At 36.2% G+C, this 144,179-nt stretch overlaps 1 protein-coding gene across 6 annotated transcripts; it reads left to right on the top strand.

The window, feature by feature from the left end:
- The first annotated feature begins 30,675 nt into the window (after nt 1-30,675).
- Nucleotides 30,676-99,557, top strand: LOC101910539 (cadherin-19). 6 transcript variants are annotated; one of them, XM_055800624.1, is made up of 15 exons: nt 30,676-30,839; nt 41,290-41,328; nt 41,670-41,761; nt 51,168-51,305; nt 58,847-59,076; nt 62,378-62,672; nt 70,293-70,412; nt 71,059-71,223; nt 72,212-72,396; nt 73,628-73,881; nt 76,937-77,073; nt 83,638-83,759; nt 91,945-92,062; nt 94,126-94,377; nt 98,091-99,557. In XM_055800624.1, exons 5-15 carry the CDS (start codon nt 58,876-58,878, stop codon nt 98,579-98,581), a joined length of 2,340 nt encoding a protein of 779 aa, XP_055656599.1. In that variant the 5' UTR covers nt 30,676-30,839; nt 41,290-41,328; nt 41,670-41,761; nt 51,168-51,305; nt 58,847-58,875; the 3' UTR covers nt 98,582-99,557. The 6 variants fall into 6 exon arrangements, with proteins under 6 accessions (XP_055656599.1, XP_055656598.1, XP_055656600.1 ...); XM_055800623.1 differs by having other exon boundaries at nt 51,165-51,305; XM_055800625.1 differs by lacking the exon at nt 41,290-41,328.
- Nucleotides 99,558-144,179: the final 44,622 nt, after the last annotated feature.

The following is a 144,179-nucleotide window of genomic DNA, read 5'->3' as shown; positions in this document are numbered from 1 at the left end:
GTGGGGATCTTACTAATGTATACAAATATCTTCAGGCAGAGTGTCAAAAGCAGCAGGACCAGGCTCTTCAGTAGTGCCCTGCAACAGGACAAGGGGGAACAGGTACAGACCAAAACATGAAAATTTCCTTCTGAATATGAGGACCAGCTTCTTGACCTTGAGGGTGACAGAGCACTGGAACAGGCTGTCCAGAGAGGTTGTGGAGTCTCCTTCTCTGGAGACGTTTAAACCCTTTCTGGACGTAGTTCTGTACAAACTGCTCTAAGTGAATCTGCTTTAGCAGGGAGCTGGACTAGCTGATCTCCAGAGGTCCCTTCCAACCCTGACCATTCTGTGACAAAAGTAAGGGAAAGTATACAAAACTCTCCAACCAAGCCTTCCAGGTCACTTCTAAAAATCTGGGGAGATAAGCCATACCCAGTTATTAAGACTAATATAAGATTTGTGTTAGGAATGCCTTTAAGATAGCTAGTCATACTTCAGTTTTTCTTTATCTCCTAGCTGGTTTAGTGACAACTTAGCTTGCACATAGTAGGACACAGTTCATTCTTAACAGTTCCTTGTTTTTCTAGATTTAGCCAAAGAAATTGCATTGGGAAGAAAAGAATATCTATGAAATAATATTATAAAAATGATACCCTCATCTGCTAAAAATAGAACTATTTTGGGAGGTTGAAGTTGTGCCTTAAGGGGGAAGCTGTCATACCTGGACTTTCCAGGTTCATTGGAATAGGCAGATTTAAAATAAAAACAAACTAAAACCACCCAAATGTCCCACAACACAAAGCTTTGAAGAAAAGTTTTATTAAGTTCCCCTTGGATCTAATAGCCAACCTTGACAAAGTCTGCATTGCCCTCTTTTTAAGTGTTTGAAATATTCAAACAAAGTCTGTGTAAAACATATGTTGTGTGCTACTTCACTCCTGACATGCAAAATTGAAATGAATGTGTAAAGGGCTGTGATGGAAGAGGATTCTTCTTCTCCTTTAGAAGTCTGCACCCACTACACATAGTGAGTGGCATTCTGGGTCCCAAAGATATCCTTGAGAATTTTCCCTTGGAACCATGACTTCAGCTAGGCAGTGTACAGCTCCTGGAGTTAGGGAGCTGTGAAGATAGTGCAGGGAAGTCCCATTTTCCATGTTACTTTTATTGGAGTGAAGAAATTAATCTTTCAGCAGCACCTCCCAGTCAGGTCTGAGCAATGGGACCTGTGACTCACCACTGCATCCATGTATGTGTGTTGTCAGGTGAGAACTGAAGTTTTAGGAGGGTTCTTCATGGCACCCAATGCCTTTGCTACATTAACCTGAATCCAAAGTCTAAACCTTGTTTAGAATCAGTATGCCCTTGAATGCAGAAAATTAATTTGTCCATTTTGAAGAAGCTACCATATTTCTATCCCATTTGGCAAATACATAGTATGTTGAATATGTTTGGTCTCAGAATTCCAATTTTTCATATTGAGGTTTTAGCTATGTACTTAAAGGCACTGAAAATACATCGGTTGTAGGCAAGAGAGAGCTTCATATAAATATTGAATTTAGTCAAGAAGGTTTGTGTTCTGGATGTCAATAAAGGGCACAAGGGGGAAAGGACAGAGTGGAACAGGGAGCTTGCGTAAATGACTTCAAGCCTCTGGGTGAGCTCAGGGCAGACCCTGTGCCTATGAAATCATTTTCTATTGTTAGCCTGCACAAAATGCTTGGCTGTAAGCCCAGAGCGAAACTACGCTGTTTTTGTGCCAGACTACTGTTATGAGGACTGTGTCTGACTGCTACTCTGCACATACAGAACAAAGAATTACAGATTATTTTTTTCCCTCTCTGCGAAATTCAGCTTAATAGCCATGATTGCAATTTTCTACAACAAATCAGTAGAAAAACCTCGTGTTCAGATAGGTGTGTTTCTCATTCATTAGAGAAGGGAAATCTTGATTGTCTGTGTCCTGAGAGTGAAAGGACAGTTATTCCTACCCTTGGAAAGGTGACATGCCCCTGAACATCTTAGCTGAGATTTTCTGCCTTGGCTTTCTACAGGCCTTTACCTTTACCTGCACAACAATCAAGGCTATCTACCCTAGTGAATAAGAAAAATGTTTCTGTGTGTGAAGGCACATAGCTTTGGTTTTGCCTGAGACAACCAATGCACTTAGTTTTGGATACTGATGGACAGGCATTTTGGTTTAGGTCCAAGTTACACTTCTGCTCACTGTCTTCAGATCTGAACGTGCAAGGCTATAAAAATAGAGAGTAGAAAGTACTTCTCACAGGTCATTTGATTCAGCTGTGGAGAAAAGCGTGGTGTGATATCAATCATGTCAGGATATTGTACTCTGCTTTACCCAGACCAGTTTAACATTAATTACAGAGCATTTTAAAGGCATCTGTTTAAAGGGGGTTAGGAGGAATGGTAGTTGAAAGAACTGTGTGCTGTCTTGGTTGACGTGCATTTTGAACAGTAAAAGCGTGTTATCAACTTTGAATATGATTCACATTCTGTCAGCATATTAAGGAAGTGGTAGGTTTCTTTGTAGCAGACGTAAAATGCATGTAATTTTGAATGTGAAATAAATATGCAGAATAAATACCCTAAAGCATAATTTCTCTAAGGAAGTTGTCACTGTCAAAAGTCAGGAAATTATTTATCGTAAAGGAGACCCTGGATAGTTTTGCTCCTCTCCTCAGGGCTCACTGACATTAATTATTTGCAGGAATCTGTATAATCCGATGAAACAATAAAGACAAAGAATATTGACTCTGAAATACATAGTTCCATTAAATAAATGCCTCTAGGTAAAAATATGCTCTGTGAAATGCAACTCTTTTAAAGCCCTATATATGCTTGTGCTGACACTGATCCTAAACTGGAGTTGCATGAGTACTTCCAAAGAGGTAAGATTTTTCTTAATAAATGTATATGGCATATACACTATGTTAAGATGGTCTTAGATAGAGCTGGCCATTTGAGGACATAGCGTTTACTTTTAGATGTCATCTGAAATGAAGACTTTTGGTTATTATAAACAAGTTATGGTACAGCTTGTACTAAATAAAATGTAAACTCAACTTGGTACCTGTTTTACCTAGCTGAAGCCATAGTGCCCTTTTAAAAGCCAATAACTCATCAATGCTTGCCAAATTCTGAGTAAACAATATTTGTAGACTTTTGTTGATAATTCACGTGGTTTTTAATACTAATTCCACGTATTGGCAAGGGCCAAATGCAGCCTTGTAAATTACTCTTGGTAGTGTGAGTCTTTGCATTAGATGAAAGGATAAACAGATAATATCTGGATAAATTCAGTTTTGTTCTCTGTATTTGCAAGTGTATGCTCAGGCTGACATATTCCAGCAAGTAAATATTCAATTGTAGTTAATGGTGGAAGTCTTGATTTGTCTTTACTGCTATAATTTTCTAAGAAAAGAAGTAATGCAATCTTTGTTAACTAGTTCTCACATACTAACTCTGGCAGTTTTATGGATTAGCACCTAAAATAGTGTATAAAGTGCTTTGGCTTACACTACATTTCCACCAGAACATGCTTGCATTCGTCTTTCTAGAGATTTTGTCCAGCTCCACAAAAAATAAACAAAAAAAACAGAACAAAAATCTAGTTACAGTGATTCCACTTGCAGGTTATACAAGCAATAATCTCTTCACAATGTCTTAATCTTAAAGTGGTGTTTGAAGTCTTCTGGATAACCAGTAATGAAAGATGGTTTTGTTCTGACAATCTAGATGATGAGGAAGTATTTACCAGTCTCCCAACAGCTTTATAAAATGCTGTTGATCTGTTTGATGACTGATGTCTTTCACTGTCAAGGGTTGTGTTGAGAAAACAGCATCATGTCTGCTTGCAGATGATGTAGTGTGAAAACATGGGCAGATAATACGCAGCAAGGTGAAAACTTTGGACTATGCCCCTATGAACTAAGTCAGTAACATGTTATTTTCATGAGATCACAGTTCTGGAAAATTATAATTAGCAGTTGAAAATATAAAAGAAAGGAGAAAAAAAAAAAAACAACAAACCCAACAAAAAAACACAAACCAAACAAGAACGTGCTATTAATGGTAGACTTAGGACAGTTACTCCCTGATTAATGATGGATTAATGGTACCGTGTTACTGGAACTCAACTCTTAGGTCCCTCAGTCCTACTCAATCTGCACTGAGTGCAATTCTTCTATATCCAAGCATGAACAAGTGGCTTATGTCTGTTTAAAGGGTAGGTGTGGTATTCTCAAAGATCTACTTTCAAGAGCTTTTTTTTTTTTTTTAATATATATTACAAATCTATTCAAGAGCCATCTGTAAGGGTATAGTAGTCAGTCAAACAATCTGTTGTTTAAAAGAAACTGCAACTGATTTGAAGTCCGTGTAACTCAGTACTACAAGTGAAAGGCATCATCTGCTGTCCATCAGCCCAATACCAAGGTGTCAGAGAGGTGTCAGAATAGGTTCTAAGTCTGCAGGTGAGATCTGTGCCTGAAGGGGATGTTTTTACAAATGCTGAGTTAACAGAGGGTGGCATAATGTCTGTGATATTAAGAAAATTATGTTTCCTATTAATGGAGCAGGAACCTTTGTATTGCACATTCAACTCTGCTCAGCCTCATCAAAGCCAATTTTCTCTGCTTGAATGAAAGATCACAGCAAGGTTTATTTTGTAAAGAAAGCTCACACAATCAAAATGAAAATAGAACTCTTACAGATAAAAGATTTTAACAATAAAAGCTGTAAAAGTCCCCTGAAAGTGAGATTCGGTCCAATTTGACACAATAAATTGTTTTACAGAAGAGTCCCACTAACAAGTACAGATTACATGTGTAAGACCTGGCTTTGCCTGCAGCTAATGTACCTAGGAGATGTATTAACTGCACAGCTCTCCTGTCTGCAGACAGTAGAAACAATTTGGTTACATTTAAGTATAGGAGGAAATGGAGAATATGAACACTAAGCCTTAAAAATGGCCAAATATTCAAAAATATTTAATATCAGTCACTGACTTCAGATTCCAAATCATCTAAGGAGGCTACACCCTTATCTATAAGTAAAATATTTGTTATTATTTACTGGAATACAGAATTTAAAACAATTAAATTAGCCACAGATATTAAAATGCCAGACAAGGCAAGGGGAAGCATGCTATGTATTCTGCAGTGTGCCTCCTTGGAACTGTCAGTGCTTCATGTTGTAACAGGCTGAAAATGAAGTGCAAACTCATCAGTGTAATTATTTCTTCTCTTCGCTTTGTGGAGGCTGTGCTGAAGGATGGACATGTTTAAGTTAATCAGTGATTATATTTGTTGCTGTGTGAATCTGTAAAACAAGTGTAGCAAATCTATTGCTATGCTGAGTCGTCGGGAGCCCCTTCTCAAATTTGTAGCTCTGCTGTATGAAAAACAGAAAAGCCACTCTCCCCTGCTGGTGGTTTGAATTGCTCTAATTTGTTCTGGTAACGGCACCAGATGTCACAGCATAAAAGGAAGCCCGACCCAGTAAAAAAGATTGCGATTCTGACCTTCTATTGAATTCTAGAGCTCTTGCCCTTTTTTGTCTTCTGAACAAACCCAGCACTCACAAACATGCTGAATGGAGTGGAAAAAACAGCTTGACTCTTGTGAAAGAAGTTGCAAGCAGAGATGAGATGGCCGCTTGCCACTTTCCCTGTCAGGGTGACATCTGCCACCATTTGCTGAGCTACTTCTGGTGGCGGAGGGGAGGGCAGGTCTGATGAACCTTCACCCCAACAGAGCTGGCCCTCTTGCCCTGTCCCTGCACCTTTGTCACTGCTTCTTGTTTTCCAGAATGATTTTTAATTTTTATTCAGTCTTTGGAGTCTATCTTTTAGGAGAGCTGAAAACTGTATCTTATGGGGCTTTTACTTCTTCAGCAAGATCATCACACCATTCCTTTCTGATACAATGAGCATTTAGTTTATTATATCTACCACTCTATTTGTCTTGGTAAAATACTTATACATCTGTAAAAAAGCCTAGCAGAGTACATCAAAGTGAATACAGCCAGATGCCTGCTTGCATTGATAACAGTCCACTTTCATGATAAAGGCAGTCAACTTTCACATGATCCATGCGTTTTAGCCTTTAAACTATTTCTTTCATTAACTGATCTTTGCTAAGTTCAAAATAATCTGTGTGAAATTCTGTTTTCCTGTTTGCAGGAAAAAGTAGCAATGCTTGTCAGTATTGATTTTGGATGCAAATAGGTGTGCATATGTATATGTACCTGGGTGTGTAGTTTTGTCTGCCTATACATTTTCAAGGTCTTGGCACTTACTTTATTTCCGTAACTCTTATTTACATAAGCCTAAACATGGCTCTTCCACAAAACTAAACACAGAGCAGAATACAGTTAGAGCTCTCACGAGAAGAGAAAGATTCATTAAAAGAGAAAGAAGGTAAAAGATTTGAAACCTTTGCTTGGTGAGGGTGTAAGTACCATTGGCAATCCAGTGAGAGCATAGATTTTGATGTGTTCTCCTAACTGGCTCAGATGCACTATTCAGCATCCTCCAGGGCGGAGACATGCTGCTTGGCAGAGGGTGTAATCTCCCAATACCATATGAGGCTGCCTGTGTCCAGCAAGTGTGAAAAAAGAAGGAATAACCACTAAAGAGAACAGCAAGTAACAAAGCTACAACATGCAAAACACCCATAACAATGCTTTAGAACCAGGCTATAGCCCTTGCTCACACTAATTCATATTTGCTCAATTAGAGAAACCCAACAAGCATGCATAGTGCTTTAAGATTGTATTCACCAAGCAGAATTACATGGATAGGTATTTTGTTCAATATAAAGCATTCAAGAAGGAAGCTTTTCTTTATGCTGAAATAAAATACTCCTTTTGTGCATCATGTTCAAGTGTGAAAAGACAGACATTAAAGACTAAAGTTAAATTGGGCTGAAAATATAAAGGATTTTTGAAACAACATTAGAACTTCTCCTGGACATTAAAATACAGTTTAGCAGTGACTAAGGAATTCATCTGATCTGCCTCATGAGATTTCCCATAGGTAAACATGGAAGGTGAAAATTCTCTATTATAGAAGAAATGTGGAGTTTATTTTATATCTTTACCTTTATATCTTTAGATCTATCTTCATATCTTTAATGGTTATGTATATATCACTGCATCTTTTTAAACACATTTTATTATCACTGTATACTTCACAAAGCTAGATCACTCATTTTGGGGTTGCGTTCAATTTACACAGAAGAAGCAATTAAATATTCTCATCCTGAGTTGTTCTGTTGCTGTTCTGGTTTTAATATGGAATGCAGATAAAAATTACATCAATTACAGGGTTTCTAGTTTAGATCAAAACCACAACTGATGGATTAGACAATGAAGAAACTTGGAACAAAGGTAGTTATTCAAGCATCTCCCTGACAATACTGGAGTTCAGCAAGACCCACAGTCTACTGAAACCCAGAATAAAACAGTTTGGCTATTTAATCTTGTATCTGATACGATCTTTAGTTAATTAACAAAACACGTTTCCTTTTCTTTGCAAAGTATTGCTGTGCATTGCTAAGCTATTTCTTTGTTTGACTTCTATTTTAGAGACATGTAAGTGCTGAATTCAATTATGCTTTCATCAGAATAATTCTTATTTTTACAATTCAGAAAGCATAGTAGGCTGTACACAAATGTGAAATACAGCTTTTGGTATGAGAATGAAGCTTCATGATATTGCACACACACACACCAAAAAAGAAAGAAAACTCAGCAAATATGACACTTGCTGGGTCAACAGCCCTTCTGCAAGGATTCATGCTATCTGGAGATTTCTACCCAACTGTCAGTCTTTTTTCTCCCCTCCATTCTCTTCTCTTCAGTAATCCACCTCTTCTTTTATTCTTTGCTACAGTAACTGACACCCACCAGCAGCATCAAGTTGAGGTCACTAAGGCAAGTGCCTGTCCTGCTAGAATTGATCATTGGTCTGGGAGTATGACACACATATGACAGAGCAAGGTCACTCAACCTCTTGCCCTCCATTTTTCATTTCTATGCAGGTCATTACCACTTCATTGTTCTTTCTCCCAACTTATCATGTTGCTTCTTACTGTACTACCTCATGAAAAATAGAGAGTACGTCAACCTTTATGAGATATTATCTGCTAAATGTTGCTCTTCTAACATTTCAGAAACATACTCTCCATTACAAAATGTCACGGAGGTACACTGTTTTAAAAATAGTATTTTATCTAGTAACTACTGCTACTATGGGGAAAAAAGTGCAAGGAAAGAAAGAAGCTAACTCATTAGGAATAACCTAATAAATTGTAATGGAAACATCTTGTAGAAGAGTCATATCTCTGCAGGGATGACATAAATAATAATCTAGTGTGAAATAAAAATTCACTCAAATACCTACGATAGTAACTTTTGTTGATGTAGAGTACTTTAGGATATTCCATAAGTGCCACTAGGTTATTTATTTTTGAGCAGAAGAAGCATCTGGGCATTGTGCAGGGTCTTTTATTTAAAATGGATAAACTTCCATATTAAAAATAAGCCTCACACTCTGGCAGCAGTACTCCACTCTCAAATATTTAATGTAAAAATACATGCATTTATGTAAATATGTGAAACAAACTTTCTGGCTTGTTCTTTTGTTTGGTTGACTTGACATAGTTATTTAATTCTGTGTAGGAGTGAACGGCACATCCATTGACAGGTTCTCAAAACTGTAATTTCTATCCGACCAGGGTCTGAAGCCTCGGGAATGTTTTTAAATTAACAGAAAAACTATTGATCTATTTCACTGATATTCAAAACCAAATGTTGGATGTAACTGTGAAAGTTGAGGTCACCCCTTGCTAGACTGTCTTCATGATCTAGAAAGGAAAGAAAGCATTACGTTTTTACAGATCTTATAATCAACTCAGAATGAGGCCACAGTTTCAAATTAAGTCCAGCTGCTGTAGTCACTAGTGCAAATCAAAATCACTGTCCTTACTAGTTTTGATGCCAGGCTATCTGATGTTGATAAGAGATTACAAAAGCGCATGAACAGGAATGGAATAAACCCCACATTCTTAGGTCAATGATGTAAGAAAATTTAAAAGATTTCAGAGAGAAAGTTTAAAATAAAAGGGTGCTTCTTTCCGCATTTCATTCAATGGGCTTAAAAACTACTGAAGACTGAAAATATTTTCAGCCATGCATTATAAATAAAGCTCTAAGAGACAGATAATGGGCAGAAGGATTGGCTGAGGACAATTATTACGCTGTTGAAAACTGACTTTTGGAACAAATTGTTCTGGCAACCTTCTGATATTAAAAGACATGATGACCGCATATCCCAGAACCCTGGAATCACAGGAAACAAAAGTGGGATGGACCTTAAGGCATCATTACGTCATTCGTTTAGTAACATACTTCCCTATCATGATTAAGTTTCTTTATTAAATGCCAAAATAACTGGGTATGTATTTCAAAATATTCTGCATGATGAGCTTTTCTTCAGTTCTATGGAACAATTATCATATCCATAATATGATCTTATTGCCTGGGTGGTTCAACAACATTCACATGCAATGCTCTTTATCTATCTCTACCCATTTGCTTGAAATGTTACCCTTATTGTGATATTTTAATTTCCTTTAAAACAGCTTGTTTTTCCCTTACATTCAAGCATTTGACTCCAATATTTGCTCTCAATCACATTTTGCTGTACTGCCAACTTTCATCTAAGTCATTGTACTGTTAACTCTGGGATTGTGGAAATGACCAAACAATATTGATATTATGTAGTTGCATGAAGCTCCCAAAACAAACAGAAAAATCTTTGCTTTAAATGTAAAATTAGTAAACTGTAACCAAAGCAAAGTAACACAATTAACCACAAATACACTACAGATAGAAAGGTTCAGGCCTGTGACTGTGTGCAGTTAAAAGAAAGCAAAGATACCTAAGTGGCCAGGTCTCTCAGTCTTTTCCTCTGGAGAAAAAGGTATGGGGTGAGGCAAGGTGGGAAAGAAAACATAGATATCTATAGCACATAGAAATAAAGACCTCCAAATGTCCATGTTTCTGTAGGCTTATCATAAGCAGTTTAATTTTTGATAGTTATGTTTCTGGGTGATATGTCCACAGACTTATAATTTGCTATGTTTCTCCCTCCATTTGTAATCCTTCTCCACTGTCACTGTGGAAATACTGCAACCCTGTCCTCCCCACAACATCCCATGTGTTCCCTGTCAAAGACACCGTCACTTTAAAAGAACAGCAATGCCCAGTGTAGCTGAATGACAGGGCTTATAAAGGACTAGAAATGATGTGAACATTTCTGCTAAAGAGAAATTTAGTGAAAAGATGAGTTTGCCAAATCTGAAACACTTTGAAGAAAGATATGGATGTCTATTGTCATTAAGCTTACTGAAAGCCAGAGCCTACATTCTCTCCAAAAAGTCGTCTTTTCTTTTTGCTGAGTTTTAGATTAAGGACCCTTTGGATCATAATTTGCAGTCTGATGTTAGGGCATATTGTGCCTGGTTTACTTCTATTGATGTAATTCCTCTCTTCTCCTGTGCCTCTGAAATATCAGTGCATGGCCATTTCCAATAGTGTGTAAAACAGAACTGGAAAAAGAATTAATGGGGAAAAGTAGGAATGTTTGCATACACAGAGAATCTGCTCTGTAAACAATAAATGAGATCATTCTAGCCACCTCGGAAACATTGTTATAGTAAATGACATATAAGATGATAATCAAAAAGTACCATGTGTATGATAACCATCAACAAGGGAGGTAGGAGAAAAAGCCCCACCCTAGGACTGTAGTTATGCCAGAAACCTGATAAAATCAATGATAATACAAAAAGGTTCACTGATGTCTAAGGCCCTGCTTAGAGCAGTGGAGCATTAGGTGCATGGTTGGCTAGATTGCCTTAGAAGCAATTAAAAATACTGCAACAAGAAAAAAGCTTCATACAAATAGGTCAAAGAACGGAAATAATTTTAATATTTTGTATTATACATACCTGTCTTGAGAAAAAAAATAAAAAAGAAAGAAGGAAAAAATGAAAAAATAAAAAAAGGAATCTGTTGCTCTTTTAGGAGCTAAACAGTAGTTCACTAATAAAAGATGAGATGGTAACTATCACATGTAGCAGAACTATATACTGTTTTGGGTTGTTAGTTAGATTATATAAATAATCACAGCGCCTCATCAGTTTTTCCTGTGTAAGCATGAAATAAAATTGCTGCAGCCTGAGGTGAATTTTTATCTCAGAAGATTGTAATAGAAGTAGCATCAACATTTACAGGAAGGAAAATAAAATCTGTTGTGTTAATCATTTTGTGGCTAAGCACACAGTGATGTGTCCTGCTGCCTTGTGTCTCTCCTCCCTGGCTCTGGGGAAGGTTGCACCAGTGGCAGTAAATTGCAGCAGACACCTGCCCCTTCCCTGCCTCTCGCTGTGCTTCTCCCCTTCCCACAGGGCTGCCTCCTGTGGTGTTGCTCTGCCATCCGTCTTCAGGTCACCTGCTCTTGCAGAAGGATCAACATGGGAGGCAGGCGGACCCTTCCTGGAACAGAAGGAGGGACCAGAATCTACCCCCTCACCTTGAGGTTTCAAAAGCTTGCTGATAGATGCCTCTTTGTTACTGCAGAAGCAGGGAGCCACAGGTGAACACATGCAGCTGGAAGGATAAGCTTTCATTTATTTATCTATTTATTTATTTATTTTTTCTCCAAAGTCCTGCTTTACCACTGTGTTGGCAATTAAGGACACTCAATTATTCTCCTCAGTGTTCACCCATGTAGGTTCAATAAGAAAAATAACTGGGTGTAAGCATCTTTTTTATCTGATGGATGTTGTGGTTAAGAGGACATGACAGTGAGCTGCAAGAGTCATTATCTATTAATTTTGCCAGTTTATTTTAGTAAGCAATTTATAGCTTTTCCAGAATGTCTTTTATGTTTTCTGCTCATTAATTCAGTCCCATTTATTCTATTTCTTTTGCATTAAAAGATGTATTACACAATTTAAAGTCTTAATTTAGCCCATATGTCAAAACTATATCTAAATGAGCCACTTACAGTACTTTTGTATGAATCACATTATATGTCTTTACCCTTCTGCCTTTTTTATCCTTGCAGATTCGATTTCTTCATTAGAAGGTAGGAAAGGAAAAAATAAAATACAATAAGCAGCAGTACTAAACCACAAACTTGGGACTGCCAACTCAGGTTTAAGCTGTAAAAGATATTTTAAGTGCCTGAAAACAATGGCCCAAACCCTTGCACACAGGTGCAAGTAGCTGAGGCTCTCCCATGTAAAATGAAAAAACTCCAGTGCCTTTATTCTAATTTACATGGATATGTTGTTTGCCTTTTTTTCCAACCAGTAGCCTATAGTTTTGAAACTTGCTATCATCAACAAAAAGAAGGTGCATACCTTCTTTGATAATGTCTTCTTTGTAAACCAGTTGTGGGGAGGTGGAGTGGGGGGAAAGGCAGAAGTAGGGAGGATCAAGACAGATCATTATCAGAACTTCTTTCTCAAAACCCATCTAGTCTTCCAACTTCTGACAGTCCATACCTCTAGGAAAAAAAAGTAAAAAAAAAAAGACCCAAACAAAACAACAACCACCCAATATCCACCCCCATCCCCCCACCCCCTCCGTCTTTGAATCTACCCCAGAGTTACTAAGGCTAGGACACATTCTGTCTTGAAACAATTTTGTTTGGTTTTGTTTTCCAGAAATTTCCTGAGCTTTGTTTGTGTATGTCTTTTCTGACAAGTAATTTCTTTGTGTTTCTTATATTAGCTATCTATGCTGTGAGCTAGATACTTTGCTGGTTTAAATTTTCATATCTTTCCTTTAATTTCTCCATTGAATGGCCCATTGATTCCAAAAGAGTGTATTTAAAATGGGGTATGGGAAATGTTGTTCTTTCCCTTGGCTGGCTAGCAGCAGGCAGTGACATCTCCCATTGGGACTAGTACCTTTGTGCTGTTCAAATGTCCGTATAACTTAGATGCTGATACTGATGTTCACAATAATGATGTTTGTCATCTGCTTCATTGCAGATGTGAGAAGCTCTTTCCCACTTAGCACTACATAATGAGGTGTCACTCTCAGAGTTCTTTATGCTTCTTTCTGTATTAAGAGAGTTTGGTGAACTTTATTTCTACTTCCTCTTTTTATGAGCAAAGCATGACTTTTTGAGATTATTTAAGGTATATGCTATATTTTTAAGATCTCAATTAACATTAATCAAGACAGTTTTTTGCCCATAAAACTCAATATTGTCAACATAGGTTTCCTTTTGCTTCCATGCTATTTTGTGCTAATATATTGCGGATTATAAGATACAATATTGCAGTGGTTATAATAATGATCTTTAACATCTGTTCTTTGCAAATACCAACTGTTCCTTAATTTGGTGCCATATTTAAAAATAATAACCCACTTCCAGCCTTCCATTCTAATATCAAGTTATATTCCATATCAATATATTTTTTACTAGGTAGCTGATTTTGTTTCTTTTACTGTATAGTTGATTCTTAGCTTATAACAGATTACTATTTTTCTCACCATGGATAAACTTGATGGAGTTAATAGTACTCCTTATCATCTGCTTCCATTGACAACTTTATTTCAAAAATTCAATGACAAAAAGGAAACTAGCAATCATAACATATTGCCATTATCCTGAGCAGGAATTTAGAGGTACTAGAATTAGGAGATATCTGTGCTGCGTGTGTAAAGGTGTTGCTTTCTCCTGATAACTCCTCTTCTACACAGAGCTAAGTATTCCTTTTTTTTTTTTTTTTTCTCCCCCCCCCCTCCCCCACACTTTTTAATATCTTTTTTAGCTATACTTTGGAAAACTGGTTTAGCCTTTTACTATAAAGAGATTTTTAGTTTAAGAGCAGAGCACCTTTATGATACTTTATTTACATCAGGCTTGGAAATACCTCCAACCCCTGGACTGCTACTGCACCTGCTGCAAACCCAAGAAATAGAACAATTCTGAACCCAAGTCTTGCATGTTATGGGTCATATAGTAAATTCTGAGTTAACATTTTTTTTACATATTAGAACTTTGCTGGAGTTATTTGCTCAGATCTTAACTTGCTCTCCATTTCTTCAAGCAATGCAGTCTAACTAGCCCTTGTGCCCAAGCAGAGTCCCTCACCCCCAGTAGTGGGGATCATGACACATACTTTCAACTTACCTTGTGGAAAGGCTTCAGTTATTCAGGCCAGTGTACAGTATTACCACCATGTGAAAAACTTGACCTCTCTTCCACATCTACCCTACTCTGCAGGAAACATTTTTTGCTTTTCTTTGTCTGCAAGATCAGGTCAATATCAGCACATAAGCTATGTGCATATTTGAACGGTACAAAGAAACATGAAACCACCTAAAGATTTGATCAGGCTCTCGATACAGATAACTCAGGAAAAAAAACCCCATATTATCTCACAATCACTTTGTACAGCATTTTCATAACTCCTGGAATAGGTTAACATCACCAGCTGTTGAAGATTGACTCCTTTTCTGGCTAGACCTTGGTCTCATCCAGTGTAGCTATTCCAGCGTTTCTGCATACTCATACTGGATCTCTTTCAACTTTCTGCTAAATGTAACTTTAGTAACCTTGAAAGTCATGGGTGTAAACATTCCCTGAAGAAGGCATGGTCATGCACAAACATCTTTAAAGACGGTTGTAAGTGGTTATGCCTGCTAAGTTTATTACAGTTTAGATAAAGAAGGCTGGCAATTACATTCAGTTATGAATAACATAGCTTGCAAGCTTGTATAAATTACTAATATAGTAGAAACACATTCAAATACAGTCAAAATCCATTTTATGTGTGTAAAAGACCTAGATAACTTTTATTTTTTCTTACAGACCAGGAAAGTAATTTGAATTAATCAAGAACTGAATACAAAATAGACATGGATATACATTTTTTTACTTTTAAAAATATGAATGAAAACCTAAGCTTTTAGTTTTCATTTGTGCTTACAGCTATACCTCCTGAATGGCAAGGCACAGAAGCTGAGATCTCATAACTTTCTTTCCTGTGTCTGATCTGATAAAGTCACTGAGCAGAATATTCAAAACCTTATACAAACATATGTTCTTGGAAAATCTCCAGCTTTTCAGACTCACAGATACTGGACAATTCAAAGATGACAAGGAAGCGCTCTGGTGTGAACATACAAACTTTTGCAATCTTTATTTTTACCATTGATAGAAAATAAATTTTCTGATATTTTCCTGATTATGTTTAAAATTAACAGATCATATACAGATGATGAATTATGATTTTAATTTAAGAATATCAGGCTTAACCTTTAAAAAAAGCAGCAGAAACTCTCATTTTTCATTAAAATATTTACTTTTTTTTTTTATGAAGGAACTTACTGTTTTCTCTGTATGTACAGTACCTAACACAATGAAAATGTTATTTTTTAGAGTCTCCTAGATGTTACTGCGCATAATATGAAAAAAAAATAATTTATTAACCCAGTAGGGTAGCACTTCAGAATAAATTTATTTATCGAGCTGTGCCCTTAATTATTACATAATTACATTTCTAGTAGTTTAAAGGCTTTATGAAATAAAATGAAGTGGTAAAGACATAACATGAAAGAGTGACTTGGTTTGTGACAATGTATTGGCCTTAGAAACAAAAAGGGAAGAAAGTCAAATACAACTGAAAATAAAACATCTTCTCATCAACCTCTAGAGAATGAATATTATTCCTTGTAATAAGGAATGTTAATTTTATTATTTAAAAATTGTGTTTTGAGCAGCTTTACATTCCCTTTCTATATTGCTTATTCTAAGAATGATTGTAAAATTTTAGGCTGAAAAAAGTGCTAAGCTATTGTCATAGTTTAACCTTGGCTGGCAACTAAGCCCCACACAGCTGCTTGCTCACTGCCCCCACAGTGGAACGGGGGACAGAATCAGAGGAGTAAAAGTGAGAAAACTTGTGTGTTGAGATAGACAGTTTAAGATGTAAAGCAAAAGCTGTGCATGGAAGCAAAGCAAAATTTGCTTTGAATTCATTCACTACTTCCCATTGGCAAGCAGGTGTTCAGCCATCTTCAGGAAAGCAGGGTGCCATCAAAGCCTAACAGATAATTGGGAAGACAAATGGAAGACAAACATTGTAACTCCACGTATCCATTCCCCCCGCCCCCCCCTTCCTTGGTCTTCCCCCAGTTTGTAAACTCAGCGTGACATCATATGGTATGGAATATCCCTTTGGCTTGTTCAGATCAGCTGTCCTGGCTGTGTCCCCTCCCAGTTTCCCGTGCCCCTCTAGGTCTCTCGCTGGCAGGGCCCGAGAAATTGAAAAGTGCTTGACTTAGTATAAACATTCCCCAGCAACAACTAAAATCATCAGTGTGCTATCAGCGTTGCTCTCACACCAAATCCAAAACACATCACTGCACCAGCTATTAAGAAGAAAATCATTTCAGCTGAAACCAAGACAGCTATGATACGTAAATTTTCTGTTATGTGACATTAAAACATAAAGATGAGAAAGCCTCACTGCCTTGTTTGATGAATCTTAGGATATTATCCTGAATACTTTGTTTCTGCTGTTGTTGAAGATGGCCTTTTTGAAATAGTCCTACTGGCATGTAATACTTCGCATACCCACCCTAGCTGGTTAGTCAGACAAATTAATTGAGAAAAATTAATCTGTGATGTTTGTATGAGAGATTCTTTGGGCATTTAATCACAAAAACATCTAAATTTCACTGGTAATATCATTACTAGCCTACAAGCTGAATTTATTTACTGTGTTAAAGAAGAAATATTTGAATGTCAATGTTCCTACCATGTAGGTTCCAGAGTTTTACGATCCAAGAGGAAATAACAATTTTTACTCCAATCAATTGATGTAATACATTGTTTGCATCCCATTTTTTGAAGAATTTAGTTTACTGCTTATTATATTCAGATAAAGATTTATTAAATTAATGAAGCTTACTCTTACTTTTTTCTTTTAATAATTGAATATGTAGAGTATATATCAATATTTTTTTGCTTTGTTCAAAGTGCTAAACAAAGTAATATAAATTACTTATAAGCATTTACTTTTTTGCTTCATAATCTCAAAAACTTCATGTTATATGGAAAATATTAACTCATCTGATGAACAAAGATTCTCAAACTCTGAAACACTGTGCCACATGCGTACATGTGCTACCAGTTTGGTGTATCCAAGTTGTTGAGTTGGTTGCTTGGATTCCTTTGAATTAATTACTACCAAATCTTGTTATGAACAAAGGGTGACAAACACGTTATCTTCAAAAGCAAGAATTTATTACTGTAGTTAGTCTCCAGAGTCTGATGAAATAATAATAATTACCCTAATTAATATCTTGATAAGTTGTAGTTCAAAAGATATACAATTAAAATTAATATGCTCAAATTTCCTAATATGCTCCACTTTTCTTTGACAAAGGTTCACACCTCCATTGCCCTGCTGGGTGCTGAGGTCAATGGCCTTGGATTGAGGGAAATTGTACACTGAAACTTTAGCATTTGCAGCCCTTCACTGGAAGGAGCTAAATGTTCATATGGATAACATCTTCCCCATCACTGCCTGAGTGGAGGTTTTTTTTTTTACTTTTGTAGTACCTTGCTCTTTCTTCCTTAGTCTGCAAGACTGTGTAACATCCAAATATACTATATATGGTATGTTTTACATGTTTACCCAGGTCATCTCTGGTGCCATCCTAGGCCCACAATTATAAGGCCTCTGTTCTTATCCCATGCCTCCCCTCCTCTATGCAGCATTTCCCTTCAGGGTCATAGACAGTTCATTCTACACAAAAAAGTTGCTGAGTATGAGTGTCAAGCAGCTACCAAAGTGTTTATAGCTATACACATAAACACATATGCATAGGTAAACATAGTTACAAAATTGTACAAAACTAAACAAAGATAAAAAATCTGATAATTACAAATCTGATAATTGGATAATTGCTTTTATGGTTAAACAAGCTAAAAAAGGTCTTAAAGGATGAGTCCAGACAAAGCCTTGTAAGTCCTAGAGCATGTGTTGCTTTCTTAACACAAAGCCTGTAGCTCATTACAAGCAATGATGTCATTCTACTGAGCTAGACAGCTGTGCTTGTTTTCTTGAAAGAGATGGTCCTAAGAAGACACTTGATGTTGATTTGTAGGATCACAGAGTGGCTGATTAATTTTTCTGAAGTCATCCAAAAAGTCAAGATAACAGAACACTGATTAAACTGATTGTCTTGGTAGACTCCAGTAGAGTAGATATTGTTTCTATTAATATAGGCCCATGTGGAGAACTATGCAGAAATTATTCTCTCACAGGTCAGGCCTGGAACACATTTGTAAGACAGAATTTACAATGACATGTGCCATTTGATTTTATTTTCTGTAACATAAATTAATGAGCTGTAAATCTTGAAATTGCTGGTTTCTTCATAACAAATACAGTCCAGACTGATAGTAGCAAAGATATGAAACAATGTTTAGATTTTAGAATTCACTTCACTGAGAAACTATAATTCTATAGAGATGGTAAAATGAAGATATCAATGCTGGAGGAAACTTTCTTTCCTCCTCAGCTTTATATGCTGACCATGCCATCATATGATACAGGAAATCCATTTGGTCAGTTGGGGTCAGCTGTCCCAGGTGTGTCCCCTCCAAGCCTCTTGTGTCCCCCCAGCCTGCTCGCTTGTGGTGTGGGTGAGGAGCACAAAAACCCTTGGCTCTGTGTAAGCACTGCTCAGCAATAACTAAAACATCTCTGAACTATCAACACTTTTCACACAAATCCAAAACATAGCTGAATACTAGCTACTGTGAAGAAATTTAACTCTACCCCAGCCAAAACCAGGACATGAGGGTACATACAATCACATAAGCTCGGAAGAGTAATCAGGCAAATAAACCCTGCCTTTTGGTACCTTTGGTACTTGGTGTCTGTGGAAGAATCTATGTATATATCACATCTGTGTCTTAGATTCTAGGCTTACTAACTCAGGTTTCCATTATCTCATGCATCTTTGCACAGTTTTATGGTGTAAACATTTGAAATTCAAGTCTGCATTTAGATACAAGCATGACATTTCTGTTGAAAAGAAAGGAAGTTTTAACCTTTACAGTTTATAAAATATTCACATATATAAAAAAAAAAAAAAAGGGAAAAAAATTGGCCAGTAGTCAAATGTACTATTTTGGGGCTGCAATTTAAGCATTATTTTAATTTATCATGTTGCAATTAAACCAACAATTAAAGAATTAAACAATTAACAAAACCCACCAATAAATAACAGTACTATAGCCATGAAAGTTATGCAATACATTTTATCTTAAGTGAACACTGCAAGATGTTTCATTTCCCCTCCTGTGAAATAAAGATCAAACATTTTAATTTATTAGCAGTAACAATATGAGTGCTACTTTTAAGTTCTCTAAGGAGCAGTCATATTTGGGACTGGACCTATAATGTTACTGGTGATCTTGAAAACACTGGGCAATTTGAGTAATAATATTGTATGTCTTTTGCATTTCAGGAGGCAAGGTGTTTGGCCAAGGTCAAAAAAAAGTAGAGCTTCAGTATTTTGTACCAAACAATAGAATTCAAGTGTCTCTGTTGTACCCTTGACAGATTTAGCTTCCTGAATCCCTAAACCCCTTCTAAAGGGTAGAGTCATCCAGTGGCAATGATAGCTTCTGCTCCTATCAGCCTCCTTCCCTGTGTGAAACCCCACAGCCTGGCTGTTTGCACGGGAGGTGGGATGGTTCCTGAAGGCAGTGGCCTGACAGCTGCACAAGCTGTTCTCTATCTGGTTGCCAGTGAGCTGGCCAGCACCCAAGGCAGGGCTGACCTTGCTCCTGGGCTACCCACATCATCTGTCTGAGATCTTGCTGTGCTTTGCATAGGTTGCTCTTCTCTTTCTACCAACAGCCAGAAAAACTGGTCCTCCTTCTGGCTAGTGTCCAAGATGATCCAGTCATAGTTTCTCCATCTGATTTATCCTTGGAAAGATGAACTGGATGTTCTTAATTTAGGACAGTCAGTCTCTCCCTACCCTATCTCCCCAGCCTACTTACTGCATCTACAATTTATTTAATTTTGGCTAGATTTCTGCATAATTGTGAAGAGGAAATCTGCCTGTTTCCCCCACTCTCTCTCAATATCTCTCTCTCCTTTTTTTTTTTTTTTTTTTTTTTTTCCATTTTTGTCCTTTGCTCCTTTTCTGTTCTCCAGTAGCTGGCAGAAAGGTTGCTAAATACCGTGAAATTGTCACTGACAAGATTGCTTCTCCATCTTTGCCTTGCTTTTTGCCCTGCTTTGCTGTTTATTCTCTGCTGTTTTGTAATAATAGGCTCCCCCCTGTTTTGTAATAATAGGCTCCCCCCTCCAAAAAAACCCCCAAAAAAACCCAACCAAAAACAAATAACAAACCACCAAAGAGCTTAAAATCTTTATTTTATAGTTTTACTCTATTTTCATTGTCCTTTTGATGCTCCACTATCAACTACACACACATATCTCTTTGTCTCTCTCCAGTGGGTAAAGCCCTTTAATAACACACATTCATAAAAATTAATTCCATATGAACATCTTATTCTATTGGTATCAAATGGTAAAACACATAAACAGATGATGGTTTAAAAAGCAAGAACCTCTAAGAATACTTTTAGTTTACTATAAAATATCTCTGGGAAACTAGGCTGATTTTTCTCCTCAGGTTTTATCACACAAAGTCTTGTCTCTTAGTTGACTGTGCCCCTGACTCTTAGAGGTCAACACATTTCCATGCTGTTGCTCACGTAGTATTCACATCAGGGTCTTCTAATTGGTTGGGACTACACAGCAGTCAATGAAGCTAGATAAGTTTATGCTGCGATGGAGAGACAGGACGCAGCTTGATGCAAGCAAATGTCGATTTATTGTACAGAAACACCAGTTTATATATACTTTCAGAAGCTGCGCGTTTTAAACAGATTGGTTCTTTAAGCTAAGCACTGCATTCTAGGCAATCCCCGATTGGTGGTTAACTGCCATCAATTAACAGCAAGGTGTTACCTCTCCTTGGCACCATCCGTCCCCCACTCCCCTATGCTCTCTCAGCATGACTCATCATTTTAATTGTTGTGTCTATACAAGCTCGAGCACATTCCCCTCAGCTAACTGATTGCCACGTATGGTCCTAATTTCCAGCCCGCTCCTGCAAGTTTACATCTGCCCATCCTGCTCACAGATCAAATAGGAGCATTTTACAGGCAGCAGTTACTCAGTACTATCTATCTGACATGTCTTTGACATTTAAAGACTATGGAATCATAGAATAGAATCATAGAATGGTTTGGGTTGGAAGGGACCTTAAAGATCACCTAGTTGCAAGCCTCCCCATCATGGGCAGGGGCACCTTCCACTATACCAGGTTGCTCAAAGCCCCATCCAGCCTGGCCTTGAACACTTCCAGGGATGGGGCATCCACAGCTTCTCTGGGTAACCTGTTCCATTGTCTCACCACCCTCACAGTACAGAATTTCTTCCTGACATCTAATCTAAATCTACCTTCTTTCAGTTTAAAGCCATTACCCCTTATCCTATCACTGCATGCCTTTGTAAAAAGTCCATCTCCGGCTTTCTTGTAGGTTCTCTTTAGGTACTAGAAGCTCTCCTCATATGTCTCCTCCAAGCTGAACAACACCAGCTGTCTCAGCCTGTCTTCATAGAAGAGGTGCTCCAGCCCTCCGATCATCTTTGTGGGCCTCCTCTGGACTCACTCCCACAGGTCCCTGTCCTTCTTATACTGGGGGTCCCACAGCTGAATGCAGTACTTCAGGTGGGTTGTCACAAGAGCAGAGCAGAGGGGAAGAACCACCTCCTTTGACCTGCTGACCAAGCTTCTTTTGATGCAGCCCAAGATACAGTTTGCTTTCTGGGCTGCAAACATACATTTCCAAGTCATTGAGCTTGTCCACCAAGTCCTTCTCCTCAGGGCTGCTTTCAATCCATTCTCTGCCCAGACTGCATTTGTGCAGGACCTTGCAATTGGCCTTGTTGAACTTCATGAGGTTCAAACAAAACCACCTCCTCTCAAGCCTATCAAGGTCTCTGGATGGCATCCCTTCCCTCCAGCACGCTGACTACATCACACAGCTTGGTGTTGCTGGCAGACTTGCTGAGGGTGTACCCTTTTTCTCTGTCTATGCTGAAGACAGAGATGTTGAGCAGCGCCAGTCCCAGTACTGACCCCTGAGGAATGACATTTGTCATTGGTCTCCACTTGGACATTGAGACGTTGACTGCAACTCCTTGAGTGTGACCATCCAGCCAATTTCTTATATACCAAGTGGTCCGTCTGTCAAATCCATGTCTCTCCAATTTAGAGACAAGGGTGTCAATAACAGTGTCAGATGCTAGATAGGACAGAATTACATTACACCAGCTATTAATTTGTGTTAAGTAATGCTATGTTAACTCTTTAATAACAATTATGGTAGTGGGTTTGTGGTTTGTTTTTTTTTTTTTTTTTTTTTTTTAACCAAAACATAAAATTTGATATTGTTTATGAGCAATTCAGGTTTTTGATGTTTAGCCCACATAAACTGATCTGCTGGTTGCTTTGGGTTTTCTGCTGATTTTAGTGAAACTTCAAACGGCTTTTTAGGCAGGACATGCTGTTAATACTGACAATTGTACACAGATACTAAAGATAATCTCACTGTGGACATTACAGTGAGAAACAGAAAAATAAATCACACTTTAAACTTAATTTCAGATATTTTACAGAGCGTACAGTGGATTATTTAAGCTGAAATTATTAACTTGACCCTCTTTTTGGGAGGCCAAAATGTTTTAAATTCAGATTGGGTTTGCTTTTTTGTCATTATTTTATGTAACTAAACCAGCAATCCTTTCAGTCTGCAATAGGTATTAGTATAGTGCAAGCAATCACATACCCTATAGGTAAAAACACAAGAAGACATTAGGATTAGTGTCATGCAATGACAGTTGAGGTTAAATTGTTGTGTCCTTAATGCAACTGTAAACTCTTTATTAAATTCTCTTGTGTCAGCGGTCTGCCTCTGGAAAAACTCCCTCTCCACCCCCAAGATTTTCCCTTCTGAATTAGAGCAACAAATAAAAACAGGCAGGGGGGGTGGGTGGGGGTGGGGTGTGTGTGTGTGTGCGCGCGTGTGTGTGTGTGCGCGCGCGCGCGCGTGCGCGTGTGTGTGTGTGCGTGTGCGTGTGTGTGTGCGTGCGTGTGTGTGCGTGTGTGTGTGCGTGTGTGTGCGTGTGTCTGTGTGTGTGTGTCTGTGTGTGTGTCTGTGTGTGTGTGCGCGCGTGTGCGTGTGCGTGCGTGTGCGTGTGTGCGTGTGTGTGCGTGTGTGTGCGTGCGTGCGTGTGTGTGTGTGTGTGTGTGTGTGTGTAATTGGTGGCAAAAAAATCAAGGTTTCATTTTTGCTCGCTTTTCTCATTTTCTCAGGGTGTAACAGAAAAGCCCAATTTTTCGTTCGAGAAAAACAGAGCTCAGAAGAGATTGCCTTACTGCTATTCCCTACCCTGTACCTAGAGATCAAAACAAGTGCAGAAATGAGGGGTTGTCCATGGATCATAACGAGAGGGCACCTTGTCCTATGTCCATTAAGAAAAAGTAAATAATTTTGTTTTGTGCTTTTGTCTCCCTCTTGGCAGGAGGGATGCTACTTGGAACATTTATTTACCCAGCAGCTCCTCTCAACGGGTTCTCACTTTTCACATTTGTCTTCTAAGCTAATATTTAGGCTTTGCTGGTGGAATATGGAATGAAATGTTGACATTATGAAATTCTTCAGACGCGAATCCTTAATTTTATTTTATTTTGTTCTATTTAATTTCATTTCTTTTTGGAATGGAAATGTCATGGGCATTAATTGAAAGAAAGAAAAAAGCCAAAACACATTGACATTTCTGAAACTGGAATATTCCATTTAGTTTTGTTGAACTAATCCAACAGAATTATTTTTCTGCCACTGAAATTTATGCATAAATGTATTTTCCAAGTTAGGCTGACTTGACCATATAATCTCTATACCAGTTCTCATACTAATCTCTACACTAGTTTTTGTACTTACAGAGAGGTTGTAATGCAGCAGAACATGGGGCTGATCAGTCACAGCTATATATTTGGTCTTCATGAACTTGTATTTAATATTTCGAATATTTCTTCTACATTCATGCTTCATTTTTTCCTACATGTAAACGGGTATACTAATACATACTTTGCTACCTACCGTAAAGGTAAAATAGCTTTCTGATATTTGTAGCAGACTGATCATGTACTTGAAAAAGTGTATGAGGGTTACATAGCTACCCAAATGGAAATAAATATGTGTTGTTATTCTTCAAGATATTCTATAATGATTCGTGACTGAATTCTGTCTTATGCTATATATGACTTGTATCTAATAGCAGCTGCTGTCACCTCTGCAAGAGACAGGTGGGACAATATAAACTAGTTACTCACAGAAATCAGCTGAATTCAGGCTCTTAGAATGTGATCATCAGCATGAGACCTTGGGCTAAAGACAGAGATGAGATGACATCCCCAATTTCATTCAATCTATATCTAAACAGTGTGTAACACTGAGAGAATAAGAGAGCTCCATTCCTTCAGGGGATTGTCTTGAACATTTTCCTGCTCAGAATTTCCTCCTATTGATTGTATCTTGTCATGGGAATATAAGCAGGAAATTATAAAAACATGTCTGTGTATTATTTTCCAAACACAACGTAGTATATCATAAAAATATTCACTGGGAAAGGAAAAGGTGATGAGAAGGGAAAATAAAAGAGAAAAGAATCATCTTTCGGAAGGTCTGGTTACAGTGTGATATTCAGATTCTTTTAATTAAAAAGGTTATGCACCATTTCCACAGACTTTTCATACATACTACTAGGTACACACTTGTCTTAAGTAATTATGCTTTGTTGCAATTCATTAAACTTCTTTCCCCTCTAGGGGAAAAAAAAAGAAACAAAGAAACAGGGGAAAAAAAAAAAAGAAGAAGAAGAAAAAAAAAAAGGATGTCATAACACAGAAAGCACAGAACCATGTAAAACACACAAGCTGATAAATAATGAAACAACTAAGACACAAAGAGATTTTGAAACTGATTCCAAGCAATTCCATACAAATCAGTCTCACTGGTGCTGTAGATTAATCCATGCATTCTTGCATTTACACTGCCTTATGTGTAGTTTCTAACTTCTGTTCCAGAAGAAGTGGTTTATAACATTTCATTGGGAACTGAATTTTAGTTTCAGTAGAATTCTTAAGGAAATGGAAGGAAAATAAAGAAATACATTTATTCAACAAAATGCTTTCATTTGTTGATACTATATTTATTATCTATAGTGACAAGATATATGCTCAGGAATTAAAAAAAAAAATATTATTGCATTTCAGAACTATGTAGCCCTCAAAGCCCCACTTCTCCTTTCTCTCTTGGCTCCACTTGGCTCCTTTCAGAGCTGTGGCTCCCTTAAGTTGTAATAGGTAAGATTTGCTCTGCAGCAAGCTGAATATCTGAATCCCCCAAAAATGTCCATGTAGAAATGGCAAAGGTCCCAACAATCAAACAAACAAAAAGAAAACCCTCGGGACAGATCCCCAAAATTCAGTATTGAGTCCCCAGATATGAAGATATTATTAATGCTCTCATTGCTGTTGCTCATACGCCACTGCTGCTATTCTTACAGCACCTTCTCCACCTTTTAGCAGTGTTGTGCCACCTGCTTACTGAGCCTGGAATATTTCTGCTTAGCCTGATGCAAATGACAAACACCTAATTGAAACACAAGAACCATCATTTGGATATAGGTGATCTGGGAGATTCATCCCCCTTGAAACCTGGAGTTCTGTCCCTCTCCTTCCCAGTCCCTTACTAAGCAAATTCAGCTTACTCTGATATCAGATTGATATTTGAATAATCTGCCTTATTTTCTCTCTGTCATATTTGCAAAGGTTATAAGCTATTATTTAGAAGCTGGGAACATAATATATATATAAAAATCAAAGAATACAACTTCACTCTTCTCGTATTTCATGCCAATGATGTGTAAAAGTGTAAAAACATCATAACCTCCATAATATTCTGAGACCAAATAGGGAAATGAATGCATCCTCTTCCCCCTAATTTTAGTTCACAGGATCAATGAATGCCTATGCAAAACTGAGGACATGACTAGATAAGTCTTCACACATGTTGCTCTTATACATGCTTGCCATGAACTCAGCAGACATTTGACTAACTTCATTTAACTTTTGACAAAATATGAGGCTTTTAAAACTACTTCCTTTCTAAATTAATCACCTTTATTGGTAGATAAACCCATGGCTTCCTATTCTCTGCAGACTAATACATGCAACATATTAATTCATTTTTTCATGTTTTAGAGAAAAATACCTTGAAAGAAAAAAATCTAGTTTTGCTCTGGGTATAAAATCTCTTTTTTCTTCCCTGTCTTTTATGAAAGAGATTCCCCCTCAGATGGATAGGACTGAAATCCCATCACTGAATTTCCTCTAAACCCCTGCATTGGGTAAATGCAGCTCACAAACACAGTAGAACAATAGTTAAACCACAAATAAAATAAAATAAGAAGAAACAAATTAAGGGGTTTTTCTCTTTCTGCCACCCAGCTCCCCCCACCCTCCACCCCCCCAGTTTGTCTCCCCTTTTAGTTTTCGAAGATTTTTCAAGAAAGCATTTTGCCCTTGCAAAAGCATCTGTCTGTATTTTGAATTCTCCTCATACTGGCAAGTGATTAAGGGAAGATCTGTTTACCTGTAGTCCCACTGAATGAACCCAAGGGAGTGAAATCTTCTGACATCAGTCCAATTAGGCAAGTGTCAAAGATGAGGATACAGTCTCATTCATCATCTTGAATGAGAACTGATCCCTTTTTAATCCTTTCTTTTTTTCTTTTTTTTTTTTTCCACACAGTGCTCTTTATTCTGTTTACCATCTTTATTTTTTCTTTAGTATTCAGAAAATGTAATAGATTTTCCTTAGGAAAAGATAATTAATTCTACTGGATTCTTAGGACTGTCTTTCTTCAAGTCATTAAAGCACAAACATATATATCCACAAATTATGATTGGTCACTATATTTGATGTTAAATTTAACGTTAAAAAGAATTAATAGATATCATAAAAAAATCCAAGTTTTAAATTGTATAGATATTTTAATTCCAATTTTATTATCAAGTTCTTGCCCTCAAGCAAACACGTAATTCAAGCTATAGCTTTTGGATGGATAAAAATCCTAATTTTAATCACAATACATATAATGAAAAAGGAATTTACTCCAAAGTTTAATTGGAATTACTAAGTTTCTGTCTCAGTCTCCAGTGTCTACATGCCAACTCATTTATTTATTTAGGTAAAATAAAGTTCACTCAACTCTTCCAAACCTCCAGTAAGGTTTTGCTCAGCCGATGAGTAGAGCTCCTCACATGTTCCCTCAGAAATGGGCTGCCCGTTCATGTTGATTGTGCTATTAATTCTACTGTCAGCAAGCAACAGGCCTCCCCTGTGAAGCAAGATGATGTTAAGCTTTTAACACACCTTGGAGAGATGCTGTGACAATAGTCAAGGTGACAGTGGCTGCTGAAAGCTACCATATTGCTGAGATCCCTCACTGCAGGAAATAGCATGGTCTGTAAAATCAGGCTAGAGCTAACAGGGTAACTGTTTTCCTTAATATGTCATGGCCCAAATTGTTTCCTTTCAATATTAATATTAAGAAGCCTGCCTGTCATTAACAGATGCCTAGATAAAGAGAAGCAGAGACTGTTTATCCCATGGGAACACTGTACTGGCAATAAGTACGTGTTTTCTTCTCAGCTGAAAAATGTTTCTTATAACTTTGTGAACTAGCCTTCTTATGCAGACCACACAACTAATCTATTTTTTCCTTGTTGTTGCATTCTATCTGTACCTTGTCAAAAATCCCTCCTGTTCTGGCCAGTTTGCCTCACCAGTTCTCCAACAAACATTTCCAAGAAACTTTCATGTTTATATGATCCCTACTGCTCATTTCTGTTCCCTTCACATGGCACATCTTAGATTTCATCTTGTGACAAGATTCAGCATTCTTAATGAATGAGCATATCTTGTTTGCCAACTGTCAACAATGGTTTTACCCTTTTCTTACACCTATGTCTAGTTAACTCTGGCTCGGTGAATGAAACGTCACCTCTCCTGTATTGCTAGAAAGCCAGTGAGAAGCAGCATTTGTAAAAAATCCATTTTTCCAATTGGTAAATGGTAACACATAACTGAATTTCAATTACACTTTTTCAGTTTCCACAGATCTTAAGAAAGAGTCTTTCACTTCTTCCCATTTTTCTATTTTGCATCAGCTATACCTCACCCTGTGCAGAGGTCATGTCAGACCATGAAGCAAATGTAGAATGCAACTATTCTTACTAAACAGCAGCTCTCCCCAAACATTCCTGTTTCTTAAACAACCAACCATGATAAAAATTGCAGAAGATATGAAAAAGTTATTTTAGTTTATATTGATACCTTGACTCAAATCTTACATCAAGCTTTAGACAAAGAAATCAAGTTTTACCTAGCACAGGCAAAAATGCTTGAGGTAAGAGCACCAGAAAGAAAACTTTGTCAGATTGTTTTTAATACCTAACTTCATAAATACTAAGAATACAGTCTTCTCAAAGAACCTTAAGCTGTATAATATTATGATGTTTGCTCTGGTTTGAGAAAAAATTATTAGCCCGTCTATCTACTTAATGATAAAACTGTATATAATTTGATGAATTTTGTGTTCATTTTCAGTCTGATACAGAAACTGTATTACTTATACTGAAGTAGTTAGGAGGAGATAGTCCTCAAGAAGTTGTCAGGAGATCATTCTCAAAAGGCTGAGAAGTAATTCTGAATATTCTCACAAAAATCCAGCTGCCCAGATAGTGTACACAATAATTTATAGAGTAGACTTTCTAATTGTGTCAAGATGGACATAATGGATGGACAGTTTTCCTTGTGTCATTTCAAGCCCATTCATTTCGAGATTTAAGGTCTGTGATACTAGAGGGGCTTGTATTTATTTGGAACCAGCTGATTTGCCCCTGACATCTAGACATGAATAAAGTAAACAGTGATTTGGTGTTAGCCAAGGTACCAGCGCTCACATATGGATCAACCGGAAGTGTTTCCTTTGCAGACAGTGCTCTGCTCTGCTTTATTCTCTGACTTGGCAGCACTATAGTCATGTCTTCTTGTAGTATTACATATACTGAAGAATCACCGTTCCTTGTTCACAATCTTTTGTCTTCTGGCCATGAGATTCCTGAAATTTTAAGGCAGTTCTACAGGGCTGGTCACAATTTACTTTCCTTCTTTTCCAGAAGAAAATATGTTTAAAATATATGATAAAAGTACAGATAAGAGTTTTTCAATTTCTACATAGAAACAGTTGCTAAATTTTCCTAGATTGGATGGGGAAGAAGGAAGAGGGAGAGGTAACTTTTCTCGAGATGTCAAAAATTTCTGCCTGAAGGACGCAATTTCAGGACAAAAAAAAAATAAAAATATCTAACATATTTATTCCTTAGAGCTACTGATTTTAGAATGGAAAATTTAAAATGGTTTTAGAAGTTTTTTGGGTGTTTTTTTTGTTGTTGTTGTTTGTTTTAGTTTTATCCTTAACAGAATACATTGACAAAATGTCATGTTTGTTGTTTTACCATTTAGGACTTCTCAGAAGTCTTCTTGGCCTGGAGCTAAAACTGATGTAGCTCCAGATTATCTCACCATAAATGTCTTCATAATAATTACAGAAATGTTACTGTAATCCATAGTTCTTGTTTATTCCCAATATATCCTTTTTTCTTTTTGAAAGCACAAGGAATGGACAAGGTATAATTGAGTTATTGTTTAAAAATTTCCAAACTGACTTAAGATAAAACTTAATTCTATGAAAAAAATATAACCTGTTGCATAATTTTTCCACAAGGTTTTGAGGGTTGTTTGCTTGGGGTTTTTTTATGATTATGTTCATTATATTTTTCAAACATTAGCTAGTAGACAAAAATAAACTGTTATAGACAGTTGCAAGAGTTGTAAAGAATTTATTTAATGTATCCCAAAATATGTAAAGACAGAAGCCGCTATCTTCGGCATGTGTTGGGTTTTTTTTTCCCCCTCAGTATGAAGATTTTATGATTCTTAAAACTAAATTGGGGGCAGGGGGAAGGCTGGAGGGCAAAACCAAGACTGTAGAAACTCTCTTCTTTGACTAACTTTTGTAACTACTCTAAATTGATCACTTGTTTTCCTGACTAATCTCTAAACAGAGGGCATATCCCTTTCACTTGCAAAATACTCTCTCACAAAATGAATTACCTTCCCACCACCTTGGTTACTTGCCAGGGAGTACTTTATTTTTCCACTAGGAAAAAGAAAATCAGCTTGTATTTTGCTTGCTGGAGCCTCCCGCATTTTAATTCTGAACTCTGAATGAACATCAGAGAGGCCTTATGATGTTTTGCACAAAAGTGCCTGTGTTCATAGTTTTACTCAGGGCACCCAAAATAGCATGCAATAAGCAGTGTCATACTGTGAGTTTTCAAAACTAAAAGCAGAAGTGACTTACACTGGCAGGAAGCTGTAACTCCTAAAGCTTTCGGAGGTTCTGTGAAGTACAAAAAAACTGCTTACTTCTTTGCATCAGATGTTTAATTCAACTTTTACGATACCTATTTCTTGAAACCTTGAAGGCCCTGAGGTTACACAGGTAAGATCTCTATCTTTCTTTTTTGCCACCTTCAAAAATAAAATTTAAAACATTTAGCTGGGTGTTTCCAGTGCAAAAACCACAACAGGCAAAGAAAAACCCCAGCCACTCAAAATCTCTAAAAGAAGAAACGTGCCTTTGTTGTTTCCTCTGAGTCCAATGACTAACTTTTACAGCTGTAGAAATTCAACTTTCTAAGTTGGATTTACCATACTTACTATGTCTGTTTTGTGTTCAACTTGCACATTAAAATATTCATGCTGATTATGAATCTGTTTTTGCAAGACCCCCACCTCTGACAGATTGCTTGCGATTGCTTCATCTACACTCATGCAAGTAATTGTCATTAAAATGTGCTTTCAAGTCTTTGAGAGAAATGTCAAGAAGACTGAAAAGTCTCTTTTTTTTTTTTACAGGAACACTTAGAAATACTTCTTGTATTTCTCCATTCTACCGTAGCAATAATACTCTCTTAAAAAAACCCACCTTTTCTTAACTTTACATTCACATTTCTATGGCCATTTATCTTGATAAACCCACACCTAGCAACTGAAAATCTTTCAGATGACAAAAAAGGAATGCTTCTACTTTTATTGGATCTCAGATGTGAAATGGTGATTTGTTAATAAATAAGATATTCATAGAGCAATGCAGTATATATGCTATCAAAATATTTGTATTTCATGTTTCTTTCACAAATCTTCTATTAGAATTGTATAGCTACGATTTATTTTTCATGTTCTAACTCCCCAATTACACTACAGTCCAGAAACATCCAGTAGAATACAGCGCAGAGATATTTAGTAGCTCTTGATTAGTTATTCAAATGCTGAATGTCTGTCAGCTTGTCCATTTCTAGAAATCATTTTGGTATGAAACTGGTAGGAATTTCATGGCTTTTGGATTATGTCATTATTTTTTAATAGACTGTAATTTAGAATTGGTTGTGGTTGAAAAAGCACTCCAGATAAACCGCTTTTAATTTATACAAAATATATTTGTGGTGAGGTGCAAAAACTGATCTGTGGACTCAGTTATAGGAGTCACAATGATACATTTTGATGTTCAACATTTTCCTGTTAGAAGTGTTGAACTAAGCACTCACATAAAGTAAATATAGGGCTGTGTCTGGAGTTCAGAATTTCTACACTTTTAAACTGAAAAATGCATTGGTGTAAGAGCTAGCAGACAATGAAAATCCATACTTGGAATTATTTTTTAGGTAAAGGAGGGAGGAAGAAAGAGGGACTTGACCACAAAATAAGAAAAGTGGCTTAAAACCAAAGAACAAAACTACAAGTCTACTATGGAAAGCCATGCATTTTTAGAACAAAACTTAAATATTTTAACGTAGTATTAGGTAATTTATAAAAAATACACATTTTGCATCCAGAACTGCTAAAATATAGACTATTTTCAAAATTAACTCAACATGTTGCCTCCCTGTTTCAGAATGATTTACAATTACCAACAAAAAGTAAATATCAGAAATAATCAACACATTTTGATACTGAAATCAGGAAGCAGTATGTGATATGCTATACAGGCAGATTTTATTGATGCCATGGTTCAAGCTACCTGCTCCTTTTCGTCATTGCCCTTTGTTTTATTTGCTTTGATACTTCATAAGTGCTTGGGTTGAAATTTCCATTGTGTAATCTTTGCATCATGTTTACTATAAATATACTTGGAAACTCCTTATTTGGCTTAATCAGAAAGATTTGGCTATTTCTTAAATCAGTTTAATTTAAAAAAGGTAATTTTGCTAACAGACCTAACAATACAATAGATAATACTGAATTAATGTATTAGTTCTTTTGTAGGTGAAAACCCTTATTCTCATTCTACTTTACAAGTCACCCAAAGTCTTGATTTCTAACACAGACAGTAGAAATGGGTTCCAACATGGTCCCTTAATTTTTTCTCCATTTCAACTGTCTTCCCTTTTGAGACTACATTTTGAAGGAAAAAATGTATAACAGAATGTCTTCCTTACCCATCCTTCCGATCTTCTTAACCCAGCAAAATGCTTGTTTCTTAAGATGAATTAATCGAGAGGCCCGAGTGTGTATGGTGGCCTCAGCTACCCTGAGTATTGTGGGACGTTTCATTCCAGACCCTGCTAAGTAGGCAAGGCACATATCCATTACAGAGGAAGTCAATGAGGATGGAGCAAAGTCAACAAGACCACATGGAAACATAAATGTGCTTTGGATACACAGATCCAGGTATCTTCTCCACAGCTGCATTGCCTGTAGCATTAAAGGAATTGCAATTGATATTGCTAATGAGGCTGCAACTGTCAAAAATGTTTGCAAAAGGGCATTACTCCCAGGCTTTCTATCAGGGACACAAACATAGCGAAAACCTTGTAAATGGAAGGTAATATTACATTAGAATCCCTCATTCTTAGGCCACTGACCTACCTGTTAAATCAAATTCCTATTGAGACAACAACATTATAAACATTCAAATAAACAACAACATTAAAGATATTCAACTTGAAAAAAAAAAAAAAAAGAAAAGAAAGAAATAAAACCTCGGTAAAAGCTTTGTGTCTATAAATACAGTACTGGAACTGAAAAATATGATAATACCTGAACTAAGATTACTAAGATTCTCTTAAAGGAGAACTCTAAAGTTTACATATTCTGATGCAATGTTAGATTTGTGGAAGACAAACTTTGTGGGTTACTTTGCATTAGCACTTCCCAACTCCCACCCCCCACCCACCCCAAATTTATGAGTGACAGTTGTTGAAACCTTAAAATTGCTAACTAAACATTACAGGAAGTATAAGGTGTCACTTAACATTTTCCTGGTTTACTTTTTGTATGGAATTATGACACATTGGAAGCCAAAACACATTCTAGTAAAGCAAATTGTAAACCATAAATAACAAATGAATAACAGAATTCACTGTGACTGAGCACTGTCTTTATTCTGATTCAAACATAGCCAGGATAAAATCTCTCTGCACAGTAAACTCTTTTTTAGTATTTTACAGATCTTTAAGACAGTCAGTGAAAAATAATATGGGTGAATAAAATAGCAATTAAAGTTCTTGAAGTTTTATTTTGTTTGAAAAAATCTGTTTAAGGCTGCTTTTACAACTACATTAAGCAATATTATATTTTGTTGTTATATTAATCAATATCTAAAATACCTTGCCCTCATTCTATGCATTGCATCTATTATATGCAACATAAAGGTTTGTGGCTCCTCATTATTAACATTCTGATGGTGTAGCCAAACTGATGACTTATGTTTAAATACAGAGATTACCAAAATTAAAAGGGATTTAAAGAGACAATGTTTGGAAAATGGTGAAGACACTATAGTTACACACTCCTTTCCCTGTAGGGAACCTTTTCAGAATGGTGATTATGTGGGGAACAATTTACATGGCAACATGGTAAATTTTTCCCTCCTGTGTTCATAAATTGAAGTGAGATAATGCCATCTGTCAAAACTGGCCAGAAAAAAAACCCAAAACAAAAACAAACAACAAAAAACAACCAAAAAAAAAAAAAAAAAAAAGGGATCAAAAGACTTTGCAAAGAAAACTGAAAAGACTTTGCAAAGAAAACTGTATTTATTTAGTGTCTCTTTAACAATTTTAAATTGTTAAATGACATCTCAATATCCAAACTAGAATTTGTCAGGAGGTGAAATGAGGAGCTATGTCTTATATCGCTTTGTAAACAGATTGTGGTTCACTGGATGAACCACATCAAGTGAACAGAGCTCACTTCCTAAGAGTTTTATCCATGATGGCTAAACAGAGGAGCCAAACCCCAAGGATATATGAATCTTTGTAAAATCATTAGTCTGTGATTCCTGGATGATTTGAAACACTCTGAAATTAAAAAACAAACAAACAAACAAAACCACAAACAAACAAACAAAAAACCACCACAAAACAAAAAACCACAAAAAAACCCAACTGACAACAAACTTCATAAATAAAAGCTGAGAAAATCATAACACAGCAAGATGTAAGAATTTGTATAATACAAAATACTCTAAATTATCTCCGCATATTTTTTGAAATTTATTGAAAAAAGTCGTAGAAGTACACATTACCATACACAAAACCATGCTCTGTGTTACATACTGGCATAAGGAGTATGAATGTGCAAACTGCTACAGAAGCTCCGTGGCATCTTGATGTATTTGCATGTATTTTTGAGAAGATGGACTCAGGCTATTAGTCCTAACTTTGGTTACCTTTTGATAATCCATGACATTTGAGGTGATATGAAATGGGATAATTTTTCTCCAAATGGTGCAAATTCCTCCTCTTTTTCATCCTTCAGTGAAGAACACAAAAAGACACCATTGTCTAAGGGTCCATGAGCCATGACAATGGGTCATGCTCATGACACCCTTTACAGGTGTCTCAGATTCCCATGGAGTTCGCAGAAAACTCGAGGGAAAGAATGAAGGAAGAGGAGGACATGTGCCAATACAGTGCAAACTACACCCCCTCACATCTTTGCAAACAAATTGGAAATAGTGTTAGTTTCAATTACTGCCCTGTTCATCTTCAAACAGCTGATCTCTCACTCTGCTTTTCTCCATGAGATGCAGACGGCTGTTGGAGAATATTAAGGGCATTGCTGGTGCTGCTTTTATGTATCACTGTGATATATATATAGGCTGGACCAAAATTTACCCTTGACGGTAATTTCCAGTGGTAGATGAGCTAGAATGATTTATACTACTTTATATCCCATGAGATACCCCTGGAAAATAAAAAGACGTTTCCAGACAAATTAAGATGACAACCAGACTTACAGAATGAAAATGTGGTAAGTGTATTGGTTTTCCCCTAACATCAATTTTAACATATAAATTGAATTGGTTTCAAATGCCAGATCATTAGATAGCTGGCATACACTGCTATTTTCATAAAAGACTGACCCATGAAATGTATAAATAGCATTTGGAAATGTCACATAGAGATAAACTGTGCTGATTGCTCAGCTTTTCATATATGCACTTTGAAGAGTGTGCAAATGTTACAAAATTAGACCCATTTTCTTGTGCCTAACATGTAATATTATTCTACTCATTTCTTTATCTCAGCTATTTTTTCAAGTGATCAACTTAGGAAAAGATTTTTTTTTTCCACTTAAAGATTGAGGGAAAACAGAGCCTAGAATCAAAGACTGTCACAGTTTAAGACAATTTGACAATGTAGAGACTGAATGGACTCAGATGCCTGAGCATTTTGAAAAAAACTATAAGTTTTACAAGTGATACTACTCCCTTGATCTGGGGTGTGTGGGTGTGTGTGTGTGTGTGTGTGTGTGCAGACATGGTGGCCTCCAGGAGGAAGACCAGGCAGCTCAGCACAGCAGTCCCTACCATGTGGTGCACAGCCTGGCGTGGCGCCGTGGGGGTCCCTGGAGTCTCTCTGGTTCCTTCTTAGAGTCCTTCCACATCTACCCAAATAATTTCTCCCCTCAATACCCCTGGAGTCTCTCCTCCATGTACCTCTGGGGACTCTCCCTGAGTGACCCCAACCCCATCAGTTACTGGTTCCACAGGCAATATCTGCCTGGGATCCCCTGCCCAAATCTCCTCAGCACCCTGCACCAGCCCATGGACATGGCTGTGGCTGTGGCCAAGCCCCTGTGGGCTTGCTCCCACAGCCATGGGGAGGCTGATGGTGGCTGAGGTGCTTTGCTCTTTCTGGTGACAGGGCTGCTCCCCTGTGGAGTGGGGTTCACATCCTAGCACTGCCAGGCCCAACCATGCACATATGGACAGGTACCAAGTTTCTCAAGAGATACATCAGTAGGAGCAGCTAACATAGAGCAGCACTGCTAGGAGTCTGAGCCCCCCCTTTAGGTACTAACCCAAGGCCAGATCCTGAAGCATCCTCTCTTGGTGGGCAGAGGTAGGTAGTTCCACCACCACCACCTGAACGACCGAGACAAGTAACTGCCTGTTCTTAGCAGCTCAGCATTAACAAAACCAAACAAAAAGGTCCTATTACACTGAGTTCTTAAAACGAAACCCAAGAATTAAGCTACATGAAAAAAAAAAAAAAAAGTTTTTTCCGAGTAGGTAATGGTTATTTCCCACAAACAAAACTATCGTCTCAGAAGAAAAGAAAATTTAAAGCAAGAACTTACCCCCAAATATAGTGCATAATAGCACGAGTTTGTTGCACATATGAAGCATTCAAAGAAAGTCTGAAATATGAATGTATAATGACATTTTCTAGATATATTATAGAAACTGAAATATAAATTCAAAAATGTGAATAACTGGTAAGTTGTCATGAATAATGGATTTTTACTTTTCTATCCATTGGGGGTTTTGTTCTGTGGTTTGCCTTTTTTTGTTCTTTTTTTTTTTTTTTTTCCTTTTTCTATCCCTGATAGATAGCTTCTCCAGAATAAAAGCTGATTTCCGAGTGAAGAAATACTGTTTAAGTCTGATCTACTATAAACTGATTAAGTCCATTTTGTTTCAAATGAAAACAAGGCAGCACAGCAAAAAGTGCTGCATCATAAAAATGATAGACTGTAGTCCTGAGTATTAACCATAAATATCAGGGAAACAGTAAAAAGTATACTATTTCAGGAGGAATTCTGAAGATAAACTCTGTTGGAACAAATTCAGTGGCCTTCCTACTGACTGACAGCAACTTTAGACTTCTAGGAATTTTTAACTGTGTGTAGGCTTTCTGTTTTTTAAATCTGGGTATGTTAGAGCAATGCTCATTATATCTAAACCAGGGAGGCGAGATGAGCCTACAGGCTCACATAGCAAAACCCATTGCAGAGTGAACTGATGTCAGTAAAAGACTGAAATTGTATTCACCTGTGTAATGCATGAAAAATGTGAAAGGTTTAATATGTACGCGACAAAATCACCAAAAACTATAAATTGAGGAAATAAAGAAAACTTAGTTTTGCTTTGATATTTTTTTCACTTTCAAAAGAAACACGTTTCTTTCTGCACTATGCCATAGTAATTATTATTTGGATATGATAGTATACCATAATAGTATGACATTATGATCATATCGATCATAGTAATCATATGGAGGAAAAGCATTCTGGTAATCAACTGTGTTAAGTAGGGATTCAAAATGTGTGAGAAAAAATTTCATAAAGATTTTTTTTTTTTTTTTAATATACTGGAAAACATGAAGAAATGTCAACTCCATTGGATAATATTATTCCTCTAGTCCAATCTAGAGACAAATGGTTTCTATAAAGTACTTATATTCTAATTCAAAATAGTTCCAAGAAGATAAATAATGTGTTTTATGTGAATTTCAAACATTATTTTAAGATAGTTAATCTGTGAAACATCTTTGTTTCAGTCTGAATTCCTTTACTGGAATCGTCTATCTCTACTTAAAATGAAAAATATATCTAACAGAGGAACTTTGAGCTATACACCTATGTGTAAATCGGTGCTAACATATTTAATAAGACGTATCTTGATCTTCACTAATATGAAGATGAACTCAGAAGTCAAAGAACTTTCTCAAAAATAAGATATTTCTGTGGGGATGGCAATAAGATTAAGAATGCAGTTCATCTGGCCTGTTTATTAGCTGAGGTTAACTGTCCAAATCCTCTCTGGACAGAAAGAGGGTGATTTAGATTGCATATGTTAGTTATGTTTCTTACAAAGCAGTAAAACTCAGATGCCTTTCTCTTTCCATTGACTATTGAAGAGGCCTGCACAGGCACATTACACTAGGTCTTTAACTTTCAGATGCTTTAATTAATAACTGCAGCTTTAAGAAAACATGTGAGCCTTAGGCTTTGTACTATTAAAACAAAAATTCTATCTGTGCCATAAAGAATAATCATTCACAGACGTGGAAAAAAATTAAACCCTTAGGTTATTAGCAGGCCTATAATATCTAGAAGTCCCTAATAAACACTGTAATATTTCATGTTGTAATCGTGATTTTTCAATAAAAAGGAACTTTGTACTGTATTATGTTCTGTTCTTCTGGTAATAACATTATTTTTTCTACCTCGTTTAGCAGTTGTATTTAGCAAGCAATGATTCTAGGAATAGATTAATTCACAAAATTAGTATTTGTAAAGGTAATGTATTAAAACAGTGAAAAAGCAACACGTAAAGCTAAAAAAGGAAGAGAAAAAAAGAGGAAAATTAAACATTTTGGACATTGTAACTTTGTCCAAGGCTCTGATACAACTTGTCAAAGTGACAGCAGGTACCTGTGTAGAAGCCCTGGATGTTTTTTACTCAGCAGAAACTGTGAATAAGTTTGATTTAACTGAGCAGAGAGGCTGCAAATTGATTTCTTGATTAATTTAGGACACAGTCAGAGGTAGCATACAGAAAACCCTAGAGAGAAGAGGACAGCATTATTGTTTCCTCCCTTAATAGGTGTAAAAGGTTGGAAGTCTGTCAAGTGGTGGCAAGTTCATCTGTGTAAAACACAATGTAAAGAATTTGCCCGTCAGACACATTGATTGCTTGATGCAAGGGAGGTGACAGCCTCAGCAATGCTGATGGCTTGCTGCCTCCCGAGGCTGGGGGAAGGAGATAACTGGGGGATGCTGAGCCAGCCCGGCCCTGCTGCCACTCACACCACAAACGCATGAGGTTGCAGCTGCACTGCTGACAAATCACAGGAGTGTTATTAGTATCAACCTGTTCAGTCTTGCCCTGTATTGTATCATGTTCACAATTAGTTAAAAATAAATTTTAAAATTCAAATTTTAAATTCTATATTCTCACATACGTCTCTCAAGACAGGAAATGATTTAAAGAAAAAAAACAACACTTTTCAAGTTTTGAAAAACTAAAATGCTAAACTGTATGGTTTTCACATGCAAAATCCACCATTTCAATTTTTAAACACCAACATATTCATAAGCGATGGTCATAAAATGTCACAGAAACAAATTTTTGTTTTTTAAAAAAGTTTCATTCAGTATCTTGCACTGAAGTCACAATGATGTAAAGATTTTTAGTGGGCATACCTCAACAGTAATTGCTTTAGATGTTCAAGACTTCTCCATCTGATAGCTAGGTATAGATACGTATTGGTAAGTTTACATGAAGGTCTGTGCATTCACCAGTATTTACAATTTATTTAAAAAATAAACAACATACATTAAAAAAAGGAAATTATTTGATAGCATGTTCATTAAATCACATATAAGCTCCTTAATTTGCAAATGAAGGTTTGGGGTTTTTTTTGATCATGTACAAGGCCACAACCTGGCTGTACAGCAATAGTCCACTAATGATACTAACGGAGTGCTAAAACCCCATCCTTTTTAGTGCTGGAAATTACTTTACACTTTGAACTTCTGTAATACTTCTAAAAATGCAGTAACTGTGTATGTATTTCCTTTATGTTTTGTTTTCCAGTATTCATAATGCCCTATAACTCTCCCATTTCTAAATCTGTAATAAAGAAAAAAAATATAAATTATAACATATTTCTGTTGTAACCTTCTTGCAGGTTACAATTACAGCATGTGAATCTTTTACCACATTTTGAGATTAATTTGCCATTTGCTGATAACCTTAGGCAAAATCTATGGAGTTCAATTTAGTCCATTAAACTCAACCCAATCAAAGACCTCTTTCTGTAAAGAGTGAGAAAGCAAGGAAGAATCTTGATTTTCAGATGGGTAAAGTGATTAAGCTTCAAATCCTTTCTGTGTTGCACTGGTTCTTGTATTGAGAAAATCTTTGTGATATTTATGTATCAGTTACAAATTTGTGCTAAAATCTTATCAAAAGGCATTATCTTGAAATGCTAATTTTCTTTCACTTCTTTTCATCCCTATGCTTCCTACACAGAAAACCCCCATTGTTTTGGAGATACTGTCTAAGCATTCTAAAGAGGAACAAGCATGTAGATTTAGATGTGGTGAGGTTGGAAGTAGTTCTTTGATATTGTATTAAGGTGCTCAACAGACTGAACACTATACAAGAAAAAACCCTGCAACATGAAGAGATTAGCCTTAACCTTGAAAAGAAACAGTACCATCCTTACTAAGGAGCTGAAGTCATAAACATTCTGTAAGCATCCCAGTCACTCTCCTACCTATCAGGCATTTTCTCCCTTCAAACCTTCTCCTTTATTGTACAAGTAGTAAATAACTTGGCAGAAACCTCTTCTTTACTCCCCCTCATGCCCCCCCCCCCAGTTTGTTCAGTTCATAGCACATGATTTCTGTGTTCAAACAACAACAGGGGCTGACCAGGGGTAACAAAAGTAGCTGGTGTCAGAAGAGAGAAAAAAGGCAGCCTAAAGTCATGGTGTTACTGGAAAAGCTTAGGTTAAACTATAAGCTATAAACTACAAACTATCCTGTAAGAGGATTGCAGAAGAGTATGCTTCTGAGGGGGTAAAAGGGGACTTCTTACAGTTCATTTACCACTTAGCACAAAAAGAACTGATTTTTTTTTTTTTATACAGAACGATATTCTAAGACGAGCCAATGGAAGTGAATTCAAGGTGAAGTGCTTTCTTTGTAGATTAATTATGTGGCCTGTATACTGAATCAGTTGCTGTTTCTACAAAGATGCTGTTGTAAATCCGAATAGACCTAATTACAACGATCCTCATAATAGATCATGCTTTGCATTAAGATTGTCTTTTCACAAAGCCTTTTTGGTCTCTTTTTGATCCTAGATGCAAATAGTTCAGCATTCAGTCTGATATCAATATTCAAAAAAACAACATCAAGTGGTGTAATCCACAGATAAAAATGCCTGATTTTCCTCTTTGTATGAACTAATTGGATTTGTATGAGATAACTAGATATTTTTTTCCTTCTGATTGATTCTCTTTAACAGAGAAAGATACTCCTTTGAAGCATTTCAGAGATTTTGATCAGCTTGGAATTTTTCAACTTTGAAACATCTCAGAGTTCAACTGTTTCTTCAAGGTAAATTTTTTTTTCAAGACACTTGCAGATGTTTGTTTGTTTTATTTTTATTTTTATTTATTTTAAATATTACTGTGTACATTCTGTAAAACTCACCTGATACCGGGTAGGGAAAATGGCAAGACATCCCAAAAGACAAATTCAGAAGCTCTAAAATACCTTACCTACTCCCTGTTCCAGCTGACGTACCACCTCTTTTCTTTTGGAGGTTGTAAGTGAATGTTTCATACATTTGTTCCCTTCAGTTTTACCTAACCTTTCTTAGGACTACTTCAGCAGTGAGTACAGTCAGCACATTAGATTTATTGGTTACTCTACAGAGTAGAGCTTACTGTCATGCTCTACTAAGAAAGCTTGAAACAACTTTATTTATTAGTTAGAATAATCATACTTCCTATCCAGTTGGGATTTTTTTTTTTTGTTTTCACATTGCTATACCACTGGTCTTAACATGTATAACAACCCTGGCCCCTTCCCAGAGAGGGGGATTTCTGTGCCGTGCCTAAGATTTCATTGCACCACGCCAATACTGCATCCCATTTCTACTCCTTTGTTCCTGCATGGCTGCAAGGGTGTAATAGTACAATAACATAATCAGCATTAGCAACGTACATTTTGAGTCATATTTCAGTTAAGGGCAGTGAGGTCACAAAAGTAATTTGAAGGAAAATAAGAAGGGAAATGTACAGAATTTACTTTCCTGGCTGACAGTTGTTGGTAATAACAGCAAGAACTCAGGAATAAAATATTTTTAGTGCTCTTTTGTACATCTTTCTCTACGGCAAAACAGTAAGACCACAGAGTAATCCCAGTTTGTCTCTTCATAAATTTTCAGCTGGTTGTCTAAATACTTTAAATTTAGGCTTTTTTTTTTTAAACAAAGCACTAGTGAAGCAAAGCACCAGTGGAAATATGATGCACTACTGAATGAAGTTTCAACCCAAGGTAGTTGAGAACACCTCTGTATTTTACAAACACCTTGCATAAGAAAATACCCTTCCACTCATCACACTGGTAGGTGATGTCCTTTGTGAAAGCAGTTAAATATATTTCTGTGATTTAAGCACTGATTTACAGACAGATATGTTCTTTAAAGTTAAAAGCTACATAGGCTGTAACGCACACAATACAAATTTTGTATGCTGTGTAACAGCTTTTTGTGTGTGTGTGTGTGTATGTGTGTGAAAAACCCCCTTACAAGTAAATTTTATATCATAAATCCTGAATTATAGAACATCTTCTTATAAAAAAACATTTTCCATAAGAGATCTCTAAAAAGTCAAAATGTGCTGAACAGTAATGGAGATTGGAGAAGGGAGACGAGAGTAAACCTGTCATTAAGGCAGCAACCTATGCTATTTCACAGCTCATGAGAGGTTCCTGGACAAAACAAACCAAACCTAAAATCACAAAACACACCAACCCTTTTATTGTTGTATGTGACAACAAAATAAATTTATGATAGTGGAGTATCTAACTATTCCCTGTTTTCATTCACTTTTGTTAACAATCTGCTTTTTATTTCTCTGAATGGTTTTCCACATCCTATTGCCTCATGCCATTTATCCAGTATTTATACATCCTGGGCAAGAATCTATAAAAGGACCTAAACCACCTGGAATGATAGGAGATGGCTGGCATGACACAAAATACAAATCTAGTTATAAAGTCTGATCGCCTGATGAGCAGTGGAATCCCATCCAGGGAGAAATATAGGTGTCAATCTGCTCTTTGAATTAAATGTGCAGGGGAAACTTTTAGTTTCAACATCTTGCTGAAAACTGGCAGTAGAATTAAAATGCAAGAAAAGAATGAAATCAACATAAAATACAATAAAGCTGTAGTGGCAATTCCCACCTGGGCTCTTCTCTTCATGCTTGCAGGATTAAAATGAATAACTGATGTACTCAGGAATATCATGAAAAAAGAGCTATAGAATTCATTAATCTAGGGAATTAAATTATATAGAATTGTTCTCTAAGATATTGAAATTATAGGTAGATTTGATGATGAAAATGTCCCAATCCATTTACTAGTACAAAGTTCCCAAAGAATGTTTATGATGATTATAATATTTACCAATGCTGTTTAGGAAAGTTGCAGTGCAGCAGGCCTGGTTTACGATTTTAATCTGCCCAATTGCTAAATGTTGCATAAAGCAGAAAGTTTGGGGAAAGAAGGCAAAGTCAAGCAGACAGAAAAAGTTATTGTGTCGCGACGGAGGGAAGACACAGTCACTCAATATGAGTGATCAGCAGACTTCATTTATTTTACCTTACAGTCACCTTTTATGCCTTGTTATAATTAGCTCATACATATTACAAAAGTTAAGCTCATTATTGGTTAGTTGCCTAAATACCAAGACCGCCCCTAGTTTCTCTTCTGTAGTTATCTGTTCCCACCTGTAACATTCTTTTCCCACCACGATCTTCCTGATACTGTGTAACAAGAACAGCCAAGGATAGTGTATTTTTGCTTTACTTCAGATAAGCTGAGAGCGATGTGCATTTTTGTCCAGCCAGCTGGACTATGTCTATGTGACCCTTTTCAGCTAGCCAGTTATCCACATTATTGTTCTCAAAGTTAATGGATAATCTCAAATCAGTTCAAAGTAAAAGACTTTTGGTTCATGAACAAGAAGTTGAGAAGTGGGGAATTGTCTGAACTGAGCAATATATATATATATATATATATTATTGCTTAATTTTGGGACATCCATATTGACACCACCCAGCATAACCATTGGCTATGTCACACTTTTTTTAATCCAAAAGAATGCAGTGCCCCTAAATAAATCATGCTGCCGATGACAAAACGAGGTGATTCATAACATTCTTCAAGAGATTTCTCCTTGAGTCTTGCTTTTCCACATCTATCTTGTTACCTGAGCAGTGTCACTGCAAATTCTGTCCATGGGCTTGGAGCAATAACAATTGAGTTCTGTCCCGTTGTTTTCATTAGATTGCAAATTTCAAAATGTGCTGTACTCTTTACTGTTAAATCCACATTGACTTTGTGGAGTTTAACAGCTCAGTGTTGGGATTTTTAAAAAATAAACTCTTAATAAATAAATAACATAATTCATATCCTCTCAAGATGGAAAGATGTTACCATATGCTGGTTTCTTGTTCCTTTTCATTCCCCTTGACTTTTTGATTGGCTTTGGCTTACTACCCAACATACAACTACTTTTGAGACAGCATGGGGCAATCAAAGACCATTTTTCACTAACTAAGGAACTGACACCTATTTATTAAATATATATATAATCCATTAATAGTGGACTTTATAGACCTAAATAATTTAAGACCATTACTATCTGCAGGATATGAGTTCTGGCTTATATAAACTAGTGAATTAAGCCTTTGTCCATTCAGTTACTATGGCAACTTTATGGACTTCCCAGTTTCAGCTGGCTTGCAATGAATTAAAGTCAGAAACTCTGAAAGACTCCTGTAAAAAGGGGAATTATGTGGATGAAACGAGCTTTAAATAACTGAGATATCCATAGAAACCTATTTCAGTAATTTCTTTTGGAAGAACTTACGTGGTTGGGGCAAATTTAAACAATCTGATTTAGTGAACCATGGCATCTTCAAGAGCTCATAAGAGCTCATACATATTCATATGTTTATATGCATTGAAATTATCCACTCAGCTGCATAAAAACCAGAGAATGCTCTCAAGCTTGATGAAGGAAAAGAAATGTCTACAAAACAAGTATGCCAATGGCCAGATCCAAGGCCAAGAAGTAGTTTTAAAAGTACCACTCATTTCAATGGACTTCAAAGTCCTATTTCTTCACTACAAATTTTTGTGAGCCACTGTAAAGGGATGAAATTTGAAAGAAGTACCTAAAGCCTTGCGCATCAATTTCACAAAAATATAGACCTATCTCCAATCCTGGGATTTTCTTAAAATACTACTTTATAGAGGAAACTCCCACCCCCGACTCTTCTCACAAACATAGTAATTAATGCAGTGAGGCATGCGGAATACAGTCCATGCTTGCTTTTCCTGCTGTTGTCTATGAGTTGCCAGCTGAATTTACAGAGACATATAAAAGTTACAGATATAACTAGCAACAAAATGTATTGAAATGGTGATGAAAGAATTAGTCCTGGTCATACTTTGCCAACTAAACTCTGTAAGTCTCTAATTTTTATAGGTGAGTTTCCAAACTCAAACATTGGCAATTATATGGTTGGTTCTATTTAAGAAAATTAATACAGATAATGGTATGAAATTAGTTGTAGAAAGGAAATTTTGTCCATAATATACTTTTAAATTCCATTTAGTTTGTTGTTGTTTGGTTTTGGTTTTAGTTCTTTCACTCTTCACCCTGTTACTTTGTTTCCTTATTCAGAAAATCTATTCAGGAAATTAATAGTTCAGCTTTACACATTCTTATATAAAACAAACCCACAGAACTTCTGGAGCTGTTATCTCTTCAAACATGCATCATCTGGGGTTAAGTTTGTTATTTGCAAAGGTCTCATGTTTCTTCCTTGGTTCAACTCTCAAGCTTTCTGTTTCCTGATTGTCAACACAATTCTTCATGGATCTTTGAAATCTTCTCAGACTACTTCTGCCTTCCATAAATCTGCCTCTTTCTCGACTGCAAAGCTTCTTTTGGTGTTATGTGTTGTGCCATGTCACCATCGAGGTCTGATAGTAGTAACTGATATAATTTTCTTAATCTATTATTTTGCTGCCTCTGTTTTGGAGAAACTACTTTGACCATGCAACACACTGCACTGATGTCACAGCACCAATATCAGCCTTTGGTGTTTTTTATATTCTTTGGAAACAACTAGGTGAGTACTTAACAGAGTGCTCTCCTGCTTTCTACCAGACATGGGGCTCTTGTATTGAATTTCTGCAGCTCCTACAGATATCACTTGAAAGGACACAGAACCATTCAAGAAGTAATATTCCTGAGCAATTTCAATTAGGCTAAACTGTCTATACCTATAGATTTTAGGTAAGTCTGACTCTTAAAGTTGAGGAGAAAATCGAAATGTGCAAAAGACTTGCTGGCTGGTTTCCACAGCTCTGCTGTACAGCAGTGTGCATAGACCAGGAGTCAATTAATCCTGTGAATGTCTCCCATGGAATGAAAAGCCCCTGGCACAACACACTTGGCGCTTCTTTCCAATTCAGGGCTGACTCCATGTCTCATTTCTTTCTTTCCTAATGAGTGCATGAAAATCTAGTCGTGCATTTTAAACACCAGGCTCTCCTAGCCTGTCACTTCTTGTCACTTAACACTTATCATGATTCCTAGCCTATTAAAGTCACCCTAGCCACGGTTTACTCTTAGTGTGAACTCCTCCTATTTCTGCCTCTTTCCTCCACTTTCTTTTTGGGTTAAGAAGCTTCTTTGAGTGAAAGAAAAAGGTAGTTGATGAAGTTTAAAAATATTGAGTATGATTGTGCATTTTGACTCTGGTAATTCATAAAGTACTGAGGATGTCCGCTCAGCTGGAGATATAAAAGCTAAGACTTCTAAGCACATAAGCGCTCTTGAAATAGGCAAAATTACCCTCTGAATGTCTCACAGGGACCCTGGCTCAACAATATAATACAGCACAATTTATGTTTTTACAATTGGTTTCTATGAAGCAAAATATCAAAAGAAAACTGTACAGAGAGGTCTGATTGAGAGATACCATTGAACAGAGAAGCAACAAAAGCTCACACAGGTAACGAGGGGATAATGACAGATGAAGATTAAATAGAGGTAAAAAACTTGGATAAAGATGCAATAAACTGTTATTGCAGATGAGTCAGAGTAGTGGGGACGGAACTGATAGATAAGTAGGTAGCTCATCAATCTTAGATGCAAACAGGAATTTTTTTTAAAATGAAGAATGGGAAAAAAGTGGGGAGGGATCCTCAGTGCCTCAGCTTCTCAGTGAGAAAGATTCAATGTAGGCTAGGAAGAGTAAGAATCATGTTGTAATAAGGTAAAAACTGGTTGAAAAAGGAAAGAATTAATAAAAAATAATAATAAAAAAACTCCCATAGAACAGAAAATATGGAGAAAAAGCAAAATATTTTACCAGCTTCAAAGAGAACAGTAAGTCTGGTTTTCTTCTATCAAGAGTGTGAGTCTTATCAACTAACAACAACAATTAGCTGAAATAGTATCAGCTGAATTTTGGGGGTTACCGTGAAGTCTTTAAACATGTTGGATTTTTAATCCAATTTTCCACTGCTCTCACTACTTTTTTTTTTTTTTTTTTCCCCTCTCTAAATTAATGTAATACACTTAAAGAATGACCAGAGTTTAAGGACCTGAGATAAACAAGTGTGAAAAAGGCAGCATACTACCAGCAGTATCTGTGGATGTTCAAGGCAGAAATAATAGCTAGGAACTTTTCAAAGGCTACTTCATACATAGATATAATACATTAAAAATCACCCAACAACACACTACAACCTCAACAATTTTACAAAGGCAAGTTTTAACACAAATCCTGACTTTCTGATTAATGGATTTTTCAGTCAGAAGTCTTGTAATTCATAAGGATGTCTCAAGAGATCTTAATTTGATCTGAGGTAAGGACTATGTTGAATGATAATGGAAGTATAAACAGTATTTTCCCCTGGAAATGGGGAAAAATGGAACTTCATTTTATGGATAAACATGAAAGTAATAGACAAAATTTATGCTTTGATATATCACAGGAAGAACAGGCAACTTGACTATGAAGAGTGCCAAAACCTAGGTCCCAGATACTATGCAACTTAGATTTTTAAATTTCCTTTTTTTTTTTTTTTTTTAACTGAAACTATTCTTTGATGTTATGTTAGAGTATAGAAATATCAGAAGGGTCTGAAGTAACTCAGATCCTATAGAAATGGCTTTCAAGTCAAGAATTGTTGGAAGATGCAACAGCCTGAAAAATCATTCCTCTTTTAAGATTTTTTTTAAATAACTCTCATAAAATGATTTGATTAAAAAAAAATAATAAAATATGCATCTTTTGCAAATCTGATGGGGTTTGTTGAACTATACCTGGAATATTTTATTCCACACCTTGAAACAGAACATAAAAGAGAAGAAATCCTTTTTTTAAAATATTCTACATGAAACTGATTATACAACACCCTTTATTTTGCCTGGATGATCTAATGCTCTGTTCCTATCCTGTTCTGAATACTTCAGTGACTGGAAAATGCTTACAAAGTTTAATGAAATCAAATAGGAACTGCATTTGATTAATATATCTTTGGTATATGAGACAGATAAAAAAAAAAGGATATTAGCCTTTAACATCATTGATAGAATGAGTGAAGAAATAGGATAAGATATATTCTTGGTAGTGGAGCAGAACAGTGAAATATTAAAAAAAGGAATAAGGGAGAGATGACCCTTTGCTCATTGAGACCTAAGCAGAACCAAAAATGAGGTTATTTTGTTTATTTTTATTATTCCTGTTTATTGCAGGAAGTGATGGAAGATTCATCAGCTGAAAACTAGACTAAGAGAATAAAAAGGCAAGAAACAATATTAATTTTTTAGCAAGTTTTCAATTAGGTATTTTCCATCTGTACTTCTCACTATTCTGAAAAATACAAATGCTCTTCAGTTTGTTGTCTCTATCAAATGGCAGGCAAATTCTACCCTTTATTACCTGATATTGTTGTAACCTTTCTGAGGGAAGTGCATTCTTTCAGCATTTTTCCAACTGACTTCCTCTGTGGTGGTGCACAGAGTGCATGTATGTATGTATGCAAGAGATGTCTGTCCATGAATTGAAATTTTATCTTTAAACTCTATTATATATCACAGCAAATTTTATAGCTTATAATAAAAACTCTTAATACTCTTAAAAGTAATTATTCCCTGCTTTATTTACCTTAATGTGTTTCATTAATAAACAGACACAAAGTGAGTTAATGAAAATAAAAAAGAAAAATTATTTTTTTTATGTGGGAGTATGGTTTATTTCAGTGCTTGTGAGAGACTGTTTTTGTGATTATTTATTGACTTTACAAATGAGTCCTAGTATGTTTCCTCAAATGTAAACATATGAGTCTGATTTCAGTCCGATTTCTCATTAACATAGACCGAATGAGCTCAGTTAAGGGTGTTTCTGATTTGCCTCATTTTATGAAGAAAATTGACTCTGAAGCCAAAACCACCAGTTTAACAAAAAGTCAAATTATAGCAAAAAGCATCTACTTAACTGAAATCTTGAAGCTTCTTTTTATCCTGGGGAGTTTCATGTTTGGAGGAATTAAATCTCCTCAAAAAAACATGGCAAAGGTGAATTCATTGCATTATTAGTTTTAAGGTATGCAAAGAATAATTATGAAATAATAATAATAAAAAAGGAATCTAAATACTAAAGAGAGTTTTGGGGCATTTTATAAGGTGCCTTCCTGAAAATCATTTGGCAAACAGTTTCAAATGTGAATCACAGAATGTGGTCCTTTACATCATTATGATGACAAGTAGTTCTTCAGTACTGAGTGGTATCCTGCAGAGCCGAAAATGTTCCAGTAGGATTTACCCGGTGAATCAAACATCTTATAATTGGATTTGCTACTTCTCGACAACAAAAAGCAAATGCTAGAAGGCAAGAATTTCGGTTTTTACTGTGTATGTGTGTTAGACTCTTTAATCGGAAAAATGTTTATGCTAAAAGATATGGGCTTAGTCATAATTTTCTATAGTGCAAACTCTCTTAAAAATAAATAATAGTCATAGTTAAGGAAAGCTACAATTAAAACTAAACAATTACTTATTTCTAGTGTAAAGAGCAGTGTATGTACCACAACTACTGGCATAACTGAATCTTTTAGCATCTCAGCATCTGTTTACTAAATTGATTTTTTCATCAGAATAAAATTGCTGAAGGTATTGAATGACTGTAGAAAATTAACACAATTTTTCATAAAGTTAAGTCCTCAGGTAAGCATTTCAATTTTTATTTAGCTAGGAAGCACCTGGACAGAAGTAGGATGTATAGAAAAATAGTCTGAGAAAAATAAACACAATCATTAAGTTACCCATGTTTAGACAGGAGACACAGATATTCCTAGTTAAGTTTTCCTTTCTTTTTCTTCCTTACAAGAAACTGAAGTAGGAATATCTGTGTTTTTTGTCTATGAAACTATTCACTGAATAACTTCTATTTTGTGGTTAATTACATGTGGAAAAGGTATGCTTCCAAAAGATGTGAAAGTGTCACACCAACCAGGAAAAAATCCTAAAGGTTTAATTACCTCTGGGGAATCTGCTGGAGTTCTGTGTGTGTCACTGTGACATTCTCAGTGATAACTGCTAGTCCCTTTTGGGGGATTTCAGTTGACTCCAAAAGAAATCTTTAATTTTTCTTTATCACTTCCTGATGTTCCAGATTTAATTTGACTATTATCTTGGTTCCAGCAGAAAAACAACAACATAAGCACTCACAGGGAAAGTTTACAGTAATATCGTGCTCCATCCATACACAGTGCTTACCTTAACCAGCGTTCTCAAAGGTCACCTCTGCAGGACAAAAGCAGTCTGACAGAGTCCTGGCCACCAGTAGGTTATCCTTCCCCACACACTCTGTTCTGTTGATGGGAATGGTGTGGATGACTCTCTCTTTGTACCCAGAGACTTTTTGGATGGGTTGGGCCATCTTCACCAGGCTGTTTGTAAAGAAGCTCAAAGGAATTGCAATGAAAAGACTTGGGTCTCCTTCTGTCTTCAGCATGACGGAAGTGTTTGAGGCTGCACTTCCAGCTCCGTGTTATATGACACATCACAGTGAAACAGTGATTTCATGTTTCCAAAATCACGAGAATCTTTGTCCACAGTCACAGCAGTGGCAGCAGTGACCTAAAGGAAGTCAAACATGGGAATGCTGGACGAGGCCCAGAAACACTGAGCTGGTCCCAGCTACATATATCTCCAGCAAACTGCAGATCAGCAATCAATTACTCAGCTCTAAAACTACTGGTAGAATAGAGTTTAAAAAGACAAGAGACTGGCTTTCTCATATGTATGCTCACATCCATTAGGAAATAACTACTATGCAGCCAGGTTTATATGACATATGTTGTCCTGGTGGACATATGACATGTAGACATATGACATATAGACATATGATATACATTGTCCTGGGGGATAGCAAGCTGCCCATGAGCCAGCAGTGTGCCCTGGTGGTCAAGGAGGCCAAAGGGATCCTCGGAGGCATTAGGACTTATGTGGCCAGCAGGTGGAGGGAGGTGATCCCCTCTACTCTGCCCTGGTGAGACTGCACTTGGAGCGCTGTGTCCAGTTCTGGGATCCCCAGTTTGAGAGAGACAGGGAACTACTGGAGAGGGTCCAGCGGAGGGCTATGAAGATGATTATGGGACAGGAGCATCTCCCTCATCAGGACAGGCTGAGAGCTGGGCCTGTCTAGCCTGGAGAAGAGAAGACTTGAGAGGGGATCTTAGCAATGCATACAAATGTCTTAAGGGTGATAAGAAAATGCCAAGCTCTTTTCAGTGGTGCCCAGCCACAGGAAAAGGGGCAACGGGCAACACAGGAAGTTCTATCTGAATATGAGGAAAAACTTCTTTATTTTGAGGGTGACACAGCACTGGAACAGGCTCCCAAAGAGGCCTTTCTCAAAGTCTCCTTCTCTGGAGGCATTCAAAGCCTTCCTGAAACGATTCTGTGCAACCTGCTCCAGGTGAATTTTCTTCAGCAGGTTGATTGGTCTAGATGATCTCCAGAGGTCCCTTACAAACCCAGTCAGTCTGTGATTCTGTGCCTAAGTTCAAAAAGAATAGAATAGCACCAATACTCACTGGCTTTAACTCAGAAAAAGGCTGTTTCTCAATGTGGTTTACTCGTCATTTAATGTAGCATCACTAAGGAATGGGAATGACCAAAAATGCTGTGGTGTGAGGTTGTAAACCAAAATGTGTCACCTCATCCTCTATAGTACCTCCTTTGGCTTGTGGGCTGAACAGGGAACAGCTCTAGCACTTAAGTCACTGCAGGAAATCTCATCCTTCACATTTGACCCCTTTCCCCTAATTTAAAAGAATTATCTTACCTTTCCCTACAGTTCCTATAGTTTTTAAATGGGAGAAAGGATTTGAAGAAATAAGTAACACAGTTTGATACTCTAAAAGGTGTTTGGAATCTCTGGTATGGACAGACTTCTGGCTACTGCTTGTCATGCTTTGAAGACTCAGGCTTTTGTCATTTGAAGTGACATCTGGGCTTTTTCTACAGTGCCACAGATATTCTAGTAAAATACTGGAGTTGGATAATGTGTGTTAATATACTACCTGAAAAGATAATCAGTAAACCATTAAAAAACAATAGGAATGACAGGATTTCTAGTCAGTCAACTCTACACTGAATAAAATCCACAGGCATAAAGGCACTAATCAACTAAAAAAGTAATTTCTCTAAAGCTATTTTGTCCTTGTATAACAGACAGATAATTACTCTGGCAATTCTATGCAATAGTTTGAAGGTCTTCCCTAATTATGCGATAGCATATTTACAAAATAGAGAAAATAATGTACCAATTAGAATGAAGTGAAATTTATATTACATTCATAACATCTAAGTAATTACTATCCACACAATTGGAGTGCTGAGTGACTAGTGGAGATACATGAAGCTGTACTGTATTGATATGCACTACCAGTCAATGTAATTTGGTCAAACGTCACATCAAGTCATGTGTTAAGGAAGACTTCTCAAGGTTAAATAGTGGCTTTTAGTTGTGCAACAGACTAGCAAGACTATTGTTGATACAGCTATAATTAATTGAGTCAAGACGTTATTACATTTCAGATGTTAGTTCTGATAGCCACAGTAAAATTAAATTCAGCATACTTGTTAGCTGTAGCAGTTCAAATTTATTTTTAAAAAAGTGTGTGAAAGGCCAGAAAGTCAAAATATTTAGAGTCAATACAAACAATAGGGAAAACTAATCCATTATTAAACACTAAACTGATCATAAAGAAGCTAAATCAGACCGATAAATATAAGCTAAGAGGAATTATAGAAAAGGTGACCTGAGCTACAACAGGACTAGTATAAAATTTACAAATTTACCCATTCACAAAAATCAATAAATCAATCAAACAATCAATCACAGTGACAACTATGATATTCAGTAAAACATTAAGTTCAAATAGCAAAATAAATTGCAAATTTTAGTCTTTTATTCCCACTGTTGCTCTTTATCAACTCAGTTAAACATTACTGACAAAATAGTGACTTCTGTGCCAGTCTGTGATGGTAGGTATCTGTGGAACCAGAGGGCAAATCCAGCACAGTTGGAGCTGAATATGCCATATTTACTCCTTAGGGGTTTAGTATGCCTCCAAATAAAATACTTAAAATACATGAAGAATGGAAAACTTACATAATGAAATATCTTGGTACTGTTTGCAAAATATCAAATCACAGCTAAAAATCAATGAAAATGGAAATGAAGAGTTTCTAATACATCAAACTTGTAAAAATTATTATCTGCTTCTCTGTGAAATTCAACAATGGCAAGAAGCAGCAATAATAAGATTAAGTCCACTACTTTGCACACTCTGGAAGACTTTGTCATTGTTCTATACAGATAAAAAAAAAAAAACCACACCAAAAAACCAACAAACCAATATCACAATACATATGCATTAATTAAACTAGTTGTTATACATATGATTAATTCTTTGGGAATTCTATAAGTAATATAGCCTAGGTGTCTACCATATTGTATGAAACCTAAACTGGTTAATGAAAATGAATCGATATACAGTCTTTATACAGTCTTTTCTGAAAGGTAAATAGAGCAGCAGCACTGCAATTGAAATGAGGTTGGTCAGCAGCCAGCCATATAAAATGTAACTAGGACAAACAGCCAACAGACATAGTACAAATGAACTAATGTATAGTTGAAACTATGAAGGTTTCTATCCTTTTAAGCTTTTCCTAACACAGTAGTGTGTAGATGTTAGTTACAAATACCCTTTCTTTTTTATCCTATTAAGTGAAAATTAAAGATAGCACCATATAAGGGAGACAACTTTCACTATAATTATAGCAACACCGATAGAGAAAAGAGAACTTGCAAATAAAACAATGTCATGGTAGGCCACTTCTTGAGATAAGAAATATGTTTCAGAAGCTGCATATTAATGAATTAGATTGGCTTACATGATTTTATCCACTTTGTTGTTGTTTACTTGATGTTATTAAAACAAGCAAAACCCACCAAATTCCACAAAAGAAATGTTTTTCAGTCTGGCATTTTTGGTTCTGATCAGTAATTTTAAGGACAGAGAGATCTGTTTTTCTCAGAAGCCACTGTTTCAAAACCCTGTTATAAAGCAGGATCAAGTACTTATACAAGATGGTCCTAATGGTGTCTAGTTAAGGAGTATTTACCATGACCCTGGTTACCATGTTTGAGTATTTTATCACCTCCTAATTAAAATGCTTTACTTATATCAAATTGGGGTGTGTGTGTGTGTGTGTGTGTGTTACAAAATTAACCTGTTTTGTTGGGTTTTTTTTTTTCCCTTATTCTTCAGCTAACATATCTGGACCAGAATTTATCCTCATCTTTATTGTAATCTCTTGTTTGTATTTTTTTTTAATGCTTTAGAAGGCTGGTTTTTTTTGTATTTTACTTTTTCCACCAACTTCACTATAACCCAGAGGCTGTATTTTGTAAATCTCTTGTTTTTCCTATTGTTGTTCTTGCAATGCTAAGCAGTAACAGGTATTGTTTTGTAATGTAATGACATGGTCATAATTCAACTTTAATCACTATTATTTAAACAAAGGAAATTCAGAATCAAGTCAGACTATCAGCAAACCTAAAAGTAATATCCAGTTTCAAATGGTGACAGTATGTCACTTGGTGGTTCTAGAATGAACCTAACAATGGACTCTGCAACTTTGTGCAAAGAGGGTAAATCTGTTCTTAGTCAGGAAACTCATGATCTTTATTGGGTGTAAAAGGAAGATAGTACTTTAAAAGTAGCCTGTTTATTACAACTGCAATTGATATTCTCATTACTCTGTTCTAAGTATCAGTCTTTATTATTGCAAGCCAATGCAAGTGAGAGAGATGTACTTCCTGAAGAATAAGACAGGAACAGAACAATAGCCCCCATTCCTCTTGTTCCCTCGGGAAATTATTAGTGATAGTTCTTTTGCTCATCTCTGAAAATATATTTGTCTTTTTGTTTTCAATGAAAGATTATTCTATTAACAATTATCTATTTGTGCACATTACTATAGTACCTAAAAGCCCTGTGCTTTTACTAATCCTCCCTTGTGCTGCATATTATAATTATAACACAAAGTACAAGGTCATTTCATTTAGAAAGACCTTACAAATTGAGTGTAAAACAAGAGACAGCTGATGGATAGGGAAAGACAGAGGAGTATAAGAGAATGATGAGACAATACTAGTCACTGTGATTGGCAGCAGTCTTAGCACAGAATTACCTTAAACACTGTGAACACTTTTTTTGCCTTTAAGCAGGTAACACTGAAATTTAGACTTTTTTTAAGGAAAGACTAGAAATAGAGGAGGGAATAAGAAATTTGATTCTGAATATTTTACAAGACCTACTTCTGAGGATGAGTTACAGTCTGTGGAATAGAAAGAAGGTGATTGTTTCACAAGTGAGTAATTGGAATGGTAACATGTGCTGGCCAGAGGCTGGAGGCAGCGTCTCAAGGCCAAATGAGTCGGAGGACATTGGAAGAAAATATGGTTTGAAAGGTCCTGAAAGTAGAAGCAAAGTGAGTATGTCTGATACAGCAGAGAAGAGAAAACCAGAAATACATATAATTCTCAGGTCCACCACATAGCTTTATGGGGTATTTTTACAATAATTTGCCTACCATCTGTATTTTCCCAGGTAAAGTCTTCATACAGATAACAATGTGCAACACATCAAAATCTAAAAATGCTTATTTCCCCCAAGTTTGTCCAAGATATGATGCTTGAATCCATGTATCATAGGCTATTAACATAAATCAGTAAAGAGGCGACACTGAAATGGACCGAAACATTAATTATGCTCTTTAAGCTCCTCATTGCTGATAGCTAACTGCTGACTGTATTGCTAAAAGATGGCCAACAATAGACCAGTGTAGCCATATTCTGTACCCTCCCTATGTTGATATGTATACAAGGTGTCTGGCAGGTGAGTTTGATAATGAGTGCCTGTTTGGCATTCACTCTGCATGAAATACCGGCCCACAGACCTGAAATAATTTGTTGAACAAGTGGCCAAAACACCAGCTAATGGGTAGACGGAAGCATTTGCTGTGGCCCAGGCTGAATACCTGTCTCCTCATTTAAAATAATGATTGAAATAAATTTCTTTATGATACCTCAGAAAGGTCCCTTTGACTATTCAGCTTTCATTGTCTGAGTTGTCTGTCCTTTGGTAAGTACTGCAATAAAAATGTTCATTTTCGGGATTGGCTTCTGTGGAAATTACTGTTTAGTGTTAAATATACCTGTTATACAGAGAGACTTTCCAGGGCCCTTAAGCCTTTTAAACCTCACTCAAGCTTTATTTGAGAGCCAAGCTGAGCTTTGTTGGCCTTGTCTTCCATGTAACAAATATTATTCTTGCAGCTATAAGAAAATACAAATTTTCCACAGAAAATCGAAATGAGAAAGTACCCAAGTCACATTCCTTCTATTCAAGTGTCATCTTGCACTGTTACAGCTTTACAGTTGGAAATCAGAAAATGTTGAGAAACTGGAACATGCACTTTAACACTGGCAATTCAATATACCTTACTATTAGAACTCCTTCATTTTTCTCACTAAATATGCATATGCAGATTACTTTTTAACAGAATAATGTTCAACATCATGTAAAATTGCTGGAAGGAAAGAAACAGTTGTCTATACAACGTGTCTGTCATTTTAAGCAATTATGGCATTTACCTTTGAATAAGCATGGGTATCAATAACATTACTTTTAAAATCATGATCTTAAAATACATAAATTCATATTTTATCCTGGACAGGAAAAAGGCTAATGGGTTTTTCAGGCCTAAAGTAAATGAAGCCAAATATTTTTTTCCAGTGTGTTTTACAAATTGACTGGCATGTGATAAATTCATAAAACAGACTGCTTCTGCGTAGGAAAAGTTATTCTTCAATGCTAAAGCCTGGAATAAAATCACTAATGTCTTTGCCAGGTAAAGTTTTACGACCCGAAATGTATGTGGTAAGGATTTTCAATGTTTTCCTTTTTTGCCTTATAGAAGGTGACCATTCTTAATTGAGCATTACATTTTATCTAAAATTTAGTTTAATTTACATCACTGAAAAGTCAATAACAGCATACCGTTTGTGCAAAGCCTTCATTTTCTGAAAGAATACTTTCATTGTGGCAATGAAACTAGATGCAGAAACCTACAGCTTTCAAGATGCATTTGCCCTTTGCCTGTTTAATTGAAGACAAGAATGTCAGACTTGGTAAAATCAGTTAAGAGGATTTCTTTTGACCAGGAAGGAGAAAGTTGTACATTTTTGCTGTTTCTTCATAGTACCCTACCACCTTTGCATTTTTACAGGCATTTTGCTGAGTCGGGAAAGAGGGAAAGAAGAGGTTAAAAAAAATATCTACACCACTCTATTTCAACTGTCACTCATCGGGGCCACTAAGGCTTGATGTGCACCCTTCAGGCAGTTCTGTGGCTGCTGCTAAAATGAGCCCTGTCTAAGCAGAAAGCAGAAACATACAATTATTCCAATCAAATTATTCTGAGGCTACACAATGCAATTACCCAGCTTAATTTGGAAGATGAATTAATTGAAGGATGATTTTCCTTTTTTTCATAGAAAGTCCCTATGTAGGATATTCATAAAGGAAAGTTGAATACTTGACTTTCATGCCAGAGTGTCTGAGACAATCTCTGGTTTAATCAGAAACAGACTTTTGTTTCAGCTCTTTCGTTTTAGGGAGAGGAGGAAGTTTCAAGACTGCAGATGAGCTTTTACATTTGCACAGAATCAATATGTAAAAGCAGAAAACCAAAAGTGATGCTTTGTCATTTTTTTTTTATTATTTTTTTCTCCTCTTCCACAGATGAAAATTGATTGAAAGACTGGTTCAGCATGAATTGCTCTGCACTGCTATCTCTCATGCTAATGCTGGTTCAGCTCTGGCCTGGCTCTCCAAGCACAGAGAACCGCAGTGCTCAAAGCACAGATCAGCCTTTCACAGCAGTTCGAAGAGTGAAACGTAGCTGGGTGAAAAGTGAGCCACTTCTTGTGACTGAGGAGCAGACTTCAACGGTGCCTGTGTATGTTGGACAGGTATGATAAGTAATCATTCAAGGATGGTACGAGGTTAGATTTATTGTGCTGATTAGCAGTTTAGTACCTTCACCTGGAAGACCAAACATCTCCAGTGACCTGAAAGTATCAAGAAAGATAGAAAGAGGAGCTCAGGAAGTTTTAATCAGGGCACAACATCTCTCCTTTCCTGTGACCTTACTTAGGGTCAGAGTACGGATCCAAGAGCTGGAGGTTGTGACAGTACCACGGACCTTCCTTCACCTAGGTCTGCTGTCAAGGAAACCCCACATTCACTGTGTTACTAAAACTAGTTCCATACGCAACAGATAGAGATATCAAGCTGAAAGTTCCTTTCTGTCTTCTGAATGAAAGTTAAGGACTCATTTATCAACATCTGGCAATTTGCTTGTGCTATTTTTGGCACAGCATTAAAGCAGCCAAACTGAGTGCAGTGTAGTTTACAAACAGTATTTAGTCTGATTTTCTATTACACTAAGTAGCAGCTGATTTACCCCTCATTAATTTTTAATGAAACAGATTAATACTAAATCCTTTTACTACTGAGAAACTACAGGAATCTGCATGGTTCATTAGATTAATGTTGGGTTAGCAAAGTGAGCAATTATTTTTCACCCTCCTTTAAAAATGTGCTAGAAGATAATTGCCTTAATGAGGTTTTATCTGTGCCTTTCTTCCCTCTGCTTATTATTATTATTGTTATTATTATTAATCATTATTGAATGTTATTCGTATTTGTATGCTAGAAGTAATTCTTATCTTGAGATCTACTTTTCTTTTCTTTAAGGCACTTTCTAGGTGAATGAACCAAAATAAGTTTAACTGCTAATTAACTAGCACTAAAATTTAATTTGGCCCAAAGGGTAAAGTGCTTAAAATTCATTAATTACTTTTTCACAGCCCCTTCAAACTAACTACTATGGAAGTGTGATGTCTCTCTTCTGAAATAACAAGTGTAGACACACTTATTTTTTAATTATTATTACTTTTCCCATAGCTGGAAAACAGCTTCCTGTAAAAAGACTTCATAAATGTCACGTATTTTCATACAGCTTTAGAAAAAATTCATAATAGTTCCTTTCTATTTCTCACAGGTAAAACATGGAGAATTTTTATTGAAGATTATGGTTAATTTATTACAGTCTAACCATTATCTAATCAGACATATTTACTTGTGTCTTTTTATTGAGTAGAATATACTTTGCTTTCAGGAAACTAAGTTATAGACTATGACCAAACCACGAATTTTTAGTAAATAAGGCCCTGAAGGAAACTGTATCAACAAAAATAAAAAGGTAGACAGTCTCTGTTTTTAAGGCACCATTCCACATCAACTTCTTTTCACAGTCAGATTCAGAGCTCAATCTTCAAATTTCATTTAAAATAGATGCATAAATCCTTTCCCACTATCATGTTTAAGAAAAAAAAAACCATCCATCAGCACTGCAGTGGCAGATATATGAGGACAAGTACATACATTCTTGTTTCCAGTTCTTATTTACAATGGGAAGAACATTTTTTTTTTTTTCCGTGTCTAGCTTACTAAAACAGGTAAACTGAGAACCTTCAGCATGCTTTGTCATGGTCAAAGTCAATCTTTTGGGGAGAAATGATTCTGAGTGAAGTGGTTCAACATAAGTTATGTCTAAAAAGCCAGTCTGAGGCATGCTTCCAGTCTCTAAGAGTTTGATACACTCTATGATCCCATCTGAACCCCATCTTAGGTTAAAGGTGTAGATACTCAACACCTTTTCCATGCCCTGGGGTTCATGAGAAGGAAACCAAGATTTATCGTTCAAAAAGAAACTGTGGTGCCCCTTATCCAGATGCCAATTTTGGATGGTGTTAAAATTAAGTTCTACCAGATCACTCATAAAGTGGTGAACCTGCTTCATGTTTTGCACACAACGACTTGTGTTGAAAATATTTGGCTTTAAGTTGCTCATGTTTGAAATGGTTCTAAACTCCCTAGCCTTGAAAATTCTGTCTTGTACTGGCAAGAGGAATTAACTCTGTATAATCTAGGGTTTAAATACTGTGACAGAACTCAGAGCAGGAACTCAAAACTATTCCTCATACCTCAGAGCAGTGTCCTCATCGCCTTTGGAATAAACTATCCATTTAATGCATGCAGAAAATTATGCATTATGAAAATCTTCAAAAGGTATGGGCATTGTTCCAAAGAAAAGTTAAAATTATTTTTGCAGCTTTAAAAGCTATTACAAAATATGTTGAGTAGATTCAATAGGGAAATGTGCCCTTTTTACACCTCATAGTCACTTCTTCCCCATCCTGTGGCCTTATATCCTACACTGAGCTGTGGGGTCAATAAGCATAAAGAAGAACAGTGAGATTATCAAAGTCAAAAGCTAGACATATTATTTAAATTTTAAACTTGCTGCTTTGTAGGAGAAGCAGGTTTAATAAAACTTGGGGTTTTTTTCTTTTTGTTACATTGGATTTTTCAATTATTATCCAGGCTCTTAGACATTTTGATATCTTTTGTTCTAAACCCAAAATAAATAAATAAATAAAAATATGATAGAAATTGTTGTTCCTATAAAATTCAACCTTGGATGCTTGACATTTTAAGAAATTAAGTTATTGCTATTAAAAAGGTGTTGGTGTGTACTGTTAGCATTAACAGAACTATTTTGTTGGCATAAACAAATGCAGCTGGACCGCAATGGTGTCCAGGGCTCAGCTTCATCAGAGGGTGTTCATCCTAGTAAAAAACAGAGGATGCAGATCATCCTGGAAAGAAATGGAAAATGTCTATCAATTTGTTTTAGAATAAATAATACAGGCTTATACCATAGAACGGCTTTTCATCTCTTCAATACAATATTTCAACAAAAATAGAACACCAGTGTCTTTCATTTACACTTAGTATTGCTGAGTACAAAAAATATATAAAACTTATAAAGTACACTTGGCATTCATAATAATAAAAATGTAGATAATGTTTAATGACCTTTGTATCATTTTCAGCAGAATTTTATGGAAGATGATAAAGCAACGATTTAAAGTAGGTACTTACAGTCATTCCCTTCACTTCAAAGTGGCTGAAGCATCATTTTTAAGGTTTACCATGCATTTATATTTCTGTTATATCAATACTTTAAAACTGAGACATGACTGACTGAAAATGTGACAGTATGCTTTTCTAAATATTAGTATCCAAGAAAGCTTACTAATCACAGGGTTCACTGTAGAATAAAAACAATGAAAACCTAAAATGAATATCCCAAAACTTTATTCCTCTTATAATGCAGCTTATTTTTCTGTTTTTTACTTGCAGCTGAAATCAGATTTAGACAAGCAGGATGGCAAGCTAAAATACATTTTGACTGGGGAGGGAGCTGGAAGCATTTTTATTATTGATGAAAATAATGGCAAAATTTATGTGATACAAAAGCTTGATCGAGAAGAGAAATCCTTCTACACTCTAAGAGCACAAGCAATTAGCAAGAGCACTCAGCTTCCTGTTGAACCTGAATCAGAATTTATTATCAAGGTTCAAGATGTCAATGATCATGAACCACAGTTCTTGGATGGACCTTATGTTGCCACTGTTCCAGAGATGTCACCTGAAGGTATGACATGCCCTGAACTAAACTCTTTTATTTCCTGACCTTTTTCTAGATAGCTATGTTGATATAAAATGTTAATAGCATATTTTATGGACTGCTTTTCAGTGAGAAGAAAGCAAAGTATTTTACAAGCTTGAAAATTTGGAAAGGTATATGCTTACACTGAAGGTTGTGCATACCTCTAGTTAACATCCTTGACTTTAAATATTTAGGTACTTACATGTATCTAAGTCTTTTTACAGAATCTGAATACATGCTTGGATTGACTATCGAGAGTTGTCTTTCCCATCAGTGATTCAGCCTTGAAATTTGTACTTGTTTAAAAATATAACATTACCATTCAAAATACGTGGAGTACTATAGCCAGTTGATACTGCAAAGATTTGGGACTGACAGATTTCACTACTTTTTCAATCAGTATATGTCCCAGTTTCAGCTGCGATGGAGTTGATTTTCTTCTTAGCGGTGCTGTGTTTTGGATTTGGTGTGAGAACAATGCTGATAGCACACTGATGGTTTTAGTTGTTGCTGGGGAATGTTTATACTAAGTCAGGGACTTTTGGTTCCTTGGACCCTTTCAGTGAGAGGGCTGGGGGGGGTGGGGGGGGGGGGGGTGGGGGCGTGGCACGGGAAACTGGGAGGGGACACAGCCAGGACAGCTGACCTGAACTAGCCAAAGGGATATTCCGTACCATATGATATCATGCTGACTATATAAGCTGGGGAAAGAAGAATGAAGGGGGGAATGACTTTCAGCATTATGGGGTTTGTCTTCCCAAGTAACCGTTACTTGTGATGGAGCCCGGCTTTCCTGGGGATGGCTGAACCCTGCCTGCCGTTGGGAAGTAGTGAATGAATTCCTTGTTTTGCTGTGCTTGTGCATGTGGGTTTTGCTTTACTTATTAAATTGTTTTTATCTCAACCCTGGAGTTTTACGTTACTTTCTGATTCTTCTCTGCATCTCTCTGAGTGAGGGGGGAGTGAGAAAGTGGCTGAGTGGTATTTTGTTGCCAGCTGGAGTTGAACCATAACAGTATAGCATCCTAGTCTCTAGAAAATTTGTCAGTCTATGATTATTGTTACAACCTGTCTGTCAGCTTTTCAAACCTCTATCAATCTGAAAGAGGAGTAGGATGCACATAAACTTTAAAGTCCTCTGACCTCAGCTGGCTCTTTTAAGGACATAAATATAAGCTTGGTTGAACTGAAAAGTACTGAACAGTATCCTTCAGTATACTGTGATTCTACTTAGCGATTAAACAATATGTCTTTATTATACCCTGTGTAATATAAAACATTTTGTACTGCAACCGGTAAAGAATCACATCCACAAGACAGGCACTCAAAATTACCACCCCCACCCTACCCCCTGAGATAGGGTTAATTTCCTTCCTATAAGTAATGGATTCAGAGCAGGAGTGGTATGGAGCTGATGTGGGGCTGATGTGATGACCGCAGTAACACCATGTATGATGCCTGCCTATCTACGTTGCCAACCCTCTTCCCAATTATCAGGTTCTCTTTGTTTAGATTAGATTGTGTGAAAGGGACTTCCAATTTCCTAAGCACATAAATGGCAATTTTCTGTCAAGAGGAACACCTTAATTCCTGCACCTCTTCTTTTCCACCTCCACACTTTCAAACAGACCTGTACTAGGATCTGTCATGTATCTGGAAACTTAATACAATAAAAATGAAGCAAAGTCAACACCTGGCAAATATAGGTATACATATATATATCTATGTACATGCACATATGTATACCTAACATGTATACACATACATTTAAATCCTTAAAAAACCCCGAAGTGTGAATGCAGCTCACATAAACAAGCATGTTATAGAAAGTGCTATCTCCAAATAACTATTTTCAAATTCAGAGGAAAACCAAATTCTTACAGAAAGAATCCCAGTAATCTTTTAAATTCAAACCTCTATCTCTTTTGGTTGTCTCTATACCAAATAATATTGAAAAGAAATCCAAATATTGTACTACTTAAAACTGTATGAATTAATGAGGTCATTAATGTAACAGCATCAGTGATCATAAAAAGTAATAAAAACTATGTTTCATTGAGCATTAGCCATTCAACTTTTAGGATAGATTCAGCGAATCTTTCACAGGAAGCTGTAAACTTAATCTTTTTCTGACAGCCTAGATAGCACTTGCAAGAAAAGGATATTCATGCCTGGGGTTTAATCAAAAGTGGGGTGAATATTCTAATTTCTGTCAGGAGGCAGTAGGTCAGCATCAGTACCAGCAAGAGCTACAAAAGGCATCCGTTTAATCAATTTGCTTCCTAGTCGCCCTGCTTATACCACCTTCTACCAGGGAAATCACTTTTGGGTGTATGGTTGTTTCTTCATTGTTACTTTCTTCCATGCAGACAGACATATTTGTCTCAAGACTTCTGCATCTTATCCCTTGGTCTTTCTAACATTATCAGTCACTTATTCAGAGGTTACTTCTAGCCTTTGCATCTTGCTCATTCACTGAAGTTTGGAGAACAGAAGACAGGTGCCTTGTCAAGGACATTTGCATATTTTTTTTTTTAATGTTCTCACAGTAATAATGGACATAGTTTATTGTCTAGAATTATCTGGATATTTTTATCTGGGTTTATGCAGATTTACAAATTTACAATTTCTTTCTTTCTTTCTTTCTTTCTTTCTTTCTTTCTTTCTTCCTTCCTTCCTTTCTTTCTTTCTTCCTTTCTTTCTTTCTTTCTTTCTTTCTTCCTTTCTTTCTTTCCTTCTTTCTTTCTTTCTTTCTTTCTTTCTTTCTTTCTTTCTTTTTTCTTTCTTTCTTTCTTTCTTTCTTTCTTTCTTTCTTTCTTTCTTTCTTTCTTTCTTCCTTTCTTTTCCCCCCCCTTTCTTTTTTCCCCTGTGATAAAGCATTGCTTACAAGAGACTTGGTCCTTATAAAAATGGTTTTAAAATAGCAGATTATTTAGTATGCGTTGATTTATACTCACGCCAACCTGTAACTACTCACAGAAGTATATCAAGAATTGAGTTACGTTTTCCTTCTATTTTATCTTCCTGTCTTAATGATGAGATTCTGTCTTAATGATGGTTATATGGAAAAAAAAAGGAAAAAGTTAAGTAGGGCAGTACTTATGGCCAAAACCAACAGCAGCAATCTTTTCCCATGTACTTGTTTCTCACCTGAAACCATCAACAAGCAGTTGACAGATGAGAAGTTTCAACCTTTATTGACTTGTCTGCTATAAATTGATACCCTAAAACTGAAAGGTTCACCTGCCTTCATCCAGTCTCCTCTGTCATCTATTATATATTTAAATTCCTAAAATACAGTATCACACCAGCATAAGATTAATTAAACTGGAAAAAAAATATTTTGTGATATTCTGGTAAGATTATTAAAAAAAACATTCCAATAAAATATAGAAATATATGACATGAAAAAAAACCAGAAGTAACATCACCTCTCATTTTTTCCGAATGGGTGAAAACCAAAATAAGATCCTTGTGTACTTCCTCTGTCAGACGCAAACTACCTGAAATTGTAAACACAGATCTGCAATCATCCAGTGTATGATATGTGAATCTAAGTCAGTCCTATGGATCTTAAAATGTTTTCTACACTGCTGCTATTTTTGACCTTGCCAGCCCTAATACCATAGCTATTTCAGAGATCATTCTTTCACCTACTTCTTCCACGTAGACACTACAACACTACTGGCACACTGATGTGTATGTCTTTCATATAGCATGTAAGTGGAGTGGTGTATGGTAGTATATACCTTAACAGTGATCAACTCCAACTCATGAAACAGCTGAGCCACACACAATGACACTTCTCTGGGCTTACTTGCTCTGCTTCTCAAAGGGTAAGGACTGCAATTCTGAGGTGAAACCTGTTTCAGTATGCACAGTAAAGCATTCATCCTTGCAAGGAGATTTCTACCTTCCCAGTAGATAGAAACAGTAACCAACTAAAATTTGTATCATTGATACCATAATGTTTCATTATATCAGGGCTTTTCTCTCAGTAAAACAAAACATCCTCTTGCATAATAAGGGATGCAGACCAGAATTATGTGAGTGATGCAGTGCAATAGAGAGGCTTGCCCTTTGATCTGTTTCAGATTTCTCTAGCATCAGTTCAGCTCACTGATGCTAGACCTGGGATCTCCTAGTAATTTCATCACAGAAAACACACTTAGGAAGCACGTTCGATACTTGGGAAAACAGCTCACTGTTAGTGAACATTTTGTCTGGACATAAGAAAGCAATAAAAAATAATTTATAGCCAGCCACTTGCCTCAGAGAATTGCAGAAAAACAGAAATTAAGCACAGATAATTTTGTCTAAAGTTAGGTACAAATATCAATATATATATATATCCTAATGAGTCAACAAATTAGAACACATTTTACTTCTTTCTTAGCTCTCTACTTATCCTCACTACTAAATTTTATTAGGATTTTATATGCAGGTGTCACAGTAAATGAAAAGCCTGTCAGCAAATGGACTCTTCTGAGAACACAGGACTGGTTTTCCCTCAGGCATTTGGTACGATTTTATGTTAAGTGTTTTCCATATAGCTGTTAAACTTGTACAAATACAGTATATCTGATGGAATGGTTAAGACTTAGATGCAATAATATATCATACTTAATGTTTTTATAGAATTGAAGCTCTAGTTAGAAAAATTAATAACTATTTGCCATACGAAGGCCCTACAGTTTACCTAGTAGCCTGCAGTGTATAAACGGCACCACTATGTTTTGCCCAGGAAGGGTAAAACCAGGGCTGCAGAAATGCAAAGAAAAATCTTATACAGCAATCAGCAAAATGTAGTTTGCCTTAAATAAAGATAATAAAAAGCAAGAAATGTGTAAGCATGTTTACTATCCAGCGTAAGACTTTGCTGTGTACATAAAAAATATGTTTAAGGCTAAACTTTATGTCAACATCACACAGACTCTCATATTCAAAATGATTGTTTGAAAGCTCACAGGCATATTTAGTTAATTTGCCTCTGCTATGATATCCATTTTCACATAAATATTGTGAAACTATATCATAGTATCATAGTTTGACTGTCAATTACATCATGTCATGGCTGCAATGTCAAGAGTTAAGGGTTTGGTGGTTTGTTGTTTTTTGTTTTGGGTTTTTTTGTGTGTTGTTGTTGTTTGTTTGTGGATGGTGGGTCTGTGTTAATGGATTGTTCTACAATATATTATTTGTATCTGATCAACTATACTTCTCCCAAACATGGCGTTACCAAAAATGACTTTTTGGAGTTTCTGAGTACCTAATATTAACATTGTAATTTCTATCACTCAAATACAAATGTCTAGGTAAACAAGATTCCATTCAGTAAACGTCTTGCTATTTTTTGTGATTGGGTTAAATGTATAAAGAAATGCAGGCTTCATAGCAGTGAAAAGTTAAAAATGGAAAAAGTATTCTAAACCTAGGATAATATTTTTCTTCTGTTTATTACATAGTCCATATTTAATGTGGAGGTTCATACAACAATCATGAAATCTTTGGGCTGAAAAAATGTTAAAACCATAGCCCTCTCTTTACATGGTCTCATGCCATCCCATTTTAGAAATAGTCTTCCTTCTGAGAGTGCAGGAGATCTGTTACTGCTTTCCTCCAGGTCAGCTCCCTCTTTACCAGATGCCTCTTACCTTTCTATTGTAGCCAGCAGCTGCATCACACTGAGTACTAGACATATTCCGTGCTTCTGTCCTGCCTTCTGCTAGACTCTGGAAGAGTCAACAGGCAAGCAGAAAAGTAGGCTGGGGCTTAGAGAAGCAGCAAATACTGGCTTGGATTCAACATTTCCTTCTAATGGTTAGAAACTGTGCAGAAAATAAATCTACCTTTAAATGAGTGAGATGCACAAAAGCATTGCAGTCCCATATATGTTGGATCTTATTCCTGATTTATTAAATATGGTGCTGTAAATGAGTCAATTTCGAAATGTAGTCATGGGTACCTCGGTTTAGTAGAAAATGACATTTATAACAGACTACACCTATTGGATTATTCAAAGTTCTTGATCCCTTTCTAACTAGCACTCTTCCCCCCCCCCCCCCTTTTTTTTTTTTCTTTCCCAAGGCAACTACATTCTAGTCATGCTAAATTGTCTTAAAGGATTAATTTCCTGTATTAGTTAGAACAGTTTTCATAGATTGCAGCTGATGAGAAGTTAACAGTTGTGTAGCTGAAGATTTCCTTCACTTTTCAGTCATATTAAAAAAGACTGTTACTTCTGAAGCACATAAGTGCCCTGATTAAATATTAATTTGTCATTTCATCTTTAACGTTTCTCCAGAGGAATAGGGAACAGCATATATGTGTATACTTCTATGCACACATCTAATACACACCTAAAGGTCAGAAGTTTGGTATTGTGGGTATGTTTTGAAGGACATATAACTCTAAAATTGGTGGCAATTAATAACATTTTAGTGTACCTCCACTCTGAGAGAAGACAACATGCATTATGGAATCACTTGAACTGTTGCTGAATAAAATGAGAGAAAATGCAAAAAAATATTTTTTTTTAATAATCAAAATATTTCATTCAGCATATCCTTCTATGAGAAAGCCATCTTCATTTCCATTTAAAAATAAAATTATTGACCTGCTAGAAAATTCAGAAATTAATTTATGTGTTTTAATGGGGATAATTATCAACTTTGAATTTGTCATAAAAAAGGTGTTTCTGTTCTAACTCCTTGCACTCCATCATTTCTTCTTCTTTTCTCCTCCAGCATAACTATACAGCTATATTGGTAAGCAGGTGCAACCATGTGATTGTATGTCAGAAACTTTTAGAAAGTAGTTTGATTTTCTGCTGTTAGTCACAAGTGATATTTGTATTCTTATGCAGAACCTAGATGAGGAAAAAAGACAAAAATAATGATTACGTTACAAAGTGATGCTACTGTGAATATTTTCTTTCAAAGGACAATCATCACTGATGGAGCTTGTGAGATTGCTGTCAATCTTGTATCTAGGATATAACCGCCTTCCAGCCAGAAATGAAATCAAGCTCTGCAGACTGATTCTGCTGTGTCTTTGCACTGGGGATTTTGCCGTCACTCTTGCACTAGGACAGTCTCATTAAAGACTCAAAGAGAAAAAAAAATTATCAGAGCCTTGTTATACTTTGTGGCTGCTTTGTTTGCTAACACTTAATTTCTTTATCACCAGCGGGCCTACTGCTGATAAAGTGGCTGTGTTTTATTATTCCCATGGGAAACTTCCATAAAATACTTTGAAGAACATACAAGAGAAGGAGAAAAAAAGTTTGTTATACTCCATGTGTCAGAAATTAGGGGAAAAGGCATCAGACATGTAGAATTTTAAACAGTATAAATATAGTTCTGAAAAGTCTTACACTATTTATTTTTATTTTAATTGAAAGTCTGAATGCAGCAAGAATAGTTTCTGAGGAAATATTTTCCCTTTTTAATGACAAATTTTAGAAGTGCTGTCTGCTCCTGTAAATTTTCAGGACTGCTTGCTAATATAACTGGTATGTTAAAAGGTTTTTAAAGAGTTTATGCTTTTATGTGGTAATTTATATAAGAAGAAAATAAACATAGTCTATTTCATTTTTTCCTTGAGGTACGTCAGTTACACAGGTAACAGCTACAGATGGTGATGACCCTTCTTATGGGAATAGTGCCCGTCTGCTTTACAGTCTCATTCAGGGACAGCCTTATTTCTCTGTGGAGCCAAAGACAGGTACTACAAATGATCTTGTAAATTGAAAACATTCATAAACTAACATAAAATGGATGCAAGCAAAAATGTCTGCATTCATTTCAACACAAAGATCAACTGATATCACCCTACACTTGTATAACTTTGCATAGTTCTTAGAGTGAAAAAAAAAACCCCAAAACTTTCTTTCCCATAGGAAGCTGAAATTCTTTATCTCTAGAGAATCAACAATGTATTTAACAAATTATCTTGCTAAAGAGAAGAGCTGGATTCTGACTACCCTATACAACAAATGGATGTGGGACCACTTCTGGGTTAACATCTCTGACTCATTGTGTGACATTACTATCTCTATGTTGGAAAAAACACAGATATGTGACATCTGTTCAAAGTCCCGATTTCTGGGGAAGAAAGCTGGTTATAATGGGAGAGGAGATATATGGTGTGTTCTGTTCGCCAGAAGTTTAGGTATGCATATGGATCTGTCATACAGCATAGATGTTACCACTAGTACTAATTCCCAGTATTAGGACAGTTATGCTGTGCATGGTCTCAAATGTAAGTTCATAACTGTGTCCAATGATGCATTTTATACCCATATTATATGGTCACATGTTGGAAAAAATGAGACTATTATATGTTATTACATGATACTTTTCTTTTTTAGGGGTCATCAGAATGGCTTCCCAAATGGATAGAGAAACAAAAGATCAGTATTTGGTCATCATTCAAGCCAAAGATATGGTTGGGCAAGCAGGGGCATTTTCAGCAACAGCCACTGTTACCATCAACCTCTCTGACATCAATGACAATCCACCTAAATTTCAACAGCGTGAGTATAGGCTACTTATACTAGTTGAAGCTTTGAGGAAATTTAGATATACTGGAACTCCATTAAGTTCACTGTTCAAGACAGGTCTGTGCTTTGACGTCATCATACAGTTTTAAATAAAAATTAAATTTAAAAAATCCCACACAAAATCTCAAAAGTAAAGAGGAAAAGAAAACCTATCATTACAGAAGACCTCAAGCCTGGTGTGTTTATAACTAGGCTTTGGAAGCAAATGACTTACCAAATTATTTTCCATATAGTTTGCTGTACCTAAGCGTAAAATCTGGACAACGGGATATTTAGTACCATTTTCACTCAGCTTCTTTCTTTTTATCCTCTCTTCATTCTTTGCTTACAGATACTGTAAACCTTTTGGCAAATGATGTGACCTTCTCTGTCCAGGGAGTTTCTAGCAGACATGGGAGCTGCTAGCTGGTCTGTCAGGAAGAACTAATGAAATGCAGTTGGAAAGTGTTGCCCTCCACTGCTTTTTCACCCTGTTGGTTCATAGAATCATAGAAGAGAATCAAAGAATAGTTTGGGTTGGAAGGGACCTTTAAAGGTCATCTAGTCCAATGCCCCTGCAGTGAGAAGAGGCATCTTCAACTAGATCAGGTTGCTTAGAGCCCCATCCAGCTTGACCTTGAATGTTTCCAGGGACAGGGCAACCTGTTCCAGTGATTCACCACCATAACGGTAAAAAATGTCTTCCTTGTATCTAGTCTAAATCTACCCTCTTTTAGTTTAAAACCATTACCCCTTGTCCCTAGCTCTTTACTTACTGCTAAAGTGGGTTGAGAGAGGAGGACTCATGAGTGGAAAGGTTGTTGTCCTCTGCCTCCAAGATCTATCCATTGATGGATTAGATCCGTTGCTCTAATAAAAGCAGGGAGCTTTTCCCAACTTTCTGAGAGCCTCAGGCCATCATAGCTACAGCAGCTGTTAACCATGACAGATCACTAACCTGTGCCAGTATTTGTTTCTTTAGGAATCTACTATATGAGTGTCTCTGAAGAGGCTCCTGTGGGCACTACTGTAGGCAAGGTCTTTGCAGAAGACAGCGACATAGGGGAGAATGCAGCCATGAACTATTTCATTGAAGGAGATACTTCGGATGTTTTTGACATGATTACTAACAATGAGACTCAAGAAGGAATTATCTTACTAAAAAAGGTGAGATCTCAGAAACCTTCTAAAAAATCTCTAAATACTGTAAAGAACCCCCTCAAGCAACCTGGATGTTTTAAAAAGGCCTATTGCTTTGTATTCTACTATGTTTTCTTTCTTCAGTCTTCATGATTCGATTGGGATATTATGGGGATAAAATGAAACATGCTTTTCTTTCTGAATTACTGAATTCAAATTACTGCTGAATACAATAGTGGCAGTCAAAATATTTTTATGTTATTCCTAGCTGTGCAACACAGTGTATCCCATTGTGAAAGAATGGTCTATCTCTTCTGTGCATCTTTTGTAAATTCTTTATTGATAAATTGTACACAATATTTCTTTACTTCCAACACCTCCTTTTAAACTTAACTGAAGCTAGAATATATTAAAGTACTAGATAGACAGTGGAGTTTTTGTCATGATATAGCTTTGAAAAGACACTAAATACACTCAAAAAGATACCAGTTTATGAATTAAGATATTTAAGAGGCTTTGATACTGTGTGATTTATTTTGGAATTTCCAGGTCATCATATGAACTGATAATAGGTTTTGATATTTTAGTGAAACCCAGGACCCTGAAGAACTGAACACTATAAATTTGGTGGATTTGGTTTTGTGGTTTTGGTTTGTTTGGTTGTTGGTTTTTTGGGGTTTTTTTCCCCTTTTTGGATTTATTACAATTCAGGAAAGTATTTATTTAGGTTTTGTTTGCTTGGGTTTGTTTTTTTTTTTTTTTCATTACAGAAGAAAATTACTATCAAAAATAGTAATGTAAATATGTGTTTATCAAACACTCATTGTTGCCTTCTGGAATATATTTCCTTTAGATAATACATTTTAAGATACTCAGTTTAACCCCTACAAATTAACTGATTCACATTGTTTATGTAAGAGTAAAGAATAGTGTTCACTAGGTTACACCTATGCTGGAAATAAAAGTATTAAGAGAAGAAATTGGTTTTTTAGGGGTGACATTCTACAGGAAGATTTCTTTTGCGGTGTTATTTAACTGTAACATTAAACCCAGTCTACATATGAAAGCAAACAGTGGCTTAGCATAGCTTCATTTTAAAGTGTTTTTAACATAAAAAAGAAATTTTAGAAGTAACTATTTCTGAAACATTCCTAAAAGAAGGGTAGCACTGTTTTATCTTTAATCTCACACCACCTATTCAATTATATTTAGTTCAAATATGAAACAAGAAATATTCCACATGTCTCTTTCTTAACAGAGAGTGGATTATGAGAGCAAGAGGAGATACAGTATTCAAGCAAAAGTTGTAAACAGGTACATTGATGAGCGCTTTTTGAAAGAAGGACCATTTGAAGACAAAACCATTGTCAAAATCATTGTGGAAGATGCTGATGAACCTCCGGTTTTCACCTTGGAGAACTATGTGATGGAGATCATTGAAGGGGCCGTGAGTGGTTCAGTGGTGGGCGTCGTAACTGCTAGAGATCCAGATGATGATAACTGCCCAGTCAGGTACTTAACTTAAAATGTGGACAGGCCTCAAATATAGATGTAGCTGGCATTTCCAAAGGCTATTTCTGTTCCTTTCCTTGGCTCATGATTACAGTTAACCATGCTTTCATTGTCATAGCCTAAGTTATTCTGCGTCTAGTGGCTTAATACCAGTAGGCAGCTATGAACCACACAGCCCCTCACTCATTCCCTCACCCATTGGGATGCAGGAGAGAATCACAGATAAAAGTGTGAAAACTCATGTGCTGAGATGAATACAGTTTAATAATTAAAAAAAGAACAAAGAAAACAACAAAGACAAAAAAAAACAAAACCCCAACACCCAAAACAAACAGAAACCACAACAAAAGCCCAAGAAAAACAAATTATGTAACCCCCCCAGAACGATTGCTCACTGTCAGCCAGCAGATACCCAGTCTGTCCCCAGTGAACAGCACCCTCTCCCAGCTTTACTGCTGAGCATGATGTCATACAATATGGAATGTCCCTTTGGTCAGTTAGTGTCACCTGTCCCGGCTGTGTCCCCTCCCAATGTCTTGTGCCCCGCCACCTGCTCGCTGGTGGGGTGAGAAGCAGAAAAGCCCTTGGCTCTGTGTAAGCACTGTTCAGCAATAAGTAAAACATCCTTGTGTTATCAACATTGTTTTCATCACAAATCCAAAACATACCCTCATCCAACCTACTATGCAGAAAATTAACTCTATCCCAGCCAAAACCAATAAGTAGAGTAAATCCTGACCCCTATCCCAAAGTCTCAATAAATGAGCGTTTTTGTGCACCTTTGCAATAATTCTGATATGGGGTAATGTTTTAATCGGTGGCTTGGAAGAGGCTGTGCATAGCAGCAGAGGTAGGGTACCACAGCCAAAGCTGTAAGTGTCTGGAGGTGTTCCAGTCTGTTCCAAATAACTTCTGGAGATATGGAGAGATGGATTCATTGCTAGGAGGGAGACACAGAACAACTCCACTGGCATTTGCTCATTTCAGCATGACCAAAACCTACATCCACCACAACTGCCTCACGGAGATACTATATAAAAAGAGTCTCTCAGTCTTTCAATTTTGCAGAATAATTTTTCTGTCTCTTAAGGGAAAAAACAGGTAATTAATCTTTAACATAGGGTTTATAATTAAAATGGCTTCTCAAGTTACTTGACGTCACTGTGCACTGTACGATTTAGACAGGCTAGGATACATGGAAAAATGGATGATTCACAAAATACTTTATGGTGTGTATATTCCTAATAGCAGAAATATATGTGTGTGTCTATCTATCTACCTACCTACCTATAGTTCGGTCTTCAGAAGTTTGGTCAATGCAAATCATTTGTTATGATTTTACATTAATTTTCTTTTATTTACTAAGCTATTTAAAGGTTAAATTAAACAAAAATAAAACCAAAATATATATGTACACACACACACACACACACACACACACACACACACAAAAAGGAGGGGTGGGGGTAGTCTTGTTTATTTAGAGGACTGCAATTTCTCCTGCAAAACATTTAAACATAGTGCATATATATCTGACTTCTTAGTTTGAAATAGTTTGATGGAACTTGCTGAATGTCTGTGTAGTCCCAAAACAGTGGTGCATATATTGCATCACTGAGTTTTTTAAAAATAGACTATGTCACTTCTAATGTAAAGATAAATTTGTTGGGTAAGTACCATGAATATGAATCTCATTTTGAGACCATTGCTACCGTAAATGACAGCAGTTGCTTATAATACAGAAAACCAGCTGTGCTGCCTTGTGGATGCCAATCATCAAACAAACAAAGTAAAAAAGACATGAACAAATTTTCACTACATCAATAATAACAAACAACTAAAAATATCCAACATGTTTTTTTTGAAAATTATCTATAAAAAATCAGAATAACAAATACACCCCAAACAAAAAATATCAATGTCAGAAAACCCTAAACAAGCATTGGATACAGATGATGAGGAATACTCACATTAAAAAAATAAAATAAAATAATTGAATTGTAAATCCCTAAAATAGAAGTTTATAAACGTCAGATCTTTGGCTCATGAGAAGAACTTTCACGGACTGTTTTGCTGGCTTCCTGATTTATCCTCTTGCTGATCTTCAAAACAGACAAAAGGTAACTATAAATAACAAGTTAGAGAGTCATCCAACCTTTGGCATATATTCTGATCAGGAGTCCTAAGTGTCAACAGGAGATAGAAAGACTTTGTCAAGCACAATTAAAGGTACAATAAAAGAGGGAATAGTTGCATGTGGGAATTCCAAATGGGAGTGGTAAGAACTTTCAACTTTTCAAACAGGTTTTACTTCCATGAAACAGACACTGCTAGGAACTGTGACATGCAGTCTTTTTTTGTATGTCATGAAAAACATTAGTAAATACCCTTTCCTTCTGAACCAGTATCTTTGGTGTCTTATTCAGTCTCTCTCTGGCCTGTGACCATTGGTTAGATTTAACTATTTAAATGGTATGTATGTATGTATGGACATAGCATCCGGAGCCTTTTCAGTGAAGAGTTAGGAACACTGGACTCGTTTGCAATCATGTCCTGCATTAGGATTTTGTACCCTGCCTAGGTGTCACCTCATTACAGATAGTTGTCTGCCTTTCTTTATAATGTCTGCTCCTTTGGCATCAAAGCATGTCAGCAATGATAAAATAGATTTGCCATTATACCTCCACTTAGCTGTTACTATTATTCATCTCACAAGTGGCACTTATGCTTTTTCTTTTCAACGAAGTCATTCACCTGCTGTGAGCCTGACTTAAAAGTAAGAATGAATAATGCATTTCAGATTCAGTTCGCATTAATATAGATCTGAGATATATTTAGTTTTATAAAAAGAAGAACTTTGATCTTGGCAGCAGTGAATTTTAAATGTTTATAAGCGTACATTTTTCATGATTTCTGAGTTTTCTGAGCACACATTTGTATGTATATATGCACAGCTCTGTTTTCTCAACTGACAATAGCTTTCTATGTCCTTGCTTTGATGGAACATTTCAGTATTAGGGAACCTCTTTACTTTTTTTTTTTTTTTTTGGTTCAGGTACTCTATTGTCCACATCAAGCATTTAAAGAGATTGTTCAGCATCAATGAGCAGAATGGAACAATCATTACAACTAAACCTCTGGACCGAGAGAGAGCTTCTTGGCACAACATAACTGTTACAGCCACAGAAACAAGTGAGTAAGAAATTTAAGGAATGCTGTGTTTTATATACTGTGAACTGTAATTATCCTCTGAATACACCTTCTTTTAAGTGGAGAATACATGCTTCTTTTTCATTATATTACAGTTGCTTGCTATGTTAAGGAACATTATTAAAATGATTACTTAAACAGAAGTGGAATGTATTTGAACTCCAAGGTCCTGTGCTTTTTCATAAAAGATGACCTTATAAAAAAGAAAGGGAACTGTAATAAGATCGAGACTGTAATGCTTTCAAGTTACACTGAAGCATATGAATTTCTCCTGCAGTGCAAGATCTTATGTTAAATTAGACCCTGGTTAATTTCACACCAGATTTTTGACTAGTGTGAAATTAGCCAGTGTTTAATTTAACACCAGTCAGAAACTTTGGCTCTAATTGTGAATTTAGACCTAAATCAGCTAGACTTCTTTTCAGTGACAATTAAATCTGTGAAGCATCCTTTGTATAGATTTCACCTGTCAGTTTTGTTTGAAAGTCAAATGCAAATTGCCTCTGTTTGTGCTTTTGGTGATCTGGTTACCCTAAGTCTGGGACAACACTTTAGAAAAATAACAGCTACAGATTTATAACGTAGTTTAACAAGATTATTGGGATACTGTTTAAAAACTAATTACATCCATCCTCAGGAAGGAGGAAAAACATATGGAACTAGAGTCCAAACAATAAATCAGACAGGTTTTGCCAAATATTTTCAGCATGTTTTTGGATCCTGAATCTCAGTTACATGTTATTTATTGCTAAGACTACTTTAAACACATATTCATAAATTTCACTGTTCCCAAAAGGGAGCGAGGGAGCATTCCCTGTATATATGTAGAATATTACTGCTAGAAGTGTAATGCAGGATAGTCAGTAGCCATTTTCGTTGAAGTCTTTAATTTGTCTTTGGGAATTCATAGCATTATCTTCCTTTTCAGCTTCTCTGTGCCTTTTAAAACATGAATGTATTTTACTTTTCATGTTGTTGGGCAGCTGGCAGGTGTTGATCTCTGGCATACTTTTGTCATGTCATGTCATGTCATGAATGGCACTATAGAAACACAGCAGGATGACTTTGGTCTGGACTTTTCTGTTTAGTTAAACAATAAAATAGGAAAGAACCAAATGGTATAAGTGAATAAGTGTCTCCTGCAGCAAAAGAAAGTGAGCCTTTCACAGTAATGAAAGTTATTGTAGGGAAACCGAGCCCTTATGATCTTCATAGGCTTATTCTTTATTTCTTTAATGATGATAAGGTCACTGTCTATAACACTGTATTCAAAAGCATTGAAGTTAGGTCACTTTATCTGAGCATACCTGAAATGATTTATATCATGGACTAGTAGCATTTTATTCCTTCAAATATAATCATAACATACACTGTGTGAATGAGACATTTGGTGGATGACATTGTGGCTCCACTGAAGCCAAATCAAAATGCCATTACAGTTCATCCACACAAGATATTTGTTGCAGCTGAGACAGATACTGAAACTGCATTAAAACAGCAACCTCCCCTGGGGCCTATTGATGTCCTGGCATTTGTACAGGACACAAGACTTTTGCCTCCATTGCAATGACAGGGATCAGGAATTAGTTAGAGGAGATTGCCTCTGTTATTGCAGACTTGTGGTGTGGATCATCCTATCCTCACAACTTTGAGATAGCATATTTTAAAGGTATGCAGAATTAGATCTAATTCATTGGAACTTCAACGTAAGCAGTCAGAACCTGCAATCTGTTGAGTCTTATTCCACTTAATGCCTAAGATGTTTCTAGCTCAAGAGAAATCAAAGGTCCTTTAATCAGTTTTTACTAGGTTATAGTTAGCTTCTGCTTTGTACAAGGCTGAAGCGTAAACATCATTCTAACCGTACATGAGAGCAAGAAATCCTTAAGTCATCAGTTTTACTTAACACTGATTTACTGAGTCGGATGATAATTGACTGACAATTAATTAATTTAGAAGAAGAGTATCTGTTTCAGCTTTCTCTCTACTGAACTATAGATGATTAACAAAAATTCCCCGTGACAGCAACTAACTTGAGCTTACTTTGATCCTCATTTCTCTGTACACTCATTGGAAAAGTGCACTATCAGTCATAAGCAAACTTACTTACCCTCAAGAGACAACAGTAGTTTTCCCACTGGGTCTTGCAGATGTCCTTTCATAGTGGATTCCAGACCTACTACAGGACTTACAGCTCTTTGAAGGTTTCAGTTATCGATCATATAATTAATTCAATGCCTAATTGTCACCCTACTTTGGTCATACATACTTTTGTTGACAGACTTATTTTTAGATTAGTCCTTTTAAAAAAAGAAAAAAAAATCGTCAATTTCCTTTAGCAAGTAAATAAATTTGCTTTAGCCTAATTTATAATTAATAATTACTAGTGTTAGTATTGTTATTACTGTTGTTATTATTATTATTAAACATTTCCTTTTACTGGCTGATGACAATGCTAAGCTTTCTTTAATCCCATGCAAGTACTGAGTTCTAATTTGTCTCTAGAGATGGTCACTTTTTTTCTTTTCACCCAGCTCCATAATGAGCAAGTTACTAATTTTCTCCATAGTAATTAAAGCATCAACTTCATTTTCACACTGATCCAACCTATTGCACTTGATATTCTGTTCTCTCAGACCTTGTTTTTCAAGTTCTGATCTCTCTCATGGAGATTATAACAAAGAAATTTTCTGCTCATTGAAAGATATTTAGCTTAGTGTAGGATATGAATACAATAGCTGTATTAAAATTCTGACAACTCTTTTCCCGCGTAAGGGATAAAAGACTAAGTAAGTGTTACCTACCATCTTCCCCAATTGCAACCGAAGGAGTCACTCTGCTTCACCCAAAATCTTCATTAGATATTTACCACACACTGATTCCAGGATTGGTTTTGTATGTGTTTCTCCTTCCCTAAAAACCCTACCTGTAATATCACAAAATTTAGAAACTTCCCAGTAACAAAGAAGGAGGGGTATTTAGTGAAAGAAAATAGATGTGAATGACAGCTCTAGGCTGAAAGGTACTATCTAAAAGTTTGTGCAAGCAAAAAGGTAGGCTTTAAAGAAAATATAGTATCCATGACTCTTATGAACAAGCAAGTCAGGAGTAAGCCAAGGTATCTGGGTCCTTCCTTTGTATGCCACTTTGTACGTGACTGAAGCCACCAAGGGTACTTCCAGCCTCCTAATAAATGTGATAGTTTTCCTTTCAATACCAAGCCAGCCAGATATCTGCCCTATACATCCAGTTCTGTCTTAAGTAAAAGAGGTTAAGTCTGTCCTACAATCTTGGTACTATTTCTAAAAGGGATGTGTGCTACATTTTATGTGTATTTAAAAAATAAGCAAGCACTATTTCATTGCCTATTGTATTATTATGGATGTTGGGATTCAATAAGAGCAATGTTGTCTCACAAAAGAGTATTTTTGAGATGACTCTGAAAGATCATAAGCTTTGGTAAATTAGCACATCTCTAATGATTTCACAGAAGGAACAGCAACGTGAAACTGCTGAGTATCTAGCCCTTTATCTCTGTAGCAGTTGCTTTTTGCTGCCATTTCCTTTGGCAAAAGACTCAAAGCCATCAGCACAGATTTCATAAGATCCAAGAAAAAAAATGTTTGCTCCAAGCATCTAGTGAATTATACATTAGAAAAGCAATGCAATAACCAACCAAACCCATATAGTTTGAAGCGAGGCAGAAAGGAGTTCATTTTATTTTCTTCTTAAAGGTCCATTTGACTAATTTAAGAAAATGCCTTAAAAACTTCTGAACAGGTCAGAAGCAGTGACACTAGCATTCATCATGAGGCATATTTTAAATATAATAAATATTCTTGTGATTGACAAACTGGTTTTGACAGAGCAGATTGAGATACTGATAGATAGTTAAGTTGATAGATATTTAGTTTTCCTGGAATGTCTTAAGATTATTTTATTAACTGGAAAAATGTCTTCCTTATGGTCCTTAGCCAACAACATGTCCAAGCTAATATGAGTGCTACTATTGCAGTGAAACATCTTGCCTACTAAACTAACAAATTAGATTGTGGGGAAGGCAGACATTTCTCAGAGCTGTGCTCTGTAAATGTGAATTCAATGCACTGACAGGCAAAGGACTTCCAAGAGGTATTCTGTATACAATGATAGAATCATCTACAATGGAAAAGACCTTTAAGATCATCAAGTCCAACCATAAAACTAGCATTGCCAAATACACCACTAAACCATGTCCTTAAGTGCCACATCAACATATTTTTTAAATACCTTCAGGGATGGTGACTCAAGCAGCTCCCTGGGCAGCCTGTTCCAATGCTTCACCACTCTTTCAGTGAAGAAATTTTTCCTAATATCTAATCTAAATGTCCCCTGGTGCAACTTGAGGCTGTTTTCTCTTTTCCTATTACTTGTTATTTGGGAAAACAGACCTACCCCCACCTGCCTACAACAGGTAGTTGCAGAGAGCAATAAGGTCTCCCCATGAGCCTTCTTTTTCTCCAAGCTAAACAACCCCAGTTCCCTCAGCCACTCCTCACAAGACCTGCACTCCAGACCCTTCACCAGCTTCATTGCCCTTCTCTGGACACGCTCCAGCACCTCAGAGTCCCTCTTGCAGTGAGGGACCCTAACTGAACACAGTATTCAAGGTGCGGCCTCACCAGTGCCGAGTACAGGGGGACAATCACTTCCCTAGTCCTGCTGGCCACACTGTTTGGGATACAAGCCAGGATGCTGTTGGTCTTCTTGGCCACCTGGGCACACTGCTGGCTCATGTTCAGCTGGATGTCAACCAGCGCTCCCAGGTCCTTTTCTACCAGGCAGCTTTCCAGCCACTCTTCCCCAAGCTTTTAGCTTTGCATGGGGTTGTTGTGACCCAAGTGTAGGACTGGCACAGGCACACACACCACTCTCCAGGTTCACAAGGACACACACCCCCTTCAGTACCTGTGTGGACCCTCTATCTGTCCAGCACCCCTACCCAGACCCCAGGCCCTCTTATCAACTTTGTGGGTCCCCAGCTCACCAACTAGTGCATGCTTGATGCTTGCTTGCAAACCCACAGCACTCACGCACTTGTCTCTTGTGCACCCTACATTCACAAATCCCCCCTGAGCATACCAGCATGGACCCCTCTGAGCACCTGGCCTGGACCAAAGGACCCCCTACTAAATGTTGAGTCCAGCTTAAAGTTTGCTAGCAAAAACACACACACACTCCATGCACACTGTTTGGGGAAGATACAGATATTCTTTCCTTGCACCTCCCTGTCACTCCAGTAGCTGGCACCACGGGCCAGGGGCATCCATACCCCCATCTGACTCCAAATGCTGGCACCAATTTTCACTCACACTTATGCAGGTGTCGGCAGTATCTGGCACTTAGTCCCTGCGGCACACATACACAGTGGCAGAGTGAGATTATGCAGAGAGATAGTTAAGAAAAGATTTAATAGGAAGAAATAAGACATTAGGACTGACTGGTAATCAGGTGCAGGCCTTAGCCAGACAAGTATACTGGCTGGTTCCATTTTCCATGTAACCAGCCCCTTTTACATCCCTTTCTGTATGTCCCTCTCTGTTTCTCCCTGCATGTTCTCCATGGGTCTGTACAGCTCCGTTGATTCCTGTGCCTTTCCGGGTCTGAGGTCCCTCTGGTTTACAGTCTTATCAGTTGCAAAGTCCAGGCTGACCTACCTGGAACTGTTGCCCTGTGGTTTCTGAATAGCCCATCAATTATCGTGAGGTTTGTTTATTGCCATAGTCTCTGTTTGCTTTTTTAGAGTCTGTGTCTTGGTATATTTTGTGACTGTTTTCCCCTTTTTCTCCCTTGGTTTCCCAGCTGACAAGGTCCCTGGTCTGATAACCTCGCAGGGATAAGCATTCTTACACTTTCACTTGCCCCCATCAATTAGTGTGTTTTACCAGGTTTGGCTCTCATTACCCCCTCCCTTATTTTTCCCCAAAGTTTGTGTCCTTTATGTTCTTGTTTATGGCTTCCTGCTTTTCTTATTAACTCTTGTTGCAATTGAGTAAGGTCCTTGACCAGATACTGTTAGAGGTGCAGACACTCTCCCTCCATATAACCTTCCACATGTCTAGTGTTGTTCTGCAATATAGTAAATCAGTCTGCATGAACAAAACCTCATTTAATTTCTCCAGATCAGATTTTATTTTTTACATTTAGATCAGTTTCTGACTTGGTAAGTGAAAGACTGAACAAATCCAAAATTTTACATGAAATAACCTTACATATTGCAAGATATATTATTATAATGTAACATGATGGATTGGTGAAGAAAAAAAAACCAAAACCCCACCACCTTTTGTAAACAGAACCCCAGAAAAGAAAGAGAATGCCATTTTTTTTTATGTATTGGATGTATTTGAACTCATTAAAAAGAATTAGTATAAAATGTGCCTGTAGGTCTCAGTGACTATGTTCTTCTCTGTAGAATATACTTACATTTTTCTAATGTCTACAGTACTTTAAAATATGTAGTAGATTATTTATAACTTTTGATTTCTGTCTTTTTTTAACTATTAGGAAATCCTGAAAAAATTTCAGAAGCAAATGTGTATATCCAAGTTCTCGATGTTAATGATTATGCACCAGAATTCCCTAAATATTATGAAACATTTGTTTGTGAAAATGCGGTTCCTGGCCAGGTAAGGTGAAGGGGTTAGCCACCCGTTTTCTCATTACAATGAAGATTTGGCCTGATATGTTACTATTCCCTTTACTATTGATTATTTCAGTACTGTGAGCACAGGCTGTATTTTGTCTATTTCCAAAATTAGTTCTGTTGCTATATGTATAGTTTTAGATTTAAATTTTGGAAGACTGATGTGTATTTTTCCTCCCTTAAAAAAAATCAGTATATCTCATTCATCTGTAAAAACAGGTAACACAAGTACAGACAGAAACTTCTAAAGAAAACGTAAGGCACAGATTTGTTTCATGCTAATGTCACAGATGTAAGACCTAGGCATGGTGATTTCAGCAACAGCATAATGTAGCCTGGAAGAACCAGACTTAGACATAATTCAAACAAGATTGTTTCCTTTGGTGAGAAATCATTTATTGCAAACTGAATTCAAACCCTGTCTAGTTCAGTAGAAGTATGAAGATGCTTAAGTCACGCCCCTTGCAATACCTTCTCTAGCTAGCAGCTTAAGGGATTGTTGAATTAAGTATCCTTCACTGGAGGATTCTTTTCCATTTCCTACTCCTTTCTCAGGTGAATGGAGTAACATCAGTCAGCTGTCCCAATCCCCCAAGTAACACTACTGACTCTGTTTTCCTCCTGCAAAAAGAAAAATAGGCTATTCAAAGCTTAAAAACAAACAGAAAACAAATGAAAAAAAAAGAAAAAAAGAAGTACAAAATGAGCAAAAAAAAAAAGCAACCACAAAAAGCTATAGACAGAAAAATCTATATGTTTTTTCAAGACTTTAAAGCATTATTCGGACAAATGAAAAGGACCTTTGGGATATCTGTGATAGTTCTGTTCAAACATTTTGCTGTGTTTTGATTTCTGAACCACAGAGCAGAGCCTCTCTTTTTACACCAGCTTGGTTTACTTTGACCTGGATTAGTCTGCAGTGAAATAAAGCTTTCCCTGTTGCTGAAGTAATTTCTTTACAGCTTTCATCCATTTATGTGTCCTTCTATCAGCAGTTGGTTGGTTTGTTCTGCATTTGGTAATTTTCCACTCTGCAAAGGCTACCTCTGGTTCAGAGGTACTTGCAGCAAGCCATTTCTTTTGGGGTTTTGGTAACTCATTGACAGATCAAAGTACAGGCATTAAAACAAATGCCACTTCATGTTCCTTGCCTTCAAGACACCATGAATTAAATATGGAGGATTATAGAATGGATATTTGTAATCCATGTTTTGGAGTTGCCTACAATATAAAAAACTAAGTGATTTATTTCTTAGAGTTTTCATTATTCCATAATTACCTACTGACAAACAACATCTGTATGCTAACCCATTAATGGCTCCATTTCAATAACAATTAAGTATATATGTATTAACTATTTTGAGAATCACTGGTGAAAATGGCACTGTAAAAAATAGTAGTAGTAACAATAATAATAAACTCTTTAAGCATAAGAACCAGAATTATTCCTGTTTAACACTGTAATATCTGAAGGAAGGATGCGCATGATATACTTCCCATTTTACAGACAGGCAAAATGTTTGTCTAATTTTTTTTTTCCATCTTTTTTTTTTTCTTTTTTCATTGCTATAGGTTTTTGAGAGTCACAGGCATCTTTAGTTTATCTTTTGGAGACCATGACAGTAATGTTAAATAATCTTCTCATTAACAAACGACCTTAGGAAGAACAACAGGAAATTGCAATTGAAGTGCATAATTATCACAGTCAGAGCTTATGATCTTTTATTTAATGTTTATGATTTAAAACAGAATTGATAGCTGATGTGTCTCCTTTAGTGGTTTTTGGGGTTTTTTTGTGGTTTGTTTTTTTTGTTTGTTTGTTTGTTTTGGTTTGTTTTTTTTTTTTTTACTTTTTACTCACAGGAAAATGCTTATTTACTTTCATCAGCAAGAAGCCAAAAGGTTCAAAATTGATTTTATCCATAGCCTGGCTATCCACTGCATAACACACTTCACATTTCAGAATAATCTCTTACAGCAGTTGAAGGGCTTGATCAGGACATTACACACCTTTTTATCTTAGTCATATATCTGCAATCAATTCTGAACAGCTCAGGAATCTGCTTACATGTTACAAGTTGAGATCAAAGTTGTATAGATACTCTATTGCATTTCAATTTCTAAAGCAGCTATCTCTATCCATTTAGCTGGAAATGATACACTGAAAGATATTCTCAGAGATGTTCTCCACTTCTAGAATTTACTTCCTTCCCTGATCTCAGCTGAGTTCTTTCTGGTTTCATGAGTGCCTCAACATATATTTGCATCCTCCAGCTTATAGTGTTTGGGAAAAGGGAAGGAAAGTCACCGCAGAGGGCAAGATACTGTCAAAAAATTGTCTTATTTGGGTGACTTTTTCTTGGTGTCTGCCTGGTTTACAATAAAAGCAAGGCTGAGTCATGTGGCAAATAAGTTCACATAGCCTTAGTGTATACTAGGTTATGATAAAGAATGTGTAGAATAGAATAGTACATGAATAAAACTAATTGTTGGTTTAATTATCCAAACTCAGAGGCAGTTAATAGTGCCTTCATTCTAGAGAAGAAGGCTTGGTTTGAAGTTTTGAATTTTCTGCAACGTTAAAAAAAAATTGTCTACCTTTATTGAAAGAGCGTTGATCTTCATGTCCCTGTATAGTGGTTTTGTGAGTTACAGACATACTTAACCTCTGAAAGTCATTCAAACAAAAAGATATATTTTGGAATGTGAGAATATAGTCTGAAATCTGACAATAAAAATGGGTGTAAAGACTGTAGATAGTTTTTTTTGGCATTGTCTAAATCCATTCTTCATCTTTATTAGACATTTTTCATATCAGTGGAGTTTTCACTATTCATTTCATGTTATAGGTCTGTGCTGTCCTATAATACAAAAGTTATCCGTATACTAACCAGAACTAAAGTTTTATTTTGCACATTGAAAAAACACTTTCAGTGTACCACCAGTATTAAATACATTATTTTCAAAATACTTGAACATGAAAGTTGCTATGTAAAATAAACTTCTCTCCTATTACAGCCATAGCTGGCATCAGATCAAATGGAACAGTATTAATAAGGCATCCAAACCCATGTTTCCCTTTTGATCAGGCCTTTTGACTTTATATCTATATGTAGGCAAGTAAATGATGACTCCAATGTGATATTAATTCTTTATATTTACCCTTTATGTGTGTGTACAGTAACTACAAACTGTTGAATTCTAGAGGAAATATTCTATAAAAATGATCAGAACATGAAGTGGGCCAAATCTGTCTCAAAGATAACACTAAAGACATTTCAACAAGAATGAATTTTAAGCAGAAAGCTTAATTGCCAAGGCATTAATAAATTAACTGAGCCTGAAACTGCAGCTTAAAAGTTTGATGTAAGCTGTATCAAATATCTTATGTTATGTGTAAGCAAGCTGACCATCTAGAATGTACCTATTTGTATGCGTGGTAATTCAGCACTAGTGGATATTGGTCTTTCTTCATATCAAACAGATTTCAGCTGAAAACAAGCTACGCTGAACACACCTACATTCTGAATTAATGCTGTCTTCTCTAATGAGTATTTATTCTGGTTATTCTGAGTTCTTGTAGTCTGGGGGTCATATATGAAATGACTTCTATGTTGTAGCTTGCTTAGTAATTTTCATTAGATCTAAAGAAGTGAGTACGTATGCAGAGCACTTTGAGTTAGAGACAACAAAAAAACCCCAACAAATTTATTTACTCAGTAGTTAGCATATAATAAAATAATCATTCATTACAGTGTTACAGTGAAAATGGAGTACTCATTTGATATTACTTTGCTACACAATGAAATATTGACAGAAGAAAAGAGAGGAAATCTTTAACTTATGATTAATGTCATAAATGAGCAGTTTGCTAAAACAGATCATTTCTAACAAACCGTGATGTAAAATGATTTTTGATAGCAGAGAAGTGAAAGTGAAATGTTAGTAAGCCAATGTTTGTTATTTCACCTTGTTAGGTTCTCTTCATCATTTACGAAAAACATCTGAGCAGTAGTGATAAGAAAATAAAACGTTAAAAAGAGAAAAAGAATGAGGGCATCACTTAGAGTATAAAAACATTGTGAAGCTGTGAAAGCACCATATATCCTAGCAGTCCCTTACTCTAAGCTATACCTGCAGATTCACAGATCGTAATTTGTGACATTTTGCAACAGTGGCCACATTGGCCCATGGAAAACTCCTTTTTCTATTTTATACAGACCATGATTCATCAACATTATCTCAGAGCAGAATGGAACAGGTAAGAATAGTTCTTCAGCATATACAAACAAACATAAAAATGCACCTAAGTGTCATGGCATGAGCTTTGTAATAGTTATTCCTTTGCTGAGATGTACACCATTTTATTTATAGCTGAGAAGAAACATCTTACAGTATATCCAGTGAAATCAGATCAATATTGTGCAAATTTGGTTTTCAAAAATGAAATAGAAGCAGTGAAAAGGAAAACCTTAGTCTTCAGTTAGAAGGTCTATCTGGAAAGTGCAGGTGTTGACTAATCTACCTACACTAAACTTTGATGGTGATCAAATATCATTAAGCAATGAGAAAAATCCCACTAGCCAATTTGAACAAAACCAGTTCTATACTCCCCAAACAGGTGGGTGATCTGATATCTTACATCCTACAAACGATAGCAGTTCCTATTGAAGGATGTTATGTGGAAAACAAAACAAAAGAAACTAAAGTAAGAAGGAAGAGGTGGCAAATCTGTGCCTACTTGCTTCCACCTGTCTGATGGGAATGATAAGACTATACCTGGGTATGGAGGCATGCACAAAGGACTTAACATTATACACTCAGAGTACTTTAGCATAAAAATTAATGGTACTTGTGATTGTTCAGTTGGATAGTTTAAGCCTTAAGTTGAATCTGGTAGAAAGAAAACTCTTAGAATCTAAAAGGATTATAATAGAAAAGCTTTCTTCTTCCTTCTGAGCATTTCCATAATGCCAGTTCAGTGAGACCACCTAGGATTAAGGAAATACATTTTCAATGAATTTTCATCAAGACTACCTGGCAGTCAGCTACTCCATACTCCAGACTTGCTATTTGCAAGACAAACAACACCCAGCTAGATGTTCAGTACAGAAGGGTTTACAAAAAATCTCTTTACGCAAAGTAATTAGTCAATGAAAGATCAGAGCTGTTACTAATATCTTAGACTCCCTCACTGGTGACATTTATTAGTTGCAAGTGCTCCCTAATCAGATGGAAGGGGAAGCGGAATGTAACAGGCCATATCTTTTTGTGACCTTTGATCAAAGGGCCTCCTGCTGTTCCTAGCAATGATCTCATTGTGTTTGGAAAGAAACAGTAAATGAGGCCCACCCACCATGAACTTAAATCATTTTTTCAAGAAAAATTAAGTGACTTAATCTCAGTTTTAAAGAAATGTACATTTTCAAATGGGCTGCTGGATTATTACAGCTTCTACATGCATGAGACCTGATATAAGGAATTTTACAGCAATTAAATGTCAGCCTATTCAATACAACAACTGATACAACCTTGCAGAAGCAACAAATCATTCAGTCTAAACTCTTTGTTTACACACTAAAATGTAACTTTTTTTAAACCTTGAATCACTAGCAAGAAGTGCAGTTTTTCAGTCTGTGATAACAGTCTCCCTGGTGAAAGGCTAGAATCTCCTACATTAGATGTACAAAAGCCTAGGAAACGAGAAAAAAAGAAACAGTTTCGTTCTCCTGGGTGATTTTTCCTTTAGAGTCAGCAAAATCAGAGCTGCCTATTGCTCTCTGAATATTTTATAGACTCATCTGAGTTTTGCTGATTCTTAGTGGAAGTGGTACAGTAAGAAAGAAATAAACAATAAGGGTTTTCCCTGTCCTTGTGTTCCAAATATTCCCCTACTTCTAAGGTGAATCCTTAAAGGTATATTCATATGTCTAGAATAGCCATAGCAGTCTTAGGTTTGTGGAGAGCAGCACAGTTCAAAACAAGGGAAGGTGTTTTGGTTTTTGGTTTGTTGTTTTTTTTCAGCTAGCCACATACTCCTCAGAAGTTTATTGATTGGATCACATATAAATCAAATTTGTTGGGGCAAATACATTCTGTATGTAGAATAACAGAAGTTAACAATAAAATAGCAAAACAGTATCTAACTCACAACTGCAGTAATTTTATGATTTTCAAACATGATAGACTCCTAAGCATCTACTTTCCAAAGACATTGCTAATACCTAGTTAAATAATTATTAATCAGACTGAAAAGTGAAAGTATAAAAATCACATCTATAATTAATGTTTTTGGTTTTGGTCTTTTTTGTTTTGGTTTGGTTTGGTTTTTTAGGTAGGTAACTTTTCACTAGCATGTCACTAAAATAAAACCAAACCAAACCAATACAAATTAGATGTGGCTAAGATGTCTTTGTAGACTACTATATTACTTCTCATATTCAGTCTGTTCTAGCTTGATAGACCCTGAATTGTACAGATAGACATATATCCATACAAATCTTTTTCTCAGAGGCAACCATGGAGATGTTAGCAGCAAAGCATAGCCTTTAAAAGTTTTTTGAGGTATATGGTAAAATATTATCATAAAAATGTGCCATTCTTCATGTTTTAGGCTGGGTATATAATTTTGTTCTTTATGGCTGTTCATATTAGGCATATTTTAGGAATGGTATCCCCTTCTAAAACTGAAGCCTGTGGTTTATTATCAAGATAATTTTAGTGAATAGTTATTGTTCTTCACTGATTTCTTGACCTGCATGCTTATACCTGTCTTTGCGTCACCTTAGCTGTTTTGTTTTCTCTGAGGAAAGGGAAAAAATTCCCTGATGAAGTACATCACTGAACAATCACTCCTCTCATTAGTGGCAATAAAAAAATCTCAAGGGTAGTCATTTTTCCATAGAGTGAAAACATAAATTTGTAATACATTTCAGATATGAAAAGGGAACAGTGCTATCTTCTGGGGTGTAAGCCTCATTTTGCACTCTGCTGTGATGGTTTCATCAAACTTAGCTTCTTGAAAAGAAAAATAATGTGTGTTGAAGTCTTAGATCTTTGACTGAGAAATGGTTTAATCAAGAAAGAATTTTCAAAGGCACAGATGGAAAGCTGTAGTCATTTCCGTCGACGTACTGCTTTACTTTTAGAGCACCACTTGTAACATGCAGGTTCCTTCTGGTTCAAGGAAAGTTGAGGCTTTAAGTTTCTTGGGCACAAATCTCTACAAGGCGTGAGATGACTGATAAAATAGAACCCAAGTTCAAATTGGATACTATCTTTTCTGAAAGTAGGTGGGCTTGCATCAGTTTGTTTTCCTCCTGATCACTTACTAATAATGCTGATGCTCAGGTCATTAAACATTTACTGATAAAAGTAACAAAAATAAGCTCTTTTAAAGCATAAATTTTGCTGATTATGTTAACTGTAACTTGGTTATTTATTTGCAGAGATGGAAGATATTCCTTTGCATGATAACTGTTATTTTTTATTTTATCTTGGAATGACTATCTAGTTTGACATATTTGTAAATGAAGGTTGTTTTGCTTTCTTCAGAAAAAGCAACCAAGAAGTTCCATAATCAATCCGTTATAATATCCAGTTTCAACAATTGAACACATGACGTTGTCACCATATATCACTTACTGGAGCTACAATACATCAGTTGAATGATGTCAATCTGTTTGTGGGTTGGAAGGAAATGGGTTTTGTATAGAAGGATTTGTTCAAATTTTCACCTTGAAAAAAAAGAACAGAACACTATATATATGATTACTTTTTTCAGTTATGGAAACTTCATTTACCCCTGGTCTTTTGATCCAGTAAATACTTTATATTTTCTCAAGATTTTAATGCCTGCCTCTTGTAAATTGATGAAAAATCAAAGCAGAGAATTTGCATAATATTAGTCTCAATAAGCCTGTTTTGGTATAGAAGGTATATATTTGTTAGTGCTTTAACATGCACTCAACATGTATTCACAGATCACATCTCTGACATCAACAGTTTAACATGCCTAAGATGTTTTTTTATTCTTTTAAAGGACAAGTAAATACTTTCATGTTTGATTGTTTGGGTTTTGTTTTGTTTTATTATTATTATTATTTTATTCTTTTAAAGACAAGTAAATACTTTTATTCTTAAACAATTCTGTTTGTCTGTGTTTCCAGCTAATTCAAAGCATCAGTGCAGTGGATCAAGATGACTCAGCAAATGGTCACCATTTTTACTTCTCATTGGCTCAGGAGGCCACAAACAATTCAGATTTTACTGTCAAAGATAATCAAGGTAGTGTCATTCATGTAGCTCTTTAAGACCTCCCTAATCAAAATTTCATGCTTCTAGTGGTTCTCACATTCTGTAAAAATTTCCACTTAAATATAAATTGTCTTTATAAGATATGATCATAATACCAAAAAGTTTATTTTCCCTTTTCAGCCAAATAAACAGCAAAAGACAGTTTTATTTCAATGAAAGAAATAAATGCTGAGATGAAAAATACACTGGTATTCTTTAAAATTTATTTACTTAATGTAGGATATGGTGGGAAATACCAACAATCTTGTTAAAATTATCTCTTTGTTGAAGAAACAAGATGGCCAGAAAGAGAAGATTGTTGTTAATGTAAGTCCATCACTTCATCCCTTCAGCAAGACCAAAATTATAAACACAGATAAACAGGAATGCAGTCTTATTTCTTAATACTTTTTAAACTGCATACACTTATTATTGATGACATCATACAAATGTCTTCTATATATATTCTAATGTATTCAGAAATTATATTGATTGAGAGTCTTATTAAAAGAATGATATAGAGAGATATCAAACAAAACCAGTCTGCTGTGAAAACGTCAATACAATATCTGATGGAATTTCAGGGAAGATGACCACTCAGAGTCACTTTGCTGAGACTACAAAGAAGAGCTTCTTCAGACTCAGCTAAAGTACACGCTGTACTTACTGATTTTTCTGATTATTTGAATGTTCTGCCTAGGTGAATAAATCAGTGGAAATCAGTTTTGGAATGTTCAGACTATGTTAAAGAGCAAACTACTTCTCTCAATACCTCTAAAGTTAGTCAATCTATTAATATGTATTTCAGTTCCCAGGTTCATTAACATCTCACTCAGTGCCAGGAAGAGATAAGTTGTTACACTGAGGTCAAATTGTGTACAAGCCACGAGCCTTTCCCACTTTTGCTCATTCTGCAAGGCCCAAGCAAAGCCACACACATGGCAATACAACCAGTTCTTTTTGGTGGTTATTGATGGGGTGGGGAGGGGGCAGAGGAGGAAATCTTTTAAATTATGGTACTGTCAGTGCAATCTCTCTTTCTGCTGCATTTCATAGAAATGGCTGGGTGAACTGGGATCATCCTATGCAAAAGCAAAAGTGACTCTACAGATCTGGAGAATTTTACCTCAGAGTTACTTTCTGAACTATGACAGAAACCTAGAAGAACTTAAATGTGAGGGAGTTAACTTCAGTAGACTTTGATTAGATGTATTACACAGATAATGGTAGAAACACTTTTTTTTTGCCTACATACATGAATGCACACATGCAGAAATTCACCCTGCCAAAATGAAAAAAATCTGATATGTATATATTTATAGATTTTTCTTCTTTCCATTATACAGAGATTTAGGCAGAGCTAATTTGTTTTGCAACAAGCTGTTTCAGATTTGAATTAGTTGATATGCAACAGGAGCTGAATTTGAGCCATTTACTGGGTTTGGTACAGAACTGATTTCTAAACTCTAATAGTTAAATACAAAGTAAGGTGAGACCCTATAGCAGCTTGTCGTTAAATTAGATAGGAGCTTAGATAGGTCTAGTTTTTGAGTCAGGGAAATAAATAAAAGACTAGTTCACTGGACTTTTTTCTTGCTTTCTCTTCTTTTCCTTGTCACCTGCTTTCTCTGTGGGCTGCCAGACACACTTTTGAAGCCTTTTGATTGGTAAACTGTCTATATTTCATCTGTGAACTGCTGGATTGCTAGCAGCTGGATACATGGAATCGTTTTAAGAATCAATTAATTAGTCTGAGCAGGTTTCAGGTACTGGAAAAAGTGGGGTTTTTTTTAGCTTTGAACATAAAAAACAAAGCCTCTATGTCAATTTTTTTTTTTTTTTATTGCCCCTGGAATACATATGTCAAAAATAAATGCAGTTTATACAGTTTACACAAAACACCCACCACATGTCAATGCCTGGTTTTACTTTTTTAACTTTTTTAATAGGTAGCTTTGCACAGTACCATTGTTTTTAAAATAGGTCAGATTCCACTAGAGTTTTATCGTTAAAAAGTGATAAATGTGTATCATACATAATAATTTATCTTCTAGATAACACAGCTGGAATTTTCACAGCAAAAAGTGGCTTCAAGAGGCAAGAGCAGTTTTATTTCTACTTGCCAATCTTAATTCTGGATAATGGAATTCCACCACTGTCAAGCACAAATACTCTCACCATCACTGTCTGCGACTGTGACACTGAAGTTAATGCCTTGTACTGTCGATATGGGGCTTTCATGTATTCCATGGGTCTCAGCACAGAAGCTTTAGTAGCTGTTTTGGCTTGCATACTAATACTCCTCGGTAAGTATGAGAATGAGAAATTGTTTTGTTTCCTTCTACAGTGGGCTTGGTTGAGTGACAAAGATGTTTCCTTGACTGGAAGACTGGAAGTACTGTGTTATTCAGAAAACTTGCAATAAGGCAAATGATCCATTTTTCTGTTTTTCTAATTATAGTTCACCTCCCACAATTCCAGTTTTCAGTAAAATTTGAATTCTAAGACAATGTTCGCAAAGTTGGCTCTAGTTGAATCATGGTCCTACTTACTCCTCCAGCTCTATAATAATAAAGACTTGGGAGTCCAAGGTCTGTTTTTAGCCCGGGTAAAGCTGAAGACCGGGTTACACAAGAAAATTCGCTAGTATAAGAATATATGTAAAGGAGCAACACCTTACTCGTTCTGCCTTAGGTATGCCAAATGTAGAGGTATGATCAATATAAAATAATGAAAGAAAAAGAGAATCTGATACTCTCAGAAAGCAACTCCAGAAACAAATGGGGAGTTTCTCTGTGAGTTCATAAAGCTGTATTGCCAGGCAGCCTTTTCTCCAAATGTTGGACATCCCCTTTTACCTTTCAGCAGACACCAGATTAACCTCCATTAAAGTGTAGAGCTTGTGGGGGTGTCAAAATGGGTTTGAGAGCATTTTAAGCACACAATTGCACTTGTATTGCTGCAAAGGGTCATTGCTGGGAAATGGCACTCAGAACCAGACCAGCTACCCAAGGCTGGCTGTTCCTGCTCTGCATGGGCCATGGCTGCTGCAAGGCATATTGCAGTGACAGCACACAGGGAAACAGTTTCTTTACCTGGTGAAACATGCAGGTATCCCTGCTACAGTGAATTTGTCTTCTTCCAGCAAAAATAATATACAATAATGTGCAATAATATGGCATATCCATATTATGCCATAAAGCAGTATGCTTCATAAAGTGACATATCCAAAAATACCACAAAACGATCAATGGATTATATATAGTAAAACCATTCTTCCACCAGTGAAACTACAAACAAACAACTCCAAAGTAAGAAAATTACAATAGAATCAGGATTTCACTAAGCAATGTGATATCACATCATCATTATATACTGGGCAAACATAGCATAAATTTGTTTTCAATAAAATTTTTACAAAAGGCAAAATATGACCAGAATTAAAACAAAACTGCAGCATAATAACTAGTACACAAATATCATGTCCACAAAGAAAGAAGTAATAACAGAAATTACACTGCCTTAAGAAACAAAAACTTTCAGTGAAAATTATTTTCACAACGTATTTGTCAGTCACAGCAAATATAATAGTAATATTTTTAAAGTCCTATATTATTGAAAGAAATACACAAAACTTTAAGCAAACACACACCCACACCCCACACCCCACACCCTGATGGCTAGCTGGGTAAAGAACATTCTTTTTTCTACTCTTGTTACACAATATGACCTCTACTAGCCTATAAATAACAGCATACAACACAAAACATACAATCATTAACTACATGAAAGCTGAGGCTAGAAAATGAAGGCTTGCAGCATTATTCTAATGCCATAGTAGCAATAGAAGGCAAGAAAGACAAGTCCAGTAAAGCTAATGGGATTATTTTGAGTTTACACCAGTGAAAAAAGAAATTTAACAAGTTAAAAATCACCCATATTCTGCATTATGTCCACAAGGTCACAGCTTATTTTCCTTAGAATAAGGAATAAAAACTGGGTCTAAATATTTCCTGTTGTACCTTTGACCTCCTGACTGGATCTCTGGTGAGAACTCATGGAAATTTCTCCTAAAATGGGACCCTGTAATTTAATTCCACAGTTAAATGAGTTGCCCAGAAGCAGCATGTGTACCTGTCAGTTATGAGTCAGCATCTTCATATGGCTTTGAAGTCTCAAGATGAGGTAACATGCAGGAAACTGCAGAAGCAGAATGGCCTACAAAACGATATGTGCTTTTATTTATCCTTATGAACACATTGGATAAACAGGGCAAGGACGAAAACAATGGAAGATTATCTCATAATTATTGTGTCTAGATAGGAGTACTTCTGGCCAGACACTAGCCATTTCTTGACTCCATAGCAAACTCCAGGGATGTACTAGTTCCCCTAGTTACATGTCTTGTTTTCCAACAGTGAAAGCAGGAACACACAATTGAATTTTTGGTTTCTAGACTGGTCTGCACTTCAGAGTCACCTTATTTAAATCTGAGCTTTCCTTGTCTCAGGCAATCTTCAGTAGTGGCCTCAAAAGCAGCCCCCCTGATTGTAGTCCCTGTTTTAAACCTTGCAGTGTAGTTGCAGCACGCATTTCAAGGGTTTTTTTGATTGTTGCAGGATATCTGAACTTCATCATTTTGTGTTATGCACTTAAGAGACTGAGGGTCAGAGAAACTATATCACTGCATTATCCAAGCCATCAGTGAAATTATTGCAGAGAGGTCCTCTCTCCAGATGGAATAAGCCATTGGTGTCTACTGGGCCTATGCATATCACAAAAGCCAAAGCAGGGATACAGATAAATGTCTTACAGACACACATATTTTAAATGCATTAAGTTTTCAAATGTATTTTTGTGATTATTTGAAATGAAATTATAAAAATTTCTATGCATAATGTGTTTGGCACATATCTGAAAACTAAAGTTTAATTTTTTTTCCATTTTTCTGTATCATCATGTGTACCATTGGAAGAGTTCATCATGCAATGGGTTTAGAAAGTTGAAACAATCTGGGGTTTAATAATGTATTATAACATTGTAGAAATTCTTATTTGCAACACTTTCAAGTTTGGTGTTGGTGTCTCCCAATCAAATGAAATAGTATAAAGTAAATATATAGAAATAAAGAACTACTTCAGGTCCTTCATATCCCTAAGTGAGGTAGAATCCTGCCATTGTTGGTAGTTGTTGAGTAAAAAATTAAACCCCACAAACTACTTCCTTATTAAATAGAAAAGCAGTAAGATTTATCTAAAAACTGAAATCATTAATCTCTGTGAAGTCATAGACTGTTTCAGAGGGATTATTCAGCTGAAAATGAAATGAGTTATGATTAAAAAATAATGCTTTAAAATAAAATCTAAAGAAGTTTCATATATGAGAGAAACAAGGTGCTCTGATAAATAGGCCTTGGTAGTAAATACTGCTACAACATCATGCAAAATTTGGTGATAATGTTCAAATTTCCAAACCAACATAACAGAAATAATTGAACCATACCCTGCATGGTCTATGGAACTGAATGATTCAACCAGCTGAGGAAAATATCTTATTGCCTCATTTTTCATTTGATCTTCCTGGGGCTTTGTTCTGAGAGAAAGTGAGAGATAAAGAATTTAAATTCTGAATGTGAAATTGACGTATTATGTGACAAACCAAAGCAGTTTCAAAAAGCATAACCTGTGTTTCTATCAGTTTCAAACTCCCATCTACCAAAAGAGCTGCTCCATTTCATTCACCTGTTTTACAGGTCCTGTTGTAGCCATTTTCCCACCACATACTATGCTCATCTCAAAACCATAAACCCCATAAGAATTACAGCTCCATATTTTTTTAAGATAGCTTCACTTTGCAATGGCATCAGTATTAAGAAACATTACCATTTTTTTAATCTTTCCAAGCACATTCAAAGTGTCTGGTTCTGTTTATTTTTTCCCTTGTTTATGTCTTTTTTTTCTTTTCTTTTCTCTTTGTGTGGTTTGTTTGTTTGTTTTGTTTTGTTTTGTTTTTTTGTCAGTGTTCTTTTTGGCAATCATAGCCATAAGGCAGCAGAGGAAGAGGTCTCCTTTTTCAGAGAAAACAGAAGAATTCAGAGAAAATATTGTCAGGTATGATGATGAAGGAGGTGGTGAGGAGGATACAGAAGCCTTTGATATTTCAGCACTGAGGACCCGTACCGTCATGCGAATGCACAAACCTCGGAAGAAGGTCAGCACAGAGATCCACAGCCTCTACAGACAGTCTCTACAGGTTGGCCCCGACAGTGCAATTTTCAGGCAATTCATTTCAGAAAAGCTTGAAGAAGCAAATACAGACCCTAGTGCTCCTCCATATGACTCACTTCAATGCTATGCATTTGAGGGAATGGGTTCTTTGGCAGGATCCCTCAGTTCTTTAGGTTCAAATATGTCAGATGAGGATCAGAGTTATGACTATCTTACAAACTGGGGACCTCACTTCAAACAGCTTGCAGGCATGTACACTTCCAGTAGAAGTGCGGGGGATTAGTTACTCTTTGGTTTGCTGTTTTATTTTCCCAGATCTTGGCCATCAAAAAGAACTGTGGATTTTTAAAAAGGTGATCATCCCACATTTAAGCATGAAAAATAAAAGCCCAAGGTGGTTTGGTTTTTTTCCCTGGAAAAAGAACTTTTAAAATCTTTTAAAGAACTTTTGAAAAACCACACCAGGTATGTCATGAGGTGATGGAGTGGAGACTCTTGTTTTAAAATCTTGTGGTTATTTAGGTGCCCAAATGCAAACCATGCTGCTCTGGATACATAGGTCCCCTTCTGGATACTGAAAACTGTCCTGCAAGTACAAAAGGAGGAGGAGAAGCCATAAATGGTTATTGTAAATATTCTGTCATCCTTAAGCTTTAAACTGTTTCCAAAGTTAAGACAGACTTTTGCAGTTGCAGTTGAGTATATTCATTAACCAGTGTTAAACATGCATATTTGTATAATGCTTCATTATATAAATCTACTTGTGTGAAAAAGTGGACCTTACATATTCTAATACAATTGTCAGAAGCACTCATAGAATCATCTATTTATTGTTCTTAGGGTGATAAAACTAAAACAAATGTCTTTTCCTATCAGTGTAAAAATAAAGACCTATTACAACATCAGCAAGTATTTGCTGCCATTTTAGTTTTTAATAGAACTATTGGAAAATGTATAAACCAATACTTAATTTAGCAAATAAGATGGAAAAAAAGAAATCAGTTCAAGTTAGAATCAATAGTCAACATAAATACTGCAATCGACCATGTTATATATTACTGTACTTAGAACAAAATGCTATACAAATACAGGCATTTTTCCTTTTATTAAGGGTTTAAAGGATGACTGAATTACCAGCACAGATTTATTTTTTTATTATGGAATAGAAAATCATCTGCAGCAGTCAGTTGTATTATAACAATATTAAGAATCTTTAAAATGCTAAGATGATGGTTATAAACCATCATTATATGGATATATGTTATGTATAAACATTATATGGATATAATGTTATGTGTAACATTAGATAATAAGATAATAAAATGCTTTAATGTTAATCCACTTCTGAAAATGGTTCTGGATCATTCTGCAAGACTCAAGTCAGTCAAAATTAATTTCCTACTGTATTTTTTCCAAATATTCATTAACGAATATGAATCTGTCTCAGAATATTGTTTTACTCTTCCTTAAACCACTACCCAGAAGCAATTTTGGATCTGAGGGTTATCAAAAATGTTGAAAATGGTCTGTCTGGAAGGAGCAATCCACCTGCTTTTTATTCATCTCTCTTCCATGATGTACTTATTTTACAGAAATTACATGGTGTAATCAATTCATACATTTCCACAAGTAAAAGCTGGCATCAGGATAAGGAAAATTACGCAACATGCTGCTTTTTTTTTTGTTTTGTTTTGTTTTGTTTTCTCTTCCCCTCTCTTTTTTAAAATAAGATTTTAAATAAATGTTACTGAATTACAAAAAGCCAGGCAAAGCTTTTGCAAGGAAAAAGAAAAAAAAAACCAACCTAATGAAAAAACGCAACAGAAAAAGGCATGTAATATACAAGCTCTGTGATGTTTGCTACAATTGCTGATGATTGAAGAAAACTAAGTGGAAAGGTTCCAGGGCAGAGTTTAAATTCCTGTTAGCTAAAAATAAAACATGTGGAGGAGTTTGAGATCTGCTAAGGGCAGAAACGTTATTCATGATATTCATAGCTGGAAAAATACAGGGTTGGTGTCACCCAACCAGGTGCAGATGAACCAGCACCTGCTTCATAAGGAAAATTGTTTCTTCCCAGTCTCACACTAGGACACCAGTATGAATAAGCACCTACAAGACAGCTTTACAAGATGCACAAGTAAACCCATTATATAAATGGCTAATGATTATGTTCAATGGCTCTCAAAAAGATATGGCAAAATAATTTTTGAGATAATCTTGTTCATATTAGTATTTGTTCCATGGAGAGGAATAGAGAGAGAACAACTATGCATGCACTGGTTGCTGTAGATGTGGCGTGTGGTGAAAAGCATATTTTTAGGATTAAGTCTAGAGGTTTATGTGGGTTATACCCTAAACAAATTCTTATTCCACCGATGGTCCCGGTAGCATTAATAGAATTCCTCATGCTTTCAGGTTGTATTTAGCACAAAAAGGATAGCAGTGTCTGCTCCTTTCTCAATCCAGAGATTTTGCCCGTTTATGTGGGGAAATGGCCTTGAGCAATCAACCAGATTTCCACTTGTATCATAATTTCCTCTTTTTAATGTAAGGAACTTTAACAATAAATAATTTTTGTAACCAGTGCATACCACTGTTATGTTATTTTTTTAATCAATGTATGCCATTTTCAGTAACACCTGTATGACAGAAAATAATGGCCTACAATGGATCTTAAATGGTCTTTAGCTGAAAAGGCATAGGATCGTATTTGCACAGCAGAGAAAGGTAATGTTTTGCTCTGAAGTAAGAAGTTATTCCTAGCTGTTACTGGGCCACATATTATTAGGTTCCCGGTTTTCAAACTAAGTCTAAACTGTCCATTTATCTCCACATGTGAGAAAAGAATCACTGAAATGACCTAGTAACTTCACACTTCTTTGAATATACTACACTGAATTTAGCTGAACAGTGTCTGCAAAAAGGTTTTGTAGACGTATCTCCTTCTTTCAAGGAAGTAAACATTCTGGGGAAGCAAAATTAAACACATAAGAGATACCACAGTAATTAATAGTATGAAATAAAGAAAGGATAAATCATAAGCCAGAGTTCCTGCTGATGAAATCTATTAAATTGTGGAACGGTTTTCCCAAGAGAATCCTCCATTACCTTTACCTTTTAAAATTCATTAGTAGTTAGTATTAGCTGTTACTGACTGAACTGAAGAGTGCAAGTATAGTACCAGATAGTAAAAATATATTCAGCTGTTCATGACCTACTTGAGGGAATATAAAGAAGGCTTACTGACTGGTCAAAGAAACTATGGTCATACACAGGCTTTTCTGTGTGAATGCTTTGAAGAAATGTTCCTGTATATTTATTTTCTGTAACATGTTAATGAGAAAGGTAAAGAACTGGTGAAATACCTGACAAAAGATTGGCTTCCTATTTCATTCTTTGCTCACAGGGATTCAAAATGTTGTGTTGTTGGTTTTATTATTTAAAAACCAAGGGAATGAAGACTATGCAAACAAAATCACTTGATAGCACATTTTGGCTTCAGACTTGTGATTGAAAATAGTATTTTGTTTATCAATTCACCCATAATAATTTATTTTTTTCTTTAAATCATTTTCTACATCATGATGTAGGGCTTTTTTTTATTATCATAACACTAAGAAACAATATTGCTTCCCACTGAGGATAATCTTAGTCTTTAATTCACATAATTTTTCTACCACATTTTCTCACAGACACTGTCATTATGCTTCTAGCTTTGCTTTTAACATTTGCATTGGAAATGTGGTTGTTTTAACACTCATTCTTAACTGTATGGGGTAACTATGTCAGATGAGAGTAAAATATTTTTGAAAAGGCAATGTGCATTTTATGCTTCAAAGTCAGATCTAATACATGCTCTCTAAGGAGAAGAAGTTGAAGGAGATTATATATTTTTACATTCTGGAAAAGAATACATTTTACCCTTGATCCAGAATATGAACAAATAAAATAGAAGTGATATGAAAAGAATCAGTAGCTAATAGCTAAGTCTGTAAAGATTTCTCTACCAGAAAATTGGTAGACCTATATTTTATAGAGAAAAATAGAGTGGATTAATGTTTATAAAAAAGGTTGACTCATTTTAAAATAGTAATTCTTATGCTCTCATATTTATTCAGCAGTTGTAGAAGAGCATCAAGGTCCCCTCTGAGCCTCCTTTTCTCCAGGCTAAACAACCCCAGTTCCATCAGCTGCTCCTCACAAGACCTGTGCTCCAGACCCTTCACCAGCTTCATTGCCCTCCTCTGGACACGCTCCAGCACCTCAGTGTCCCTCTTGCAGTGAGGGGCCCAAGCCTGAACACAGCATTTGAGGTGCAGCCTCACCAGTGCCGAGTACCGGGGACAATCACTTCCCTAGTCATGCTGGCCACAGTTTGGGATACAAGCCAGGATGCTGTTGGCCTTCTTGGCCACCTGGGCACACTGCTGGCTCATGTTCAGCTGGATGTCAACCAGCACCCTCAAGTCCTATTCTACCAGGCAGCTTTCCAGCCACTCTTCCCCAAGCTTTTAGCTTTGCATGGGGTTGTTGTGACCCAAGTGTAGGACCTGACAGTTTTTGTTGAAGCTCATACAACTGGCCACAGCACATTGATCCATCCTGTCTAGATCCCTCTGCAAAGCCTTCCTGCCCTGAAGCAGATCAACACTCCCACCCAACTTGATGTCATCTACAGATGTATGGGGAGTGCACTCAATCCCCTTGTCCAGATCATCGATACAGATATTCAGAACCGGCCCAAACACTGAGCCCTGGGGAACACCACTTGTGACTGGCTGCCAGCTGGATGTAACTCCATTCACCACCACTCTTTGGGCTTGGCCATAGAGTACACACATCCAAGCCATAAGCAGCCAATTTCTCCAAGAGAATGCTGTGGGAGATGGTGTCAAATGCTTTACTGAAGGCCAGGTAGACATCATCTACAGCCTTTTCCTCACCCACTAGGCAGGTCATCTTGTTGTAGAAGGAGATCAGGTTCATCAGACAGGACCTGTCTTTCATAAACCCATGATGGCTGGGCCTGATGACCTGGTTTTCCTGTACAGGTCACATGATGGCACTCAAGAAGATATGCTCCATCACCTTCCCAGACACCGAAGTGAGGCTGGCAGGCCTGTAGTCCCCTGAATCTGCCTTCTGGCCCTTCTTGTAGATGGCCATTACATTGGCTAATCTCCAGTCTTTAATAATATTAAAGTTTATAATTTAAACAATACTCCACATGTGGGTGTTCAAGTAGGATTTGTTTGTAGCAAAACATTAACAACTGCATACATATATGTGACCAAAATAGTACAAGTTTTTGAATTAAAGTTTAAAAAAACCTAAACCTACCCACAGATATGTGATGCTTCCCTTCTGACACTGTTATGAGTAAATTAATCTCTGTCATCACAAATTCTTCTGTAAAGGGACTTTACAGGGATATCATGACAAGGGAGATCATGGAGAATTGTTTTAGTAGCTTAGAGGCTGGAACAAAAATTTTTTAAAGTACTGATTCTTTATGTTGGACTTAGAAATGTCATAAATGTCCCCCATTATTAATAGTGAAGACACCTGAGATATAAGCAAGAGCTGGATATCCTTGAAGACTGGAGAATAGAAAATGATTAAAATGTAACAGAAAAAATAAAGATCACCCACTCTGGAAATAGTTCCTAAAAAAATATCTGGTATTATACTGGGCACTTGTCCAGTAAAGTGATTAAACAGGACAAGTATATTCTAGCTGCTAAAATAACTATGACCTGCCAACAAGATTCAGCCTACAAGAGCCCAAAAAATCAAATATGAACCAAAGCTATACTAGAAAATGCAGTAGAAAAAAGAAAATGTAGACCATGAAATTAGATTGAGATTAGATGAAATTACCTGTTTACTTGACAACTCTTTCTTTTTTGTTAGACTCTGATGAACCACAAAGATGTGATAAAAGAAGTTGTCCTTCATATCCTTTTATATATATCCTTTGATAATTTCAACCGTCTAACGCAATATGCACACATTCATTTATATATTCAGTGAACCCCATTTCATTGGTTTCAATGTCTATTTACTTACATCGCTTATGAATTCAATTGCAATGACTTTACAAATATTTTAAGAGAATTCTGAAATATTATAATGACTTTAATAATACTTTATGGAGGTTCTTGTTGTCAAAGCAGCATATTCTCAGAGAAATCTTACCCTGCTTTTACTATTGCTGAGTATAAAAACATCCTAGTTTGATTCTGAAAGCATTTGCATCCACTGCAGTTCATCTCACCCAACCTTAGCCACCTATAACCAGGGTAAGTTATTCAACTTTCCATCCCATGTTGCCACTCCCTTGGGCACCCCAGAAGTCCTGGGCAGGCTGAACACTCTCCTTGGCTGCAAAATGAGAGAGGCATCCCTCATTATGGGACTGACTTAGACATGGCAGACCTTCCACAGCAAAAAACTCCTGCTGCTATGTCTCCTTAATGTCACTGAGGACTCTAACCCACTGATGAATCACCCCCAAAGCTTCATCTGCTTTTCCCTACCTGATAGAGGTATAAGGATTCTGCTTTGTCTTCTTACCTTCATGTACATTTGGGTTTATTTAAAAAAACAAAACCAAAACACAAACAAACTAATAAATATTTTTCTTTGACAATAGTTCCCATCAGTCTTTGATTATTATTGCTTTACAGCATTCTGTTAACAGCTAAAGGTTTCCAAGTCAGCTCCTTGTGGAGATAGCTATTTTTTTAATCTCAAATTTCAGCAAATGTAGTGAAAGAGACATGAAATCAAGGTCAAGGGAAGTCAAATGATTCATGTAACTGGTCAGGTCCTGAGCTGGAAACAAGTTGTAGATCCTGAAATATTCAGTACACTGCTCAGCTCCCTGGGCTGCAGTTAATATTTTTGCAGCTCTAGCTGTGCTTTCTTGGTGAATAATAAAGTAATTTAAAATAAAAATGCTATTTTCACTTAAGTTGGTCTGTTCTTGTTTTGTAGGTCACTTTGAACACCTTTTTGCATCTGACTATTGTCAAACCAGGTGAATGTAATGCAACTGCTTGTTTCTTGTTTATGATGCTTTTTCCCAATGTAACCTAGACTAGAAGTGTATGAGTGGCTTTAAAAAAAAAAAAAAAAAAAGAGTTAAGGGTACATCTCAGGGAAACACTTTATCTTGCTCTCTCCCTGATATGTAACTTACGTGGATCTGCCTTTGTTGTACCTTAAAAGAAACAGAAAGCCTTAGCAAATGTTGGTCTCTCACAATCTTCTTTTTTGTATAGGAACTTTGTAAATAACAGTCTATGAATAGGATTTACAGTTAATTGTGGAGAAGCAAAAGGAAATGAGATGAAAGAGAGTCGAAATGTTTAAGGAAATCACCATTGACTTGATACCAATTAGCTGTAGCTAAGTCAAGAGTAGGTTGCTTGCACCCACCAATTTATTAGACAGAGTATCTTGTTATAGAGAAACAGTTATATTCAAAAGCAAGAATTTACTCTTGGTCTAATTAAAGTTATTATTAGTCTAGTAGTTAAAATTCAAAGTTCAAATCATATACTGTTAATGTGCTATATAATCAAACTTTTTCCTCTCTACTCCTTTTTTTTTACCACAAGTCATGAGTATCACTAGTCCTTTGCCAGGAAGAATGCAACACTGATGTTGGTCATGTCTTACTCCTTGCTCCAACATTTGCTTGGGGGCATTTTTCTATGTTTGTTATCATTCTTTACACTTTAATCATTCTTCACTGGTCTACAAGTCTAAATATACTTTATATGGTTTGTTTTACATAGGCTGAATACTACTTTGTTCTAAAGCTCAATGTACCCAGCTCCCAGTGTTTCCCTTTGGTGGTCAGACGTTAAGCACTAGTAAGCTGTTTGTACCCCATAGCATCCTATGCCAATGGCATTACCCTGTGCCAATGCTTTACAAGTCTCTTCTCATTCTGTGCTTTTATCCTATGCTACATTATATACTAAACTCTGTTGTGGTTTAAACTCAGCCAGTAACTAAGTACCACACAGCTGCTCACTCACTCCCCCGCATCTAAGAGGGGTGGGGAGGAGAATCGGAAAGGAATGTAAAACTCAAGGGTTGAGATAAGAACAATTTAATAATTAAAATAAAATATAATAATAATATCAACAACAACAACGATAATAAATGATAGCAATAGTAATTATAATGAAAAGGAGGGAGAAGGGAAAAGGCACAAAATCCAAAGGGAGAGGAGAAAAGAAAACAATACAATTGCTCACTATCTGTTCACCAATGCCCAGCCAGTCCCTAAGCAACAATCAGCCCCTCCTGGCCAACTTCCCCCATTTTATATACTGAGCGTGATATCCTATGGTAAGCCATATCCCTTTGGCTAGTTCAGGTCAGCTGTCCCAGCTGTGTCCCCCCCCCAGATTCTTGTGCCCCTCAAGCCCTCTAGCAGACAGGGCCTGAGAAACTGAAAAGTCCTTGACTTAGTATAAATGTTACTTAGCAACAACTGAAAAACATCCACAATCAACATTATTCTCACACCAAATCCAAAACACAGCACTGCATCAAGTGCTAAGAAGAAAATGAACTCTATCCCAGCTGAAACCAGGACAGTATCCACCCCTTATTGCATACCATTTACGCCATGATACATTTTCCAATGCATCATCACCTTTCCTGTCTTTTAACATAAATACATAGATTATCACTCCCTCAGTCTATTGAGCATCTCTCTAAAATCCATTGAGTTAATTTAGTCTATGATGTTGGGCTTCACCTGTTACAACAGTCCTTTGAGGCAGGGAGCATGGCACAAGGTTTGGTTGTTGCATGCTGAAGGCAGTTATGATTCTATCATGGCTGCACTGGTCTGGTTTAACCGGTCATTCTTCGTTGATATGTCAATTGGAAGGGAGTCAGGCTCAGATCTCCAAATCCAAAGTGTTAGAGATGGGCTCCACTAGGCACCCAGTACACTAATGGTCATATAGAAGTGACAGTGTACAATATTATATAAAAATTAACATCATATCATTCAATTCATTGCCTATTTTCTCGAAGAGGGTCCCCCATGGAAAGTTGGCCAAGTCACGACAATCACACCAATATGGCTACATGCCGTGCTCCCTTTATTAAACAAACAGGTCATATTTATAACTTGAACCAACCTCTCACACGACTTTACACACAGGTGATTGGATAAAAGTCTCTGGTCACGTTGGTGTCCATGTCGCTGATTGGTGAGCATGCTGCAGGCGCCTGATCAGAGTGTGCTGATGAGCGTGTGTTGATTCCGCGGTTCCCAGGACTTGCTCTGCACCTGGCTTCTTGTTAGTTCATAGCTTGTTTTCTTTCTCACACTGCTCGTTCCAAGGACAATTTAAAGTTGCTCTGCAGCTTCAACTAACAGGCCTGGATTGTCCAACCCGGACAATGGTAACATATGCCCTCAGTCCTTTAAAAATCCCTCTACATTTTCTCCCCCCTGAAAATATATATAGTTATACCACACAATTATACAAAGCTAAAAAAAGCTAAAATAAATTAGATGATACTCACCTGATCATTAGGTAATTAATTTATGGTTAAAGAAGCCAAAACATATCTCCAGTCAGGCTAAAATAAATTCAGGGAATTGCTGGCAGGTCCTGAGGCTTGTGTTATCCTGACACTAAGACTCTTACGAACAGTGATATCGCCATACTTATTACCTACAAGTGTATAATCCCTGCAAGTTTTCCAAACAGAAATCACAATAAAAAACTAAGAATTAACTGTCTACTACAATTTAAGTTTTTCTGTAAGAGTAATCACCTCCAAAAGGAGTGGGTAACCCTAACCTTTCTGTTGGTCTGAGTTACCAGAGAAAAAGTAACCAACATTAAAACAAATGCATTTTGCAAGCATTTACCAGAACAGTTTTCATCCTTGCTATTTCTTCATGGTATATTTGCAATATGAAATTCCTGAGTGTTCACCACATGTTTTGGTTTGCAGATCTTGCTCTCAGCTGAAAAGTTCCTCCGCCTTCTGCTGTATAACTGCCTCTATGTACTAGGTGGTTCAGAATCACTAAAGAAAACCTACCCACCCACCCACCAAACCAAGTGAAAAAAAAAAAAAAAAAAGCAAAGCAGTGTGCAATACTTATTGCAACAAGATTGCATTATTTATTTTCCATTGTTATTGGAGAGTGGTAGAGACAATGAGGACGTGATGATTAGAGAGCAAATCTTCTAAAAAACATCCACTAAGTGAATGCTTCTGCTATAAACTTACAAAATTTTGGAACAGCAGAGATTCAAAGAAAAATCTACTTGGCTGATGCTTACTTGTTTGCTTTCCTTTTGATGCCCAGGAAAAGAACTTTGTAATGCAAGTCATTGTGGGGACAATCAAAATGGACCAAACAGCTGTTGTAGCAGACCTCTCTGGAGCCCCACTTCATTCCTTGGGGATAAAGCAGATCTTTGCAGGCTGTTAATAATGTTGATATCATGGATTAAGCCTGAGCAGCAAGTTAAAGGAAAAGGAATGTATTTCTGGACACTGAAAATTGCATCCATTTTGTAACCCCTTTCTAATTTTCTGTGCGGTTTCCAGCACATAAATTAACTGTTCCTGACATTCCTTGTAAAGTTCACACTTTTTTGGTTTACTCCCAAGATCATATGAAACAATTTTAGCTTTCTTCTTCTTATTGATTTATTGGCTTGTAGGATTCTGACAGGTGGGCACTTGTCCTTTTTGAGTGCTCCTTTAAAAAAAAAAAATAATTAAAAAAAAATGAGAAGGGAGCAGGAGGGAACCAAAAACTCAGCGAGCAGTAGAAATGCCACTGTGGAATGCAGTTTTAAATGCAATCAGGAGCAGATCCTACCAGTAGTTCTATAACTTAAGCTGTAACAAAAGAAGAATTTGGAGCTTTATTTTCCCTTTGTAGGGCACGAAGTACCCTTATAGACACCTAACAACATATCTGCTGTTGCAGAGACCTGGGACATCAGAGATGCTTTCCCTCATGCTTTTCTCTTGGTGTGGCATGTTACAGATATTTCACTGTAGCTCTTAAGCTTGTGATGGTGTATTGGTAAGCATTTTGTAACCCTTATTAGGGAACTGATAATGGGAAAGATGTTTCTAAAGTAGATAGAACCAGGATTGTTACACACAGAAAATCTGATCTGATATTCCTTTTGTTTTTTATTATCATTACTATTTTTATTTTAAATAATTTGAAAGTTGAAGTGTGACAGTTTAAAAATGTTTTAAGAATAGATATTCCTTGCCTACAGGAATCATTTAAGGAAAAGATAATCAAATCCTTATGTTGATCTGCACAGGAAAAAAAAAAAAAAAAAAGAACAATAAAAAAAAGAAGACAACAGAAGCCCCATTGGACCTCAACCACCTCAACATCTACTTGGAGAGCAACACAGTAGGGTGCAAGCAGTCCAGGATTTTCTAGCATGACAGATGACAGCTGTTTGACATATAAATCGGGTGGGCCAGTTACAGGATTACCTCATGGGCCACCTAGGAAGTATGCTACCTGAAGCAGAAAAAGGTCAATATGTTGGATGGGTGGACTACAATATTGGTGAGAAACTGGTTAGACTACTGGTCTGAATGGGTTGTGACCTGCACTTCAGTGGTGCCCAGTCTAGTGGGTTTCCTTAGGGTTGTTACTGAGCTTAATACTGCTTATCACCTTCAACAATTCCCTGGGAATTGAATGGTAGAAAGTGCACCTTCAGCAAGTTCATGGACAACACCAAACTGGGAGGAACCTCAAAAGGTTCCTAATGAAGCTAGAGGCACAGGTGGCAGTATGCTGAAATCATAGGGAAAAGCTACTCTGTGATTGCTCGTAGCTATTCTGCTCTGACAAGAGTCACTTATTTCTATGAATAATAGAATGCATTTGTTAAGATTTACATTTAAAAAACAGCAACAACCAAAACAAGCACTGTCTAAATACCACCAGTACACTGGAAGATGTAGCAGCTGTTTGAGTGTGGAGTTTCACATGCTAACATGATACTCATTGTCACCTCTTTTGCTTAACTAACTCAGATGAGGAAACAATGTGTTAGCCAATTTAACTTCAGGGATAATTTTCACCAAATGTAATAATTACATCCAGAAATATTCTAGTTGGGAGAAAGGAAAGGTACACAATAAGTAGCATAACCATCTGCTTATCTAAATCTTATGATTTTAGAGGCGTAAGCAAATTTTTGCCAACACTGTAATATGTATATGCAGGTAAAGCATACGAACTGTTTTCTTAGATAAATAACATTGTCCTAAACCAAACAACTCTTGCTTATTTCTTTGTTTCATCACAGTTAGAAGCAATAAAACATATAAGAACTGCATAACTTCCTGGGAATATAATATTCCCTGCCATTTTTCAGAAGCTGGCATACCCTAGATTACAGGGGTCCTCAAACTATGGCCCGTGGGCCGGATAGGGCCCCCCAAGGTCCTCAATCCGCCCCCCGGTATTTAGACACACACACACACACACCACCGAGGGTTGGGGGGGAAAACCAAGCAGCCACAGATGACTGCCTGCCACTTCATCCGTGCACCAGCCCCCTGTTTAAAAAGTTTGAGGACCCCTGCCCCAGAAAAAGGTAAATTGAATCCAGGTATGCCTGAAGGACTTTTTGTATTCCTGCCTCCTTACTATTATCTCTCATAGTAGCTGCTGAAGGAAACTCCTACAGCCTGTACGTTAGAGAAGAACGCGGGAGGACAAGAAAGAAATTAAGTCATGCAACTCAAAACCAAAATTAGAAATTAAGTCACAAGTCATCTTTGACAACAAATAGTAAAACCAAAGAAGCAAACAAAAAATTTTACAGATCTTGAAAAGCCATAGAAAGGTAAGCCTTAGAGATGAATATTAGATAAAAACATTTATTTTCTTTCCTCTGTGATTATTTTAAAATGTAACTATGCCTCTGGTCCATCCTCCGAGCTTTCAAAAGCACATATGTGGCAACAGTTTAAACATAGGAAAAAAATAATTTTCTGATAGAACGACTCTTTTCTTCAATGCTATCTACACTTCAAGTTTTTAAGTTAATCCTTGAGCACATTCCAGGCAACAGTCCAGCTCGCTCTAACATTATAGCTTTCAAAACCTTCCTTCTTCTTGTCTCAGCTGTCTTTTTTTACTGTGCATGTTTCCTCATCAAAAAAAGCTAATTAACCAATTTATAACATGTGCTCTAAATCCCTACCACCTTTTTACTGATATGCTGAAGGTACAGTACATACTTAACCCTATCCTATGCAAAATACATAGAAAATAAAGTGCCTACTGATTTTCTTAGAAGGCATTTTTCTTTTTACTGAGACAGGATACTCAGCTCGGAGCAATCAATCATCCATACAATGAAAAGTCATATTAGAAAAGTCCTTAAAATAATGTTATTGTGGGGATATTTATGGTGAAAGTATAGAGCTATTTACTGATGGTAATGTTTCATGCAGGTTTGCTTAGACTAATGGATGGGAAAAAAAATCACTACACAGTTGCACTGCTGCAAATTCTGAGTGTGTGTAGAAGCACACAGGTTCATTAAGACTATACTTAAATGCTTTACCACTGAGCCGTTTTATAGACTGTTATACTGCTGAAACAATTCTGAAAATGTTTGCCCAACACTTTTATATTAGTGTTATTCTGCATTGCTAGACTAGCTGAAAAACTTTTTTAAGAACCATGTCAGTTGTCTGTTAGGTTTCTGCACCTCATTGCAAAACATCAGTGAAGTGATAAGACTAAGCCCTTGGTTTTTGAACCGCTACTCTGATGTGTCTTCACTATTGCAGTATGCTATGTGCAGTGTTGAAAGCTCTCATCAACTGAATTTATTTTGTGAAGTTAGTGAAACAATCCTAATGAACTATAGCTAGGTCTGCTGACTTTATTTATTTATTTTTCTGCTGACTGCAGAAAAGAGTTTTTCCTCAGTTTAAGAAGTGATTTTTTATTGCTTTACAAGAGACCTGAAGAGCCAGTGCTTACTGAGAATTACTGCACAAGCAGCTTCCGCTAAGTAGATGATTATATACATCCTTTCATGCTCCTATATTAACTAAATGCTGATTATTGTGGTTCTTTTTTCATTTTCTTTCTTTCTTTTTCTTTTTTTTTTTCATTTTCTTTGAACCCTGAAGATGGTTCATATGGGTTCAAGTACTAGCATGTAAAGCATAGATGTGCTACTGTAGGGTCTACTTTATATACCACAGAGCTTATTGGTAGTAAAATCCTGATATCCAGGATTAGCTTCACATTGCGATTAACTTTTCAGTGGCAGCAGGATGAGATTTTTAATTCTAGGTTTTAATAAGTTTATGTCAGTTATCAGCTGAACACTTTGGTTAGAAATGCACTATTCTCTTATGAGATGTCTTTATTCTGCATCCACTTTTTTTTTTCATCTTCTCATCAACCAATTCTGCAAATAATTATTTTTCTTTCTTAAAGGATTCATTTCAAAATAGGCTCACACAAGGCTTTAAAACTTAATATTTCAGTTATTTTCCTTTCCAAGTGATTTTTCTGTTGAGTCACACACAACTCTTAAGGCAGCATCTGCTGTTAAATAAGTCAGGCTTGTTTGTGACTTACCTATACAGGTTCAGCTGGTGGAGGAGAGGAGAAAAATCATAAATAACAAAGACCTAAATGATACTGAAGGTCTTGTCACAGTTTTGGGAAGTAATTGGTTTAACGCCTGTTATTGACTCTGGGACATTAGAGAAAAAAACAAAACAATTATGTTCAGAAAATGTCCACCTATACAGTTCTAAGGGTTGACTTTGAATCCCAAGCTGACCAGTTATCACCCAACAGCAGCCTGAGGCACGGCGTCTGTAAAAGGTGACTGCTTTCTGGTTATGGGATAGTGTTTTTCTTTTTTATTATTATTATTTTTATTACTATTCTGTATGTGATAGGCTAAAGTATTTGATACTTTACAGTAATATTCTTCTTGAAACAGGTATGGATCCATTGCAGAGCTCTTAAGGCCTGGATAATCCAAGGTTGTTCTACGCAGATTTGTTATTTTGTCTCGGTAATGCCCATCAATTCAGTTTGATTATAGGTTATTCAAATTTGCTTCCTCTCCCACCCCTCCCCCCCAGTCTATCCCATTGTAAGTGCAACATCTCTCTGCCTCATGAGCTGCTTTTATGTCTAATTACTAAAACAGTGAAGCTAACTATAAAAAAAAACAAACACATAAATTGCTTGTTTGGGTATGATCCACAGCCTCAACAGCTAAAAATTATTCACTTTACTGCATACATAGACAATAAGGGCTTCTGTGCAAGGGACTGGGAAGACTTGGTGCTGTGCAGAGTGATACCAGTGCAGCGTAACAAGTCATGTAGTATGCCCTGCTGTAGGAGACACTACCGGGAAGATGGCAACAAAAGTGTGGAACAGGTTGTAGTCTGCACAGGAGGTAGCCTGTCACCCTCGTTCGTGTGTATGTATGTATGTACGAATACACATATAGATGCAGAGCATCATTTGAATATTCCCACCATCCCCTGAGCTGTCCAGATGCCAGCCAGATGTAGATATGGGAACCATATTACCATTCAAGCACAGAAATAAACCCTTATTAGGAAGAAAGTAAGCTAAATTATTCTAAACACAGCCCCAGTATGCAGCTCCAGGGTCATAACTGGCTTACACATAGCTGCCTTGACATATTGAGACCTGCCTGCCTGGACCTCTCTGCAGAGAGGTGCTCTGATATTAGCCTAGCCCAGACTTCTGAGAGGATTATTATACTATTAGAGGTCAAATTCAAATGAGCTACTTCTCAGGGGAACAGGCATTAGTGTTTTCTGATTTAACTACTTTAACAGCATCCAATAACACTGCAAATTACAGAAGTAAACCTTCCATTATAAATCACTTCTTTCTTCAAGCGGTGCTGTGTTCTAATTAATTGGTCATATAAGACTTATAGAAACTCAAGCCTGGGAATTACTGAAAACTATTGGAGACTATTTAAGCACTTCAAAGCAGTGATGAAAGAACAAAGGTTAAATTTTGCCTTTGAGCAGTACTCATGTTGGACAGACTATAGCCTGAAAACATTCACTTTATGAAATAAACTTCAGCTATCTTTACCCTGCACATAGCATGGAAAGCCAGATAATTTACTGCAGTCAGGCAGATGTTTGTTTTGTTTTGTCATTATTATTGTTATAAATAAAAATAATGAAGAATAAGTGATCCCAGCCAATGGAGAAATGTTATTGCTGTAAATGAAGGGCTTGAAATACTGCACAAACTGAGAAATCAGAGAGAGAACATTATTTTAAAACGTCTCTAAGGAAAATAATAAGGGAAGAATTCTTATAACAAAACCAGAAAAACCCACAACCCAACCACAAAACCAAACAAACCCAAAAAACAAGCCCAGGAGAGAATGAAACGGGTTATGGACTGAGCTTTCCTTGTTTCTCTACCACGGTGAGTGTCCTGCTGTTTGGGGGTTGAAGTGGTTTCTGTAGGAGAGACAGAGGCCAGAGAAAGTGAACTGTGACTGATAGAACCAGCTTCCCCTTAAAGGAGGCATAGTTTAGGAATGTCAAGAAGCACCCATGTCATCCTCCTCCTAGGTAATGAGGTCAAAGCTTATGCAAAAGGCCTTACTCTGAGCAGTTCCACCCATAGTGATGGCAGATGCACGTTCCTAGAGCACTAGGGGGCATATGCAGAGGCAACTTATGACCAGACTCATCCTATAAAGACTTCATAAATTAAGGATATTTGTTGGTGGGGAGGGCAAGCGAGGAGAAACCCACTTTCTGCATGATGGGGATAAGTTCCTACATCTTTTGTTTCAGTGTCTTGCCCACTAAGAAAGGCTAGAGAAGAAAAGCAGAGACTATTTAGCCCAGTGACCTCAGGGTGTTTGAAGACTACATGGTTTTCTAAATAAACCTCACTGCCTACATGGTGGTTTGCTTGGGTGACAGTGAGTTAGGCTTGATGATTGCTCTAAAAAATCCAAATCTACGGCTGAAAAAGTTAAACTGGTAGCCAGAAGGAACATGTCTCCACACTGAACTTCCCTAAAGCAGGATGAGCTTTGCATGTACTGTCTGTGTAAGAGGAATAAAAAAATTACCAAATATTCCCAAATGCCATGTAAGGAATTCTGACAGAGGCTCACATGCAGTTGGCATCCTTTCCCCTTAACCTGTTTTACAGAATTGTACATGAAGGGTCCATTGAGTCCATCAGGTTGCTTGGCTGATATCCCAGCACAGATAATTGGCATCAAGCAGGAATGACAAATTCTGGTTGTTCAGTATGTGACAGGATTTTTATCACCAGCTATCACAGCTGATGGCACTCATTCAGTTTCATTGAAAAGACTCTTCTTTTTGTTCATGTTCTTAGTAGAGGTTTCTGGGGTGAGGTGTTTTACAGGTTTTGTATCAGGTCCATATATATATATATATATATATATATGTCTTCCTAATGAAAATTTGAGACAATGACATGACATTCATCTGAGTTTGTCAGGTATGATGGGATTACAACATGAGCCCAGAGAAGATCAAGCCAGACTTAGTCAATGTTAAAGGTTGTATTGGTGTGTTTCTCTTCTACTCTTTCTAGGCTTTCAAGTGTTGGCTTCAATATTAACTTCCTCCTTGATTGCTGCCTTTATCATTTCAATTGAAATCACTTTCAAAAGACATTAATATTTTGTTCAGTTATATATTAACATCCATCTGTGGGAAGAACCTGTCAAAGTAGTAAATTACTTTTATTTTTAAAAAGAAATTAAATATTTAGATGTAAAGGCAAGTTTTTAAAGGATGAACCAATAAGTTAAAAAAAAAAAAAAAACCAAACAACAAAACAAACATTTCAAAATTCTGAACTAGGGAACTGAATATTTCATGTATTCATATTGTTTTTAAAAAATGTTATGATAAGGAAAACAGGATAAAGATTGCTAGAAATAAAAAAAAAAATAACACCAACAAAAAACAAACCACAAACCTCCAGGAAAACATTAGTTTAAAAAAAAAAAAAAAGAGCTTTTTTCTCTCTAGTTATGTGTGAAGTCTTAACATACATCTATATTTTGTTCTTTTCCCTCTGAAACTTCTGTTTTAGTTTACTAATAGTTTCTCTGACTTTGGGATTTCGCAATATTTGTTTTTACATTTAACTCATAATTTTTCACTCTTCTACTAGTTATCTGAAAGATTCCTGTCCCCTCCTCCCCCCTGCCCCCCCTGAAAAAAATATTACAGTGCTCCTTATGAGGTCTGTATTATTTAGCCTTTGACCGGCACTGGCATATCGGGTGCTGGCAGGAAGGAAAGCTTCTAGGTTCCCCCGCCAGCTCTCCAGAAGGCACCTTTAAAGATCTGCATGAAACGCTGAAAACACTCTCTTTCTGTTTCACAAAACAGGTATTTGAAACTGATTGTCATACAGTGCTATACTTCCACAGAATCACAGAATGGTTGCAGTCAAAAGGTACCTCTGGAGGTATGTGGTCCAACATACCTGCTCAGGCAGGGAGACTCACAGTTGGTTACCCTGGACCATGTCTAGATGGCTTTTGAATATCTCCAAGGTAGGACACTGCAAAACCTCTCTGGGCAACCTGTGCCAGTGTGTGGTCACCCTCACAGTAAAGAAGGTGTTTTCTAATGTTCAGACGAAACCTCCTGTTTTTCCACGTGTGCCCGTTGCCTCTGCCTCTGTCACTGGCTGCCTGAAAAGAGCCTGGTTCTGTCTTCTTTATACCTTCCCTTCAGGTATTTGCACACATTGATAAGATACCCCTTCTAAGCATTTCCTTCTCCGGACTAACTAGTCCCAGCTCTCTCTGCCTTTCCTCACAGGAGAGATGCTCCAGGCCCTTCATCATCTCTGCGGTGCTTTGCTGACTCTGCCCGACAGCTCCGTATCTCTCTTGTACCGGGGATCCAGAACTGGATACAGCACTCCAGCTGTGGCCTCACAGAGTGATAACAGAGAAGGGTCACCTCCTGCCACCTGCTGGCAGTACTCCGCCTAATGCAGGCCAGGATACCCTTGGGTTTTTTGGCACCAGAGCACATGGCTGCCTCATGTTCAAGTCGATGCCCACCAGGAAGGAGACCCAGGCCCTTTCCTGCAAAGTTCAGTTTCAACTGGTCGGCCCCCAGAATATACTGGTGCTGCCAGCAGCACTGCCCAGCATGTCCTAGGGAGGTTGTTCCTCCCCAGGTGCAGGACTGTACTTTCCTGTGCTGTACTCCATGAGCTTCCTATCATCTGTTTTCTCCAGCCTGCTGAGGTCCCTCTGGGTGGCAGCACAACCCTTGGCATATCAGCCACTGCTCTCAGCTTTGTCATCCACAGACTTGCTGAGGGTACACTGCCTCACCATCCAGATCACTAAAGAAGATGTGGAGCAGGAATGGACCCAGTGTTGGACCCCAGAATACACTGTTGGTTACTGGCCTTCAAGCAGGCATTGTGCCGCTGATCACCACCCCCTGGGCTCAGGTGTTCAGCCACTTTTCAATCCACCTCACTGCTCATACAACCCATACTTCATCAGCTTCTCTATGTGGCTACCACAGGAGACAGAGTCCAAATCCTTCCTGAAGTCTACATGCAATATCCACCGCTCCCTGCTCCCCTCCTAGCCAGTCGCTGCACGGTAGGAGGCTATCAGGCTGGCCAAGCAGGGCTTCCCCTCTGTGAATCCTTGCTGATTGCTCTCAATCACCTTCTTGTCCTTCATGTACCTAAAATTGGTTGCACAATTAGTTCTCCCAGGATTTAACTTTTTGTTTATGCTCTATGTTCTACTGTATTTACATGCCACTTTCACAATAGCATTTCATAGAAATCAACTTTCAAACCTCTAGAGGAGTACTAATGACTTTGAAAGAATCTTGATTTACTTTCATATCTGTAAAATAGCCTAAATGATATTTTACTGCTTCGTATGTATGGAACAGAATAAATTCATTTTAAGTTGGCTCCTGAATTAGAAGTAATCTGTAATTTTTTTAATTATTTTTTTTCCTGACACATCTAAGCATGTGGAAAAGCTTTAGCAGTCTTACATCAATTAACTCATTGTACAATTTGACCCAAGAATATGTTAGATTAGTGCATAATATAAAAAAAATTTGGTACATTTAGAGTACACTTGTAGCTGCTAGACTGTAAAGTATCATATTCCAAGCTTAACAGAATTCTGGAAAATTACCTGGGATTTCAATGAAGAAAAATAATTAGCTGTAACTTGGCATTCATTGAAATATCTTTCCAGTCATTTATAAAGGCGTTGATTTCATAGACTAGCTTCCAAATTCATTTTGGCAACAAATTGTTAGCACCAAATTCTAAACATGAGAACCAAGTAGTGACTTCATTAATCTACAGAGGAGCTGGGCAATTTCCAGTAATTTATTTACAAATTTCAGATAATTAACTTGATGGAAGGCTTGTCAGTGTTCACTTTTCATATCAAATACTGGCTTCTATTAAAAGTGTCTATTTTGGAGTCCTTCATTTTTTTCCTATCTACCATCACAAATAATGAGGGCAGAGAAAGGGGTATTTTTCAAGGGGGTGGGTGTGTGGTGGGTGTGTTTTGTTGCTGTTGTTTTTTTCTCTTCTGGCTTCCAATAAATAACATCTGACACTTGCAAGCAGTAATAGGTATTACGCTAAAGACACATTCATTGGCAACTCTAAAATTACCATGTAATGGTTAATAATACAACTATTTGAAAAATAGACTGTCATGTATTATTTCCTCTCCTACCCTCCATTTTTTGTTGGATTAAGCAATTTTTAGATGCATGTTATTTTCTAAAACAAAGAAGGCTTTTTTATGCATCAACTTTAAAAATAACAGTTATAAAAAACTATTATTGTGTTCTGCTTGAATCATAGTTGGCAAAACTTTTGGCTGTGTGTTTACTGCACGGTCTTTGCAATTTTTTAGAAGTTAGAGAATACACAGCTGGAATTTCATATGCCTGGTGGCATATATGTATCTGGTGGTTAAAGTGGGCAAAGAAATTAAAAAGCCTTCTGATTCGGACACTGATGAAATCTAAGGCAGAAATCACAGCTAAAAAATGAACGTAGAACTCAAGAATGCCAAATTTATTGTCAGTGCTTTTTGTCCTTATCACTCGATCTTCATGAATGTCTGAAATGGTTTCTGATATGAGTGAAAGAGGCTGCACCACCCAAAATTTGCTCTCTATACCATCACTGTAGTTATACAAGAACTAATTACACAAAATGTGGAAAACCTACTTTTTTCTCTCATTAGTAAATTTTCAGTAGCGTATTTACCTCTCTGACTGGAGGATTTCTGCCTAGTGCTTTTGCTCCTTTTATTAATCATAAGGAATTCAGTTTAGAGAGGGAGCACAGCTCTCTCATAAAGCCCTAATAACAACTATTGCAAACCAGTGAGGTCAAAGAGGTTATTCACTATACTTCACTTTCACCTGTTTATCCTTTCTGAGTTACTACTGATTTCCTCCACTAGGTCAGACTTTTAAAACCTGAGGTTAGCTTATCTTTAAACAAAACCTATATTTACAGTTTTCAGCATGTTCAATATTTTTGTCTTAAAATTGTTGTGCTTTTTTTTTTTTTTTTTTAATGTTATGGCCATGTTTTTATAATACAGTTTAATTGAAATAATATTTTCTCTTTTTTTCTCCTGCTTTGCTTTTTCTTTAGCCCTCATATTGTGATTCTCTGTTGTTCATATTTGCAAGATAGGTGAGAAAGTGAGAAAGATTTCCATAACTCACAGCTTAAGCTGCTTCTCTTTTTTGATATTCCTGTCCCAGGTAGTCTATTTCTACTTTTCTATTATCTATTTTTAAAATTGCGTTTTCTATGATGATGTGATCTTTGTAGTTTAAAAGGAAAAAAACAGGAAAACTGTTTATCTTCTTAATTGCAAAACCAACAAATTGACACCTACCATATTAAACTCAAACGAATACTAATTCTTCTTTCTTTTCAAGAAAAAAGTATGTGTTGCATTTGCAGAGCTGTGGGGTTTAATCTGCATTTGGCACTACCTTCAACATTCTGCTCAATTCATGTGCAATTAAGTGTGTTCTTAGCTGCAACAGCAGTTGTACGATACACGTGCAGAGATAAATTTCCATTTTATAAATATACTTTCAAACACATTACCACAGCTCCTAGGGCAGTCATGGCTGAGTTCCTGGTACCCTTAGTAGTAAAGAAATTGTGATCCAAATGACATCTATTTCAACGACTTCACATGTTAACACCATCAAAAATACCCAGAACACTGCCCATGTACATACAAGGCCTTCAGGGAAACAAGAAGACAAAATACTGGATCTATCTTCTGAGTCTTGTGTGACAATTCCTGTTAGGAGTGGTCTCGTCCTCTGATTCAAGCCTAGATTTTACTTCGAGGACAGCTGAAATGGTGCAAAACAGGGGCAATGAGAGAGCTAATGATCTTGCAGTACAGTTTTGCTTTCTGGCTTTTTTATATAGTAGTGCCCTGTTAAAGAACAAGAGAAGTATGTGCATCTTTCTTGATGAAAATAAGCTGTGTTTGCAAAACAAAATGGAAAATGTGATTTTTAGCATTACTAGTACACATGAGAACTCAGGCTTTCCAGACTGATAAAGATATAAATGGTATACAATTAGTATGTACTTTTTTTCTTAGTTATGCAACAACACTACCACAATTTTGTCTGATATTTTTAGAGATGCTGTCTCTTTGTAGAGATCCCACTTTACCTTTTTCTCATTCTTTATGTTGTTATTAAAATGCTGTGGTTTTTAGACTCTTCAAGTCATACAACAATGGCAAAGCATCAAACCTTGTAAGAGCACTTCAGAACTTTGTCAATGCAGATTTTAGGAAAAAGGTGATTTGTCATTGGTTTTAATTAAGAAAAAAATCCTGTTCATGTCTCCAAAATGATATAAGATTTGGGAACTAGTCCTTTTAACGCATAGGTTGCAAGCCTGATTGGAGTTAGACAAGAAGTGAGTACAGAATTTCTGCTGAGACTTGCAATCTCTGTGTCTGCATCAGGCTGCCTGTAGCTCAGAGGCGTAAACAATCTCTAATGTACCACACATATGTATGATCTGTAGTGTCTTGACTCATAAACATTGGAATTTTATGGGATCCTCCTTCCTGAAGCTGGTCACATAATAAGGTTGCACAGCGTAATAGGTACATAATGACTGAAACATGGTGATGGTCATTTAGCCAGACTGAAAAATAAGTTGTGTGTGGGTTTATATATAAAACCCCCTACCTTTCCATGTTCTGTACTCTGTGGCTGGAAGATTTCCCAAAGTCTGTCTCTTAAGACTTATTTCTGTACAGCCAGTATAGGTAAATGTAAATTTGACCTCAAGCACAGTCTTGAAGGTAACATAGATCTGGCCTTCAGAAACAAAGTATTGATCCGTAAGGGACTATTTCAAAATCTGTAGAAGAATGAAACCATAGGGAAGGTAAATACAGCTGAATAGGTCATAGTTATCCAATCTTTCCTGGTTTTCCATTACATTTAATTTTTGTTGACTTTTTTTTCAAAATAGACTTAGGTATAAGACAATTATTGTAACATTTTTTTTAATTGCAGCCTCTATCTTTGTCCATTGTAACTGTTTGTCTATGATTGTATTCCAATAAGGCACCCTGAAACCAGTTTCACGGGAAACAGAAAGAAGCAGACAAAAAAGACTCAAAAAAACCAGTGAAACAAGCAAACAAACACTGGATTTATTTCAGAGTTCAGCATATGCTTATGTTCTTTTTCTAGGCGGTGAATGGATAAAAACAGAGAATCAGATGGATGTGATTTATTGGTAGGAACACTTAAATGTAAATTAAAATTGTTTTTTAGTAGAAATCTAGAGGCATAGTTTTATTAAAGGAATTGTAACTCTTTGTTGGACTCAAGACACCAAGTCCCCAGCCCCTTTGAATTTGAAATTTTAAAAAGTTGGGGCAGGGGGTGCTTGGGGGGGGTGGGGAAGGAAATTAAAAGATTGTAAGGAACAGTAACCTAATGTTGTTCAATATTTTGCTACAGCTTAAGGAAGGCCCTGTGGCTGAGGCATTACTTGTAAAGTTATGTTCTCTTTCCACATTGTATTTTATTAATGTTTTCTTTTGCATCACAGTGTGAAGGGACATCGAGCTTTTATCTTTCATTTAAAATTAATGAGCAGTATATTACTTTACTAGAGAAGGACATCAGAAGAAAATCTTTTCCCTTAGAAAAGGAAACACAAGTTCGTAAGCAGATTTGATTTTTGGTTCTGGATCTGTCTGGCTTCTTAGGTGACCTTCAACAAATTATTTAATTTGTTGCTGAAGTTCCTACATGTTTATGCTATTATGATATTTGCAACGTAACTTTTTAGGTGCATTGCACACCTTCATGAAAATCTACATTGTGATAGCAAAAATTCGAGATAATAACATGTAATTTTTTAAGTAATCAAAGACTGTTGGCTACATATCTTCCATTCAGTTCAGATATGCTGAAGCAGTATCTTTCAGCTAAAAGACATTCTCATCTAAAAATTGTAGACGGTTTGTTAATTTGAAGTTAATTGCTCTACAGCTGAACCTGAAACAAACTCAGTTTTCCCCACAAAGATCCAGTCTTAAAATATGTCCACCATTTCATACAACACTCCTTTCATTACTGGATGAAAATGTAGGGATTTTCCCACACACTAGCACCTGGGAAATACCTCAGTGCATCATAGCTCTGACAAAAGGAAACCCAATTATATGAGATATCCCCAAGGCTGACTCAAGTGTCCATCCTGTGAAAATTTACAAGTCAACCAGACTTTCTCTAGACTTACAAAGTGACTTTTGATATGGTAGCTGCATGTGTCCTTCTCCTATGGTATAAGGTGTTTGAGAACCCTCTGTAGCCTCCTACAGACATCTGAGACCCTGGGACTGTATGCGTGAAATGTAGGAGCCAGCTCAGCAGTCTATCCCTCTCGCCTTCCCTCCCCACCACCCTTGCCCAAAGATAAAGTTCTTGCCAAAGTCTCAACAGACACTGTGAATTTTGCAGGACCATCAGGTGTCCAGAAAAAGTATGTTAATTGAACAAAAAAAACTAAAATAAAATTCTTATTTCTATCAAATAGAGTGTTCAAAAAATTAGAAAAGCTTCTATTTTGACTAATTTGTTTTAAAGTACCCTGTGCATTCAACTGGTCTATCTACTCAGTTTTTTATAGAAGTCTCTTTCACCCTGAATGATGCAAATGCAGAACAATATATTTATTTAAATCAACTGCTCACTATGGTATTCTTCACAATAAAAATTGGGGTAACTACATTTAAGAAAGACTAATTCTAAGCTATATGATTAAGTTAGCCAATATGTAATAATCGTGAGATAACAAAGCAAATACACATAAAAAAGCAACTTGAATGGGGGTAATAAGAGAACTACAAGATGAATTATTGTCCACAATAGTGTCTTCCTGAAACACCAGATAGGAAACAAATTAATTAAAATTAAATTATGTTTACAATATCTCATTACTCCTCAAAAGATCTGGCAGATTGCTCTATCCATATCATTTGCCTGTTCAAATTTCTACATCTGTAACTATATACTCTAATTAGAACCACAAGAAAGCCCAAATTCTTCATTCACTCATCAGAAAATTGATAGATCATTGCAAGTTGTCTAAACTATGTGTTATTTGTATGGGACTGGAATTAATAGCAAAGAAATTTAGGAATGATACATACTCCTCCTTTCAGCTGATATGGAGTCATGACATGTGGGTGAAATCAGATTTAATAACTTCAAAACAGCCATACTTTACAGTGCAGATGAAGCCTAGGAAAAGAGATTCAGAGATATCATGGTTTAACAGAACTCATGTTCCTTTACTCAATTTCATCATAAGTTTCCATTTTAACAAAGTTAATCATGTTTCCAGTTTTACTGAAGTGAGGGCCATAGTCACTAATTACCACAAAGTTTAGAAGAAAGATGCTCATTAACAACGTCTATTGGTATCTGGTCTGATTGCATTGTATAGGAAAGAAAAAAAGAAAAAAAAAAAAAAAGATCCAGCTCAGGTCAACATTCAACAAAGATTTATTCAAAGCATTTTGCATAGTTTAGTACCTTTTCATTAGTTTCTTTGGAAAATAATTATAACAGTAATAAGAACATTTTAACAGTATACTCTGTGTACATAGTAATTTTTTTGCACCCAATTACATGTGGTACATACATATGTTCACTGAATGAACCCAACATTATAAAATGCAGTTATGTATCTTCTTATCCTTAATCAGAATGATTTTGTTCTTTTTGTCAGACCGTCTAGTGTCAAATGTCTGAAAATTGTTGTTTTCCAGTCTGTTGGCAAAAAAATATAGGTTTTTATTATAACACATAAAGGGAAGAACATGTTGGAAACCAATTTTCAAAATATTCTAATCATCTTGGTTTATCACTGTTCTTATTAATCTAGATGCTTTTGTTATTATTCTTTCTTTTCTGAGTTTATACTTCAAAAAAATTGCCATTTATTGCTCACAAAAAACTGATCTCTCAGTTATCTTTTCATATGCATTTATTTTATTTTTGTCTTTGTTAAACACTGAGCCATGTTGAGTCATCTGACTCTTCTAGGTTATTTTACCCATCTCTTTCTATCCAGCAAGATGCTCATCAGGGTTTACAAAACAAACTGAATTCTAGGAGAGGCTAACCTTTTTTCTTCCTTATGTGGTTTTGCATACTTTCTGATTATGTAATTGTTATAGATATTTTTTCCCTTAGTATTGTCTTTCAGTTTGCAAGGGGAAATACTGCTTAATATCATCCTAAGAGTACATCTGAGAAAAGTCTGGAGTTTCGACATATGTTTAATCCACCCAGATACTTACATGAAGTTATATCTTACAAAGAGAAATCCTTAACAGCCACTTCTCAAAAGCATCTAACTGGAAAAAAAAAATCAAACAAGAAAAGCAACAAAACCAGCTGAGCCTGTCTTCCTCTACACTCCTGGGGCACAGGTAGTTGGATATACACTTTCAAGACTGTTTATATTGTATGTGTTATAGTATACAAAAAAATGGATAGCAAGCAGGATTTAGATACTAGGAATTCAGAGGAGATCACTGACCTTTCTAATCCAAGGAATTTTATCCATTTGTGGTATACCTTTCTTTTGTTTGTGAAGAAAGGAAATTTATTCCATCATTCGGGACACACAAGGACACATGCTTCGTTGTGCTACTGTCATTCTACTGAAGGCAACTGTGAACAGGCAAAGGTTTTCCTGAGTGACTCAAAAGACTGATGCTAGAAATTCAGCAATGAATTTAGGAATTGAACAAGAATTTTGAAGACACTGTAGAGATATTTTTCAAAGGTGGAAAACCAGTGAAATTTCCAAGGAGCTGAGGCTTCCCAATGAAGATCACATTTTATGTTTTCAGAGTTGATTTTTTTTTTTAAATAGTTTTATTGAAGACTTAATCTTCAGAATCCTCCTAAAATAATTTACTGTTTCTCACTCCTCATAAACCTGAGAACTTTACCCATGAACAATATAACCACTCAAGTTCATTTATATGCATTTTAAGTGGTTTTGCCTTATAATTCCAAATGAAAAGCTAGTTATTAACAGAACTGTAGAAAGGCAAGTATCATTTTACATTTACAATAGTGTAGGATATTAAGCTGTTCAGTCATACATATTTGGTTGCAGATTTCTAGTAAAGTAATGGAGGAAGTTTAGATCTCCTTTGAAAGGATGAGAAGCGTTTGGAGATTCCCAGAAGAGCAATAAGACCAGTATTATTATTATTGATTTTTATATTAATATTCAAAATATATTTGGGGATTTTTTTCCTTGAGAGAATCACATGACGGAAAGGATTCAATCCTCCATCATAAAAAGTCTAGGAAAAATTAATAAAGAGGGAGAAATGTGGTAGGCAATTATAATAAAATATACTGAAATATTACATCCTTTCTATGGCACTTTTTGAGCTCTTCAGATCTTTTGCAGAAAACATTGTCCATATAATTCTATAGAATTTTTGGTAGGGCTTGTCTGCACCATTGAAAAATATCTAAGAACAACTACTTTTGGAGAAAAAACCACATTATAGTGAGTTATGAAAATAATTCGCTATCAGAGTTTGGATTATATTCTATTAGTGAGTCTTCACTTGCCACAGTCATTCAAGTTTTCTTTCACCAAGCATATAAGTGATTATCCTTTTACATCTTTTAGTACTGAATAAAAATTTCAAACATTAGACTCACTTTCTGGCTTTCCACTGAATGCATTCCATGAGAAAAGAGTGCTGTTTTACTGGAGCAACAGCAATGAACTAAAAGCAGCCAAGACTGACCAGGAGTAGTGTGGTGCAATTGGTGGGATTATTTTTATAAAAGTCTTTTCCGGTTGTTGGTTTAATATTCACCTATTTTCTTTGCTTGATACAAACAAACACTAACCATTTCAGGTACCTCCTATAACTAAATACAAATGAAAAACACCATGATCAGCATAAACCTTTTTTTTTCATCAAATATACACCAAATGCCCAATCTACACTAAGTGGTTGCTGGCAATTCTGAAATTAGAAACTGACATTACTAGACTAGTGAACTAGTTAGCCCGATTTGCATGAAGTACAAAGTAACTATAATCTTAGGGTAATTCAGAAAGGAACATATTTACCTGAGATTGCATTAGCATTATTTCAGTGTGATGCAGCAAGAAATTATATCCTTTTATGTATATTAGTAAAATATGGAAACACCACTGGGTGCTGTTTCACATGTGCCATTTCTCTACAGGTAACCAAAGTGCATCATATTTACTAAATGAGGACACGTAAACAGATGCTTCTGAATTATTTTACAAATAGGATGTTTTAATAATACATTAATTCATCTTGATTTATTATGTAGATAGATGGCAGAACATTATGCATTCAAAGGAAAATCTTCACTCTTCTTACCAACCAGAAGTAAAAAGACCCTGCTGCTATCTGCAATCTTAGTAACAGTTCATAGTGTATGCCCTGTGCTGAAGTCACGCCTGTGCTTCAAGTGCGCGTTATTAAACCTTCTCATAGCAGAGCAGAAACCACTTTTTTTTTTTTTTAATCAATTTAATAATGTGATTTTTTAGGTAAATTATTAGGTATTTTAATGAAGACAGACATCTGTAGAGGAAGCCACTAAGAAAATGTGCTTTTCTTTGTTATTTTTCTAAAATTCTGGTTGGACTTCCCTGACTTTATGAGAAGAAAGTACTTGCCAGCCCTGTCTCAAGTCAAGCTGTGCCATCACCTGAACCATGCTGGCAGGCTCTCACACAGGGGTGTAGGAAGCAGGGTGCTGGCATGAGGCACGGCAGAGCAGGGTCCACACAAACACAGCCTCCATAGCTCCTCAGGCAGAGGCGTCTCAACTCAAGGTGGGTGGATCACCCTTGCCTTTTTCTCATTCTGCTCCGAAGAATCTCTAACATCATTTCATGGAAACACTCAATTTTAATCTAAAGACTTTTTCCAGCCGATTAGGTGCCTTCACCTTGGTATTTGTGACACTTTTCTAGAGGCTATTTGAACTCCCTGAGCAGCAAATTCAGCACAGCTCTCTCCCCAGCTGGACTGAACAGACTTTAAACACTGTCCTCTTCCATTCAACCACAGCTCTTTGAGCAGGTCTCTGTGAAAGGAAGTGTTAGCTCCTGCTGCAATTTGGGTAGAGCCAGACTCAGCAGATGTGAGTGGACCCAGCTGTAGGAACAAACCCCCTCCTGAGCCTAAGATACAAATGCCAAGCTTGCCTGGAAGCAGAGTGGCAGGTACCTCAGGCAATGTCATGCAGGAGACTCAAATGTTTTTCAAGGTTAGGTGTGCACAGATGTGCAACACTGAATTGGGGACTGGATATATACGGACCAACAGTATCTTAGCAGGCACCTAATTATCTTTATTGATATTGGCCTAAAATCCCTAGTTACAATGTGTACTAAGGAGAATGCATATGAAATTCCCCTGAAATTTTATTTTCAGTGATCTCTAGGTGTTGCTTTAAAAAGACTTTTTAAAAAAATCTTCATTCAATTGCATTTAGCATACTTGTGCTGACCATTCTGTTATACAGAGTAAATGAAACTCATGTCTTAGCTTGAAAAAATCCCCACACTATAAATCAACCAAAAAGTAACAATATTTTCCCTAAAATGACATCCCATGCAACCTGAGTTTGCCTCTCTGCACATAAAGCACTAGGGCAAACAAGACAGACAAGTGTTATGCTTATAATTCTTATGCATAATTCTGTTTGACAGATAATAAGTATTCCTCTGTGTGAGCACAAGAGTGTGTGTGTCATAACATTTGGAAAAAGCAGGAAAGCAATTACTTTATCAATAACTTAGAATTAGTCCTTTTCCCTGTGTTTCCAGTTTGGCTGTTTTAAATAAATAGCTAATATACAAAGACAATTTATTTGAGATACTTTGCTACAGAAAACCTTTCACACAGTTCTCTCTTGTATTTATTTTATTTAGTACTATGGCACTGAACAATGAAATGGGCTCATAATTATCCAGACTTTTTCTAATATATCATACCTTAGGACTTACAGACTTTTGAGTGATGGGTGATCTATCAACAAGCAACCATCTTGGTATGATGAAAAAGCCACATAGATGTCTGGTTGGTTGGTTTTACTGTTTGTTGTTAAAACCCATTAAACTAAAAAAGCTTATCAGCCTCACAGTGTGCAGCATGACTTGAATATCATTAATACTTCTGTGCTAGTTTGGAAGACTTTGTACTGAAGTACCTAAAACATTGAGAATATGAGGGGGTTTGTCCCCCGCAGAATACAGAAAGATACCAATAGCACAAAACACTCTAATAAGTGTTTATCTGTCCCTTTTGCTTTCTGGTTTTCCCAATGTCAGGGAGAGGGATACAGTCCTGTGCTGCAGCTGTGTGACCCAGGCAACTTCCGCCATCTCTTGGCCTCCTCCCCATGACACGGTGCGGTGTAGCACAAGGAATCAGACCAATTCATTGAAGTCATTCTCATAATGCTTTGGATTTGATGAGATGAGTTACTTATCTGTTGTTTTAAACTTTCTGTTTGCAGACAGTTCAGAGCGGTGGGGGATAGTAAATGCAGAAAGCCTTTTCCAAGACTCTGCTGGCTCTTTTCTATTTAGACAGTTTCTATCGCACTTACCACAATGGCATCTAAGCACTTTTCAGTGTTAAAGATGACAATTAAACTGATGGCTTTTCTAAAGCTATTGAAGCCTGCCACAGGTTGGCACCGCTTCCTCTCAGCTGCAAGACAGGGACTATGAGATTGCCAATAATTTCAGAGGCTGACAGACCAGCAGTGTTTCAGCCCAGGGATTACCCAAATGTATACCCCTTTGGCTAGTGTCTCAGTCTGTCAATTACAAGATTTCATCTCAGAATGCTTCTACATGCCAATTTTAATTGTTTTCAAAAAGCTAGTGTGTGTAGATGCAGAGGCATAGCGCTGTTACTGTTTACAAGGCAGCTGACAACAGTAGGATGAAGTAGGTGAAATGCCAGATACCTGTGGAAAATTTATGACAGCATGCAGCTGCATAGAGTTTCAGTAACATTTGAATACAAAGCTAACGTGGTAGGACTTTATTCTCTTCATTACACTTGTCTTTCAAAAGTGACTAAAAAAAATAAGAGGAAGTTACTTGCAGCCATCTTATCAAATTGTCGCTCCACATATGTTAAACAAATTTGTCTTCAGGGAATGTTAACCTTTTCACGAAGAAAACAGAGAACTTTTCCTTCTCTATTTACCTTGTGCATCCATCATCCTTGTACCTCAGTAATGGTATTCCAGTGCCATTTAGAAAAAATATCTACTAATCAAAATGATGATTTCTGAATGCTATCCTTGGGAGATTCTGAAATGTCTAGTTGCGGAGTTAAGAAGCACATCTTGCCATGTAAATTTATGTATGAGAGCATTCAAAAATATCTCTCTGAAAAGTTAATGATCCAGACAATGACAAGTTAACCTTCTTCACTCAGCAGGATATGGAAACATGAGGAAAGCAGGGGTTTAGTGCCAACGGGCTATTGTCTTAGCTGGTGTGAATTTGCATGGCTTTATGAAATCCACACTTGCTTCAGGATCTGAGGTTCTTCAGCAACAAGTTAAAATTAGAGATCCCATTCCAGCCTATCTAAACTATAAGCTTACATTTAAAAAAAACCCACCTAGAATGATAGCACAAACAAGATCTCATACATTGTTAAGTATATTAAGAAAGCACACTGGACAAACCAATACAGGCATTTCTTTTTAGGCATATAAAACCTCAAATAATATTGCTGCCATGGTGAGGAAAATAACAACTACATTTTAAGATTTCAGAATGCATCTAAAACCTAGACTAAGACCAAGAAAGAGAAAGGGTATTGTGCATATATTGTAATGTACTTGATGCAGCCACAGTATAATCTTTGCAAGAAATTATATTATACATTACATTAATTTATCATATTTATCACAGAAACCAACCCAAATAAAGTCAAGAGAAGTTTTGTTACCAGATTACTTGAAACTAGAGTTGCATCTTTTGTCTGTTGTTATCAAATACTTCCATATTCTGTGCTGGGAGAAAGACAATAAAAATAAGTGTACATATCCAGAGAAAAATCTTACTTTCACTTCTTTTCTGGGCAGATTTATGACCTATGCTGTCCCTGAAATGGGAAGTTCAACCTTATAAGCACTTAACATATGTCTACACTATTGGTAATGCTATGGTTTTCCAAAATGTCCCAGATATGTCACCCTCAAACATAATGCCATGAACTCCCTTTCGTTAATCTGAATTAATGAGCAGATAATATCCAGCTAAGGCTCGAAAAGATAACAATCATATATTGTCAGGGATATTTCACATACACAAAGATAGAGTATTTGCTAAGGAATAAATCCTTTATCATAAAAAATCGTCTGTATTCTTCCTGCTTATGTAAATATATCTAATGGGGTTTTTAGGGGTGTAAGGAAAAAAATTTCACTAAACCGAGAACGTGCAGCTACATTATATTTCTGGGGGTTCATAAGCTATATAAAATATCTATTCTTTCTATATCATATAAAATTTATACATATGTTATTGTATTTTATATTGTACTATTATAATGTCTTGATTTTTTAGTATAATAATTGCTGACACCAGCAACACAGTTTGTGATATTATTTGGCTTTATTTTTATAGGAGCAGAAAGAACTTGAATAACTGTTATTGAACATTTTTTTCAAAAAAATATTAAATATTTGAGATTTACTGAGAATAGATTAAAAACTTATACCATATTTTTGTCTACTCATCCATGTTGTTCAGTGTCTGAAATTCAGTGCTTCCTTGTTTTTGTGGTAATAGGGTATTTTTAGCTATTTTTATATTTTAATTATAGACAGTTGTAGCAAATGAGCATTTTTTTGGGGACTTTAAAGACTTCTCTCAGGAGAAGGGGCACAGAAACAGCACCTAGAGACATTTTTGTTTAAATTACAGTGCAATTAATTTTCCTCTATTTTGTAAAACAGAAATTGATTGGAATATTTAAAAAAAAAACAACATTGTAAAACAGTAAGAGCCCAGAAAATAATCTTTTTGAAGATAAACATACAGCACTATTTTTGAAACATTTTCTGAGTATCAGCATAGTATTTTCCTGCAATCTAAAATAGTTATATGTAAGATTATTAAAATTATATTGCTACTTTGTTTATTTTTTTCTGCAGAATATGCAATTATAATGGGAATACTCGAGAAGTATACATTACATATGCAGATGGTGGGATGATTTTGTAAGACTACTCTAGTTCAGATTAACAGGTACAGAACCAAATGTACAATCCTTCAGCAAGAGGGATTCTGGAGCGTTTAAACAACCCACACACCTAGGTCTGGAATGCTTCAGAGGTTGGAGCTGTTTATGGAATGTGGTGTGCAGTAAAATTAGTCTTCTCAACGTGTTCCTGATTGACCCATCCTGACTCCTTGACTCTTGTATCACCTTCTCGACCCCATCACACACTGAGGGGCTGGGTTTGAGCCTTTAAACACGTCATGATCAAGAGGTGCTGAAAAAGTAGAGCAATGCAAATTGGAAGCTGGCAATTCTTCTTGCTATGTCTTTTATCACTGTGGGCTCCAGGCTGGAAAATACTGTCTCAGAGAGATAATAACAGTGATGATGATGATGATAACAACAGCAACAACAACAATAATAACGATAATAATAATAACAATAATAATAAATTGAGTTTATTAATCATCTGGGTATTTATAAATGTTTATTCATTCCAACTCCTTTGAAATAACTTCCTATATTTAGTTTATGAATGCATGCCAGTATTTTAACCCTTCTGAAGCTAGGGAAACATGCTTATGAAAACAGACTTGTTTGTAATTGCAGTGCTAGATGCATAGTATCTTTCTGGCAATCTTTATGTTGACTTATTTTATATTTAACTGTTTAACTTGAAACCTATAGCTTGTGCTGTTTTGTGTCATTCAGAAAAGAAGGACAGAACTGTTTTGACACTTGTCAAAAACAGATCTGTGAGAAAATGGGTCAAGTGGGATTGTGTCGCACATAGAGCTGGATTCATCAGGTCAAAAAAGAAAAAAAACAAAGCAATACAAATAAAGCAAAATTTGCTTTTTTTAACCAAAATGTATTGCACAAAGTTATATTTCTTGGCTTTTTGTGTTCCTTTCAAAAGCGCTTTCAGTTGTAGCTTTGAGAAAATTAACTTGTCAAGGAAGTTTTTGAGATAATTTTTTTAAATCATTAAGGAAAAAATAATCATCTTTCAACACTCAAGAGTAGTTAGAACAGCTAAGCCAAGACTCAGCTCCCCTCCTCCATCCTCTTCTCCTTTCATTGGGCTGTGGTACTGAGAAGTTCAGTAAAGCAGTCTGTGTTGGACCAGCCCTCTGAGTGCTTTGGAATGGGCAACAGGGCTGAGGAACTGCTGTTCAATGAGGGCATTGTGGTTCTTCCACCTTTGCCTGGGCTGCAGGGTTGTTTTCCTTATCATCCAGAGCTCTCTAGATTTCACTGACTGTGTTTCCTCTTCATCATAGTCTGGGGAAAAGACTTTTGAGTGTAGGACCCTCTTTGGCCATGTACACAGATTTTCCAATAAATTTCTATGGTGCAATTCTGAAATCAAGCCAAGGGACAGAGGGTTAATCTTTCTCATAATGAGCAACTCCTCAGCTAAGCACTGATTGCTCTTAATTTACTGTGTTTACCAGTTACCTAGTGTTTCTTCAGGAAATCCATTTGTGTCCTTTCCACAACATACTATTCATTACCCATTTCTGTAGTATGAGTTAAAGAGGTCTTTTTTAAAGTAAAAACAAACAAACAAACAAAACAATCACTAAAAATGTAGATATACATCTCTAGAATGAATTACAGATGATTTGGAAGTCAGAGTTTTTGCAGCCTGTTTCCTTCAGGCCTTCTGTAGAAATGTATGTTACACTGACTGAGGCCCATCTTCAACACATTCACCAAATTCTAGTCAAATATCTATCTATCTATCTATCTATCTATCTATCTATCTATCTATCTATCTATCTGTATCTGTGTGTGTTACAGTATTACTGAAAACAGATATGATGGCAGATATGGTAAAATAGAATAACTTAATTCTTCACTAAAGTTTAGCAGTTGAAGAAAAATGTCTCCTCTCGAGCAGTACAATTGTGTTTGATATTTGTGAGAGAACAGCCTGTGAAATATATTTTGAGGAGAAAAGTAAATCTTGTTAAGATATTGTTTGGTCTTATTGGTGAAGGTCCTATTGTAGACAAAGAAAGGAGAAGAAGTAATGAGTCACGGATGTCCAAGGGTAAAAAATGCAGGCATACAATATATATATTTTTTTTACAGGAGCGTCAATGCTGAGAGAACAGATGCTGAAGTGACATACTTCCTCGCATTCATAGCTATCTTTTTAGGGCTTTTCTAAGTAATTTAGGTTTAATTAATTAAATATATTCTGAGAGTTTTAAACACATTTTAAATATTTAATATGAGATTTTCAGCTTTGAGAGCTTTATTTTGGCACTATTAATAAAGAATTTAGGTGACCATACTAAACTCTCTTCCCCAAAATACACTTTATCAGAATAATTTTTATGTATTCAAAACTGACAAATTTTCATTAATTTTAAGAAATACATGCTAACTTTTTAGGAACTTTTATGAATCTGTAGTTCAGGAGGTATATATCAGGACAGTTTACTGGAATGACGCTGATTTATGTCATATGAAGTTATAGCCTATAGATCTATCTGTCTAGTTTCAATCTTGGAAAATATTCAGTATCTTCAATTTCCACAGAAATCAGAGCTAGTTAAGGGTGAAAAGGATCTTATCAGATACCTCAGTAAGTTTCAAAACTGAACTTCTGAGCCCACAGACTCCTTTCTAATTTATTATTAAACAATATTAAAGTATTACTTTGCACTTTCTTGCATGGATATCACACCATAGCTTAGAAGGTACGGACAGTGAGTCTATAAATCTGGATCCTATTCCTGGCTGAGTCATTGATTCACTGCTTTTCTAGCACACAGAAGATAGTTGTTAACAACCTAATCAAAGTCCTGGTAATCTCTTCTGGGTGGCACCAGTTCACTTTTGTTCCATACAGAAACTAGGATAAGTTACTTTTAATTGCCCGGAGTCTGAGTATGGCATGAAACTTCATGCTGGAGCTTGGAAAATTGCTACAGGTATTACTTGAAGACATATCTTCTATGAAATTAGGCAAGTCCTTTCGTTAGTTCGTGCATTTGTCTATCTATGAGGTTGGTTTCATGTCCATGGAATATGAATAATTTCCTCTGTCTATATGTTTGCATGTTCTCTATCAAAAGAGGAGACTAATCTCAGCTGAGAGCTTTTTATGCTTTTATAAAATAAAAATGCTTCAGCATAATTATTTTAAGTGGAACTAATTACATAGGTACAGAAATAACATCTCCAGAACACTTTGTTGTTGTTTTCTAGTGTGTTACAAAAGATGTGCATATTTAGTCACACTGATTTGCTTTCTGCAACTGCTGTTCCTAACAGGAATGTTAATTGAGCAGCTTTTTTTTTTTTTTTTTTTTTTTTAATAGTTTTCAAAAATGTAATAAATGAATATTCACCATTAAGACCTCCTTTAAAAGGATACAGAAGCACTTTTCAAGGTTACAATTACATGATTGGCCAAATCAAACAACTAACTGAAGCACTGTACTGCCTGTTCATAATGTTTACTAATTGATTTGTAGCACCATAAGTGAACATGACTATTTTTACCCTTTATTCACCATATACTTGACCTGTGTGCCCACCAGGTCAATGTGCACACCATTACATAGTAAATTGTTTGACTTAACGTTTAATCTGCTTATGTGATAACATCACATATGTGTCAGATAGAACTAACTGAAATTGTCTTGAACAAATACATAGATTCTAATTACAACTGCAGGAGCTACATCTGCCATAGTCAGGGTGAAATACATGTATAGAAATGGAGAATTCTTTACATGTCAAGTAAAACTGCTAGTATGCCATAGATAGAACATCTTATTGCAAGACAAATCCTTGTCTTTTTAAAGGAAAAGACAAAATATCTGTTATAATCAAAGGACATAAATTACAATTTTAAAATATTTCACATGTAAACAAATTCAGTTAAGAGAAGAAAACAAAGCTTTAAACTTTTGACATATTTTTACTTGTTATCAAAAATGCTTATTTCTGGTTTTATCTAACTGAAATGCTTTTCTGACATTTTAATTGATTTTTATGTTCTTTAGCAGAAAGAAAATACTTTATATTTTTTTAAACTTAACTCAAAGAAGCTTGTTAAGAAAACATAGTTTAATTTCATTGAAATTTCAGCCACCCTGACTCATTATAAAGTTCAAAGCATTTCAGATAATTTTAATGAAGGAGATTGATAGTCATATTGAAAATGTCAGCATTAACATTTGTATGTGTTATTAAAAATAAAGAATACAGTTAAAAAGTATTTTTACATTGCCAACAAGATCTTTATTTGGAAAGGTTGAAAAATATTTATTGCTATAATTATTGAACTCCTTCATCTGAGACCAACAATATATTGTGTTAAATATTATAAAAATACATAATTAGAGTTTACAATTTATTTTCATGAAACAAAAGTCAGTAAGAAAAAAGCAGGCAAATTATATTCCTTAAAACCTTTTGAATATCTTGGGAAAGCAAAAAACCGAGTACATTCCAGATTGTAACCTGGTAAAAAAATTAGATTAGATTAGATTAGATTAAATTTTATAATTCCTTGATTTTTTTTCCTAGCATGTGAAAACCTTTAATATTTTATGCAATTCTCACTATTTAACTCTCACCTACACACAGGTAACTTTTACTGACAATGCTCTTTGCTTCCATGAATTTTGCTTTCCATATTATAAAATACATGTATATTATGTATAGAAAGAAGTTTCTAAACTACCTTAGAAAACATGGGTCTGGTTATTTACATATGGTGAAATTTATTTAAAAAAAAATAAATAAAGTGTTAGTGTAGCTATAGGAAAACATTTTAAAGATTTTGAATTTTGAAAAATTGTGGTTTATCACAGACACACAAAGATGAGTTATAAAAATGACAGAATAAATAAATTTCATTTTGTACATTCTGGGGGTCACTTGAACAACAGCACCATGAAGATGAAAGTAGACTAAAGGTGCATCCCAATGTAGGAAAAAATTTCAAGCACATATCCAAACTGAATATAACTTTGCTTCTAGTTTTCTTTTTCATATCTGTGTAACTCTATACCCCTTTAGGCAACAGAAATCAACAGCTCTCCATATCTAAGCTCACTCTTAATTTCACAAACACCTGTTGGAAAGTAGGGGAACTTAGTGTCTCGTTATCATTTCCTAAACTTATTCAATTTACGGGCATACATTTTATAGACAAAATATACCAAATACAAGTGACCAGTAATAGATAGAGATGAATGAAAAATAATACTGGCCACAGAGTTTGATTACTACTGTTGAAAGAATTTGGGGTCCTGTCATACCTAAAACTGAGAGCAAATGGCTGGTTTGACAGAAGGTTTGGCAGATCCCCAGCTTACATCCTTTTCCCATTGAAAGGGAGAAATACACTTGGAAAATGCCTTGATTTTAGAAATTCTTTCAGAAACCCAGAAAATTAGTTTTTATCAGTTATTACACAACCAAGCAGCTTCTACAGTCAAGGCAAATGAGTGTTCAGCTACTACTGCAATATTACAATTAAATAATAAAGAATATTTTTATTTGGGTATTTTTTCAAGTAGGAAAGGCTTTTTATTTGCCTAATCCCTAACTCAAATGTGCCTAAGAGTTAAATGTATTGACTTTGCCATTATCCTTTGAATCAAAAGATACCAAAAGGAGATGATTTAGAACAAGGCCGCCTTTCTTTCTGGGCTCCACACCTGCAAATACAAAGTGTTGAATGTATATAAATAACTGTACGGCACGTACACTGGTCATAGCATTCTTACTGACATGATACAAAGTCCTCTGTACATCTGTATGTCAGCTTTCAATGTAGAAGTTCCAGCACATACAGAAGCCTGTCCTTTCCTTTTCAACTATGAGTCATCCTTCAAACCAATTTCCTTCCCTTAAAAGTGTTTTGCAAGGGCAGTTCCTGTGTCTTGGTCTAGATCATTACACAGTAACAGATACAAAAAAATACTGCTCATCATGTAGAGGCGTCTGAAATGCTACATAAACGTGAATGGATCAGGTCACATTACAGACCCTGGTCAGAGAATCAATTACATATTTGAGCTGTAAAACAGCTAAATATGTATTCCTGAGTTTTTACTCTACTGTACATTCCAGAATTGCAAATTTACTTGCTTTTTATGATCTCAAAGAGAGACTGGGCTCATGCAGAGAAAGCAGTTCTGATAAATACACACTTCTTCAACTGCACTACCTTATAAGCCATCAAAGTAATTTGAAAATCAATTTTATGTTTGATAGGGAGCCACTGTATTCCCTCCAGGATACAACTGACACACTGAGGCCACTTAGAGGAAAATTTTGATGATGCCATTTTTGCAAAGTTGGAGTATCTGTAGTGTTTTCTCAGAAAGATCATTGAATCAAATATGATAAGAGTCTTACCTAGAGGTCAAATTTCAAACCAGTGGTAGCTTTAATATGTACCCTCAACAGGCACAGCTGGTTTCTGACTAGATGATACCACTGCATTCTCCTTTTTTGTCCTTACAGATGTGATAGGATTATCAAGTCACAATTTCCCAGGTGTTTTTTATTAAGCAGTAGGCATTAGCAAACATTGGAGAAAAACTTCCTTGGTTTGCTGGGATCATTCACTGACACTTTTAAATCATTTCTGCAGAGATGATTCAAAAGACTAATTCTTGAAAATATGGATTTTTTTCTTTGTTTTATTTTCATCTTAATTAGTCAGTGACTATCAGGTGTTCATAAAGTATTTCCTACTGAAAATGTTTTATTTTGCTTGACTATTTTACATAGCTATTTTGAAATACATCAAGGGATTTTCTTCTATATTTTCAGCAATTCAGTATTTCTATAATTATATTACAATCAGTGTTATTCCTTTGAATTACATAAAATGAGGTATAGACACATTACCTGTGCATTTGGTTGAAAAGTTCCAACAAACATTTTAGTTTCAAAAGGAAAAGGGCTGCAATATTCTTGCAGGTTACAAATATATTTTTTTGGAAACATAGATTTTTACCACAGGCAAGAAAGATGAAATTTTTACTATTCTTTTCAAAGTTATAGACAAGATAATGATCGTAAATGGTCTAAAACCAGAACAAGTGTATATTACTTCCTAAAAGACTAATCAATCAAGTATTACTCAGGTCATTATGAGATAAAACTGCCAAAACTTTTACAAATTAAAACTGTAGTTCAATAGACATTCTCCAAGGATGATCAAAACATGAGAAATTTTTTAATCACAAATGAAAAAAATGAAACCTTTTAATTGGAAATAGAAATAAAAAAAAAAAAAAAAGAGGAAGAAAAGCTTAGAAAAGCTGTAAACATGTTCTTATTGAAAGTGAACTCTACTATGGATGACATTGGCAGTCTTGACAATATTAATTTATCATAGTCATCTGTAGATCATGGATACGAATTTTGATGGACACACTGAGACATGTAACAGTTAAGGCATTTGTCCAAGGTCACAATGTGGGAAGTCTCTTGCAAAGCTAGGAATTAAACTGTTTCACCCTTCTGTCCTAATACTATTTACCTTTTTACTAAGTTATTCTCCTGCCACAAGATGAACAGCTTTCCTGCTGAAAAATGTAAAACCAAGTAAGGATCATTTTGGTACCAGCTGGCAATGAGGGTGAGTAAAGAATAGTGTGTCAGCTACTGCTCTGAATTTCCTTTCCACTACCCATGCAGCATAATGCTGTTTGAACTTCTGTTGATTTACTGACATATATTTTCTCCTATTCATTTTCCATAGTCTGCCATGTCATGTGGGTAATTTATTTATTGAGAGGTGTAGCTGTTATTACACTTGGAGCCACCTAGCTGAGCTGTATTTTTCTTTGTCTTTAACGCTTCTGCGCTTAGTTATGCTTACAGAACTCCTAGGAAAAGATGGTGTACTTTGTCATAAGGCATATATCTTCTTCACAAAGCCTTCTTTAAACTGAATACATTCTTGGGGAAGGTAACTGCATCAGTAGTTTAGCTGTACTCCAGGTAACATAGTTACTACAAGGCTCTGACAATTGTGATTACTAATACTATTGCAATAATGCCTGAAATGTTGCCCTGCAACACAGACCCAGGAGGAGATTTGTAAGGAGCAAACTGACAAAGTGTGATTTACCTCACCTGTAGTGCTGTTCTTTATTCTGTCAAAAAGAAAGAAGAATAAAAATAGTCAAAGCTTTGCTATATAAATACAGTACAAAGCAAAGTGATCTGAAAAATGGTAAGATGTCCTATTAATTACAGGAGTCAGTTTGCTTTCAACATGTGGTAATTAATTTTTATTTCCTCCATTTCTCAGCTTGTGTGCAGTTTCTTCCTCTTGCCTCTTCCAAATCTATAGTCGTTTAGTCTGGAGGATCAAAATATTGTTTTAGTAAATCTAGCCTCTTTCACCATTTGGACTTTGTGTTAAATGTGTTTTCAGTGATCATGTTAGTTTAGGTGAGAAGAAACTCATTATGCTAGGGCAAGTCAATGCAAATTCTTTTGTGTAACTTTACGTACAGGTAGCTCAGTAATCAGTGACAAATGAACAGACCTTAATATTAGGGGGAAAAAATAGCTAATACTATGACAGCTTTATAATTTCACACAAGGTAAGGGTGAACAAGAAGGCAAAATATTGGCAAATCATTTAAGTGGAGAGTCATCTAAAAAGAAACCAATTTGTGTTCACAAGTGAAGTATAGAACTAAAATACATGAGGCAGTTTGTACAGCTCAGAAATTATATTTTTATAATCAGTGTTCTAATTCAAATCAATAATCTGGTTCTTAGCCATTTTCTTCTGTAAAAAAGAAACATATTGAATTTATGTATTCCATCAGAGAAAGTATATGTGATGTGAAGCATCCTCAACATAAAAAAAAAATATCAAAAAAATCAGGTTAAATCCTGAGATACCTGTATATACAGAATTAAAGTACAAGCAGGCTCCACAAAGATATCTATGCAGTGGGAGTTTTTGTTTGCTATTTTATGTTATAAGGAACAAGACTTCCTAGCAGATCTTTAGATAGGTAACAAACAGTACATGCTGTGTATAAATAAGGATGAGGTCAATAGGTCAATTTCCATTAAGAACTACAAGCATACTCCTGTCATGGAAAAGCAGAAGAGTATATCAGTTGCACTAAATACTCCTTCCCATGTAAGGCAATCAGTAGTTCTCCAGGTAATAAACCTGCAATGGTATTAACTAGAGATGACAAAGACCTCTGAGCAACTACAGAAATGACAGTTACTAACAGCAATAAATTTAATGTAGAAATGCTGGAATGCCTACGTTTAGCCCTAAATTCAATGTAATTGCATTGCCAATTTCTTTGTTTTCTTTGGAGCTATTGGTATTCAGTATGAAATTAAAGCTGAAAGGTATGTAGTTAATGAGGAGATATTAATCAGCAAGCACCAAAGAAATATCATTTAGTACATTTTTAATAAATCAGAAAAAAAGGTCAGGATTTAAAGGAAGAGCCATGAACATCATTTCTTATTATCAGTTCCTGTCAGGAAGACCTTACATGACTGCCAATCATCTGGACAATTATCAATACAGTAGTCTCAAACTGAGGATCAAAACCTGACAGGCTGCAAGTGAAGTATTACAATGGGAATGAATTGCAAGTTTAAACACACAAGGGTATATTGCATTTAACGATGAAATCTTAACATCAGGTGTCATCATTGTCTATCACCAACAAACATTACAATCTGTCAACAGAAAACTAAATGGGTATTACAGCATGTAAAGAGGAAAGACATGATGGGAAGCGATGTAATTCCTTCCTGTTCTCTCCATATTTCATTCTTTCCACTCATCAAATAACATTAGGGGTAACAAAATATTTTTAGCACTCTGTAAGAACGAAGCCTTTTTATTCTGTGCCACACTGGCCAGTTAGTTGGACAGCAAAAATGATGGGATAAATCAAAGGTCCATTTAGTATCTATCTACCTATTTTTAGGTATGTATATATATATATGAGCAAACTTTAATATTATCTTTGTGATAATATTAACAGTGCCAAGAAAAGATAGTCTGAGATTTAACATCAGTACCTCTACTACATACAAGAAAGGAATATAAGGTCTACCAAGCTGCATCACTTAGGGCTAGCTTACACTGAAGAAAAAAACAAAAAAACCACAAACCAAGTCGTCCTCAGAACAGACAAGATACAGCAATGAGAAAAGTTCCTTGCATCTGTCAGTGGAGTTTGCTGATACTGTTTGCTTGAGACTGCCCTCCCAACATGGGCAAAACCTACCAGGGCTTCAACAGCGCTCTCCAAAGAGACTAAGTTGTTGGATAAGTGCCTTCAGCAGAGAATTCAGGATGAGAATTTAATTTCCTCCTTTTAATAACATATATTCCAGTTAAAACAAAAACCAAACAAATTATGGAAGTACATATCAAAGATATTCATCCAGCTTGATCCAAGGTTGTTTCATTTATTTGGTTGCATTGATTCATCCTGGCCTAATTATTTTTAATACAGTGACAGTGAGCAACATTTTCTGTGAAACAGCTGCTGCTGGAATCCTTGCTACCTAGCAAATTCAGCAGAAAATGTGTGCCAGAACTGTGCTGAGAATCTGTGTACGCCACGGCATGTCCATCTGTTATATACAACACATGCCAGTCTCTTCAATATGCGCTGGGAAGACAAGGATGGATTGTAGGGAAGCAGATTAATTAAATACAGAATATAAATAAGACAAATCGTATATGATTACAACACTCATACCTTTTTTTTTGTTTGTTTGTATATCCTTTCACACTATATCTTGTTAGGGTCAAAGGCCATATGACATTTTCTAAGCACAAGATTTAAAAAATTAACTTTGCACTAAGGTGAGTTGTTCATACTATGCATACTAGTACCAAGCTTTCTAAATTCCTGAAATAAGCAGTATTAGAGCTGCCATCTTCTTCTATGTATTCCTGCTTCTGTGGTCATAATTTCTGGCATAGGTTTCAACAACAGAAGTCTGGTCTTTGAAATCCTGATATTGCATGGAAAATAGGACAACCTAAATGAACCATTAAGAACAAGCCAGATCCTGTAAAATTTACATACTGATAAACCTCTGCATCTGCATAGTCCCACTGGGAATGGTTATTACTATATATAGTACCCAAATCTGTGTGTAGGTCAATGAAGAGACAGTGGACCTGTCTCAAAAACAACAGTCTTACCAACCAACCAAGCAGCCAACAACAACCTATTTGGTGTCCAGACAAAGCCTGCACAGGTAACACTTGAGTAACTGTTTACTGTGAAGTTGAGCTTTACATGATTATTAAGATGTGAATTTTTGCTTTGTCCATCAAGGAAGTTCTTCAATTAGGACACACATGCTAGACATACTCAGATGGGAAATTACACCTCTCAGAAGGTGTATAGAAAATTCATAATGATAAATCCCAGGAACAAGCTGCAATCACTTTGGAACCCCGGCAGAAAAGTAGTATAGAGCTCAGCCTTACCACTTAGATACAACCTTGTTTCATGAAACTACAGTGTGCCAGAAGAAGCATAAGATGGTATTTACGAGGTAACCAGCTCATTCTCACATGACAAGTGAGCTCCCACCTTCAGTAGAGGTGAGTTAAGATAGCATAAGAAGGCAAAGACCTCTTGCTTTCCCTCTCTTTTTTTTGATCAATTCAGGGTTTCACCTTGGGAGATCAGAGAAAGTGGTGCCTGTATTTTAGGTATATTTCAGTATGTCTCTCTGAGGGTTACATTAATTTGTCATTTGTATTACAGTAGGAAACAACCTTGATGCAGTCTGGTAGCACAGCTGGTATAAAGGATTTCCATCACTTCCTTATGCTAATTTTTGTGCACAAAA

Source organism: Falco peregrinus, chromosome 3 (genome assembly GCF_023634155.1).
Source record: "Falco peregrinus isolate bFalPer1 chromosome 3, bFalPer1.pri, whole genome shotgun sequence".
NCBI classification, from domain to species: Eukaryota; Metazoa; Chordata; class Aves; order Falconiformes; family Falconidae; genus Falco; species Falco peregrinus.
The sequence above is the reverse complement of the archived record's forward strand: the minus strand, read 5'-3'. Positions and strand labels throughout refer to the sequence as shown.

Bases quoted from the DNA above. Each gene is read 5' to 3' on its own strand.
- LOC101910539 (XM_027789346.2), top strand. From the start codon at position 58,876: ATGAATTGCTCTGCACTGCTATCTCTCATGCTAATGCTGGTTCAGCTC. The intron at 62,673-70,292 runs GTATGACATGCC...TTTTTCCTTGAG, and splicing joins TCCAGAGATGTCACCTGAAG to GTACGTCAGTTACACAGGTA. The intron at 92,063-94,125 runs GTAGTGTCATTC...TTTATCTTCTAG, and splicing joins TACTGTCAAAGATAATCAAG to ATAACACAGCTGGAATTTTC.